The 124,168-nt window shown below is 45.5% G+C and overlaps 1 protein-coding gene across 1 annotated transcript; it reads left to right on the top strand.

The window, feature by feature from the left end:
- The first annotated feature begins 7,636 nt into the window (after positions 1-7,636).
- Positions 7,637-123,709, top strand: LOC134408348 (IgGFc-binding protein-like). Its single transcript, XM_063140602.1, has 11 exons — positions 7,637-7,686; positions 10,209-11,477; positions 109,383-109,981; positions 111,567-112,131; positions 113,536-114,131; positions 114,317-114,887; positions 116,259-116,458; positions 118,316-118,696; positions 119,929-120,215; positions 121,641-121,677; positions 123,287-123,709. Exons 1-10 carry the CDS (start codon positions 7,644-7,646, stop codon positions 121,642-121,644), a joined length of 4,515 nt encoding a protein of 1,504 aa, XP_062996672.1. The 5' UTR covers positions 7,637-7,643; the 3' UTR covers positions 121,645-121,677; positions 123,287-123,709.
- Positions 123,710-124,168: the final 459 nt, after the last annotated feature.

The following is a 124,168-nucleotide window of genomic DNA, read 5'->3' as shown; positions in this document are numbered from 1 at the left end:
CTTGCAGAGAAGGACTCCTCAGGAGAAAATGATGAGTCAGGCTCTGAACAGGGAGCTCTGATTACTGCAGCTGAGCTGTGGGTGGGGCTCAGCAGCTTTTGGGGTTAAAAGCCTTCATTATTAGGGTGACCATATGAATAGGAGGACCGGTCTCCTGTAGCTTTAACAATTGCATAGAAAAGGGAATTTCAGCAGGTGTCATTTGTATGCATGCACCCAAAGCTCTGGCACCCCAGCTATGGAATGAGCTCCCCAGAGAGGTCCGCCTGGCGCCTACACTGTACTCCTTTCATCACCAGCTGAAGACCTTTTTATTCTCTCAGTAATTTAACACTTAATTTAAAGTTAAAGTTAAATTTTACTGTTCTAACTCTGTATTTTAATCTTATAACAATTTTTGCTGCATGTTTTTATCATGGTTGTGCTTTTTATACTGTATTTTGTATTTGTGTTTTTAACCTGTTGGTTGTTTTATTATGGTTTTAATTTTTCTGAACTGCCCGGAGAGCTTCAGCTATTGGGTGGTATAAAAATGTAATAAATAAATAAATAAAATGCAGCACCTGGTGAAATTCCCTCATCATCACAACAGTTAAAGCAACAGGAACCCTGCCCCCTTTTGTATCTGGTCAAGAGGCCAGTGCTCCTGCAGCTTTAACTGTTGTGGCAAAGAGGGGATTTCACCAGGTGCTACATGCATACAAGTGACACCTGCTGAAATTCCCTTTTCTGTACCAGTGTTAAAGATACAGGAGCCCTGTCTTCCTTTTCATATGGTCACCGTATTCACTATAGACTTAGTCAGTGTTGGAACAACACTGTTCTTTCAGCATCTGTGCTATCTTGTCCTGTGACTGATGCTCTGTGTTAGTAACCTTTGGACTCCTGATTGACTCTGACCTTGGACTGCAGAATGTATCTGATTGACTGTGTTCTGACTTTTGCCTGTTATCTGGACGGACCCTGGTGTACCGTGACCCCATTTATCTGACTGGTTGCCCATGTTTAGAACTCTGCCTATTATTTGAATTATTCCTGTTTTAGCCTGAACCCCATTGGAAAGAAACCTGTATGCTTGAATGTTTTCTGGCTTCATTGCGTTGCTTCTGTGTTAGCCCTGCACTCAGAGTCTGTTGCAATCAAAGCAGGACACACAGTCCTGGACCATTGGGGGGGGGGGAGTTGTTGCTCTGCCTCTCAGCTTCAATTCCCCACAAGTAACACTAGTGAGGGGAAAAATCAGTTATACAGATGTGAGGATTATATAAATCATAATCTTATTATTTGTAACATAGCCAGATTTCAACATCTACTTGCAAGAAAACAATCTAGGAGCTTCACTCTGGAGTTTCAATGCATTAGTAACCATGTAACTGGCTTTGAAGCATACATTGCCATACATCACTTTCTTGAAATGGTGCATTGACAGGAAAGACCTCTATAGTAAGGTGACCATATGAAAAGGAGAACAGGGCTCCTGTATCTTTAACAGTTGCATAGAAAAGGGGAAGTCTGCAGGTGTCTTTTGTATATATGGAGAATGTGGTGAAATTCCCTCTTCATCACAACAGTTAAAGCTGCAGGAGCTATACTAGAGTGACCAGATTTAAAAGCAGGCAGGGCACCTGCAGCTTTAACTGGTATGATGAAAAGGAAATTTCACCAGGTTCTCCATATATACAAATGACACCTGCTGAAATTCACTTTTCAATACAACTCTTAAAGATGCAGGAGCCCTGTCCTCCTTTTCATATGGTCACTATACTCTATAGGGACTTACTTGAATCGGAGTAGAGCACTGGAGATGGAGGAAAGCCAATCCAAATCAGTTAGCATATAATTACGTTTATATCCCACCCTTTTGTTCCTCCAAAGAACACAAGGAGGCCTCCATAATCCTCCTCCTCTCCATTTTATGCTCACACCAACAACCCTGTGAGGTAGGTTGGGCTGAAAGTCAGTGACTGGCCCAATGTCACCCATTGAGCTTCATGGCCAAGTGCGGACTGGAACCCAGATCTCCCAAGTCCCAGTCCAACACTCTAACAACTGCACTGCACTGGCTCACTCTGCCTCCTTCCCTGGCTGTGTTCAAGAACATTTTGGTAGAAGGAGGCATCTTCATTATCCCCAATGGCACAACAGGATGCAGTCAGGGAAAGGAATGTGGCAGGGGTGTGACCAAATGAAGAGAAGGGAAAAGATGAGAGAAGGGAGGGATTGAAGAAGAACAAACATAGCTAGGAAGGGGCTCAAGGTTGTCATTCCCTCTGCCAGCAATCCCCACAGCACTGCCTGTGAATTTGCTCTGTCGATAATAATAAACAGTCTCTGAGGCCTAGTAGTGGACACTTGTCCATGTGGCACCTGCAAGAAATCCCTGCACATTCTGGCTCTTGGCTTAAAACCAGCCAATCCTATACATGAGCAACCATGTGTGGATTCATGTTTTGTTTTTGTTTTGTTTTGTGACACTAGAACACTAATATTTGTGAAAGCTCATTCCTGCCCACCTGCAGAAGCTGTCCATGGGCTCAGGACTTGCGTGAACAGAAATTTCAAGTGTTTTTTCCACCTGTGGCTACCATGGTACATCTAATGGTTGTGTGAATTGCCCACTGATTCACAACAAATATTAGCAGGGATGCACATTTAGTCGAGCTGGAAAACAGCATTTTTTTTGTCAAAAAGGAAATGATTGTATCTGGTTTAGGATTGTCACGAGTGCCCAGCTGGGTCTGGGAGCTTGGTGACACCCACACACACATCCACCATCACCCTAGACCCAGTTGGGCTCTCATCTTGCGAGCTCAGATGCCCCCTTCTAGTGTTCAAGAGGCCCCGGCAAGTGCTCAGCAGACGCCCATGCACCCCCAAAATGGTACCCTTCCTCCTTCCTGTGTCAATGGTGGCCACCATTGATGCAACGGGCAGGGGCGGGGAAATGTACATTTTCAGGAGTCTCCATCAGTTGTGCATTTCTCCCCTGTGCCAATGGCAACCTTAAAGGCCCCATTGATGCGAGGGTAAAGGCTTGTATGCTCCATGCAAAGTTAGCACAGCCATCCAAGGGGATCCCTCTGTAAGACACAGATAAGCTTCTTTCTCCCTTCATTCATTTATTCCCCTTTGCTCACATTTTCCCTTTCATATCTGTGATTCTTCTCAACTGTTTTGTTATGTTGAAAGAAGACTCTTAGTTGTTAGTTACCCTTTTCCCTCGGGGCACCATCTGGTTCCACTCCTCTTCTTACAAAGAATGATGAAGACATGCTGGCTCTTAGCCCTGTAATGACCAGCACAGACCTCAGATTTCTAAACTGGGTACCATCCAGGGAAATCCCGAACCTTCCTTTACACCAAGACACGAAATCTGGCTTCCACACTTGTTTGTTTATATTGGAAGCCCTCACAGGAATCTTTGTTCTGCTGCTTTGGAAGGGGAGACCTTAACAATTAGTCTTCAACTCTGGATTTTATGGTTTCTGATAAAGCTTTGTGCTTCAATCATTATTATTTATTGCACTGGATTGCAATGATGTCACTACCCCAACACCCAATAAATTATCTATCTTCAGCTGCAACAGTCATTTCAATGCCTAGACGTGGTGGGTGTCAATTGCAAGCAGGTGATGGCTGTTCGTTTTTTTGGAATTGGCAGAATAGTCCATCATTTCTTCCTATTAATCACCACTTGCCTTCCAATGGCCAAACATTTCACAACCCAAGACATGTCCACAGCCTCATCAGAGTAGGACTGGTCCAGGAACCTCAAGTCCCAAGTTAGTTGATATCTTCACACCCCATTTTAATACAATCCCATTATGGTGAAAGAGAAATAACAACCAAAAAAAACCCCAAACAACCTCTAATCCCATTGGAGAATTCCTGGAAAAGGCACTTGATCCCTATATAAAGAGAAGCCATCAAAAGTGAAAAATTCAGAGGAAGAGATACGGCAGCACCGGCTCCCTCTATTCTGGTACATCAGAAACTCAAAGGGAGTGAAGGTAAGAAACTCTGTGCTGCTCCTTATTACTTCACACTCTGGAGTTTCATCAAGAATTATCTGTCTTGCGGCAATAGCAGATTTGACAGCAGGCACTGATGATACATTAGATAGTCAGTTTAACGCTAGACCATGTCAACATTTCATTTTGAAAACAGAGGGCAAATTTGCTTGGATCTCTCGTAATTCTGGGTATGTGTTTACTGATTTTGATAGAGCATCCATGGGTTTATCAGACTTTCCCAGCCTAGTCACCTATTGGACTACAACTCCCAGGATGCTGGGAGGACACAATCAGAGGGCACCAGGTTGTGGAAGGCTGAGCTACATGATGGGATAGAAACTCAGCAAGCGCAGGTCTTCCAGGCATGATGATGCAGTGAAGGGAAACACTTTGCCTGTTGAATCTCCCCTCCTCACACAGCTATTAAGGCACAGGGACTTGCCAGGAAAAAAAGGTGGCAACTCATCCTGTAGCTCCTGGCTGTGTTTTTTGTTTTAAATAGAACTTTAAAAAGTAGGCATCTGAACTGGGCTTCCTAGATACTTCACTTCTTTTCCTTTTATCTCTACAAGTTAAGGGCCCCACAACACGTTACATAATTTATGCTTTTAAAAAACAGTGTGCTTAAACTGGCCACCATATTTATTATTTATTTATTTATTTATTTAGAGTATTTTTATCCCGCACCTCAGCCAAAAGGCTCTCGGAGCGGCTTACAATGTATCAATAAAGAAGACAGTCCCTACCCTCAGGCTTACGTTCTAAAAAAAAAAGACATGACACACAAGGAAAAGTGGATGGGGAGGGAAGAGGGAGAAAATAAAAAGAAATTAAGGAGACTGCTTAGGCTGGTAGGAAGGCCCTGTTCCATCCTCTCATCTCCCAATGGGGGGGGGGGCATTTCATTTCATTTATTGCATTTTTATACCGCCCAATAGCCGAAGCCCTCTGGGCGGCTTACAAAAATTAGAACTACAACAATATCAACACATCACAATAGTGTTCAAAAATATACTAAATACAAGTTTACAGCAAAACAACCAGATAAAAAGAAAAGAAAGCTTGGTTGGAACAGCATTTCTCCCCCAGCATTTCTCCCCCAGCCTCTCTTCAGCTCCAGCCTTGCTTTTAAAAGTCTCCATGTATCAGCCATTGTTTCTCTGGACATGGTCCTGATTTGAATTGGTGCCTCATGCCAGTTTCCTGATGAAAATCATTCTCACCACCACCACCTCCTCACCTCAGCACCTTTAGAGGCAAATAACAGCTCTCTGTGTATATATATATTTGTGGGAGGGGGAGGGGGTTAGCACAGGATAATGTGCAATTTGGCTCTTAACAAGTTGCCCTGCTAATTCTTTGCAAAAGCAATTGAACAGAGCTGATTACAATTTCTACAAGTTGTTGCTGTATATTGAGTTCCAACTCGGCATTGGAAGTGGCTGCCGGGTCACGAACTGGCGTGTCCTGGCCCTGTAATAGCACTGCAGGCAAGAGAGAGGATGCACCAGCTGCTTTTCATAGCCTCCTCCAACCCCACCACCACTCTCATTAGGATAGAAGGACTGGTGTCCCCTCCCCATAATACTGCAGATGAGGATTTGTGAAGGAGGAGCAAGGTGTTTTGCAACTATGGACCTGTTAATAATAAGAGAGCTTCGGCTATTGGGCGGTATAAAAATGTAATGAATAAATAAATAAATAAATAAATAAATAAATAAATAAATAAGACCGTTCTCTGGGTTTCAATCTGGAAACCACAAGGAGAACCCCATTGGATCAAACCACAAAGGTCCACCTAGTCCAGAATCGTGTTTCCAGCTTTGGCTATTCAAATGTAGGGATGTTGGAGGATTCAGCTGAGGTTCAGATGACCATGGGAAGCACAAAAGCACCCCTCTCCTGTTCTTTGCTTCCCACAGCCAATATTCCTCTTCTTTGTTGCTGCCATATTCTTGTTTATTTTAATAAGGGATGTATGAAATAGTTTGAGGGGGGGGGGAAACATTTTACATACCCCACAGTTAGCATATTCTGGCTTATCAAAAATATGAAAAGCAAAAAGGCAATCAGGCAGGTGCTTATTCTGTCCCTAATATAGAATAATGACATAGCCATATTTTCCACATTGAAGTCAAGATGAGACAATCTCCTGGCATGTTGAACTAGGCTAATGAATGTTTCAACATTTTTCCAGGTCATAACTCACTATGACATCCCAGAAAAGAATTCAAATTGATTGAGCACAGGAGTAATTGAGATCAGATATGTATTGCAGCGGGGGAGGGGTGGAAAAGTGAGCTCATTTATGTCCTATGGGGATCCCACCACATGTGAGCACTGCTCATGTGAGATTCTGAATCAGATTGTCTGTATTTGGCCATAGCTAGACGGGGCGATATCCCTGGGATCGCCCTGGGATCCTCCCTGTGCGTTCATGTGACTCACAGGGGATCTCAGGAACAGGGAGGGATGATCTCTCCCTTTCCCCAGGATCTTGCCCTACACTTCTAGCCCGCTTTTTCCACTGTCTCGGGCTGATCCTGAGACCATGGAATGTGTGGGTGGGCATCGCGGTTTGTCCCGGCTCCTTGCGGGTAACTGCGCACAGGGAACCGTGCACGGGGTGCAGTGCTCCTCAGGAGCTCTGTGCCCATTGGAGGTGGGGTGGGGAGAGCAGAGAAAGTAATATGTACCTTCCCGGACCCTAAGGTCATCCTCAGGCCCCTGACAAAGGAAGTGAGGCAGGTGACTACCAGGAGGAGGGCCTTCTCTGGTGTGGCACCCCGGCTGTGGAATGAGCTCCATAAGGAGGTTTGCTTGGCATCTACATTATATGCTTTTAGATGCCAGGTGAAGACCTTTTTATTCTCCCAGCATTTTAACAGTCTATAAATAAATTTTAACTTGGTGTTTTAAATTTGTAATTTTGCATTGCTGCTGTTTTTATCTGGTTGAGCTTTTATATTGTAGTTTATATTATGGTTTTATACTGTTGTTTTATACTTTGAATGATTTTAATTTTTGTGAACCACCCAGAGAGCTCCAGCTATTGGGTGGTGTAGAAATGTAATAAATAAATAAATAAATATTTTTTTAATTAAAAACTCACAATTTTTCACACGTGCGCTCTGTCACCTTTAACAAAATAATAATAATAATGGTGGGTGCATTCCATTAACCATTTTGTGGTTAAGCAGCACGGTTCAGCATGTTGTCTCAACCAGGCCTCTGCAAAGTTCTCCTGTTGTTGCTCCTATGGCCCATGTCAAATAAGATCCGTTAAGAACTCAAGCTAATAATGATGAAGTGATGAAATGCTAAGCAAGCTTTGAAAAAGGGAGCTTGGATTTATTACTAGATTGTGTTATGTTAGGGTGGAATTTACTTCTGGTGAAGGGTGTGTCTTCTTGGGAATAATTCTCAATTATGTGAAGGACTGCAGCATTTACTTCATGCAGACCCCAGTTGAACTAGGCCCACGTATTCACAAACAGAGTTCCAAGAACTTGCATTATAAATAGACTCCCATTTCCAAATGTTGGATGGGTGGCTGTCCTTTTGGAAGGACCAAGTGTCCTAATCTCATTTCAAAACTTATTTGCAGCTTCTGTTAATACACTGTCAAGCATGAAGACAATCAACCCCTGGGCCAAGTGCTGTATACTATGGGGTGAGTATGCCATAGCATCACTGATTTTCTTTGGTCTGTTTGTCGGGCATCCAAGAGGGAGTGTAATTGGATTAAAGATATGTATCTATATTTTGATCCCCTATACAAGCAAAATGCTTTTTTTTCTTTCTCCCAAAGCTGGCTGGCAGTGGACCCAAGAATCATGGCTGTGTTTTATTTATTTATTTATTTTATTTTATTTATATACCACCCCATAGTCGAAGCTCTCTGGGTGGGTTACAAAAATTCTTGTCGGATCAAAGTTCCACAAATCAGTGAGCCTCTGAGCCTGTTTAGCCATATTTTTTAGCCCCAATCCAGAGATCAAGACTGTACATTTGCTCTATCTACTTTTGCCTCCCTTATCCAAAACTTTGAATGCTCAGTGCCGACACTGAATGCTTGCAGTGTCAACATCAAAAATCCTTGAAACACCTTCCATTGCATGTACCTCTCTCTTTCTCTTCTCATACAGTCTGGTACACATATAAAAAGACCTACAGAGAGTTGTGATGGACAATAAGACTGGAGAACCTGTTGTCATCCAAATGTTGTTGGATGATAATACATATCACCCCTAGCTATTCCCTTGCTGGCTGAGGCTCATGGGAATTGGAGTTCTGTGTTACCTAGATGACTACAGGTTCTCCACACCTGGTCTGTGATGTCATCAAATGACATTCACCATATGCATGCAATGACTGTCAACTTGTGAATGACCAATCATTCATCTCCTCACAGGCTGATAAGCAACCTGGGTATCCATTCAGCAAAATGGGCTGACCTTACTAGGGAAGTGTAGGATAGTTTCAAGGTTCATAGATTATAAGGCAGCAAAGGATTGCTCTCAGTGGAGCAGCTGTGATGCCTACAGTTATGACTTTATGGAATTCAGGGTTAATGAAAAAGTATAGAATGTTGGACAAGAACAAGGAGAGAAAGTTGGCTGCTAACAGAGTAGGAGGGGACATTGAAGGGAAAAAGTTGGGGAGAGACCAGAGAAGGAGAAGGAGAAGGAGTAATAGTGGTGTCATGGGAAGCTCAGAGGGCACACCAAAGAGGAATCTAGATAAAAACTTTATTATCTTAAAGAAGGACAGAACACCAACAGGAAACTCCTGGTTCCATGCAGATTCATCTAATCCAGTGTCATCTATTTACTACCAGGCTTCCCAAATGTGGGACTACAGTTCCCATCACCCCAGACAGAACACCAGTAGACATGCCTGCTTGAGGGGGGGTGGTAATAGGAGTAATAGTCCAACATATCTCAAGTGCAATGGTTTGGGAAAGGCTGGAATAAACCATATAATGACACTGTCCAGACAAGAAGAGAAGAAAACAGATAGATAAGACATCGGAAAGTGAGCAAAAGTAAACATGAGCAACACAGAACTAGTAAACTGAACATAACTATGATTGGGTCCCACTGTCATCTAACTAGTGATGGACAACTAACACCATTGCCACATAACCAACAGTAGTTTGGGGTTGGTCTTTTTTAGCACTTGTCAATAATTTTTATTATTTGTTTAGTAATTGTTCTTAATAGTTCGTATAATTGTTGCTGATCTAATCACTGCTGATCTATCTAAGACTTCAGTCCACTGGGGGGGGGGTCAGAAACAATTATTGTCCAGTGATCTCCTGGTGCATTGCAATCTCCCCACTACACCTTAACAGCTTTCTTGTCTTGACTTGCGATATGATCGAGAAGCCCAGCCACATGGTAATGGCCGATGTATTTCTGCTACTCCCATAGAATCTAGGCACTCTCACTTTAATAGCATCTTAAACACAAGGCGGCATTTAATTAACTAGGGATGTTGTGAGCACCCGACCGGCTCCAGAAGTCTAACGGACTCCCCTGCATCCACCCCACACCTGGACCCGGCTATCTAGGCCACAGCGTGTTTACGGGCCTGCTCTTTGAGTACCCCGTGGCCCAACGAGCACCAGCCAGCATAGGAACATAGGATCACAAGAAGCTGCCTTCCACTGAGTCAGACCATTAGTCCATCTAGCCCAGCATTGTTAACACTGACTGGCAGCAGCTCTCTTGGGTTTCAGGTGGGATTCCTTTCCTCCCCCAACTGGAGAAGCCAGGGATTGAACCTGGGACCTTCTGCATGCAAAACATGTGCTCTATCACACTGAGCTATGGCCCCTCCTTGCCCAGTCTGTCCTTATCCAGAGTCTCCATTGTTGCACACAACGGAGGCTCCAGGAATTACTTATTTCCTACCTTGCATAAATAGCAGCCACAAAGGCCCCATTTTGGCAGGATTGAAGGCATGAACAAGTGTTCACACTTGTAATCCTGCATCAATGGGGCCTTTATGGATGCTATTTATGCCTCATGGGAAATATACAATTAGGCCCTGGAAACTGCAGATTTCCCATGTTGCATAAAATGGCGGCTGTAAAGGCCCCATTTGTGCAAGGCAGGAAATACGTATAACTTCCAGAGCCTCCATTGTTGCTCTCTTAAAGTTTGTTGTTGTTTTTGTTGCCCTATTTAGGAATTCTGAATGGTCCTGCCTGGGTAATGTTCAACGTGCTCCCCATGACTGTTTCCTCAAGCCCATTAGGAAAAGAGTTTGTCACAGTGTTCATGCAGAATGGCTTGCAGCGTAGCTCCCAAGGAGATTTCAAACTGTTAATCACAGGCTACACTGCTGATACATCCATTACTATTTCCATGAAGCGGCCTGCCTTGAGGGTCAGGGTCAAGGCGAATGCTGGCGAAACACTCTCAGTAAAAATCCCATCGGAGGCGGAGATGTCTGGGAGCAGTATCTTTGACCACACCCTCACTGTTCGGGCTGACAAGGATATCTCCATCCTATCTCTTAGCTACAAACCCAACACGGCTGACACCAGCGTTGTCTACCCTGTGGCAAGCTTAGGTACTGAGTATTATGTCATCACCCCAAATGTGGGCACCGATAACTACAGAGAGGTCGCCATCATATCCTGGGAAGAACCCACAACAGTTGATATCTACCTGAAAGGGACCATTACGTTCCAAGGCAAAGTCTATCACCGAGGAGACCAGATGACCATCACCCTTCAACCTTATCAAGCTGTCCAGCTACAAAGCCCCGTGGACCTCTCTGGTACGAAAATCGTCTCCCAGAAACCAGTGGCTGTCTACAGTGGACACACGTGTGTCTCTAGGCAAATCCGGTGTGACCATGTTTTTGAACAGCTTTTGCCTGTTTCCAGCTGGGGCACCCATTTCATCATCCCCTCTTTACCTTTCAATATGGACTACGACATAGTGTATGTTTCCACTTCCCAAAGGACTCAGGTTGATTCCCAGACTGGACAAAGCAAAACCAGGCGGGATTTGCAACCTTCCCGAGTGGTGCTGTATGGCATTCAAGGCACAAGCGCCATGTTCCTCTCAGCTAGTTCTGGTATCCAGGTAATGTTCTTCAATGATGGTGGCACACATGGAAACCTCAGATATGACCCCTTTTTCATGACTATCCCTGATATCTCTAGCTACTGTCAAGCCTACTTCATCTATGGGCACGACCATTTTGAGAACTATGCATTGATCATTGCCAAATCTTCAGAGACGTCTGGGATAAACTTGGATCAGACACCACTGCATGGTCTCCAGTGGCATCAGGTTGCTGGCACGGAATACTCCTGGGCTTCCCACAGCTTAGGCCAAGGAAATACTGTTCACACAATAGAACATCCCACTTCCCGCTTTGGGCTGCTGAGTGTTGGAATTGGAAATGAGAAAGCTTATGGCTCACCTGCTGTTTGCGCAAATGGTAAAATGGGATTCCTTGTTCTCTCCTTCCCCACCTTCTATACCTCTCCTTTTCTTTCATCCTTTTACCAGTCTCATAAATCTCACAGCAATGCAATGCAACAATCCTGATGAATGCCAGTTGCTAGTGGACAATAGCAGGGTAGGGCTATTACATGTATGGCCTTCCTGTGGGATTTTTCAGAGGCACCTCATTGGCTGCTATTGGAAAGACAAAACCAGACTGGTTGGACCTCAGGTTTGATCTGGGTTGGCCTTTTCTAATCTTCTTTAGAACCCCAGAGCTGATTGCAGTAGGACGCTGAGGATCATTTCACACATCTCAATTTTTAGGTGTACATTTTCATCCCATAAAAAGCCTCTTTGAAAGGTTGGCTGGACATCCTAAACAATGTGGGATGGGTTATTAGGGAGCTGCTAGGGGAAGGAGAGGGTGAGGAGATTTTCCTTCCATGAACTTCCTTGAGTTGTCTTTTCTTAGAATCCAAGCCTGGTTTGGGGTGATACCCCCCTTCCATTAGCAGCTTGCACTCCATCACCATTTTTGAAAAGCCCTCTGACCCTCTAGAAAGGCTCCTTAGAGTGACTATATGGGGGATGAAGTGGGCAAGACATTTTCCTTCCATGAACTTCAATCCATTAATTTAACTTACAATCAAAGTCATTACCTATCAGTGCCTACTCAATATTACTTCTGTTTTCCTCTTGCAGATCCCTGCAAAATACTCCCGTGCCGGACAAAAGAAACATGTGAAGTGGAGAATGGCCAAGCACGCTGCATCCATGAGTACATGGGGACTTGTCAAGGCTCCACAACTGAGTATTTCCAGACTTTTGATGGTCTCTTTACGGCCTTCCAAGGCTCTTGCACTTACACCATTGCAAAGTACTGTGGAAGTGATCCCAATCTTGTACCTTTCACAGTTGAAGAGAAGAACAGCAACATGGACAGACAGGACTCTTCCAAGCTGCAGTTAACCCATATCAAAGTGTATGGTCACAGCATCACTATCAAGAAAGGAGAAGGTGCCCAAATCATGGTAGGAATGTAGGTTCTTTAGTTTGCAGTATTCCATTCATAATCAAAAGGAGGGGGAAATAAAACAGGAAGGGGATTGGGAGTGGGTGAAAAATTGGCATAACAATTGTGGGAAAGTCTATTATTATTGATTTATTGTATTTTATTCCACCTGTACTGCAAGGAGCAATTATATCTTCACATAAACCCTGTGAGGTAGGTTAGGCTGGGCGGGGGGGGGGGCAGTCCCAAGGCCAGCCAGTGAGCTTTGTGGCTAAGTGGAGATCTGTTTTCCTAATCAGATACTCTAATCATACTCTTCCCTGCAATGATGTATTAAAAAATCCAGAAAATAGTTCTTGAGATCCCATGCGTCAAAGAGAGAGGGTCAAGTAGAGTCCAAGGATCAGAAGTTCTTAAACTGAAAATGACTATTTTCAATGTTAATTATCATCATCATCATCATCATCATCAAGATAATAATTATTAAGGGAGCACCTCAAAACAGGTGCAGAGTATCTTTCATCACCACCATGAAACCACAGACAAAGTCCTCACATCTTTGACCAGGGAGAAGCAGGGTATATCTCCCATGCTGATGTGGACTTTGGTACCTCTTTTTAAAGATGTTAACCAATGACAATCATTGATTGCTTACTGTAGACAATAGCAGAGCCAAAAAGATCTGTAATGTGTTGTTTCTCTCTATTTTCTCTTCTTAGTTGAATGGTGAGGTGGCCAGCATCCCTGCAACACTGGATGGTGGGAAAATCAAAGTCTCCAACATCAATGAACAGCTCGTCATCGAAACAGACTTCAACCTTAAAGTGACATATGACAATGCCTGGGCTATAGTAGTGACTCTCCCAAGCAGCTACTATGGAGCTACCTGTGGGCTCTGTGGGAATTTCAACGAGGAACCAGATGATGATTTGACTCATCTTAATGGCACCCGGATCTCCTCCGTCATAGAATGGGCCAGCAGCTGGAAAGTCAACGATGAAGACCCTGCCTGCTCCGATTCCTGCCAAGGAAACTGCATGGTCTGTGATGACGAGAAGAAAGAACTGTATGGCAGTGAACAGTATTGTGGGATCATCAGCACAGTTTCAATGGGGCCCTTTGGAGTATGTCATGCCACCGTGAGCCCCACCAACTACTTCAATGATTGTGTCAATGGAATGTGTTTAAACAGTGGAGACAACCATGTGTTGTGCCAACTGGTGGGGGCATATGCCATTGCCTGCAAAGAACAGGGCATAGATATTGATGAGTGGAAAACAACGTCTGGCTGTGGACAAGTTCAACCTGAAGACAAGACAAATGAGACCTCTGTTGAAGGCATCAGCACTGAAGGGAGTATTATTCAGCCCTCAGCTGGTGAGTGTAACAATACCACTACATGCACAAAATTATGTCCTGATGACTATGTGCTACCGCCAGTAACTTAGGCAGTAAGCCTATGTACACCAGTTGCTGGGGAACATGGGTGAAGGGAGCTGTTGCTTGTGGGTTCCTCATCAACAGCTGGATGGCTAATGTAATGTTTGAATTTACTTGGATGCATATCTCTTATATTTATTTAGACCGGACTTCCCCAACATGCCGTCTTCTAGATGTATTGGACTACAAGTGCCATGATCCCCCAGCCAGCCAGTCCAACACATCTGGAGGGCCCCAGGCTGGGGAGGGCCAACTTAGATCATGGCCCTGTTTACACGAGGATTTTATTATTGTACTCTAATGGCTGGCTCACACATGCTGTGTGCTCCAATCCCTTTTGCTCCTACTGTTTTTCTCTCAATATTCCATTGCTTCCCAAACTACTTTTATGCCACCTGAAGGGCACCAGACTGGTCTAAAGCAGTACTATGCACTGACTGGCAGCAGTGCTCCAAGGCCCTAACCAGGGTCTTTCTCAGCGCAACTACCACTCATGATTGGCCAACTGGTGTCCACAAGATGTTTTGAACTTCAACTCCTATCAACCCCAACCAACATGGCCAATGATCAGAGAATCCACTTCATCAGACAAATGGAGTGTTTGAGCTTCATCACACCATACACATCACACATATTGTGAAATCACTGCAAATTGCATGCAAAGGACTCCAAAGTTTTCCAGACCTTTAGAGGATTTTTAAAGGACTTTTAGCAGACTCTTAGCAGACTTTTAAAGGACTTTTAGCAGACTTATGAAGGACTTTTAGCAGACTTTTAAGGGACTTTTAGCAGACTTTTAAGGGACTTTTAAAGGACTTTTAAAGGACTTTTAGCAGACTTTTAGCAGACTTTTAAAGGACTTTTAGCAGACTTTTAGCAGACTTTTAAAGGACTTTTAGCAGACTTTTAGCAGACTTTTAATGGACTTTTAGCAGACTTTTAAAGGACTTTTAGCAGACTTTTAAAGGACTTTTAGCAGACTTTTAAAGGACTTTTAAAGGACTTTTAGCAGACTTTTAGCAGACTTTTAAAGGACTTTTAGCAGACTTTTAAAGGACTTTTAGCAGACTTTTAGCAGACTTTTAAAGGACTTTTAGCAGACTTTTAAAGGACTTTTAGCCGACTTTTAAAGGACTTTTAGCAGACTTTTAAAGGACTTTTAAGGGACTTTTAGCAGACTTTTAAGGGACTTTTAAAGGACTTTTAGCAGACTTTTAAAGGACTTTTAAAGGACTTTTAGCAGACTTTTAAAGGACTTTTAGCAGACTTTTAAAGGACTTAAAGGACTTTTAGCAGACTTTTAAAGGACTTTTAGCAGACTTTTAAAGGACTTTTAAAGGACTATAGCAGACTTTTAGCAAACTTTCAGCAGACTTTTAAAGGACTTTTACTGGACTTTTAGCAGACTTTTAAAGGACTTTAAGCAGACTTTTAAAGGACTTAAAGGACTTTTAGCAGACTTTTAGCAGGTGAAGCTGTTGAAGCTACTGGCAGGGATGGTACTGGCAAGTGAAGCCGTTGAAGCTATTGGCAGGGATGGTACTGCAAGTGAAGCAGTTGAAGCTACTGGTAGGGAAGGTACTGGCAGGTGAATCCGTTGAAGCTACTGGCAGGGATGGTACTGGCAAGTGAAGCCGTTGAAGCTATTGGCAGGGATGGTACTGCAAGTGAAGCCGTTGAAGCTACTGGTAGGGAAGGTACTGGCGAGTGAAGCCGTTAAAGCTACTGGCAAGGCAAGTACTGGCAAGTGAAGCCATTGAAGCTACTGGCAGCTGAAGTACTGGCAGGTAAAGCCATTGAAGCTACTGACAGCAAAGGTACTGGCAAATGAAGCCATTAAAGCTACTGGCATGGCAAGTAGTGGCAGGCCAAGCAAGGGGAGCTGTTGGCAGGTCATCATGGTGCAAAGTTTCCTAATTTTATATTTTAAAATGATGGCAATGAATGCATTTTTTGTAAACGGGGAGAGGACTTTTTGCAGACTTTTAGCAGACTTTTAAAGGACTTAAAGGACTTTTAGCAGACTTTTAAAGGACTTTTAGCAGACTTTTAAAGGACTTTAAGCAGACTTTTAGCAGACTTTTAAAGGACTTTTAGCAGACTTTTAAAGGACTTTTAGCAGACTTTTAAAGGACTTTTAGAAGACTTTTAGCAGACTTTTAAAGGACTTTTAGCAGACTTTTAAAGGACTTCTAGCAGACTTTTAAAGGACTTTTAGCAGACTTTTAGCAGACTTTTAAAGGACTTTAAGCAGACTTTTAAAGGACTTAAAGGACTTTTAGCAGACTTTTAGCAGGTGAAGCTGTTGAAGCTACTGGCAGGGATGGTACTGGCAAGTGAAGCCGTTGAAGCTATTGGCAGGGATGGTACTGCAAGTGAAGCAGTTGAAGCTACTGGTAGGGAAGGTACTGGCAGGTGAATCCGTTGAAGCTACTGGCAGGGATGGTACTGGCAAGTGAAGCCGTTGAAGCTATTGGCAGGGATGGTACTGCAAGTGAAGCCGTTGAAGCTACTGGTAGGGAAGGTACTGGCGAGTGAAGCCGTTAAATCTACTGGCAAGGCAAGTACTGGCAAGTGAAGCCATTGAAGCTACTGGCAGCTGAAGTACTGGCAGGTAAAGCCATTGAAGCTACTGACAGCGAAGGTACTAGCAAATGAAGCCATTGAAGTTACTGGTAGGGAAGGTACTGGCAAGTGAAGCCGTAGAAGCTACTGGCAATGCAAGTACTGGCAAGTGAAGCCATTGAAGCTACTGGCAGCTGAAGTACTGGCAGGTAAAGCCATTGAAGCTACTGACAGCAAAGGTACTGGCAAATGAAGCCATTAAAGCTACTGGCATGGAAAGTAGTGGCAGGCCAAGCAAGGGGAGCTGTTGGCAGGTCATCATGCTGCAAACTTTCCTAATTTTATATTTTAAAATGATGGCAATGAATGCATTTTTTGTAAACGGGGAGAGGACTTTTTGCAGACTTTTAGCAGACTTTTAAAGGACTTTTAGCAGACTTTTAGCAGACTTTTAAAGGACTTTTAGCAGACTTTTAAAGGACTTTTAGCAGACTTTTAAAGGACTTTTAGAAGACTTTTAGCAGACTTTTAAAGGACTTTTAGCAGACTTTTAAAGGACTTCTAGCAGACTTTTAGCAGACTTTTAGCAGACTTTTAAAGGACTTTTAGCAGACTTTTAGCAGATCTTTAAAGGACTTTTAGCAGACTTTTAAAGGACTTTTAGCAGACTTTTAAAGGACTTTTAGCTGACTTTAAGCAGACTTTTAAAGGACTTTTAACAGACTTTTAACAGACTTTTAAAGGACTTTTAGCAGACTTTTAAAGGACTTTTAACAGAATTTTAACAGACTTTTAAAGGACTTTTAGCAGACTTTTAAAGGACTTTTAACAGACTTTTAACAGACTTTTAAAGGACTTTTAGCAGACTTTTAGCAGGTGAAGCCGTTGAAGCAACTGGCAGGGATGGTACTGGCAAGTGAAGCCATTGAAGCTACTGGCAGGGATGGTACTGGCAAGTGAAGCCGTTGAAGCTATTGGCAGGGATGGTACTGCAAGTGAAGCCGTTGAAGCTACTGGTAGGGAAGGTACTGGTGAGTGAAGCCGGTGAAGCTACTGGCAAGGCAAGTACTGGCAAGTGAAGCCATTGAAGCTACTGGCAGCTGAAGTACTGGCAGGTAAAGCCATTGAAGCTACTGACAGCGAAGGTACTGGCAAATGAAGCCATTGAAGCTACTGGTAGGGAAGGTACTGGCAAGTGAAGCCATTGAAGCTACTGGCAGCTGAAGTACTGGCAGGTGAAGCCATTGAAGCTACTGGCAAGGCAGGTACTGGCAAGTGAAGCCGTTGAAACTACCTACAAGGCAAGTACTGGCAAGTGAAGCAATTGAAGCTTCTGGCAGGGGAGGTACTGGCAAGTTAAGCCGTTGAAGCTACTGGCATGGCAAGTAGTGGCAGGCCAAGCAAGGGGAGCTGTTGGCAGGTCATCATCGTGCTAAGTTTCCTAATTTTATATTTTAAAATGATGGCAATGAATGCATTTTTTGTAAACGGGGAGAGGACTTTTTGCAGACTTTTAGCAGACTTTTAAAGGACTTAAAGGACTTTTAGCAGACTTTTAAAGGACTTTTAGAAGACTTTTAAAGGACTTTTAGCAGACTTTTAAAGGACTTTTAGCAGACTTTTAAGGGACTTTTAGCAGACTTTTAAGGGACTTTTAGCAGACTTTTAAAGGACTTTTAGCAGACCTTTAAAGGACTTTTAGCAGACTTTTAAAGGACTTTTAGCAGACTTTTAGCAGACTTTTAAAGGACTTTTAGCAGACTTTTAAAGGACTTTTAGCAGACTTTTAAAGGACTTTTAGCAGACTTTTAGCAGACTTTTAAAGGACTTTTAACAGACTTTTAAAGGACTTTTAGCAGACTTTTAGCAGACTTAGCAGACTTTTAGCAGACTTTTAAGGGACTTTTAGCAGACTTTTAAGGGACTTTTAGCAGGTGAAGCTGTTGAAGCTACTGGTAGGGAAGGTACTGGCAGGTGAATCCGTTGAAGCTACTGGCAGGGATGGTACTGGCAAGTGAAGCCGTTGAAGCTATTGGCAGGGATGGTACTGCAAGTGAAGCCGTTGAAGCTACTGGTAGGGAAGGTACTGGCGAGTGAAGCTGTTAAAGCTACTGGCAAGGCAAGTACTGGCAAGTGAAGCCATTGACGCTACTGGCAGCTGAAGTACTTGCAGGTAAAGCCATTGAAGCTACTGACAGCGAAGGTACTGGCAAATGAAGCCATTGAAGCTACTAGTAGGGAAGGTATTGGCAGGTGAATCCGTTGAAGCTACTGGCAGGGATGGTACTGGCAAGTGAAGCCGTTGAAGCTACTGGCAGGGATGATACTGCAAGTGAAGCCGTTGAAGCTACTGGTAGGGAAGGTACTGGCGAGTGAAGCCGTTGAAGCTAATGGCAAGGCAAGTACTGGCAAGTGAATTTTAGCACACTTTTAAAGGACTTTTAGCAGACTTTTAGCAGACTTTTAGCAGACTTTTAAGGGACTTTTAGCAGACTAACAAAAAGCATTTTCCTAGGTTGAAGGACATAGTTTTCCTTTCTTGTACAGCCTGCTCCCCATGGAAAGGCACTGTCTCTGTGACTGCTCTTGATCTTCACGAGGCAAGCCATTGAAGCTACTGGCAGGGATGGTACTGGCAAGTGAAGCCGTTGAAGCTACTGGCAAAGCATGTAGTGGCAAGTGAAGCCATTGAAGCAACTGGCAGCTGAAGTACTGGCAGGTAAAGCCATTGAAGCTACTGACAGCGAAGGAACTAGCAAATGAAGCCATTGAAGCTACTGGTAGGGAAGGTACTGGCAAGTGAAGCCGTAGAAGCTACTGGCAATGCAAGTACTGGCAAGTGAAGCCATTGAAGCTACTGGCAGCTGAAGTACTGGCAGGTAAAGCCATTGAAGCTACTGACAGAAAAAAGTACTGGCAAATGAAGCCATTGAAGCTACTAGTAGGGAAGGTATTGGCAGGTGAATCCATTGAAGCTACTGGCAGGGATGGTACTGGCAAGTGAAGCCGTTGAAGCTACTGGCAGGGATGGTACTGCAAGTGAAGCCGTTGAAGCTACTGGTAGGGAAGGTACTGGCGAGTGAAGCCGTTGAAGCTAATGGCAAGGCAAGTACTGGCAAGTGAATTTTAGCACACTTTTAAAGGACTTTTAGCAGACTTTTAGCAGACTTTTAAGGGACTTTTAGCAGACTAACAAAAAGCATTTTCCTAGGTTGAAGGACATAGTTTTCCTTTCTTGTACAGCCTGCTCCCCATGGAAAGGCACTGTCTCTGTGACTGCTCTTGATCTCCACGAGGCAAGCCGTTGAAGCTACTGGCAGGGATGGTACTGGCAAGTGAAGCCGTTGAAGCTACTGGCAAGGCATGTACTGGCAAGTGAAGCCATTGAAGCTACTGGCAGCTGAAGTACTGGCAGGTAAAGCCATTGAAGCTACTGACAGCGAAGGAACTAGCAAATGAAGCCATTGAAGCTACTGGTAGGGAAGGTACTGGCAAGTGAAGCCGTAGAAGCTACTGGCAATGCAAGTACTGGCAAGTGAAGCCATTGAAGCTACTGGCAGCTGAAGTACTGGCAGGTAAAGCCATTGAAGCTACTGACAGCAAAGGTACTGGCAAATGAAGACATTAAAGCTAATGGTAGGGAAGGTACTGGCAGGTGAAGCCATTGAAGCTACTGGCAGCTGAAGTACTGGCAGGTAAAGCCATTGAAGCTACTGATAGCGAAGGTACTGGCAAATGAAGCCATTAAAGCTACTGGTAGGGAAGGTACTGGCAGGTGAAGCCATTGAAGCTACTGGCAGCTGAAGTACTGGCAGGTAAAGCCATTGAAGCTACTGATAGCGAAGGTACTGGCAAATGAAGCCATTGAAGGTACTGGTAGGGAAGGTATTGGCAGGTGAATCCGTTGAAGCTACTGGCAGGGACGGTACTGGCAAGTGAAGCCGTTGAAGCTACTGGCAGGGATGGTACTGCAAGTGAAGCCGTTGAAGCTACTGGTAGGGAAGGTACTGGCGAGTGAAGCCGTTGAAGCTAATGGCAAGGCAAGTACTGGCAAGTGAATTTTAGCACACTTTTAAAGGACTTTTAGCAGACTTTTAGCAGACTTTTAGCAAACTTTTAAGGGACTTTTAGCAGACTAACAAAAAGCATTTTCCTAGGTTGAAGAACATAGTTTTCCTTTCTTGTACAGCCTGCTCCCCATGGAAAGGCACTGTCTCTGTGACTGCTCTTGATCTCCACGAGACAAGCAGTTGAAGCTACTTGCAGGTATGGTACTGGCAAGTGAAGCCGTTGAAGCTACTGTCAAGGCATGTACTGGCAAGTGAAGCCATTGAAGCTACTGGCAGCTGAAGTACTGGCAGGTAAAGCCATTGAAGCTACTGACAGCGAAGGTACTAGCAAATGAAGCCATTAAAGCTACTGGTAGGGAAGGTACTGGCAGGTGAAGCCGTTGAAAATACTGGCTAGGCAGGTACTGGCAAGTGAAGCTGTTGAAGCTACTGGCAGGGGAGGTACTGGCAAGTGAAGCCATTGAAGCTACTGGCATCGCAAATAGTGGCAGGCCAAGGAAGGGGAGCTGTTGGCAGGTCATCATGTTGCTAAGTTTCCTAATTTTATATTTTAAAATGATGGCAATGAATGCATTTTTTGTAAACGGGGAGAGGACTTTTTGCAGACTTTTAGCAGACTTTTAAAGGACTTAAAGGACTTTTAGCAGACTTTTAAAGGACTTTTAGCAGACTTTTAAAGGACTTTTAGCAGACTTTTAGCAGACTTTTAAAGGACTTTTAGCAGACTTTTAAAGGACTTTTAGCAGACTTTTAGCAGACTTTTAGCAGACTTTTAAAGGACTTTTAGCAGGCTTTTAAAGGACTTTTAGCAGACTTTTAGCAGGTGAAGCCGTTGAAGCTACTGGCAGGGATGGTACTGGCAAGTGAAGCCGTTGAAGCTACTGGCAGGGATGGTACTGGCAAGTGAAGCCGTTGAAGCTACTGGCAGGGATGGTACTGCAAGTGAAGCCGTTGAAGCTACTGGTAGGGAAGGTACTGGTGAGTGAAGCCGTTGAAGCTACTGGCAAGGCAAGTACTGGCAAGTGAAGCCATTGAAGCTACTGGCAGCTGAAGTACTGGCAGGTAAAGCCATTGAAGCTACTGACAGCGAAGGTACTGGCAAATGAAGCCATTGAAGCTACTGTTAGGGAAGGTATTGGCAGGTGAATCCATTGAAGCTACTGGCAGGGATGGTACTGGCAAGTGTAGCCGTTGAAGCTATTGGCAGGGATGGTACTGCAAGTTAAGCCGTTGAAGCTACTGGTAGGGAAGGTACTGGCGAGTGAAGCCGTTGAAGCTACTGGCAAGGCAAGTACTGGCGAGTGAAGCCATTGAAGCTACTGGCAGCTGAAGTACTGGCAGGTAAAGCCATTGAAGCTACTGACAGCGAAGGTACTAGCAAATGAAGCCATTAAAGCTACTGGTAGGGAAGGTACTGGCAGGTGAAGCCGTTGAAAATACTGGCAAGGCAGGTACTGGCAAGTGAAGCTGTTGAAGCTACTGGCAGGGGAGGTACTGGCAAGTGAAGCCATTGAAGCTACTGGCATGGCAAGTAGTGGCAGGCCAAGCAAGGGGAGCTGTTGGCAGGTCATCATGGTGCTAAGTTTCCTAATTTTATATTTTAAAATGATGGCAATGAATGCATTTTTTGTAAACGGGGAGAGGACTTTTTGCAGACTTTTAGCAGACTTTTAAAGGACTTTTAGCAGACTTTTAAAGGACTTTTAGCAGACTTTTAGCAGACTTTTAAAGGACTTTTAGCAGACTTTTAAAGGACTTTTAGCAGACTTTTAGCAGACTTTTAAAGGACTTTTAGCAGGCTTTTAAAGGACTTTTAGCAGACTTTTAGCAGGTGAAGCCGTTGAAGCTACTGGCAGGGATGGTACTGGCAAGTGAAGCCGTTGAAGCTACTGGCAGGGATGGTACTGGCAAGTGAAGCCGTTGAAGCTACTGGCAGGGATGGTACTGCAAGTGAAGCCGTTGAAGCTACTGGTAGGGAAGGTACTGGTGAGTGAAGCCGTTGAAGCTACTGGCAAGGCAAGTACTGGCAAATGAAGCCATTGAAGCTACTGGCAGCTGAAGTACTGGCAGGTAAAGCCATTGAAGCTACTGACAGCGAAGGTACTGGCAAATGAAGCCATTGAAGCTACTGGTAGGGAAGGTATTGGCAGGTGAATCCGTTGAAGCTACTGGCAGGGACGGTACTGGCAAGTGAAGCCGTTGAAGCTACTGTCAGGGATGGTACTGCAAGTGAAGCCGTTGAAGCTACTGGTAGGGAAGGTACTGGCAAGTGAAGCCGTTGAAGCTAATGGCAGGGCAAGTACTGGCAAGTGAATTTTAGCACAATTTTAAAGGACTTTTAGCAGACTTTTAGCAGACTTTTAGCAGACTTTTAAGGGACTTTTAGCAGACTAACAAAAAGCATTTTCCTAGGTTGAAGGACATAGTTTTCCTTTCTTGTACAGCCTACTCCCCATGGAAAGGCACTGTCTCTGTGACTGCTCTTGATCTCCACGAGGCAAGCCGTTGAAGCTACTGGCAGGGATGGTACTAGCAAGTGAAGCCGTTGAAGCTACAGGCAAGGCATGTACTGGCAAGTGAAGCCATTGAAGCTACTGGCAGCTGAAGTACTGGCAGGTAAAGCCATTGAAGCTACTGACAGCGAAGGTACAAGCAAATGAAGCCATTGAAGCTACTGGTAGGGAAGGTACTGGCAAGTGAAGCCGTAGAAGCTGCTGGCAATGCAAGTACTGGCAAGTGAAGCCATTGAAGCTACTGGCAACTGAAGTACTGGCAGGTGAAGCCGTTGAAGCTACTGGCAAGGCAGGTACTGGCAAGTGAAGCCGTTGAAGCTACCTACAAGGCAAGTACTGGCAAGTGAAGCCATTGAAGCTACTGGCAGGGATGGTACTGGCAAGTGAAGCTGTTGAAGCTACTGGCAGGGGAGGTACTGGCAAGTGAAGCCGTTGAAGCTACTGGCATGGCAAGTAGTGGCAGGCCAAGCAAGGGGAGCTGTTGGCAGGTCATCATGGTGCTAAGTTTCCTAATTTTATATTTTAAAATGATGGCAATGAATGCATTTTTTGTAAACGGGGAGAGGACTTTTTGCAGACTTTTAGCAGACTTTTAAAGGACTTAAAGGACTTTTAGCAGACTTTTAAAGGACTTTTAGCAGACTTTTAAAGGACTTTTAGCAGACTTTTAAGGGACTTTTAAGGGACTTTTAAGGGACTTTTACCAGACTAACAAAAAGCATTTTCCTAGGTTGAAGGACATAGTTTTCCTTTCTTGTACAGCCTGCTCCCCATGGAAAGGCACTGTCTCTGTGACTGCTCTTGATCTCCCCGAGGCAAGCCGTTGAAGCTACTAGCAGGGATGGTACTAGCAAGTGAAGCCGTTGAAGCTACAGGCAAGGCATGTACTGGCAAGTGAAGCCATTGAAGCTACTGGCAGCTGAAGTACTGGCAGGTAAAGCCATTGAAGCTACTGACAGCGAAGGTACTAGCAAATGAAGACATTGAAGCTACTGGTAGGGAAGGTTCTGGCAAGTGAAGCCGTAGAAGCTACTGGCAATGCAAGTACTGGCAAGTGAAGCCATTGAAGCAACTGGCAGCTGAAGTACTGGCAGGTGAAGCCGTTGAAGCTACTGGAAAGGCAGGTACTGGCAAGTGAAGCCGTTGAAGCTACCTACAAGGCAAGTACTGGCAAGTGAAGCCATTGAAGCTACTGGCAGGGATGGTACTGGCAAGTGAAGCTGCTGAAGCTACTGGCAGGGGAGGTACTGGCAAGTGAAGCCGTTGAAGCTACTGGCATGGCAAGTAGTGGCAGGCCAAGCAAGGGGAGCTGTTGGCAGGTCATCATGGTGCTAAGTTTCCTAATTTTATATTTTAAAATGATGGCAATGAATGCATTTTTTGTAAACGGGGAGAGGACTTTTTGCAGACTTTTAGCAGACTTTTAAAGGACTTTTAGCAGACTTTTAAAGGACTTTTAGCAGACTTTTAAAGGACTTTTAGCAGACTTTTAAAGGACTTTTAGCAGACTTTTAAAGGACTTTTAGCAGACTTTTAAAGGACTTTTAGCAGACTTTTAGCAGACTTTTAAAGGACTTTTAGCAGACTTTTAAGGGACTTTTAGCAGATTTTTAAGGGACTTTTAGCAGACTTTTAAAGGACTTTAAGCAGACTTTTAAAGGACTTTAAGCAGACTTTTAAAGGACTTTAAGCAGACTTTTAGCAGACTTTTAAAGGACTTTTAGCAGACTTTTAAAGGACTTTTAAAGGACATAGCAGACTTTTAGCAGACTTTCAGCAGACTTTGAAAGGACTTTTACTGGACTTTTAGCAGACTTTTAGCAGGTGAAGCTGTTGAAGCTACTGGCAGGGATGGTACTGGCAAGTGAAGCCGTTGAAGCTATTGGCAGGGATGGTACTGCAAGTGAAGCCGTTGAAGCTACTGGTAGGGAAGGTACTGGCGAGTGTAGCCGTTAAAGCTACTGGCAAGGCAAGTACTGGCAAGTGAAGCCATTGAAGCTACTGGCAGCTGAAGTACTGGCAGGTAAAGCCATTGAAGCTACTGACAGCGAAGGTACTGGCAAATGAAGCCATTGAAGCTACTGGTAGGGAAGGTATTGGCAGGTGAATCCATTGAAGCTACTAGCAGGGATGGTACTGGCAAGTGAAGCCGTTGAAGCTACTGGCAGGGATGGTACTGCAAGTGAAGCCGTTGAAGCTACTGGTAGGGAAGGTACTGGCAAGTGAAGCCGTTGAAGCTAATGGCAAGGCAAGTACTGGCAAGTGAATTTTAGCACACTTTTAAAAGACTTTTAGCAGACTTTTATCAGACTTTTAAGGGACTTTTAGCAGACTAACAAAAAGCATTTTCCTAGGTTGAAGGACATAGTTTTCCTTTCTTGTACAGCCAGCTCCCCATGGAAAGGCACTGTTTCTGTGACTGCTCTTGATCTCCACGAGGCAAGCCGTTGAAGCTACTGGCAGGGATGGTACTGGCAAGTGAAGCCGTTGAAGCTACTGGCAAGGCATGTACTGGCAAGTGAAGCCATTGAAGCTACTGGCGACTGAAGTACTGGCAGGTAAAGCCATTGAAGCTACTGACAGCAAAGGTACTGGCAAATGAAGCCATTAAAGCTACTGGTAGGGAAGGAACTGGCAGGTGAAGCCGTTGAAGCTACTGGCAAGGCAGGTACTGGCAAGTGAAGCCGTTGAAGCTACCTACAAGGCAAGTACTGGCAAGTGAAGCCATTGAAGCTACTGGCAGGGATGGTACGGGCAAGTGAAGCTGTTGAAGCTACTGGCAGGGGAGGTACTGGCAAGTGAAGCCATTGAAGCTACTGGCATGGCAAGTAGTGGCAGGCCAAGAAAGGGGAGCTGTTGGCAGGTCATCATGGTGCTAAGTTTCCTAATTTTATATTTTAAAATGATGGCAATGAATGCATTTTTTTAAACGGGGAGAGGACTTTTTGCAGACATTTAGCAGACTTTTAAAGGCCTTAAAGGACTTTAAGCAGACTTTTAAAGGACTTTTAACAGACTTTTAAAGGACTTTTACTGGACTTTTAGCAGACTTTTAGCAGGTGAAGCCGTTGAAGCTTCTGGCAGCTGAAGTACTGGCATGAAAAGCCATTGAAGCTACTGACAGCGAAGGTACTGGCAAATGAAGCCATTGAAGCTACTGGTAGGGAAGGTACTGGCAAGTGAAGCCGTTGAAGCTACTGGCAGGGATGGTACTGGCAAGTGAAGCCGTTGAAGCTATTGGCAGGGATGGTACTGCAAGTGAAGCCGTTGAAGCTACTGGTAGGGAAGGTACTGGTGAGTGAAGCCGTTGAAGCTACTGGCAAGGCAAGTACTGGCAAGTGAAGCCATTGAAGCTACTGGCAGCTGAAGTACTGGCACGTAAAGCCATTGAAGCTACTGACAGCGAAGGTACTGGCAAATGAAGCCATTGAAGCTACTGGTAGGGAAGGTATTGGCAGGTGAATCCGTTGAAGCTACTGGCAGGGATGGTACTGGCAAGTGAAGCCGTTGAAGCTACTGGCAGGGATGGTACTGGCAAGTGAAGCCGTTGAAGCTATTAGCAGGGATGGTACTGCAAGTGAAGCCGTTGAAGCTACTGGTAGGGAAGGTACTGGCGAGTGAAGCCATTGAAGCTACTGGCAGGGATGGTACTGCAAGTGAAGCCGTTGAAGCTACTGGTAGGGAAGGTACTGGCGAGTGAAGCCGTTGAAGCTAATGGCAAGGCAAGTACTGGCAAGTGAATTTTAGCACAATTTTAAAGGACTTTTAGCAGACTTTTAGCAGACTTTTAGCAGACTTTTAAGGGACTTTTAGCAGACTAACAAAAAGCATTTTCCTAGGTTGAAGGACATAGTTTTCCTTTCTTGTACAGCCTACTCCCCATGGAAAGGCACTGTCTCTGTAACTGCTCTTGATCTCCACGAGGCAAGCCGTTGAAGCTACTGGCAGGGATGGTACTAGCAAGTGAAGCTGTTGAAGCTACAGGCAAGGCATGTACTGGCAAGTGAAGCCGTTGAACCTACTGGCAGCTGAAGTACTGGCAGGTAAAGCCATTGAAGCTACTGACAGCGAAGGTACAAGCAAATGAAGCCATTGAAGCTACTGGTAGGGAAGGTACTGGCAAGTGAAGCCGTAGAAGCTACTGGCAATGCAAGTACTGGCAAGTGAAGCCATTGAAGCTACTGGCAACTGAAGTACTGGCAGGTGAAGCCGTTGAAGCTACTGGCAAGGCAGGTACTGGCAAGTGAAGCCGTTGAAGCTACCTACAAGGCAAGTACTGGCAAGTGAAGCCATTGAAGCTACTGGCAGGGATGGTACTGGCAAGTGAAGCTGTTGAAGCTACTGGCAGGGGAGGTACTGGCAATTGAAGCCGTTGAAGCTACTGGCATGGCAAGTAGTGGCAGGCCAAGCAAGGGGAACTGTTGGCAGGTCATCATGGTGCTAAGTTTCCTAATTTTATATTTTAAAACGATGGCAATGAATGCATTTTTTGTAAACGGGGAGAGGACTTTTTGCAGACTTTTAGCAGACTTTTAAAGGACTTAAAGGACTTTTAGCAGACTTTTAGCAGACTTTTAAAGGACTTTAAGCAGACTTTTAAAGGACTTTTAGCAGACTTTTAGCAGACTTTTAAGGGACTTTTACCAGACTAACAAAAAGCATTTTCCTAGGTTGAAGGACATAGTTTTCCTTTCTTGTACAGCCTGCTCCCCATGGAAAGGCACTGTCTCTGTGACTGCTCTTGATCTCCACGAGGCAAGCCGTTGAAGCTACTGGCAGGGATGGTACTGCAAGTGAAGCCGTTGAAGCTACTGGTAGGGAAGGTACTGCCAAGTGAAGCCGTTTGAACATAATGGCAAGGCAAGTACTGGCAAGTGAATTTTAGCACACTTTTAAAGGACTTCTAGCAGACTTTTAGCAGACTTTTAGCAGACTTTTAAGGGACTTTTAGCAGACTAACAAAAAGCATTTTCCTAGGTTGAAGGACATAGTTTTCCTTTCTTGTACAGCCTGCTCCCCATGGAAAGGCACTGTTTCTGTGACTGCTCTTGATCTCCACGAGGCAAGCCGTTGAAGCTACTGGCAGGGATGGTACTGGCAAGTGAAGCCGTTGAAGCTACTGGCAAGGCATGTACTGGCAAATGAAGCCATTGAAGCTCCTGGCAGCTGAAGTACTGGCAGGTAAAGCCATTGAAGCTACTGACAGCGAAGGTACTAGCAAATGAAGCCATTGAAGCTACTGGTAGGGAAGGTACTGGCAAGTGAAGCCATAGAAACTACTGGCAATGCAAGTACTGGAAAGTGAAGCCATTGAAGCTACTGGCAGCTGAAGTACTGGCAGGTAAAGCCATTGAAGCTACTGACAGCAAAGGTACTGGCAAATGAAGCCATTAAAGCTACTGGCAGGGGAGGTACTGGCAAGTGAAGCCATTGAAGCTACTGGCATGGCAAGCAGTGGCAGGCCAAGCAAGGGGAGCTGTTGGCAGGTCATCATGGTGCTAAGTTTCCTAATTTTATATTTTAAAATGAAGGCAATGAATGCATTTTTTGTAAACGGGGAGAGGACTTTTTGCAGACTTTTAGCAGACTTTTAAAGGACTTAAAGGACTTTTAGCAGACTTTTAAAGGACTTTTAGGAGACTTTTAAAGGACTTTTAGCAGACTTTTAGCAGACTTTTAAAGGACTTTTAGCAGACTTTTAAAGGACTTTTAGCAGACTTTTAGCAGACTTTTAAAGGACTTTTAGCAGACTTTTAGCAGACTATTAAAGGACTTTTAACAGACTTTTAACAGACTTTTAGCAGACTTTTAGCAGACTTTTAAAGGACTTAAAGGACATTTAGCAGACTTTTAGCAGGTGAAGCCGTTGAAGCTACTGGCAGGGATGGTACTGGCAAGTGAAGCCGTTGAAGCTACTGGCAGGGATGGTACTGGCAAGTGAATCCGTTGATGCTACTGCCAAGGCAAGTACTGGCAAGTAAAGCCATTGAAGCTACTGACAGCGAAGGTACTGGCAAATGAAGCCATTGAAGGTACTGGTAGGGAAGGTATTGGCAGGTGAATCCGTTGAAGCTACTGGCAGGGAAGGTACTGGCAAGTGAAGCCGTTGAAGCTACTGGCAGGGATGGTACTGCAAGTGAAGCCGTTGAAGCTACTGGTAGGGAAGGTACTGGCAAGTGAAGCCGTTGAAGCTAATGGCAAGGCAAGTACTGGCAAGTGAATTTTAGCACACTTTTAAAGGACTTTTAGCAGACTTTTAGCAGACTTTTAAGGGACTTTTAGCAGACTAACAAAAAGCATTTTCCTAGGTTGATGGACATAGTTTTCCTTTCTTGTACAGCCTGTTCCACATGGAAAGGCACTGTCTCTGTGACTGCTCTTGATCTCCACGAGGCAAGCCGTTGAAGCTACTGGCAAGGATGGTACTGCAAGTGAAGCCGTTGAAGCTACTGGTAGGGAAGGTACTGGCGAGTGAAGCCGTTGAACCTAATGGCAAGGCAAGTACTGGCAAGTGAATTTTAGCACTCTTTTAAAGGACTTTTAGCAGACTTTTAGCAGACTTTTAGCAGACTTTTAAGGAACTTAGCAGACTAACAAAAAGCATTTTCCTAGGTTGAAGGACATAGTTTTCCTTTCTTGTACAGCCTGCTCCCCATGGACTGGCAAGTGAAGCCATTGAAGCTACTGGCAACTGAAGTACTGGCAGGTGAAGCCGTTGAAGCTACTGGCAAGGCAGGTACTGGCAAGTGAAGCTGTTGAAGCTACCTACAAGGCAAGTACTGGCAAGTGAAGCCATTGAAGCTACTGGAAGGGATGGTACTGGCAAGTGAAGCTGTTGAAGCTACTGGCAGGGGAGGTACTGGCAAGTGATGCCGTTGAAGCTACTGGCATGGCAAGTAGTGGCAGGCCAAGCAAGGGGAGCTGTTGGCAGGTCATCATGGTGCTAAGTTTCCTAATTTTATATTTTAAAATGATGGCAATGAATGTATTTTTTGTAAACGGGGAGAGGACTTTTTGCAGACTTTTAGCAGACTTTTAAAGGACTTAAAGAACTTTTAGCAGACTTTTAAAGGACTTTTAGCAGACTTTTTGCAGACTTTTAAAGGACTTTTAGCAGACTTTTAAAGGACTTTTAGCAGACTATTAAAGGACTTTTAGCAGACTTTTAAAGGACTTTTAGCAGACTTTTAGCAGACTTTTAAAGGACTTTTAGCAGTCTTTTAAAGGACTTTTAAAGGACTTTTAGCAGTCTTTTAAAGGACTTTTAGCAGACTTTTAAATGACTTTTAGCAGACTTTTAAAGGAGTTTTAGCAGACTTTTAAAGGAGTTTTAGCAGACTTTTAGAGGAGTTTTAGCAGACTTTTAAAGGAGTTTAAGCAGACTTTTATAGGACTATTGGAAGACTTTTAAAGGACTTTTAGCAGACTTTTAAAGGACTTTTAAAGGACTTTTAACAGACTTTTAGCAGACTTTTAAAGGACTTTTAACAGACTTTTAATAGACTTTTCAAGGACTTTTAGCAGACTTTTAAGGGACTTAAAGGACATTTAGCAGACTTTTAGCAGGTGAAGCCGTTGAAGCTACTGGCAGGGATGGTACTGGCAAGTGAAGCCATTGAAGCTACTTCCAGGGATGGTACTGGCAAGTGAAGCCGTTGAAGCTACTGGCAGGGATGGTACTGCAAGTGAAGCCGTTGAAGCTACTGGTAGGGAAGGTACTGGTGAGTGAAGCCGTTGAAGCTACTTGCAAGGCAAGTACTGGCAAGTGAAGCCATTGAAGCTACTGGCAGCTGAAGTACTGGCAGGTAAAGCCATTGAAGCTACTGACAGCGAAGGTACTGGCAAATGAAGCCATTGAAGCTACTGGTAGGGAAGGTATTGGCAAGTGAATCTGTTGAAGCTACTGGCAGGGATGGTACTGGCAAGTGAAGCCGTTGAAGCTATTGGCAGGGATGGTACTGCAAGTGAAGCCGTTGAAGCTACTGGTAGGGAAGGTACTGGCAAGTGAAGCCGTTGAAGCTAATGGCAAGGCAAGTACTGGCAAGTGAATTTTAGCACACTTTTAAAGGACTTTTAGCAGACTTTTAGCAGACTTTTAGTAGACTTTTAAGGGACTTTTAGCAGACTAACAAAAAGCATTTTCCTAAGTTGAAGGACATAGTTTTCCTTTCTTGTACAGCCTGCTCCCCATGGAAAGGCACTGTCTCTGTGACTGCTCTTGATCTCCACGAGGCAAGCCGTTGAAGCTACTGGCAGGGATGGTACTGCAAGTGAAGCCGTTGAAGCTACTGGTAGGGAAGGTACTGCCGAGTGAAGCCGTTTGAACCTAATGGCAGGGCAAGTACTGGCAAGTGAATTTTAGCACACTTTTAAAGGACTTTTAGCAGACTTTTAAGGGACTTTTAAGGGACTTTTAAGGGACTTTTAGCAGACTAACAAAAAGCATTTTCCTAGGTTGAAGGACATAGTTTTCCTTTCTTGTACAGCCTGCTCCCCATGGAAAGGCACTGTTTCTGTGACTGCTCTTGATCTCCACGAGGCAAGCCGTTGAAGCTACTGGCAGGGATGGTACTGGCAAGTGAAGCCGTTGAAGCTACTGGCAAGGCATGTACTGGCAAATGAAGCCATTGAAGCTCCTGGCAGCTGAAGTACTGGCAGGTAAAGCCATTGAAGCTACTGACAGCGAAGGTACTAGCAAATGAAGCCATTGAAGCTACTGGTAGGGAAGGTACTGGCAAGTGAAGCCGTAGAAGCTACTGGCAATGCAAGTACTGGCAAGTGAAGCCATTGAAGCTACTGGCAGCTGAAGTACTGGCAGGTAAAGCCATTGAAGCTACTGACAGCAAAGGTACTGGCAAATCAAGCCATTAAAGCTACTGGCAGGGGAGGTACTGGCAAGTGAAGCCATTGAAGCTACTGGCATGGCAAGCAGTGGCAGGCCAAGCAAGGGGAGCTGTTGGCAGGTCATCATGGTGCTAAGTTTCCTAATTTTATATTTTAAAATGAAGGCAATGAATGCATTTTTTGTAAACGGGGAGAGGACTTTTTGCAGACTTTTAGCAGACTTTTAAAGGACTTAAAGGACTTTTAGCAGACTTTTAAAGGACTTTTAGGAGACTTTTAAAGGACTTTTAGCAGACTTTTAAAGGACTTTTAGCAGACTTTTAAAGGACTTTTAGCAGACTTTTAGCAGACTTTTAAAGGACTTTTAGCAGACTTTTAAAGGACTTTTAAAGGACTTTTAGCAGACTTTTAGCAGACTTTTAAAGGACTTTTAACAGACTTTTAACAGACTTTTAAAGGACTTTTAGCAGACTTTTAAGGGACTTTCAGCATACTTTTAAAGGACTTTTAGCAGACTTTCAAAGGACTTAAAGGACATTTAGCAGACTTTTAGCAGGTGAAGCCGTTGAAGCTACTGGCAGGGATGGTACTGGCAAGTGAAGCCGTTGAAGCTACTGGCAGGGATGGTACTGGCAAGTGAAGCCGTTGATGCTACTGCCAAGGCAAGTACTGGCAAGTAAAGCCATTGAAGCTACTGACAGCGAAGGTACTGGCAAATGAAGCCATTGAAGGTACTGGTAGGGAAGGTATTGGCAGGTGAATCCGTGGAAGCTACTGGCAGGGATGGTACTGGCAAGTGAAGCCGTTGAAGCTACTGGCAGGGATGGTACTGCAAGTGAAGCCGTTGAAGCTACTGGTAGGGAAGGTACTGGCGAGTGAAGCCGTTGAACCTAATGGCAAGGCAAGTACTGGCAAGTGAATTTTAGCACACTTTTAAAGGACTTTTAGCAGACTTTTAGCAGACTTTTAGCAGACTTTTAAGGGACTTTTAGCAGACTAACAAAAAGCATTTTCCTAGGTTGAAGGACATAGTTTTCCTTTCTTGTACAGCCTGCTCCCCATGGAAAGGCACTGTCTCTGTGACTGCTCTTGATCTCCACCAGGCAAGCCGTTGAAGCTACTGGCAGGGATGGTACTGGCAAGTGAAGCCGTTGAAGCTACTGGCAAGGCATGTACTGGCAAATGAAGCCATTGAAGCTACTGGCTGCTGAAGTACTGGCAGGTAAAGCCATTGAAGCTACTGACAGCGAAGGTACTAGCAAATGAAGCCATTGAAGCTACTGGTAGGGAAGGTACTGGCAAGTGAAGCCGTAGAAGCTACTGGCAATGCAAGTACTGGCAAGTGAAGCCATTGAAGCTACTGGCAGCTGAAGTACTGGCAGGTAAAGCCATTGAAGCTACTGACAGCAAAGGTACTTGCAAATGAAGCCATTAAAGCTACTGGCAGGGGAGGTACTGGCAAGTGAAGCCATTGAAGCTACTGGCAACTGAAGTACTGGCAGGTGAAGCCGTTGAAGCTACTGGCAAGGCAGGTACTGGCAAGTGAAGCTGTTGAAGCTACCTACAAGGCAAGTACTAGCAAGTGAAGCCATTGAAGCTACTGGAAGGGATGGTACTGGCAAGTGAAGCTGTTGAAGCTACTGGCAGGGGAGGTACTGGCAAGTGAAGCCGTTGAAGCTACTGGCATGGCAAGTAGTGGCAGGCCAAGCAAGGGGAGCTGTTGGCAGGTCATCATGGTGCTAAGTTTCCTAATTTTATATTTTAAAATGATGGCAATGAATGTATTTTTTGTAAACGGGGAGAGGACTTTTTGCAGACTTTTAGCAGACTTTTAAAGGACTTAAAGAACTTTTAGCAGACTTTTAAAGGACTTTTAGCAGACTTTTTGCAGACTTTTAAAGGACTTTTAGCAGACTTTTAAAGGACTTTTAGCAGACTATTAAAGGACTTTTAGCAGACTTTTAAAGGACTTTTAGCAGACTTTTAGCAGACTTTTAAAGGACTTTTAGCAGTCTTTTAAAGGACTTTTAAAGGACTTTTAGCAGTCTTTTAAAGGACTTTTAGCAGACTTTTAAAGGACTTTTAGCAGACTTTTAAAGGACTTTTAGCAGACTTTTAAAGGACTTTTAGCAGACTTTTAAAGGAGTTTTAGCAGACTTTTAGCAGACTTTTAAAGGACTTTTAAAGGAGTTTAAGCAGACTTTTATAGGACTATTGGAAGACTTTTAAAGGACTTTTAGCAGACTTTTAAAGGACTTTTAAAGGACTTTAAACAGACTTTTAGCAGACTTTTAAAGGACTTTTAACAGACTTTTAACAGACTTTTCAAGGACTTTTAGCAGACTTTTAAGGGACTTAAAGGACATTTAGCAGACTTTTAGCAGGTGAAGCCGTTGAAGCTACTGGCAGGGATGGTACTGGCAAGTGAAGCCGTTGAAGCTACTGGCAGGGATGGTACGGGCAAGTGAAGCCGTTGAAGCTACTGGCAGGGATGGTACTGCAAGTGAAGCCGTTGAAGCTACTGGTAGGGAAGGTACTGGTGAGTGAAGCCGTTGAAGCTACTGGCAAGGCAAGTACTGGCAAGTGAAGCCATTGAAGCTACTGGCAGCTGAAGTACTGGCAGGTAAAGCCATTGAAGCTACTGACAGCGAAGGTACTTGCAAATGAAGCCATTGAAGCTGCTGGTAGGGAAGGTATTGGCAAGTGAATCTGTTGAAGCTACTGGCAGGGATGGTACTGGCAAGTGTAGCCGTTGAAGCTATTGGCAGGGATGGTACTGCAAGTGAAGCCGTTGAAGCTACTGGTAGGGAAGGTACTGGCGAGTGAAGCCGTTGAAGCTAATGGCAAGGCAAGTACTGGCAAGTGAATTTTAGCACACTTTTAAAGGACTTTTAGTAGACTTTTAGCAGACTTTTAGCAGACTTTTAAGGGACTTTTAGCAGACTAACAAAAAGCATTTTCCTAGGTTGAAGGACATAGTTTTCCTTTCTTGTACAGCCTGCTCCCCATGGGAAGGCACTGTCTCTGTGACTGCTCTTGATCTCCACGAGGCAAGCCGTTGAAGCTACTGGCAGGGATGGTACTGGCAAGTGAAGCCGTTGAAGCTACTGGCAAGGCATGTACTGGCAAATGAAGCCATTGAAGCTCCTGGCAGCTGAAGTACTGGCAGGTAAAGCCATTGAAGCTACTGACAGCGAAGGTACTTGCAAATGAAGCCATTGAAGCTACTGGTAGGGAAGGTACTGGCAAGTGAAGCCGTAGAAGCTACTGGCAATGCAAGTACTGGCAAGTGAAGCCATTGAAGCTACTGGCAGCTGAAGTACTGGCAGGTAAAGCCATTGAAGCTACTGACAGCAAAGGTACTGGCAAATGAAGCCATTAAAGCTACTGGCAGGGAGGTACTGGCAAGTGAAGCCATTGAAGCTACTGGCATGGCAAGCAGTGGCAGGCCAAGCAAGGGGAGCTGTTGGCAGGTCATCATGGTGCTAAGTTTCCTAATTTTATATTTTAAAATGAAGGCAATGAATGCATTTTTTGTAAACGGGGAGAGGACTTTTTGCAGACTTTTAGCAGACTTTTAAAGGACTTAAAGGACTTTTAGCAGACTTTTAAAGGACTTTTAGGAGACTTTTAAAGGACTTTTAGCAGAATTTTAAAGGACTTTTAGCAGACTTTTAGCAGACTTTTAGCAGACTTTTAAAGGACTTTTAGCAGACTTTTAAAGGACTTTTAGCAGACTTTCAACAGACTTTTAAAGGAATTTTAGCAGACAAAATAGCAGGTGAAGCCGTTGAAGCTACTGGCAGGGATGGTACTGGCAAGTGAAGCCGTTGAAGCTACTGGCAGGGATGGTACTGGCAAGTGAAGCCGTTGAAGCTACTGCCAAGGCAAGTACTGGCAAGTAAAGCCATTGAAGCTACTGACAGCGAAGGTACTGGCAAATGAAGCCATTGAAGGTACTGGTAGGGAAGGTATTGGCAGGTGAATCCGTTGAAGCTACTGGCAGGGATGGTACTGCAAGTGAAGCCGTTGAAGCTACTGGTAGGGAAGGTACTGGCGAGTGAAGCCGTTGAAGCTAATGGCAAGGCAAGTACTGGCAAGTGAATTTTAGCACACTTTTAGCAGACTTTTAAGGGACTTTTAGCAGACTAACAAAAAGCATTTTCCTAGTTTGAAGAACATAGTTTTCCTTTCTTATACAGCCTGCTCCCCATGGAAAGGCACTGTCTCTGTGATTGCTCTTGATCTCCACGAGGCAAGCCGTTGAAGCTACTGGCAGGGATGGTACTGGCAAATGAAGCCATTGAAGCTACTGGTAGGGAAGGTATTGGCAAGTGAATCCGTTGAAGCTACTGGCAGGGATGGTACTGGCAAGTGAATCCGTTGAAGCTACTGGCAGGGATGGTACTGCAAGTGAAGCCGTTGAAGCTACTGGTAGGGAAGGTACTGGCGAGTGAAGCCGTTGAAGCTACCTACAAGGCAAGTACTGGCAAGTGAAGCCGTTGAAGCTACTGGCAGGGATGGTACTGGCAAGTGAAGCTGTTGAAGCTACTGGCAGGGGAGGTACTGGCAAGTGAAGCCGTTGAAGCTACTGGCATGGCAAGTAGTGGCAGGCCAAGCAAGGGGAGCTGTTGGCAGGTCATCATCGTGCTAAGTTTCCTAATTTTATATTTTAAAATGATGGCAATGAATGCACTTTTTGTAAACGGGGAGAGGACTTTTTGCAGACTTTTAGCAGACTTTTAAAGGACTTAAAGGACTTTTAGCAGACTTTTAGCAGACTTTTAAAGGACTTTCAGCAGACTTTTAAAGGACTTTTAGCAGACTTTTAGCAGACTTTTAAAGGACTTTTAGCAAACTTTTAAAGGACTTTTAGCAGACTTTTAAAGGACTTTTAGCAGACTTTTAGCAGACTTTTAGCAGACTTTTAAAGGACTTTTATCAAGCTTTTAAAGGACTTTTAGCAGACTTTTAGCAGACTTTTAAAGGACTTTTAGAAGACTTTTAAAGGACTTTTAGCAGACTTTGAAAGGACTTTTAGCAGACTTTTAAAGGATTTTTAACAGACTTTTAAAGGACTTTTACTGGACTGGCAAGGGATGGTACTGGCAAGTGAAGCTGTTGAAGCTACTGGTAGGGAAGGTACTGGCAAGTGAATCCGTAGAAGCTACTGGCAATGCAAGTACTGGCAAGTGAAGCCATTGAAGCTACTGGCAGCTGAAGTACTGGCAGGTAAAGCCATTGAAGCTACTGACAGCGAAGGTACTGTCAAATGAAGCCATTGAAGCTACTGGTATGGAAGGTACTGGCAGGTGAAGCCGTTGAAACTACTGGCAAGGCAGGTACTGGGAAGTGAAGCCGTTGAAGCTACTGGCAGGGATGGTACTGGCAAGTGAAGCTGTTGAAGCTACTGGCAGGGAAGGTACTGGCAAGTGAAGCCGTTGAAGCTACTGGCATGGCAATGAATGCATTTTTTGTAAACGGGGAGAGGAGTGGTTGATGGGGGGAATTAAACATCAGGGGATGAACGGATGTGCTTCAAGCTTGGCATGCCTTAAGTCCTATGTAGGGACTAGAATGTTGCCAAGTTACATGTCTTTCCATTTAAAAATGACAGCGTATTTGATTTTATTTTTTAAAAAAACTCAAACGTTTTAAAAAAGCTCCTAAAAATCATGGATACCACTAATGTGCTTCAAACTTTGCCTACCTAAAGACCTACTTGTGCTTTTATACTGACAAATTTCATGTCTTTACCTTAAAAAGTAATGGACGTTAATGGATTTCTTGCAAATTCCTTCATGTAGTCCTTGAAAAAAAGTCTGAATTTCCGAATTGATCTGAATAGATTCGGAGTACTGGCAGGTGAAGCCGTTGAAGCTACTGGCATGGATGATACTGGCAAGTGAAGACGTTGAAGCTACTGGAAGGGATGGTACTGGCAAGTGAAGCCGTTGGAGCTACTAGAAAGGCAGGTACTGGCAAGTGAAGCTGGTGAAGCTACTGTCAGCTGAAGTACTGGGAGGTGAAGCCCTTGAAGCTACTGGCAGCTGAAGTACTGGCAGGTGAAGCCGTTGAAGCTACTGGCAGGGATGGTACTGGCAAGTGATGCCGTTGAAGCTACTGGAAGGGATGGTACTGGCAAGTGAAGCCGTTGAAGCTACTAGAAAGGCAGGTACTGGCAAGTGAAGCTGGTGAAGCTACTGTCAGCTGAAGTACTGGGAGGTGAAGCCCTTGAAGCTACTGGCAGCTGAAGTACTGGCAGGTGAAGCCGTTGAAGCTACTGGCAGTGATGGTACTGGCAAGTGAAGCCGTTGAAGCTACTGGCAGTGATGGTACTGGCAAGTGAAGCCGTTGAAGCTACTGGCAGTGATGGTACTTGCAAGTGAAGCCGTAGAAGCTACTGGCAAGGCAGTTACTGGCAAGTGAAGCTGGTGAAGCTACTGGCAGCTGAAGTACTGGCAGTTGAAGCCCTTGAAGCTACTCGCAGCTGAAGTACTGCCAGGTGAAGCCGTTGAAGCTACTAGCAGGGATGGTACTGGCAAGTGAAGCCGTTGAAGCTATTGGCAGAGATGGTACTGGCAAGTGAAGCCGTTGAAGCTACTGGCAGGGATGGTACTGCAAGTGAAGCCATTGAAGCTCCTGGCAGCTGAAGTACTGGCAGGTAAAGCCATTGAAGCTACTGACAGCGAAGGTACTTGCAAATGAAGCCATTGAAGCTACTGGTAGGGAAGGTACTGGCAAGTGAAGCCGTAGAAGCTACTGGCAATGCAAGTACTGGCAAGTGAAGGCATTGAAGCTACTGGCAGCTGAAGTACTGGCAGGTAAAGCCATTGAAGCTACTGACAGCAAAGGTACTGGCAAATGAAGCCATTAAAGCTACTGGCAGGGGAGGTACTGGCAAGTGAAGCCATTGAAGCTACTGGCATGGCAAGCAGTGGCAGGCCAAGCAAGGGGAGCTGTTGGCAGGTCATCATGGTGCTAAGTTTCCTAATTTTATATTTTAAAATGAAGGAAATGAATGCATTTTTTGTAAACGGGGAGAGGACTTTTTGCAGACTTTTAGCAGACTTTTAAAGGACTTAAAGGACTTTTAGCAGACTTTTAAAGGACTTTTAGGAGACTTTTAAAGGACTTTTAGCAGACTTTTAAAGGACTTTTAGCAGACTTTTAGCAGACTTTTAGCAGACTTTTAGCAGCCTTTTAAAGGACTTTTAGCAGACTTTTAAAGGACTTTTAAAGGACTTTTAGCAGACTTTTAAAGGACTTTTAAAGGACTTTTAGCAGACTTTTAGCAGACTTTTAAAGGACTTTTAACAGACTTTTAACAGACTTTTAATGGACTTTTAGCAGACTTTTAAGGGACTTTCAGCAGACTTTTAAAGGACTTTTAGCAGACTTTCAAAGGACTTAAAGGACATTTAGCAGACTTTTAGCAGGTGAAGCCGTTGAAGCTACTGGCAGGGATGGTACTGGCAAGTGAAGCCGTTGAAGCTACTGGCAGGGATGGTACTGGCAAGTGAAGCCGTTGATGCTACTGCCAAGGCAAGTACTGGCAAGTAAAGCCATTGAAGCTACTGACAGCGAAGGTACTGGCAAATGAAGCCATTGAAGGTACTGGTAGGGAAGGTATTGGCAGGTGAATCCGTTGAAGCTACTGGCAGGGATGGTACTGGCAAGTGAAGCCGTTGAAGCTACTGGCAGGGATGGTACTGCAAGTGAAGCCGTTGAAGCTACTGGTAGGGAAGGTACTGTCGAGTGAAGCCGTTGAAGCTAATGGCAAGGCAAGTACTGGCAAGTGAATTTTAGCACACTTTTAAAGGACTTTTAGCAGACTTTTAGCAGACTTTTAGCAGACGTTTAAGGGACTTTTAGCAGACTAACAAAAAGCATTTTCCTAGTTTGAAGAACATAGTTTTCCTTTCTTGTACAGCCTGCTCCCCATGGAAAGGCAATGTCTCTGTGATTGCTCTTGATCTCCACGAGACAAGCCGTTGAAGCTACTGGCAGGGATGGTACTGGCAAATGAAGCCATTGAAGCTACTGGTAGGGAAGGTATTGGCAAGTGAATCCGTTGAAGCTACTGGCAGGGATGGTACTGGCAAGTGAAGCCGTTGAAGCAATTGGCAGGGATGGTACTGCAAGTGAACCCGTTGAAGCTACTGGTAGGGAAGGTACTGGCAAGTGAAGCCGTTGAAGCTACCTACAAGGCAAGTACTGGGAAGTGAAGCCGTTGAAACTACTGGCAGGGATGGTACTGGCAAGTGAAGCTGTTGAAGCTACTGGTAGGGATGGTACTGGCAAGTGAAGCCGTTGAAGCTACTGGTAGGGATGGTACTGCAAGTGAAGCCGTTGAAGCTACTGGTAGGGAAGGTCCTGGCGAGTGAAGCAGTTGAAGCTACTGGCAAGGCAAGTACTGGCAAGTGAAGCCGTTGAAGCTATTGGCAGGGATGGAACTGCAAGTGAAGCAGTTGAAGCCACTGCTAGGGAATGTTCTGGCGAGTGAAGCCGTTGAAGCTACGTACAAGGCAAGTACTGGGAAGTGAAGACGTTGAAGCTATTGGCAGGGATGGTACTGGCAAGTGAAGCTTTTGAAGCTACTGGCAGGGAAGGTACTGGCGAGTGAAGCAGTTGAAGCTACTGGCAAGGCAAGTACTGGCAAGTGAAGCCGTTGAAGCTATTGGCAGGGATGGTACTGGCAAGTGAAGCTTTTGAAGCTACTGGCAGGGAAGGTACTGGCAAGTGAAACCGTTGAAGCTACTGGCATGGCTAGTAGTGGCAGGCCAAGCAAGGGGAGCTGTTGGCGGGTCATCATGGTGCTAAGTTTCCTAATTTTATATTTAAAAATGATGGCAATGAATGCATTTTTTGTAAATGGGGAGAAGAGTGGTTGAGGGGGGGAATTAAACATCAGGGGATGAACCGATGTGCTTCAAGCTTGGCATGCCTTAAGTCCTACGTAAGGACTAGAATGTTGCCAAGTTACATGTCTTTCCATTTAAAAATGACAGCATATTTGATTTTATTTTTTAAAAAAACTCAAATGTTTAAAAAAGCTCGTAAAAATCACGGATACAACCAATGTGCTTCAAACTTGGCCTACATAAAGCCCTACTTGTACTATGATACTGCCATTTAAAGTTAACATCAGGGTATGAACCGATGTGCTACAAACTTTGCCTACCTAACGCCCTACCTGTGTTTTTATACTGACAAATTTCATGTCTTTACCTTAAAAAGTAATGGACGTTAATGGATTTCTTGCAAATTCCTTCATGTAGTCCTTGAAAAAAATGTCTGAATTTCTGAATTAATCTGAATCGATTCGGAGTACTGGCAGGTGAAGCCATTGAATCTACTGCCAGGGATGGTACTGGCAAGTGAAGCCGTTGAAGCTACTGGCAGGGATGGTACTGGCAAGTGAAGCTCTTGAAGCTACTGGTAGGGAAGGTATTGGCAAGTGAAGCCGTTGAAGCTACTGGCAGGGATTGTACTGCCAAGTGAAGCCGTTGAAGCTACTGGAAGGCATGGTACTGGTAAGTGAAGCCGTTGAAGCTACTGGTAGGGAAGGTACTGGCGAGTGAAGCCGTTGAAGCTTTTAGCAGACTTTTAGTAGACTTTTAAAGGACTTTTAGCAGACTTTTAGAGGACTTTTAGGAGACTTTTAGAGGACTTTTAGGAGACTTTTAGAGGACTTTTAGCAGACTTTTAGAGGACTTTTAAAGGACTTTTTAGCCGACTTTTAGCAGCCTTTTAAAGGACTTTTAGCAGACTTAGCAGACTTTTAAAGGACTTTTAGCAGACTTAGCAGACTTTTAAAGGACTTTTAGCAGACTTTTAAAGGACTTTTAGCAGACTTTTAAAGGACTTTTAGCAGACTTTTAAAGGACTTTTAGCAGACTTTTAGCAGACTTTTCGCAGACTATTAGCAGACTATTAGCAGACTATTAGCAGACTATTATAAGACTAACAAAAAGCATTTTCCTAGGTTGAAGGACATAGATTTCCTTTCTTGTACAGCCTGCTCCCCATGGAAAGGCACTGTCTCTGTGACTGCTCTTGATCTCCACGAGGCAAGCCGTTGAAGCTACTGGCAGGAATGGTACTGGCAAGTGAAGCCGTTGAAGCTACTGGTAGGGAAGGTACTGGCAAGTGAAGCCGTAGAAGCTACTGGCAAGACATGTACTGGCAAGTGAAGCCATTGAAGCTACTGGCAGCTGAAGTACTGGCAGGTAAAGCCATTGAAGCTACTGACAGCGAAGGGACTGGCAAATGAAGCCATTGAAGCTACTGGTAGGGAAGGTACTGGTGAGTGAAGCCGTTGAAGCTACTGGCAAGGCAAGTACTGGCAAGTGAAGCCATTGAAGCTACTGGCAGCTGAAGTACTGGCAGGTAAAGCCATTGAAGCTACTGACAGCGAAGGTACTTGCAAATGAAGCCATTGAAGCTACTGGTAGGGAAGGTATTGGCAAGTGTAGCCGTTGAAGCTATTGGCAGGGATGGTACTGCAAGTGAAGCCGTTGAAGCTACTGGTAGGGAAGGTACTGGCGAGTGAAGCCGTTGAAGCTAATGGCAAGGCAAGTACTGGCAAGTGAATTTTAGCACACTTTTAAAGGACTTTTAGCAGACTTTTAGCAGACTTTTAAGGGACTTTTAGCAGACTAACAAAAAGCATTTTCCTAGGTTGAAGGACCTAGTTTTCCTTTCTTGTACAGCCTGCTCCCCATGGAAAGGCACTGTTTCTGTGACTGCTCTTGATCTCCACGAGGCAAGCCGTTGAAGCTACTGGCAGGGATGGTACTGCAAGTGAAGCCGTTGAAGCTACTGGTAGGGAAGGTACTGGCAAGTGAAGCCATTGAAGCTACTGGCATGGCAAGCAGTGGCAGGCCAAGCAAGGGGAGCTGTTGGCAGGTCATCATGGTGCTAAGTTTCCTAATTTTATATTTTAAAATGAAGGCAATGAATGCATTTTTTGTAAACGGGGAGAGGACTTTTTGCAGACTTTTAGCAGACTTTTAAAGGACTTAAAGGACTTTTAGCAGACTTTTAAAGGACTTTTAGCAGACTTTTAAAGGACTTTTAGCAGACTTTTAAAGGACTTTTAAAGGACTTTTAGCAGACTTTTAGCAGACTTTTAAAGGACTTTTAACAGACTTTTAACAGACTTTTAAAGGAATTTTAACAGACTTTTAACAGACTTTTAAAGGAATTTTAGCAGACTTTTAGCAGGTGAAGCCGTTGAAGCTACTGGCAGGGATGGTACTGGCAAGTGAAGCCGTTGAAGCTACTGGCAGGGATGGTACTGGCAAGTGAAGCCGTTGAAGCTACTGCCAAGGCAAGTACTGGCAAGTAAAGCCATTGAAGCTTCTGACAGCGAAGGTACTGGCAAATGAAGCCATTGAAGGTACTGGTAGGGAAGGTATTGGCAGGTGAATTCGTTGAAGCTACTGGCAGGGATGGTACTGGCAAGTGAAGCCGTTGAAGCTACTGGCAGGGATGGTACTGCAAGTGAAGCCGTTGAAGCTACTGGAAGGGAAGGTACTGGCGAGTGAAGCCGTTGAAGCTAATGGCAAGGCAAGTACTGGCAAGTGAATTTTAGCACACTTTTAAAGGACTTTTAGCAGACTTTTAGCAGACTTTTAGCAGACTTTTAAGGGACTTTTAGCAGACTAACAAAAAGCATTTTCCTAGTTTGAAGAACATAGTTTTCCTTTCTTGTACAGCCTGCTCCCCATGGAAAGGCACTGTCTCTGTGATTGCTCTTGATCTCCACGAGGCAAGCCGTTGAAGCTACTGGCAGGGATGGTACTGGCAAATGAAGCCATTGAAGCTACTGGTAGGGAAGGTATTGGCAAGTGAATCCGTTGAAGCTACTGGCAGGGATGGTACTGGCAAGTGAATCCGTTGAAGCTACTGGCAGGGATGGTACTGCAAGTGAAGCCGTTGAAGCTACTGGTAGGGAAGGTACTGGCGAGTGAAGCCGTTGAAGCTACCTACAAGGCAAGTACTGGCAAGTGAAGCCGTTGAAGCTACTGGCAGGGATGGTACTGGCAAGTGAAGCTGTTGAAGCTACTGGCAGGGGAGGTACTGGCAAGTGAAGCCGTTGAAGCTACTGGCATGGCAAGTAGTGGCAGGCCAAGCAAGGGGAGCTGTTGGCAGGTCATCATCGTGCTAAGTTTCCTAATTTTATATTTTAAAATGATGGCAATGAATGCACTTTTTGTAAACGGGGAGAGGACTTTTTGCAGACTTTTAGCAGACTTTTAAAGGACTTAAAGGACTTTTAGCAGACTTTTAGCAGACTTTTAAAGGACTTTCAGCAGACTTTTAAAGGACTTTTAGCAGACTTTTAGCAGACTTTTTAAGGACTTTTAGCAAACTTTTAAAGGACTATTAAAGGACTTTTAGCAGACTTTTAAAGGACTTTTAGCAGACTTTTAGCAGACTTTTAGCAGACTTTTAAAGGACTTTTAGCAAGCTTTTAAAGGACTTTTAGCAGACTTTTAGCAGACTTTTAAAGGACTTTTAGAAGACTTTTAAAGGACTTTTAGCAGACTTTGAAAGGACTTTTAGCAGACTTTTAAAGGATTTTTAACAGACTTTTAAAGGACTTTTACTGGACTGGCAAGGGATGGTACTGGCAAGTGAAGCTGTTGAAGCTACTGGTAGGGAAGGTACTGGCAAGTGAATCCGTAGAAGCTACTGGCAATGCAAGTACTGGCAAGTGAAGCCATTGAAGCTACTGGCAGCTGAAGTACTGGCAGGTAAAGCCATTGAAGCTACTGACAGCGAAGGTACTGTCAAATGAAGCCATTGAAGCTACTTGTATTGAAGGTACTGGCAGGTGAAGCCGTTGAAGCTACTGGCAAGGCAGGTACTGGCAAGTGAAGCCGTTGAAGCTACGTACAAGGCAAGTACTGGGAAGTGAAGCTGTTGAAGCTACTGGCAGGGATGGTACTGGCAAGTGAAGCTGTTGAAGCTACTGGCAGGGAAGGTACTGGCAAGTGAAGCCGTTGAAGCTACTGGCATGGCAATGAATGCATTTTTTGTAAACGGGGAGAGGAGTGGTTGAGGGGGGGAATTAAACATCAGGGGATGAACAGATGTGCTTCAAGCTTGGCATGCCTTAAGTCCTATGTAGGGACTAGAATGTTGCCAAGTTACATGTCTTTCCATTTAAAAATGACAGCGTATTTGATTTTATTTTTTAAAAAAACTCAAACGTTTTAAAAAAGCTCCTAAAAATCATGGATACCACTAATGTGCTTCAAACTTTGCCTACCTAAAGACCTACTTGTGCTTTTATACTGACAAATTTCATGTCTTTACCTTAAAAAGTAATGGACGTTAATGGATTTCTTGCAAATTCCTTCATGTAGTCCTTGAAAAAAAGTCTGAATTTCCGAATTGATCTGAATAGATTCGGAGTACTGGCAGGTGAAGCCGTTGAAGCTACTGGCATGGATGATACTGGCAAGTGAAGACGTTGAAGCTACTGGAAGGGATGGTACTGGCAAGTGAAGCCGTTGGAGCTACTAGAAAGGCAGGTACTGGCAAGTGAAGCTGGTGAAGCTACTGTCAGCTGAAGTACTGGGAGGTGAAGCCCTTGAAGCTACTGGCAGCTGAAGTACTGGCAGGTGAAGCCGTTGAAGCTACTGGCAGGGATGGTACTGGCAAGTGACGCCGTTGAAGCTACTGGAAGGGATGGTACTGGCAAGTGAAGCCGTTGAAGCTACTAGAAAGGCAGGTACTGGCAAGTGAAGCTGGTGAAGCTACTGTCAGCTGAAGTACTGGGAGGTGAAGCCCTTGAAGCTACTGGCAGCTGAAGTACTGGCAGGTGAAGCCGTTGAAGCTACTGGCAGTGATGGTACTGGCAAGTGAAGCCGTTGAAGCTACTGGCAGGGATGGTACTGGCAAGTGAAGCCGTTGAAGCTACTGGCAGGGATGGTACTTGCAAGTGAAGCCGTAGAAGCTACTGGCAAGGCAGTTACTGGCAAGTGAAGCTGGTGAAGCTACTGGCAGCTGAAGTACTGGCAGTTGAAGCCCTTGAAGCTACTCGCAGCTGAAGTACAGCCAGGTGAAGCCGTTGAAGCTACTAGCAGGGATGGTACTGGCAAGTGAAGCCGTTGAAGCTATTGGCAGAGATGGTACTGGCAAGTGAAGCCGTTGAAGCTACTGGCAGGGATGGTACTGCAAGTGAAGCTGTTGAAGCTACTGGTAGGGAAGGTACTGGCAAGTGAAGCCATTGAAGCTACTGGCAAGGCAAGTACTGGCAAGTGAAGCCATTAAAGCTACTGGCAGCTGAAGTACTTGGAGGTAAAGCCATTGAAGATACTGACAGCGAAGGTACTGGCAAATGAAGCCATTAAAGCTACTGGCAGGGATGGTACTGGCAAGTGAAGCCGTTGAAGCCATTGGCAGGGATGGTTCTGCAAGTGAAGCCGTTGAAGCTACTGGTAGGGCAGGTACTGGCGAGTGAAGCCATTGAAGCTATTGGCAAGGCAAGTACTTGCAAGTGAAGCCGTTGAAGCTACCTACAAGGCAAGTACTGGCAAGTGAAGCCATTGAAGCTACTAGCACGGATGGTCCTGGCAAGTTAAGCCGTTGAAGCAACTGGCAGTGATGGTTCTGGCAAATGAAGCCGTTGAAGCTACTGGCAGGGATGGTACAGGCAAGTGAAGCCGTTGAAGCTACTGGTAGAGAAGGTACTGGCAAGTGAAGCTGTTGAAGATACTGGCAGGGAAGGTACTGGCAAGTGAAGCCGTTGAAGCTACTGGTAGGGAAGGTACTGGCAAGTGAAGCCGTTGAAGCTACTTGCAGGGATGGTACTGGGAAGTGAAGCCGTTGAAGCTACTGGCAGGGATGGTACTGGCAAGTGAAGCTGTTGAAGCTACTGGTAGGGAAGGTACTGGCGAGTGAAGCCGTTGAAGCTACTGGCAAGGCAAGTCCTGGCAAGTGAAGCCGTTGAAGCTACCTACAAGGCAAGTACTGGGAAGTGAAGCCGTTGAAGCTACTGGCAGGGATGGTACTGGCAAGTGAAGCTGTTGAAGCTACTGGTAGGGAAGGTACTGGCGAGTGAAGCCGTTGAAGCTACTGGCAAGGCAAGTACTGGCAAGTGAAGCCGTTGAAGCTACTGGCATAGGAAGTATTGGCAGGCCAAGCAAGGGGAGCTGTTGGCAGGTCATCATGGTGCTAAGTTTCCTAATTTTATATTTAAAAATGATGGCAATGAATGCATTTTTTGTAAACGGGGAGAGGAGTGTTTGAGGAGGGGAATTAAACATCAGGGGATGAACCGATGTGCTTCAATCTTGGCATGCCTTAAGTCCTACGTAGGGACTAGAATTTTGCCAAGTTACATGTCTTTCCATTTAAAAATGACAGCGTATTTGATTTTAATTTTTAAAAAAACTCAAACGTTTTAAAAAAGCTCCTAAAAATCATGGATACAACCAATGTGCTTCAAACTTTGCCTTCATAAAGCCCTACTTGTGCTTTTATAATGACAAATTTCAAGTCTTTACCTTAAAAAGTAATGGACGTTAATGGATATCTTGCAAATTCCATCATGTAGTCCTTGAAAAAAATGTCTGAATTTCCGAATTGATCTGAATCGATTCGGAGTACTGGCAGGTAAAGCCGTTGAAACTACTGGTAGGAAAGGTACTGGCAAGTGAAGCCGTTGAAGCTACTGGCAGGGATGGTACTGGCAAGAGAAGCTGTTGAAGCTACTGGTAGGGAAGGTACTGGCGAGTGAAGCCGTTGAAGCTACTGGCAAGGCAAGTACTGGCAAGTGAAGCCGCTGAAGCTACTGGCAGGGATGGTACTGGCAAGTGAAGCCGTTGAAGCTACTGGCAGGGATGGTACTGGCAAGTGAAGCCGTAGAAGCTACTAGCAAGGCAGGTACTGGCAAGTGAAGCTGGTGAAGCTACTGGCAGCTGAAGTACTGACAGGTGAAGACGTTGAAGCTACTGGCAGCTGAAGTACTGGCAGGTGAAGCCGTTGAAGCTACTGGCAGGGATGGTACTGTCATGTGAAGCCGTTGAAGCTACTTGCAGTGATGGTACTGGCAAGTGAAGCCGTTGAAGCTACTGGCAGGGAGGGTACTGCAAGTGAAGCCGTTGAAGCTACTGGTAGGGAAGGTACTGGCGAGTGAAGCCATTGAAGCTACTGGCAATGCAAGTACTGGCAAGTGAAGCCATTGAAGCTACCGGCTGCTGAAGTACTGGCAGGTAAAGCCATTGAAGCTACTGACAGCGACGGTACTGTCAAATGAAGCCATTGAAGCTACTGGTAGGTAAGGTACTGGCAAGTGAAGCCGTTGAAGCTACTGGCAGGGATGGTACTGCAAGTGAAGCCGTTGAAGCTACTGGTAGGGAAGGTATTGGCGAGTGAAGCCGTTGAAGCTACTGGCAAGGCAAGTACTGGCAAGTGAAGCCGTTGAAGCTACCTACAAGGCAAGCACTGGCAAGTGAAGCCGTTGAATCTACTGGCAGGGATGGTACTGGCAAGAGAAGCTGTTGAAGCTACTGGTAGGAAAGGTACTGGCGAGTGAAGCCGTTGAAGCTACTGGCAAGGCAAGTACTGGCAAGTGAAGCCGTTGAAGCTCCTGGCAGGGATGGTACTGGCAAGTGAATCCGTTGAAGCTACTGGCAGTGATGGTACTGGCAAGTGAAGCCGTAGAAGCTACTGGCAAGGCAGGTACTGGGAAGTGAAGCTGGTGAAGCTACTGGCAGCTGAAGTACTGACAGGTGAAGCCGTTGAAGCTACTGGTAGCTGAAGTACTAGCAGGTGAAGCCGTTGAAGCTACTGGTAAGGTATGTACTGGCAAGTGAAGCCATTGAAGCTACTGGCACCTGAAATACTGGAAGGTAAAGCCATTAAAGCTACTGGCAGGGATGGTAGTGGCAAGTGAAGCCGTTGAAGCTACTGGTAGGGAGGGTACTGGCAAGTGAAGCCGTTGAAGCTACTGGAATGGCAAGTAGTGGCAGGCCAAGCAAGGGGAGCTGTTGGCAGGTCATCATGGTGCTAAGTTTCCTAATTTTATATTTAAAAATGATGGCAATGAATGCATTTTTTGTTAACGGGGAGAGGAGTGGTTGAGGGGGGGAATTAAACATCAGGGGATGAACCGATGTGCTTCAAGCTTGTCATGCCTTAAGTCCTACGTAGGGACTAGAATGTTGCCAAGTTACATGTCTTTCCATTTAAAAATGACAGCGTATTTGATTTTAATTTTTAAAAAAACTCAAACGTTTTAAAAAAGCTCCTAAAAATCACGGATACAACCAATGTGCTTCAAACTTTGCTTTCATAAAGCCCTACTTGTGCTATGATACTGCCATCTAAAGTAAACATCAGGGTATGAACCGATGTGCTTCAAACTTTGCCTACCTAAAGCCCTACTTGTGCTTTTATACTGAAAATTTTCTGTCTTTACCTTAAAAAGTAATGGACGTTAATGGATTTCTTGCAAATTCCTTCATGTAGTCCTTCAAAAAAATGTCTGAATTTCCGAATTGATCTGAATCGATTTGGAGTACTGGAAGGTGAAGCGGTTGAAGCTACTGGAAGGGATGGTATTGGCAGGTGAAGCCGTTGAAGCTACTGGCAGGGATGGTACTGGCAAGTGAAGCCGGTGAAGCTACTGGTAGGGATGGTACTGGCATGTCAAGCCATTGAAGCTACTGTCAGGGATGGTACTGGCAAGTGAAGCTGTTGAAGCTACTAGAAAGGCAGGTACTGGCAAGTGAAGCTGGTGAAGCTACTGGCAGCTGAAGTACTGGCAAGTGAAGCCGTAGAAGCTACTGGCAAGGCATGTACTGGCAAGTGAAGCCATTGAAGCTACTGGTAGGGAGGGTACTGGCGAGTGAAGCCGTTGAAGCTACTGGCAAGGCAAGTACTGGCAAGTGAAGCCGTTGAAGCTACCTATAAGGAAAGTACTGGCAAGTGAAGCCGTTGAAGCTACTGGCAGGGATGGTACTGGCGAGTGAAGCCGTTGAAGCTACCTACAAGGCAGGTACTTGCAAGTGAAGCCGTTGAAGCTACCTACAAGGCAAGTATTCGTGAGTGAAGCCGTTGAAGCTACTGGCAGGGATGGTACTGGCAGGTGAAGCCGTTGAAGCTACTTGCAAGGCAGGTACTGGCAAGTGAAGCCGTTGAAGCTACCTACAAGGCAAGTACTGGCAAGTGAAGCCGTTGAAGCTACTGGCAGGGATGGTACTGGCAAGTGAAGCCGTTGAAGCTACTGGCAGGGATGGTACTGGCAAGTGAAGCCGTTGAAGCTACTGGTACGGAAGGTACTGGCGAGTGAAGCCGTTGATGCTACTGGCAAGGCACGTACTGGCAAGTGAAGCCGTTGAAGCTACTGGCAGGGATGGTACTGGCAAGTGAAGCCGTTGAAGCTACTGGAAGGGAAGGTACTGGGGAGTGAGCCGTTGAATCTACTCGTAGGGAAGGTACAGGCGAGTGAAGCCGTTGAAGCTACTGTCAAGGCAAGTACTGGCATGTGAAGCCGTTGAAGCTACATACAAGGCAAGTACTGGCAAGTGAAGCCGTTGAAGCTACTGGCAGGGATGGTACTGGCAAGTGAAGCCGTAGAAACTACTGGCAAGGCAGGTACTGGCAAGTGAAGCTGGTGAAGCTCCTGGCAGCTGAAGTACTGGCATGTGAAGCCGTTGAAGCTACATACAAGGCAAGTACTGGCAAGTGAAGCCGTTGAAGCTACTGGCAGGGATGGTACTGGCAAGTGAAGCCGTAGAAACTACTGGCAAGGCAGGTACTGGCAAGTGAAGCTGGTGAAGCTCCTGGCAGCTGAAGTGCTGGCAGGTGAAGCCGTTGAAGCTACTGGCAGGGATGGTACTGGCAAGTGAAGCCGTTGAAGCTACTGGCAGGGATGGTACTGGCAAGTGAAGCCATTGAAGCTACTGGCAGCTGAAGTACTGGCAGGTAAAGCCATTGAAGCTACTGACAGCGAAGGTACTGGCAAATGAAGCCATTGAAGCTACTGGTAGGGAAGGTACTGGCAAGTGAAGCCATTGAAGCTACTGGCAATGCAGGTACTGGCAAGTGAAGCCATTGAAGCTACTGGCAGCTGAAGTACTGGCAGGTAAAGCCATTGAAGCTACTGACAGCGAAGGTACTGGCAAATGAAGCCATTGAAGCTACTGGTAGGGAAGGTACTGGCAGGTGAAGCCGTTGATGCTACTGGCAAGGCAGGTACTGGCAAGTGAAGCCGTTGAAGCTACCTACAAGGCAAGTACTGGCAAGTGAATCCGTTGAAGCTACTGGCAGGGATGGTACTGGCAAGTGAAGCTGTTGAAGCTACTGGCAGGGAAGGTACTGGCAAGTGAAGCCGTTGAAGCTGCTGGCATGGCAAGTAGTGGCAGTCCAAGCAAGGGGAGCTGTTGGCAGGTCATCATGGTGCAAAGTTTCCTAATTTTTATATTTAAAAATGATGGCAATTAATGCATTTTTTGTAAAAGGGGAGAGGAGTGGTTGAGGGGGGTAATTAAACATCAGGGGATGAACCAATGTGCTTCAAGCTTGGCATGCCTTAAGTCCTACGTAGAGACTAGAATGTTGCCAAGTTACATGTCTTTCCATTTAAAAATGACATCGAATTTGATTTGATTTTTTAAAAAAACTCAAACGTTTTAAAAAAGCTCCTAAAAATCACGGATACAACCAATGTGCTTCAAACTTTGCCTACCTAATGCCCTACTTGTGCTTTTATACTGACAAATTTCATGTTTTACGGTAAAAAGTAATGGACGTTAATGGATTTCTTGCAAATTCCTTCATGTAGTCCTTCAAAAAAAATGTCTGAATTTTCGAATTGATCTGAATCGATTTGGAGTATTGGCAGGTAAAGCCGTTGAAGCTACTGGAAGGGATGGTACTGGCAAGTGAAGCTTTTAAAGCTACTGGCAGGGATGGTACTGGCAAGTGAAGCCATTGAAGCTACTGGCAGGGATGGTACTTGCAAGTGAAGCCGTTGAAGCTACTGGTAGGGAAGGTACTGTCAAGTGAAGCCGTTTTAGCTACTAGAAAGGCAGGTACTGGCAAGTGAAGCTGGTGAAGCTACTGGCAGCTGAAGTACTTGCAGGTGAAGCCCTTGAAGGTACTGGCAGCTGAAGTACTGGCAGGTGAAGCCGTTGAAGCTACTGGCATGGATGTTACTGGCAAGTGAAGCCGTTGAAGCTACTGGCAGGGATGGTACTGGCAAGTGAAGCCATTGAAGCTACTGGTAGGGAAGGTACTAGCAAGTGAAGCTGGTGAAGCTACTGGCAGCTGAAGTACTGGCAGGTGAAGCCCTTGAAGCTACTGGCAGCTGAAGTACTGGAAGGTGAAGCCGTTGAAGCTACTGGCAGGGATGGTACTGGCAAGTGAAGCCTTTGAAGCTACTGACAGGGATGGTACTGGCAAGTGAAGCCGTTGAAGCTACTGACAGGGATGGTACTGCAAGTGAAGCCGTTGAAGCTACTGGTAGGGAAGGTACTGGGGAGTGAAGCCGTTGAAGCTACTCGTAGGGAAGGTACAGGCGAGTGAAGCCGTTGAAGCTACTGGCAAGGCAAGTACTGGCATGTGAAGCCGTTGAAACTACCTAAAAGGCAAGTACTAGCAAGTGAAGCCGTTGAAGCTACTGGCAGGGATGGTACTGGCAAGTGAAGCTGTTGAAGCTACTGGCACGGAAGGTACTGGCAAGTGAAGCCGTTGAAGGTACCGGCATGGCAAGTAGTGGCAGGCCAAACAAGGGGAGCTGTTGGCAGGTCATCATGGTGCTACGTTTCCTAATTTTATATTTAAAAATGATGGCAATGAATGCATTTTTTGTAAACGGGGAGAGGAGTGGTTGAGGGGGGGAATTAAACATCAGGGGATGAACTGATGAGCTTCAAGCTTGGCATGCCTTAAGTCCTAGGTAGGGACTAGAATTTTGCCAAGTTACATGTCTTTCCATTTAAAAATGACGGCGTATTTGATTTTATTTTTTAAAAAAACACAAACGTTTTAAAAAAGCTCCTAAAAATCAAGGATACAACCAATGTGCTTCAAACTTTGCCTACCTAAAGCCCTACCTGTGCTTTTATACTGACAAATTTCATGTCTTTACCTTAAAAAGTAATGGACATTAAAGGATTTCTTGCAAATTCCTGCATGTAGTCCTTGAAAAAAATGTCTAAATTTCTGAATTGATCTGAATCGATTCGGAGTACTGGCAGGTAAAGCCGTTGAAACTACTGGTAGGAAAGGTACTGGCAAGTGAAGCCGTTGAAGCTACTGGCAGGGATGGTACTGGCAAGAGAAGCTGTTGAAGCTACTGGTAGGGAAGGTACTGGCGAGTGAAGCCGTTGAAGCTACTGGCAAGGCAAGTACTGGCAAGTGAAGCCGTTGAAGCTACTGGCAGGGATGGTACTGGCAAGTGAAGCCGTTGAAGCTACTGGCAGGGATGGTACTGGCAAGTGAAGCCGTAGAAGCTACTGGCAAGGCAGGTACTGGCAAGTGAAGCTGGTGAAGCTACTGGCAGCTGAAGTACTGACAGGTGAAGCCGTTGAAGCTACTGGCAGCTGAAGTACTGGCAGGTGAAGCCGTTGAAGCTACTGGCAGGGATGGTACTGTCAAGTGAAGCCGTTGAAGCTACTTGCAGTGATGGTACTGGCAAGTGAAGCCGTTGAAGCTACTGGCAGGGAGGGTACTGCAAGTGAAGCCGTTGAAGCTACTGGTAGGGAAGGTACTGGCGAGTGAAGCCATTGAAGCTACTGGCAAGGCAAGTACTGGCAAGTGAAGCCATTGAAGCTACCGGCTGCTGAAGTACTGGCAGGTAAAGCCATTGAAGCTACTGACAGCGACGGTACTGTCAAATGAAGCCATTGAAGCTACTGGTAGGTAAGGTACTGGCAAGTGAAGCCGTTGAAGCTACTGGCAGGGATGGTACTGGCAAGTGAAGCCGTTGAAGTCATTGGCAGGGATGGTACTGCAAGTGAAGCCGTTGAAGCTACTGGTAGGGAAGGTATTGGCGAGTGAAGCCGTTGAAGCTACTGGCAGAGGCAAGTACTGGCAAGTGAAGCCGTTGAAGCTACCTACAAGGCAAGCACTGGCAAGTGAAGCCGTTGAATCTACTGGCAGGGATGGTACTGGCAAGAGAAGCTGTTGAAGCTACTGGTAGGGAAGGTACTGGCGAGTGAAGCCGTTGAAGCTACTGGCAAGGCAAGTACTGGCAAGTGAAGCCGTTGAAGCTCCTGGCAGGGATGGTACTGGCAAGTGAATCCGTTGAAGCTACTGGCAGTGATGGTACTGGCAAGTGAAGCCGTAGAAGCTACTGGCAAGGCAGGTACTGGCAAGTGAAGCTGGTGAAGCTACTGGCAGCTGAAGTACTGACAGGTGAAGCCGTTGAAGCTACTGGTTGCTGAAGTACTAGCAGGTGAAGCCGTTGAAGCTACTGGCAAGGTATGTACTGGCAAGTGAAGCCATTGAAGCTACTGGCACCTGAAATACTGGAAGGTAAAGCCATTGAAGCTACTGGCAGGGATGGTAGTTGCAAGTGAAGCCGTTGAAGCTACTGGTAGGGAGGGTACTTGCGAGTGAAGCCGTTGAAGCTACTGGCAAGGCAAGTACTGGCAAGTGAAGCCGTTGAAGCTACTGGAATGGCAAGTAGTGGCAGGCCAAGCAAGGGGAGCTGTTGGCAGGTCATCATGGTGCTAAGTTTCCTAATTTTATATTTAAAAATGATGGCAATGAATGCATTTTTTGTAAACGGGGAGAGGAGTGGTTGAGGGGGGGAATTAAACATCAGGGGATGAACCGATGTGCTTCAAGCTTGTCATGCCTTAAGTCCTACGTAGGGACTAGAATGTTGCCAAGTTACATGTCTTTCCATTTAAAAATGACAGCGTATTTGATTTTAATTTTTAAAAAAACTCAAACGTTTTAAAAAAGCTCCTAAAAATCACGGATACAACCAATGTGCTTCAAACTTTGCTTTCATAAAGCCCTACTTGTGCTATGATACTGCCATCTAAAGTAAACATCAGGGTATGAACCGATGTGCTTCAAACTTTGCCTACCTAAAGCCCTACTTGTGCTTTTATACTGAAAATTTTATGTCTTTACCTTAAAAAGTAATGGACGTTAATGGATTTCTTGCAAATTCCTTCATGTAGTCCTTCAAAAAAATGTCTGAATTTCCGAATTGATCTGAATCGATTTGGAGGACTGGAAGGTGAAGCGGTTGAAGCTACTGGCAGGGATGGTATTGGCAGGTGAAGCCGTTGAAGCTACTGGTAGGGATGGTACTGGCATGTCAAGCCATTGAAGCTACTGTCAGGGATGGTACTGGCAAGTGAAGCTGTTGAAGCTACTAGAAAGGCAGGTACTGGCAAGTGAAGCTGGTGAAGCTACTGGCAGCTGAAGTACTGGTAAGTGAAGCCGTAGAAGCTACTGGCAAGGCATGTACTGGCAAGTGAAGCCATTGAAGCTACTGGCAGCTGAAGTACTGGCAGGTAAAGCCATTGAATCTACTGGCAGGGATGGTAATGACAAGTGAAGCCGTTGAAGCTACTGGCAAGGATGGTATTGGCAAGTGAAGCCGTTGAAGCTACTGGTAGGGAGGGTACTGGCAAGTGAAGCCGTTGAAGCTACTGGCAGGGATGGTACTGGCAGGTGAAGCCGTTGAAGCTACTGGCAGGGATGGTATTGGCAGGTGAAGCCATTGAAGGTACTGGTAGGGAAGGTACTGGCAAGTGAAGCCGTTGAAGCTACTGGAAGGGATGGTACTGGCAAGTGAAGCCGTTGAAGCCATTGGCAGGGATGGTACTGCAAATGAAGCCGTTGAGGCTACTGGTACGGAAGGTATTGGCGAGTGAAGCCGTTGAAGCTACTGGCAAGGCAAGTACTGGCAAGTGAAGCCGTTGAAGCTACCTACAAGGCAAGCACTGGCAAGTGAAGCCGTTGAATCTACTGGCAGGGATGGTACTGGCAAGAGAAGCTGTTGAAGCTACTGGTAGGGAAGGTACTGGCGAGTGAAGCCGTTGAAGCTACTGGCAAGGCAAGTACTTGCAAGTGAAGCCGTTGAAGCTACTGGCAGGGATGGTACTGGCAAGTGAAGCCGTTGAAGCTACTGGCAGGGATGGTACTGGCAAGTGAAGCCGTAGAAGCTACTGGCAAGGCAGGTACTGGCAAGTGAAGCTGGTGAAGCTACTGGCAGATGAAGTACTGACAGTTGAAGCCATTGAAGCTACTGGTAGCTGAAGTACTGGCAGGTGAAGCCGTTGAAGCTACTGGCAGGGATGGTACTGGCAAGTGAAGCCGTTGAAGCTACTTGCAGTGATGATATTGGCAAGTGAAGCCGTTGAAGCTACTGGCAGGGAGGGTACTGCAAGTGAAGCCGTTGAAGCTACTGGTAGGGAAGGTACTGGCGAGTGAAGCCATTGAAGCTACTGGCAGGGATGGTACTGGCAAGTGAAGCCGTTGAAGCTACTGGCAGGGATGGTACTGGCAAGTGAAGCTGATGAAGCTACTGGTAGGGAAGGTACTGGCGAGTGAAGCCGTTGAAGCTACTGGCAAGGCAAGTACTGGCAAGTGAAGCCATTGAAGCTACCGGCTGCTGAAGTACTGGCAGGTAAAGCCATTGAAGCTACTGACAGCGAAGGTACTGTCAAAAGAAGCCATTGAAGCTACTGGTAGGTAAGGTACTGGCAAGTGAAGCCGTTGAAGCCATTGGCAGGGATGGTACTGCAAGTGAAGCCGTTGAAGCCATTGGCAGGGATGGTACTGCAAGTGAAGCCGTTGAAGCTACTGGTAGGGAAGGTATTGGCGAGTGAAGCCGTTGAAGCTACTGGCAAGGCAAGTCCTGGCAAGTGAAGCCGTTGAAGCTACCTACAAGGCAAGTACTGGGAAGTGAAGCCGTTGAAGCTACTGGCAGGGATGGTACTGGCAAGTGAAGCTGTTGAAGCTACTGGTAGGGAAGGTACTGGTGAGTGAAGCCGTTGAAGCTACTGGCAAGGCAAGTACTGGCAAGTGAAGCCGTTGAAGCTACTGGCATAGCAAGTATTGGCAGGCCAAGCAAGGGGAGCTGTTGGCACGTCATCATGGTGCTAAGTTTCCTAATTTTATATTTAAAAATGATGGCAATGAATGCATTTTTTGTAAACGGGGAGAGGAGTGTTTGAGGAGGGGAATTAAACATCAGGGGATGAACCGATGTGCTTCAATCTTGGCATGCCTTAAGTCCTACGTAGGGACTAGAATGTTGCCAAGTTACATGTCTTTCCATTTAAAAATGACAGCGTATTTGAATTTAATTTTTAAAAAAACTCAAACATTTTAAAAAAGCTCCTAAAAATCACGGATACAACCAATGTGCGTCAAACTTTGCCTTCATAAAGCCCTTCTTGTGCTATGATACTGCCATCTAAAGTAAACATCAGGGTATGAACCGACGTGCTTCAAACTTTGCCTACCTAAAGCCCTACTTATTCTTTTATACTGAAAATTTTATGTCTTTACCTTAAAAAGTAATGGACGTTAATGGATTTCTTGCAAATTCCTTCATGTAGTCCTTGAAGAAAATGTCTGAATTTCCGAATTGATCTGAATCGATTCGGAGTACTGGCAGGTGAAGCCGTTGAAGCTACTGGCAGGGATGGTATTGGCAATTGAAGCCGTTGAAGCTACTGGCAGGGATGGTACTGGCAAGTGAAGCCGTTGAAGCTACTGGCAGGGATGGTACTGGCAAGTGAAGCCGAAGAAGATACTGGCAAGGCAGGTACTGGCAAGTGAAGCTGGTGAAGCTACTGGCAGCTGAAGTAATGGCAGGTGAATCCCTTGAAGCTACTGGCAGCTGAAGTACTGGCAGGTGAAGCCGTTGAAGCTACTGGCAGGGATGGTACTAGCAAGTGAAGCCGTTGAAGCTACTGGCAGGGATGGTACTGGCGAGTGAAGCCATTGAAGCTACAGGCAAGGCAAGTACTGGCAAGTGAAGCCATTGAAGCCACTGGCAGCTGAAGTACTGGCAGGTAAAGCCATTGAAGCTACTGACAGCGAAGGTACTGGCAAATGAAGCCATTGAAGCTACTGGTAGGGAAGGTATTGGCAGGAGTATCTGTTGAAGCTACTGGCAGGGATGGTACTGGCAAGTGAAGCCGTTGAAGCTACTGGCAGGGATGGTACTGGCGAGTGAAGGTATTGAAGCTACTGGCAAGGCAAGTACTGGCAAGTGAGGCCGTTGAAGCTACTGGCAGGGATGGTACTGGCAACTGAAGCCGTTGAAGCTACTGGCATGGCATGTAGTGGCAGGCCAAGCAAGGGGAGCTGTTGGCAGGTCATCATGGTGCTAAGTTTCCTAATTTTATATTTAGAAATGATGGCAATGAATGCATTTTTTGTAAACGGGGAGAGGAGTGGTTGAGGGGGGGAATTAAACATCAGGGGATGAACCCATGTGCTTCAAGCTTGGCATGCCTTAAGTCCTACGTAGGGACTAGAATTTTGCCAAGTTCCATTTCTTTCCATTTAAAAATGACAGCGTATTTGATTTTATTTTTTAAAAAAACACAAACGTTTTAAAAAAGCTCCTAAAAATCACGGATACAACCAATGTGCTTCAAACTTTGCCTACAGAAAGCCCTACTTGTACTATGATACTGCCATATAAAGTAAACATCAGGGTATGAACCGATGTGCTTCAAACTTTGCCTACCTAAAGCCCTACTTGTGCTTTTACAATGACAAATTTCAAGTCTTTACCTTAAAAAGTAATGGACGTTAATGGATATCTTGCAAATTCCTTCATGTAGTCCTTGAAAAAAATGTCTGAATTTCCGAATTGATCTGAATCGATTCGGAGTACTGGCAGGTAAAGCCGTTGAAACTACTGGAAGGGAAGGTACTGGGAAGTGAAGCCGTTGAAGCTACTGGCAGGGATGGTACTGGCAAGAGAAGCTGTTGAAGCTACTGGTAGGGAAGGTACTGGCGAGTGAAGCCGTTGAAGCTACTGGCAAGGCAAGTACTGGCAAGTGAAGCCGTTGAAGCTACTGGCAGGGATGGTACTGGCAAGTGAAGCCGTTGAAGCTACTGGCAGTGATGGTACTGGCAAGTGAAGCCGTAGAAGCTACTGGCAAGGCAGGTACTGGCAAGTGAAGCTGGTAAAGCTACTGGCAGCTGAAGTACTGACAGGTGAAGCCGTTGAAGCTACTGGCAGCTGAAGTACTGGCAGGTGAAGCCGTTGAAGCTACTGGCAGGGATGGTACTGGCAAGTGAAGCCGTTGAAGCTACTGGCAGGGAGGGTACTGCAAGTGAAGCCGTTGAAGCTACTGGTAGGGAAGGTACTGGCGAGTGAAGCCGTTGAAGCTACTGGCAGGGATGGTACTGGCAAGTGAAGCCGTTGAAGTCATTGGCAGGGATGGTACTGCAAGTGAAGCCGTTGAAGCTACTGGTAGGGAAGGTATTGGCGAGTGAAGCCGTTGAAGCTACTGGCAAGGCAAGTACTGGCAAGTGAAGCCGTTGAAGCTACCTACAAGGCAAGCACTGGCAAGTGAAGCCGTTGAATCTACTGGCAGGGATGGTACTGGCAAGAGAAGCTGTTGAAGCTACTGGTAGGGAAGGTACTGGCGAGTGAAGCCGTTGAAGCTACTGGCAAGGCAAGTACTGGCAAGTGAAGCCGTTGAAGCTACTGGCAGGGATGGTACTGGCAAGTGAAGCCGTTGAAGCTACTGGCAGTGATGGTACTGGCAAGTGAAGCCGTAGAAGCTACTGGCAAGGCAGGTACTGGCAAGTGAAGCTGGTGAAGCTACTGGCAGCTGAAGTACTGACAGGTGAAGCCGTTGAAGCTACTGGCAGAGATGGTACTGGCAAGTGAAGCCGTTGAAGCTACTTGCAGTGATGGTACTGGCAAGTGAAGCCATTGAAGCTACTGGCAGGGAGGGTACTGCAAGTGAAGCCGTTGAAGCTACTGGTAGGGAAGGTACTGGCGAGTGAAGCCATTGAAGCTACTGGCAAGGTAAGTACTGGCAAGTGAAGCCATTGAAGCTACCGGCTGCTGAATGACTGGCAGGTAAAGCCATTGAAGCTACTGAAAGCGAAGGTACTGTCAAATGAAGCCATTGAAGCTACTGGTAGGTAAGGTACTGGCAAGTGAAGCCGTTGAAGCTACTGGCAGGGATGGTACTGGCAAGTGAAGCCGTTGAAGCCATTGGCAGGGATGGTACTGCAAGTGAAGCAGTTGAAGCTACTCGTAGGGAAGGTATTGGCGAGTGAAGCCGTTGAAGCTACTGGCAAGGCAAGTACTGGCAAGTGAAGCCGTTGAAGCTACCTACAAGGCAAGCACTGGCAAGTGAAGCCGTTGAATCTACTGGCAGGGATGGTACTGGCAAGTGTAGCTGTTGAAGCTAATGGCAGGGAAGGTACTGGCAAGTGAAGCCGTTGAAGCTACGGGCAGGGATGGTACTGGCAGGTGAAGCCGTTGAAGCTACTGGCAGGGATGGTATTGGCAGGGGAAGCCGTTGAAGCTACTGGCAGGGATGGTACTGGCAAGTGAAGCCGTTGAAGCTACTGGCAGGGATGGTACTGGCAAGTGAAGCCGTTGAAGCTACTGGTAGGGAAGGTACTGGCAAGTGAAGCCGTTGAAGATACTAGAAAGGCAGGTACTGGCAAGTGAAGCTGGTGAAGCTACTGGCAGCTGAAGTACTGGCAAGTGAAGCCGTTGAAGCTACAGGCAAGGTATGTACTGGCAAGTGAAGCCATTGAAGCTACTGGCACCTGAAATACTGGAAGGTAAAGCCATTGAAGCTACTGGCAGGGATGGTACTGGCAAGTGAAGCCGTTGAAGCTACTGGCAGGGATGGTAATGGCAAGTGAAGCCGTTGAAGCTACTGGTAGGGAGGGTACTGGCGAGTGAAGCCGTTGAAGCTACTGGCAAGGCAAGTACTGGCAAGTGAAGCCGTTGAAGCTACTGGCATGGCAAGTAGTGGCAGGCCAAGCAAGGGGAGGTGTTGGCAGGTCATCATGGTGCTAAGTTTCCTAATTTTATATTTAAAAATGATGGGAATGAATGCATTTTTTAAAAAATGGGGAGAGGAGTGGTTGAGGGGGGGAATTAAACATCAGGTGATGAACCGATGTGCTTCACGCTTGTCATGCCTTAAGTCCTACGTAGGGACTAGAATGTTGCCAAGCTACATGTCTTTCCATTTAAAAATGACAGCGTATTTGATTTTAATTTTTAAAAAAACTAAAACGTTTTTAAAAAGCTCCTAAAAATCACGGATACAACCAATGTGCTTCAAACTTTGATTCATAAAGCCCTACTTGTGCTATGATACTGCCATCTAAAGTAAACATCAGGGTATGAACCGATGTGCTTCAAACTTTGCCTACCTAAAGCCCTACTTGTGCTTTTATACTGAAAATTTTATGTCTTTACCTTAAAAAGTAATGGACGTTAATGGATTTCTTGCAAATTCCTTCATGTAGTCTTTCAAAAAAATGTCTGAATTTCCGAATTGATCTGAATCGATTTGGAGTACTGGCAGGTGAAGCGGTTGAAGCTACTGGCAGGGATGGTATTGGCAGGTGAAGCCGTTGAAGCTACTGGCAGGGATGGTACTGGCAAGTGAAGCCGTTGAAGCTACTGGTAGGGATGGTACTGGCATGTCAAGCCATTGAAGCTACTGGCAGGGATGGTACTGGCAAGTGAAGCCGTTGAAGCTACTGGTAGGGAAGGTACTGGCAAGTGAAGCCGTTGAAGCTACTAGAAAGGCAGGTACTGGCAAGTGAAGCTGGTGAAGCTACTGGCAGCTGAAGTACTGGCAAGTGAAGCCGTAGAAGCTACTGGCAAGGCATGTACTGGCAAGTGAAACCATTGAAGCTACTGGTAGCTGAAGTACTGGCAGGTAAAGCCATTGAATCTACTGGCAGGGATGGTAATGACAAGTGAAGCCGTTGAAGCTACTGGCAAGGATGGTACTGGCAAGTGAAGCCGTTGAAGCTACTGGTAGGGAGGGTACTGGCAAGTGAAGCCGTTGAAGCTACTGGCAGGGATGGTACTGGCAGGTGAAGCCGTTGAAGCTACTGGCAGGGATGGTATTGGCAGGTGAAGCCGTTGAAGGTACTGGTAGGGAAGGTACTGGCAAGTGAAGCCGTTGAAGATACTAGAAAGGCAGGTACTGGCAAGTGAAGCTGGTGAAGCTACTGGCAGCTGAATTACTGGCAAGTGAAGCCGTAGAAGCTACTGGCAAGCCATGTACTGGCAAGTGAAGCCATTGAAGCTACTGGCACCTGAAATACTGGCAGGTAAAGCCATTGAAGCTTCTGGCAGGGAAGGTACTGGCAAGTGAAGCCGTTGAAGCTACTGGCAGGGATGCTACTGGCAAGTGAAGCCGTTGAAGCTACTGGCAGGGATGCTACTGGCAAGTGAAGCCGTTGAAGCTACTGGTAGGGAGGGTACTGGCGAGTGAAGCCGTTGAAGCTACTGGCAAGGCAAGTACTGGCAAGTGAAGCCGTTGAAGCTACTGGCATGGCAAGTATTGGCAGGCAAAGCAAGGGGAGCTGTTGGCAGGTCATCATGGTAAAAAGTTTCCTAATTTTATATTTAAAAATGATGGCAATGAATGCATTTTTTGTAGACGGGGAGAGGAGTGGTTGAGGGGGGGAATTAAACATCAGGGGATGAACCGATGTGCTTCAAGCTTGTCATGCCTTAAGTCCTACGTAGGGACTAGAATGTTGCCAAGTTACATGTCTTTCCATTTAAAAATGACAGCGTATTTGATTTTAATTTTTAAAAAAACTCAAGCGTTTTAAAAAAGCTCCTAAAAATCACGGATACAACCAATGTACTTCAAACTTTGCCTACATAAAGCCCTACTTGTGCTATGACACTGCCATCTAAAGTAAACATCAGGGTATGAACCGATGTGCTTCAAACTTTGCCTACCTAAAGCCCTACTTGTGCTTTTATACTGAAAATTTTATGTCTTTACCTTAAAAAGTAATGGACGTTAATGGATTTCTTGCAAATTCCTTCATGTAGTCTTTCAAAAAAATGTCTGAATTTCCGAATTGATCTGAATCGATTTGGAGTACTGGCAGGTGAAGCGGTTGAAGCTACTGGCAGGGATGGTATTGGCAGGTGAAGCCGTTGAAGCTACTGGTAGGGATGGTACTGGCATGTCAAGCCATTGAAGCTACTGGCAGGGATGGTACTGGCAAGTGAAGCCGTTGAAGCTACTGGTAGGGAAGGTACTGGCAAGTGAAGCCGTTGAAGCTACTAGAAAGGCAGGTACTGGCAAGTGAAGCTGGTGAAGCTACTGGCAGCTGAAGTACTGGCAAGTGAAGCCGTAGAAGCTACTGGCAAGGCATGTACTGGCAAGTGAAGCCATTGAAGCTACTGGTAGCTGAAGTACTGGCAGGTAAAGCCATTGAATCTACTGGCAGGGATGGTAATGTCAAGTGAAGCCGTTGAAGCTACTGGCAATGATGGTACTGGCAAGTGAAGCCGTTGAAGCTACTGGTAGGGAGGGTACTGGCAAGTGAAGCCGTTGAAGCTACTGGCAGGGATGGTACTGGCAGGTGAAGCCGTTGAAGCTACTGGCAGGGATGGTATTGGCAGGTGAAGCCGTTGAAGGTACTGGTAGGGAAGGTACTGGCAAGTGAAGCCATTGAAGATACTAGAAAGGCAGGTACTGGCAAGTGAAGCTGGTGAAGCTACTGGCAGCTGAATTACTGGCAAGTGAAGCCATTGAAGCTACTGGCATCTGAAATACTGGCAGGTAAAGCCATTGAAGCTTCTGGCAGGGAAGGTACTGGCAAGTGAAGCCGTTGAAGCTACTGGCAGGGATGCTACTGGCAAGTGAAGCCGTTGAAGCTACTGGCAGGGATGCTACTGGCAAGTGAAGCCGTTGAAGCTACTGGTAGGGAGGGTACTGGCGAGTGAAGCCGTTGAAGCTACTGGCAAGGCAAGTACTGGCAAGTGAAGCCGTTGAAGCTACTGGCATGGCAAGTATTGGCAGGCAAAGCAAGGGGAGCTGTTGGCAGGTCATCATGGTAAAAAGTTTCCTAATTTTATATTTAAAAATGATGGCAATGAATGCATTTTTTGTAGACGGGGAGAGGAGTGGTTGAGGGGGGTAATTAAACATCAGGGGATGAACCAATGTGCTTCAAGCTTGGCATGCCTTAAGTCCTACGTAGGGACTAGAATGTTGCCAAGTTACATGTCTTTCCATTTAAAAATGACAGCGTATTTGATTTTAATTTTTAAAAGAACTCAAGCGTTTTAAAAAAGCTCCTAAAAATCACGGATACAACCAATGTACTTCAAACTTTGCCTACATAAAGCCCTACTTGTGCTATGACACTGCCATCTAAAGTAAACATCAGGGTATGAACCGATGTGCTTCAAACTTTGCCTACCTAAAGCCCTACTTGTGCTTTTATACTGACAAATTTCATGTCTTTACATTAAAAAGTAATGAACGTTAATGGATTTCTTGCAAATTCCTTCATGTAGTCCTTGAAAAAAATGTCTGAATTTCCGAATTGATCTGAATCGATTCGGAGTACTGGCAGGTGAAGCCGTTGAAACTACTGGCAGGGATGGTATTGGCAAGTGAAGCCGTTGAAGCTACTGGCAGGGATGGTACTGGCAAGTGAAGCCGAAGAAGCTACTGGCAAGGCAGGTACTGGCAAGTGAAGCTGGTGAAGCTCCTGGCAGCTGAAGTACTGGCAGGTGAAGCCCTTGAAGCTACTGGCAGCTGAAGTACTGGCAGGTAAAGCCGTTGAAGCTACTGGCAGGGATGGTACTGGCAAGTGAAGCCGTTGAAGCTACTGGCAGGGATGGTACTGGCGAGTGAAGCCATTGAAGCTACTGGCAAGGTAAGTACTGGCAAGTGAAGCCATTGAAGCCACTGGCAGCTGAAGTACTGGCAGGTAAAGCCATTGAAGCTACTGACAGCGAAGGTACTGGCAAATAAAGCCATTGAAGCTACTGGTAGGGAAGGTATTGGCAGGTGAAGCCGTTGAAGCTACTGCTAGGGAAGGTACTGGCGAGTGAAGCCGTTGAAGCTACTGGCAGGTATGGTACTGTCAAGTGAAGCCGTTGATGCAACTTGCAGGGATGGTACTGGCAAGTGAAGCTGGTGAAGCTACTGGCAGGGATGGTACTGGCAAGTCAAGCCATTGAAGCTACTGGCAGGGATGGTACTGGCAAGTGAAGCCATTGAAGCTACTGGCAGGGATGGTACTGGCAAGTGAAGCCGTTGAAGCTACTGGCAGGGATGGTACTGGCAAGTGAAGCCGTTGAAGCTACTGGTAGGGAGGGTACTGGCGAGTGAAGCCGTTGAAGCTACTGGCAAGGCAAGTACTGGCAAGTGAAGCCGTTGAAGCTACCTACAAGGAAAGTACTGGCAAGTGAAGCCGTTGAAGCTACTGGCAGGGATGGTACTGGCGAGTGAAGCCGTTGAAGCTACCTACAAGGCAGGTACTTGCAAGTGAAGCCGTTGAAGCTACCTACAAGGCAAGTATTCGTGAGTGAAGCCGTTGAAGCTACTGGCAGGGATGGTACTGGCAGGTGAAGCCGTTGAAGCTACTGGCAAGGCAGGTACTGGCAAGTGAAGCCGTTGAAGCTACTGGCAGGTATGGTACTGGCAAGTGAAGCCGTTGAAGCTACTGGCAGGGATGGTACTGGCAAGTGAAGCCGTTGAAGCTACTGGCAGGGATGGTACTGGCAAGTGAAGCCGTTGAAGCTACTGGTAGGGAGGGTACTGGCGAGTGAAGCTGTTGAAGCTACTGGCAAGGCAAGTACTGGCAAATGAAGCCGTTGAAGCTACCTACAAGGCAAGTACTGGCAAGTGAAGCCGTTGAAGCAACTGGCAGGGATGGTACTGGCGAGTGAAGCCGTTGAAGCTTCCTACAAGGCAGGTACTTGCAAGTGAAGCCGTTGAAGCTACCTACAAGGCAAGTATTCGTAAGTGAAGCCGTTGAAGCTACTGGCAGGGATGGTACTGGCAGGTGAAGCCGTTGAAGCTACTTGCAAGGCAGGTACTGGCAAGTGAAGCCGTTGAAGCTACCTACAAGGCAAGTACTGGCAAGTGAAGCCGTTGAAGCTACTGGCAGGGATGGTACTGGCAAGTGAAGCCGTTGAAGCTACTGGCAGGGATGGTACTGGCAAGTGAAGCCGTTGAAGCTACTGGTACGGAAGGTACTGGCGAGTGAAGCTGTTGAAGCTACTGGCAAGGCACGTACTGGCAAGTGAAGCCGTTGAAGCTACCTACAAGGCAAGTACTGGCAAGTGAAGCCGTTGAAGCTACTGGCAGGGATGGTACTGGCGAGTGAAGCGGTTGAAACTACCTACAAGGCAAGTACTGGCAAGTCTTTACCTTAAAAAGTAATGGACGTTAATGGATATCTTGCAAATTCCTTCATGTAGTCCTTGAAAAAAATGTCTGAATTTCCGAATTGATCTGAATCGATTCGGAGTACTGGCAGGTAAAGCCGTTGAAACTACTGGAAGGGAAGGTACTGGGAAGTGAAGCCGTTGAAGCTACTGGCAGGGATGGTACTGGCAAGAGAAGCTGTTGAAGCTACTGGTAGGGAAGGTACTGGCGAGTGAAGCCGTTGAAGCTACTGGCAAGGCAAGTACTGGCAAGTGAAGCCGTTGAAGCTACTGGCAGGGATGGTACTGGCAAGTGAAGCCGTTGAAGCTACTGGCAGTGATGGTACTGGCAAGTGAAGCCGTAGAAGCTACTGGCAAGGCAGGTACTGGCAAGTGAAGCTGGTAAAGCTACTGGCAGCTGAAGTACTGACAGGTGAAGCCGTTGAAGCTACTGGCAGCTGAAGTACTGGCAGGTGAAGCCGTTGAAGCTACTGGCAGGGATGGTACTGGCAAGTGAAGCCGTTGAAGCTACTGGCAGGGAGGGTACTGCAAGTGAAGCCGTTGAAGCTACTGGTAGGGAAGGTACTGGCGAGTGAAGCCGTTGAAGCTACTGGCAGGGATGGTACTGGCAAGTGAAGCCGTTGAAGTCATTGGCAGGGATGGTACTGCAAGTGAAGCCGTTGAAGCTACTGGTAGGGAAGGTATTGGCGAGTGAAGCCGTTGAAGCTACTGGCAAGGCAAGTACTGGCAAGTGAAGCCGTTGAAGCTACCTACAAGGCAAGCACTGGCAAGTGAAGCCGTTGAATCTACTGGCAGGGATGGTACTGGCAAGAGAAGCTGTTGAAGCTACTGGTAGGGAAGGTACTGGCGAGTGAAGCCGTTGAAGCTACTGGCAAGGCAAGTACTGGCAAGTGAAGCCGTTGAAGCTACTGGCAGGGATGGTACTGGCAAGTGAAGCCGTTGAAGCTACTGGCAGTGATGGTACTGGCAAGTGAAGCCGTAGAAGCTACTGGCAAGGCAGGTACTGGCAAGTGAAGCTGGTGAAGCTACTGGCAGCTGAAGTACTGACAGGTGAAGCCGTTGAAGCTACTGGCAGAGATGGTACTGGCAAGTGAAGCCGTTGAAGCTACTTGCAGTGATGGTACTGGCAAGTGAAGCCATTGAAGCTACTGGCAGGGAGGGTACTGCAAGTGAAGCCGTTGAAGCTACTGGTAGGGAAGGTACTGGCGAGTGAAGCCATTGAAGCTACTGGCAAGGTAAGTACTGGCAAGTGAAGCCATTGAAGCTACCGGCTGCTGAATGACTGGCAGGTAAAGCCATTGAAGCTACTGAAAGCGAAGGTACTGTCAAATGAAGCCATTGAAGCTACTGGTAGGTAAGGTACTGGCAAGTGAAGCCGTTGAAGCTACTGGCAGGGATGGTACTGGCAAGTGAAGCCGTTGAAGCCATTGGCAGGGATGGTACTGCAAGTGAAGCAGTTGAAGCTACTCGTAGGGAAGGTATTGGCGAGTGAAGCCGTTGAAGCTACTGGCAAGGCAAGTACTGGCAAGTGAAGCCGTTGAAGCTACCTACAAGGCAAGCACTGGCAAGTGAAGCCGTTGAATCTACTGGCAGGGATGGTACTGGCAAGTGTAGCTGTTGAAGCTAATGGCAGGGAAGGTACTGGCAAGTGAAGCCGTTGAAGCTACGGGCAGGGATGGTACTGGCAGGTGAAGCCGTTGAAGCTACTGGCAGGGATGGTATTGGCAGGGGAAGCCGTTGAAGCTACTGGCAGGGATGGTACTGGCAAGTGAAGCCGTTGAAGCTACTGGCAGGGATGGTACTGGCAAGTGAAGCCGTTGAAGCTACTGGTAGGGAAGGTACTGGCAAGTGAAGCCGTTGAAGATACTAGAAAGGCAGGTACTGGCAAGTGAAGCTGGTGAAGCTACTGGCAGCTGAAGTACTGGCAAGTGAAGCCGTTGAAGCTACAGGCAAGGTATGTACTGGCAAGTGAAGCCATTGAAGCTACTGGCACCTGAAATACTGGAAGGTAAAGCCATTGAAGCTACTGGCAGGGATGGTACTGGCAAGTGAAGCCGTTGAAGCTACTGGCAGGGATGGTAATGGCAAGTGAAGCCGTTGAAGCTACTGGTAGGGAGGGTACTGGCGAGTGAAGCCGTTGAAGCTACTGGCAAGGCAAGTACTGGCAAGTGAAGCCGTTGAAGCTACTGGCATGGCAAGTAGTGGCAGGCCAAGCAAGGGGAGGTGTTGGCAGGTCATCATGGTGCTAAGTTTCCTAATTTTATATTTAAAAATGATGGGAATGAATGCATTTTTTAAAAAATGGGGAGAGGAGTGGTTGAGGGGGGGAATTAAACATCAGGTGATGAACCGATGTGCTTCACGCTTGTCATGCCTTAAGTCCTACGTAGGGACTAGAATGTTGCCAAGCTACATGTCTTTCCATTTAAAAATGACAGCGTATTTGATTTTAATTTTTAAAAAAACTAAAACGTTTTTAAAAAGCTCCTAAAAATCACGGATACAACCAATGTGCTTCAAACTTTGATTCATAAAGCCCTACTTGTGCTATGATACTGCCATCTAAAGTAAACATCAGGGTATGAACCGATGTGCTTCAAACTTTGCCTACCTAAAGCCCTACTTGTGCTTTTATACTGAAAATTTTATGTCTTTACCTTAAAAAGTAATGGACGTTAATGGATTTCTTGCAAATTCCTTCATGTAGTCTTTCAAAAAAATGTCTGAATTTCCGAATTGATCTGAATCGATTTGGAGTACTGGCAGGTGAAGCGGTTGAAGCTACTGGCAGGGATGGTATTGGCAGGTGAAGCCGTTGAAGCTACTGGCAGGGATGGTACTGGCAAGTGAAGCCGTTGAAGCTACTGGTAGGGATGGTACTGGCATGTCAAGCCATTGAAGCTACTGGCAGGGATGGTACTGGCAAGTGAAGCCGTTGAAGCTACTGGTAGGGAAGGTACTGGCAAGTGAAGCCGTTGAAGCTACTAGAAAGGCAGGTACTGGCAAGTGAAGCTGGTGAAGCTACTGGCAGCTGAAGTACTGGCAAGTGAAGCCGTAGAAGCTACTGGCAAGGCATGTACTGGCAAGTGAAACCATTGAAGCTACTGGTAGCTGAAGTACTGGCAGGTAAAGCCATTGAATCTACTGGCAGGGATGGTAATGACAAGTGAAGCCGTTGAAGCTACTGGCAAGGATGGTACTGGCAAGTGAAGCCGTTGAAGCTACTGGTAGGGAGGGTACTGGCAAGTGAAGCCGTTGAAGCTACTGGCAGGGATGGTACTGGCAGGTGAAGCCGTTGAAGCTACTGGCAGGGATGGTATTGGCAGGTGAAGCCGTTGAAGGTACTGGTAGGGAAGGTACTGGCAAGTGAAGCCGTTGAAGATACTAGAAAGGCAGGTACTGGCAAGTGAAGCTGGTGAAGCTACTGGCAGCTGAATTACTGGCAAGTGAAGCCGTAGAAGCTACTGGCAAGCCATGTACTGGCAAGTGAAGCCATTGAAGCTACTGGCACCTGAAATACTGGCAGGTAAAGCCATTGAAGCTTCTGGCAGGGAAGGTACTGGCAAGTGAAGCCGTTGAAGCTACTGGCAGGGATGCTACTGGCAAGTGAAGCCGTTGAAGCTACTGGCAGGGATGCTACTGGCAAGTGAAGCCGTTGAAGCTACTGGTAGGGAGGGTACTGGCGAGTGAAGCCGTTGAAGCTACTGGCAAGGCAAGTACTGGCAAGTGAAGCCGTTGAAGCTACTGGCATGGCAAGTATTGGCAGGCAAAGCAAGGGGAGCTGTTGGCAGGTCATCATGGTAAAAAGTTTCCTAATTTTATATTTAAAAATGATGGCAATGAATGCATTTTTTGTAGACGGGGAGAGGAGTGGTTGAGGGGGGGAATTAAACATCAGGGGATGAACCGATGTGCTTCAAGCTTGTCATGCCTTAAGTCCTACGTAGGGACTAGAATGTTGCCAAGTTACATGTCTTTCCATTTAAAAATGACAGCGTATTTGATTTTAATTTTTAAAAAAACTCAAGCGTTTTAAAAAAGCTCCTAAAAATCACGGATACAACCAATGTACTTCAAACTTTGCCTACATAAAGCCCTACTTGTGCTATGACACTGCCATCTAAAGTAAACATCAGGGTATGAACCGATGTGCTTCAAACTTTGCCTACCTAAAGCCCTACTTGTGCTTTTATACTGAAAATTTTATGTCTTTACCTTAAAAAGTAATGGACGTTAATGGATTTCTTGCAAATTCCTTCATGTAGTCTTTCAAAAAAATGTCTGAATTTCCGAATTGATCTGAATCGATTTGGAGTACTGGCAGGTGAAGCGGTTGAAGCTACTGGCAGGGATGGTATTGGCAGGTGAAGCCGTTGAAGCTACTGGTAGGGATGGTACTGGCATGTCAAGCCATTGAAGCTACTGGCAGGGATGGTACTGGCAAGTGAAGCCGTTGAAGCTACTGGTAGGGAAGGTACTGGCAAGTGAAGCCGTTGAAGCTACTAGAAAGGCAGGTACTGGCAAGTGAAGCTGGTGAAGCTACTGGCAGCTGAAGTACTGGCAAGTGAAGCCGTAGAAGCTACTGGCAAGGCATGTACTGGCAAGTGAAGCCATTGAAGCTACTGGTAGCTGAAGTACTGGCAGGTAAAGCCATTGAATCTACTGGCAGGGATGGTAATGTCAAGTGAAGCCGTTGAAGCTACTGGCAATGATGGTACTGGCAAGTGAAGCCGTTGAAGCTACTGGTAGGGAGGGTACTGGCAAGTGAAGCCGTTGAAGCTACTGGCAGGGATGGTACTGGCAGGTGAAGCCGTTGAAGCTACTGGCAGGGATGGTATTGGCAGGTGAAGCCGTTGAAGGTACTGGTAGGGAAGGTACTGGCAAGTGAAGCCATTGAAGATACTAGAAAGGCAGGTACTGGCAAGTGAAGCTGGTGAAGCTACTGGCAGCTGAATTACTGGCAAGTGAAGCCATTGAAGCTACTGGCATCTGAAATACTGGCAGGTAAAGCCATTGAAGCTTCTGGCAGGGAAGGTACTGGCAAGTGAAGCCGTTGAAGCTACTGGCAGGGATGCTACTGGCAAGTGAAGCCGTTGAAGCTACTGGCAGGGATGCTACTGGCAAGTGAAGCCGTTGAAGCTACTGGTAGGGAGGGTACTGGCGAGTGAAGCCGTTGAAGCTACTGGCAAGGCAAGTACTGGCAAGTGAAGCCGTTGAAGCTACTGGCATGGCAAGTATTGGCAGGCAAAGCAAGGGGAGCTGTTGGCAGGTCATCATGGTAAAAAGTTTCCTAATTTTATATTTAAAAATGATGGCAATGAATGCATTTTTTGTAGACGGGGAGAGGAGTGGTTGAGGGGGGTAATTAAACATCAGGGGATGAACCAATGTGCTTCAAGCTTGGCATGCCTTAAGTCCTACGTAGGGACTAGAATGTTGCCAAGTTACATGTCTTTCCATTTAAAAATGACAGCGTATTTGATTTTAATTTTTAAAAGAACTCAAGCGTTTTAAAAAAGCTCCTAAAAATCACGGATACAACCAATGTACTTCAAACTTTGCCTACATAAAGCCCTACTTGTGCTATGACACTGCCATCTAAAGTAAACATCAGGGTATGAACCGATGTGCTTCAAACTTTGCCTACCTAAAGCCCTACTTGTGCTTTTATACTGACAAATTTCATGTCTTTACATTAAAAAGTAATGAACGTTAATGGATTTCTTGCAAATTCCTTCATGTAGTCCTTGAAAAAAATGTCTGAATTTCCGAATTGATCTGAATCGATTCGGAGTACTGGCAGGTGAAGCCGTTGAAACTACTGGCAGGGATGGTATTGGCAAGTGAAGCCGTTGAAGCTACTGGCAGGGATGGTACTGGCAAGTGAAGCCGAAGAAGCTACTGGCAAGGCAGGTACTGGCAAGTGAAGCTGGTGAAGCTCCTGGCAGCTGAAGTACTGGCAGGTGAAGCCCTTGAAGCTACTGGCAGCTGAAGTACTGGCAGGTAAAGCCGTTGAAGCTACTGGCAGGGATGGTACTGGCAAGTGAAGCCGTTGAAGCTACTGGCAGGGATGGTACTGGCGAGTGAAGCCATTGAAGCTACTGGCAAGGTAAGTACTGGCAAGTGAAGCCATTGAAGCCACTGGCAGCTGAAGTACTGGCAGGTAAAGCCATTGAAGCTACTGACAGCGAAGGTACTGGCAAATAAAGCCATTGAAGCTACTGGTAGGGAAGGTATTGGCAGGTGAAGCCGTTGAAGCTACTGCTAGGGAAGGTACTGGCGAGTGAAGCCGTTGAAGCTACTGGCAGGTATGGTACTGTCAAGTGAAGCCGTTGATGCAACTTGCAGGGATGGTACTGGCAAGTGAAGCTGGTGAAGCTACTGGCAGGGATGGTACTGGCAAGTCAAGCCATTGAAGCTACTGGCAGGGATGGTACTGGCAAGTGAAGCCATTGAAGCTACTGGCAGGGATGGTACTGGCAAGTGAAGCCGTTGAAGCTACTGGCAGGGATGGTACTGGCAAGTGAAGCCGTTGAAGCTACTGGTAGGGAGGGTACTGGCGAGTGAAGCCGTTGAAGCTACTGGCAAGGCAAGTACTGGCAAGTGAAGCCGTTGAAGCTACCTACAAGGAAAGTACTGGCAAGTGAAGCCGTTGAAGCTACTGGCAGGGATGGTACTGGCGAGTGAAGCCGTTGAAGCTACCTACAAGGCAGGTACTTGCAAGTGAAGCCGTTGAAGCTACCTACAAGGCAAGTATTCGTGAGTGAAGCCGTTGAAGCTACTGGCAGGGATGGTACTGGCAGGTGAAGCCGTTGAAGCTACTGGCAAGGCAGGTACTGGCAAGTGAAGCCGTTGAAGCTACTGGCAGGTATGGTACTGGCAAGTGAAGCCGTTGAAGCTACTGGCAGGGATGGTACTGGCAAGTGAAGCCGTTGAAGCTACTGGCAGGGATGGTACTGGCAAGTGAAGCCGTTGAAGCTACTGGTAGGGAGGGTACTGGCGAGTGAAGCTGTTGAAGCTACTGGCAAGGCAAGTACTGGCAAATGAAGCCGTTGAAGCTACCTACAAGGCAAGTACTGGCAAGTGAAGCCGTTGAAGCAACTGGCAGGGATGGTACTGGCGAGTGAAGCCGTTGAAGCTTCCTACAAGGCAGGTACTTGCAAGTGAAGCCGTTGAAGCTACCTACAAGGCAAGTATTCGTAAGTGAAGCCGTTGAAGCTACTGGCAGGGATGGTACTGGCAGGTGAAGCCGTTGAAGCTACTTGCAAGGCAGGTACTGGCAAGTGAAGCCGTTGAAGCTACCTACAAGGCAAGTACTGGCAAGTGAAGCCGTTGAAGCTACTGGCAGGGATGGTACTGGCAAGTGAAGCCGTTGAAGCTACTGGCAGGGATGGTACTGGCAAGTGAAGCCGTTGAAGCTACTGGTACGGAAGGTACTGGCGAGTGAAGCTGTTGAAGCTACTGGCAAGGCACGTACTGGCAAGTGAAGCCGTTGAAGCTACCTACAAGGCAAGTACTGGCAAGTGAAGCCGTTGAAGCTACTGGCAGGGATGGTACTGGCGAGTGAAGCGGTTGAAACTACCTACAAGGCAAGTACTGGCAAGTGAAGCCGTTGAAGCTACTGGCAGGGATGGTACTGGCAAGTGAAGCCGTTGAAGCTACTGGAAGGGAAGGTACTGGGGAGTGAGCCGTTGAATCTACTCGTAGGGAAGGTACAGGCGAGTGAAGCCGTTGAAGCTACTGTCAAGGCAAGTACTGGCAGGTGAAGCCGTTGAAGCTACATACAAGGCAAGTACTGGCAAGTGAAGCCGTTGAAGCTACTGGCAGGGATGGTACTGGCAAGTGAAGCTGTTGAAGCTACTGGCACGGAAGGTACTGGCAAGTGAAGCCGTTGAAGCTACTGGCAGGGATGGTTCTGGCAAGTGAAGCCGTAGAAACTACTGGCAAGGCAGGTACTGGCAAGTGAAGCTGGTGAAGCTCCTGGCAGCTGAAGTGCTGGCAGGTGAAGCCGTTGAAGCTACTGGCAGGGATGGTACTGGCAAGTGAAGCCGTTGAAGCTACTGGCAGGGATGGTACTGGCAAGTGAAGCTTTTGAAGGAACTGGCAGGGATGGTACTGGGAAGTGAAGCCGTTGAAGCTACTGGTAGGGAAGGTACTGGAGAGTGAAGCCATTGAAGCTACTGGCAAGGCAAGTACAGGCGAGTGAAGCCATTGAAGACACTGGCAGCTGAAGTACTGGCAGGTAAAGCCATTGAAGCTACTGACAATGAAGGTACTGGCAAATGAAGCCATTGAAGCTACTGGTAGGGAAGGTACTGGCAGGTGAAGCCGTTGAAGCTTCTGGCAGGGATGGTACTGGCAAGTGAAGCCGTTGAAGCTACTGGTAGGGAAGGTACTGGCGAGTTAAGCCGTTGAAACTTTTAGCAGACTATTAGCAGACTTTTAGCAGACTTTTAAAGGGCTTTTAGCAGACTTTTAGCAGGCTTTTAGCAGACTTTTAGCAGACTTTTAAAGGACTTTTAAAGGACTTTTAAAGGACTTTTAAAGGACTTTTAAAGGACTTTTAAAGGACTTTTAGAAGACTTTTAAAGAACTTAAAGGACTTTTAGCAGATTTTTAAAGGACTTTTAGCAGACTTAGCAGACTTTTAAAGGACTTAAAGGACTTTTAGCAGACTTAGCAGACTTTTAGCAGACTTTTAAAGGACTTTTAAAGGACTTTTAGTAGACTATCAAAAAGCATAATCCTAGGTTGAAGGACAGAGTTTTCCTTTCTTGTACAGTCTGCTCCCCATGGAAAGGCACTGTCTCTGTGACTGCTCTTGATCTCCACGAGACAAGCCGTTGAAGCTACTGGCAGGGAAGGTACTGGCAAGTGAAGCCGTTGAAGCTACTGGCAGGGATGGTACTGGCAAGTGAAGCCGTTGAAGCTACTGGTAGGGAAGGTACTGGCAAGTGAAGCCGTTGAAGATACTAGAAAGGCAGGTACTGGCAAGTGAAGCTGGTGAAGCTACTGGCAGCTGAAGTACTGGCAAGTGAAGCCGTTGAAGCTACAGGCAAGGTATGTACTGGCAAGTGAAGCCATTGAAGCTACTGGCACCTGAAATACTGGAAGGTAAAGCCATTGAAGCTACTGGCAGGGATGGTACTGGCAAGTGAAGCCGTTGAAGCTACTGGCAGGGATGGTAATGGCAAGTGAAGCCGTTGAAGCTACTGGTAGGGAGGGTACTGGCGAGTGAAGCCGTTGAAGCTACTGGCAAGGCAAGTACTGGCAAGTGAAGCCGTTGAAGCTACTGGCATGGCAAGTAGTGGCAGGCCAAGCAAGGGGAGGTGTTGGCAGGTCATCATGGTGCTAAGTTTCCTAATTTTATATTTAAAAATGATGGGAATGAATGCATTTTTTAAAAAATGGGGAGAGGAGTGGTTGAGGGGGGGAATTAAACATCAGGTGATGAACCGATGTGCTTCACGCTTGTCATGCCTTAAGTCCTACGTAGGGACTAGAATGTTGCCAAGCTACATGTCTTTCCATTTAAAAATGACAGCGTATTTGATTTTAATTTTTAAAAAAACTAAAACGTTTTTAAAAAGCTCCTAAAAATCACGGATACAACCAATGTGCTTCAAACTTTGATTCATAAAGCCCTACTTGTGCTATGATACTGCCATCTAAAGTAAACATCAGGGTATGAACCGATGTGCTTCAAACTTTGCCTACCTAAAGCCCTACTTGTGCTTTTATACTGAAAATTTTATGTCTTTACCTTAAAAAGTAATGGACGTTAATGGATTTCTTGCAAATTCCTTCATGTAGTCTTTCAAAAAAATGTCTGAATTTCCGAATTGATCTGAATCGATTTGGAGTACTGGCAGGTGAAGCGGTTGAAGCTACTGGCAGGGATGGTATTGGCAGGTGAAGCCGTTGAAGCTACTGGCAGGGATGGTACTGGCAAGTGAAGCCGTTGAAGCTACTGGTAGGGATGGTACTGGCATGTCAAGCCATTGAAGCTACTGGCAGGGATGGTACTGGCAAGTGAAGCCGTTGAAGCTACTGGTAGGGAAGGTACTGGCAAGTGAAGCCGTTGAAGCTACTAGAAAGGCAGGTACTGGCAAGTGAAGCTGGTGAAGCTACTGGCAGCTGAAGTACTGGCAAGTGAAGCCGTAGAAGCTACTGGCAAGGCATGTACTGGCAAGTGAAACCATTGAAGCTACTGGTAGCTGAAGTACTGGCAGGTAAAGCCATTGAATCTACTGGCAGGGATGGTAATGACAAGTGAAGCCGTTGAAGCTACTGGCAAGGATGGTACTGGCAAGTGAAGCCGTTGAAGCTACTGGTAGGGAGGGTACTGGCAAGTGAAGCCGTTGAAGCTACTGGCAGGGATGGTACTGGCAGGTGAAGCCGTTGAAGCTACTGGCAGGGATGGTATTGGCAGGTGAAGCCGTTGAAGGTACTGGTAGGGAAGGTACTGGCAAGTGAAGCCGTTGAAGATACTAGAAAGGCAGGTACTGGCAAGTGAAGCTGGTGAAGCTACTGGCAGCTGAATTACTGGCAAGTGAAGCCGTAGAAGCTACTGGCAAGCCATGTACTGGCAAGTGAAGCCATTGAAGCTACTGGCACCTGAAATACTGGCAGGTAAAGCCATTGAAGCTTCTGGCAGGGAAGGTACTGGCAAGTGAAGCCGTTGAAGCTACTGGCAGGGATGCTACTGGCAAGTGAAGCCGTTGAAGCTACTGGCAGGGATGCTACTGGCAAGTGAAGCCGTTGAAGCTACTGGTAGGGAGGGTACTGGCGAGTGAAGCCGTTGAAGCTACTGGCAAGGCAAGTACTGGCAAGTGAAGCCGTTGAAGCTACTGGCATGGCAAGTATTGGCAGGCAAAGCAAGGGGAGCTGTTGGCAGGTCATCATGGTAAAAAGTTTCCTAATTTTATATTTAAAAATGATGGCAATGAATGCATTTTTTGTAGACGGGGAGAGGAGTGGTTGAGGGGGGGAATTAAACATCAGGGGATGAACCGATGTGCTTCAAGCTTGTCATGCCTTAAGTCCTACGTAGGGACTAGAATGTTGCCAAGTTACATGTCTTTCCATTTAAAAATGACAGCGTATTTGATTTTAATTTTTAAAAAAACTCAAGCGTTTTAAAAAAGCTCCTAAAAATCACGGATACAACCAATGTACTTCAAACTTTGCCTACATAAAGCCCTACTTGTGCTATGACACTGCCATCTAAAGTAAACATCAGGGTATGAACCGATGTGCTTCAAACTTTGCCTACCTAAAGCCCTACTTGTGCTTTTATACTGAAAATTTTATGTCTTTACCTTAAAAAGTAATGGACGTTAATGGATTTCTTGCAAATTCCTTCATGTAGTCTTTCAAAAAAATGTCTGAATTTCCGAATTGATCTGAATCGATTTGGAGTACTGGCAGGTGAAGCGGTTGAAGCTACTGGCAGGGATGGTATTGGCAGGTGAAGCCGTTGAAGCTACTGGTAGGGATGGTACTGGCATGTCAAGCCATTGAAGCTACTGGCAGGGATGGTACTGGCAAGTGAAGCCGTTGAAGCTACTGGTAGGGAAGGTACTGGCAAGTGAAGCCGTTGAAGCTACTAGAAAGGCAGGTACTGGCAAGTGAAGCTGGTGAAGCTACTGGCAGCTGAAGTACTGGCAAGTGAAGCCGTAGAAGCTACTGGCAAGGCATGTACTGGCAAGTGAAGCCATTGAAGCTACTGGTAGCTGAAGTACTGGCAGGTAAAGCCATTGAATCTACTGGCAGGGATGGTAATGTCAAGTGAAGCCGTTGAAGCTACTGGCAATGATGGTACTGGCAAGTGAAGCCGTTGAAGCTACTGGTAGGGAGGGTACTGGCAAGTGAAGCCGTTGAAGCTACTGGCAGGGATGGTACTGGCAGGTGAAGCCGTTGAAGCTACTGGCAGGGATGGTATTGGCAGGTGAAGCCGTTGAAGGTACTGGTAGGGAAGGTACTGGCAAGTGAAGCCATTGAAGATACTAGAAAGGCAGGTACTGGCAAGTGAAGCTGGTGAAGCTACTGGCAGCTGAATTACTGGCAAGTGAAGCCATTGAAGCTACTGGCATCTGAAATACTGGCAGGTAAAGCCATTGAAGCTTCTGGCAGGGAAGGTACTGGCAAGTGAAGCCGTTGAAGCTACTGGCAGGGATGCTACTGGCAAGTGAAGCCGTTGAAGCTACTGGCAGGGATGCTACTGGCAAGTGAAGCCGTTGAAGCTACTGGTAGGGAGGGTACTGGCGAGTGAAGCCGTTGAAGCTACTGGCAAGGCAAGTACTGGCAAGTGAAGCCGTTGAAGCTACTGGCATGGCAAGTATTGGCAGGCAAAGCAAGGGGAGCTGTTGGCAGGTCATCATGGTAAAAAGTTTCCTAATTTTATATTTAAAAATGATGGCAATGAATGCATTTTTTGTAGACGGGGAGAGGAGTGGTTGAGGGGGGTAATTAAACATCAGGGGATGAACCAATGTGCTTCAAGCTTGGCATGCCTTAAGTCCTACGTAGGGACTAGAATGTTGCCAAGTTACATGTCTTTCCATTTAAAAATGACAGCGTATTTGATTTTAATTTTTAAAAGAACTCAAGCGTTTTAAAAAAGCTCCTAAAAATCACGGATACAACCAATGTACTTCAAACTTTGCCTACATAAAGCCCTACTTGTGCTATGACACTGCCATCTAAAGTAAACATCAGGGTATGAACCGATGTGCTTCAAACTTTGCCTACCTAAAGCCCTACTTGTGCTTTTATACTGACAAATTTCATGTCTTTACATTAAAAAGTAATGAACGTTAATGGATTTCTTGCAAATTCCTTCATGTAGTCCTTGAAAAAAATGTCTGAATTTCCGAATTGATCTGAATCGATTCGGAGTACTGGCAGGTGAAGCCGTTGAAACTACTGGCAGGGATGGTATTGGCAAGTGAAGCCGTTGAAGCTACTGGCAGGGATGGTACTGGCAAGTGAAGCCGAAGAAGCTACTGGCAAGGCAGGTACTGGCAAGTGAAGCTGGTGAAGCTCCTGGCAGCTGAAGTACTGGCAGGTGAAGCCCTTGAAGCTACTGGCAGCTGAAGTACTGGCAGGTAAAGCCGTTGAAGCTACTGGCAGGGATGGTACTGGCAAGTGAAGCCGTTGAAGCTACTGGCAGGGATGGTACTGGCGAGTGAAGCCATTGAAGCTACTGGCAAGGTAAGTACTGGCAAGTGAAGCCATTGAAGCCACTGGCAGCTGAAGTACTGGCAGGTAAAGCCATTGAAGCTACTGACAGCGAAGGTACTGGCAAATAAAGCCATTGAAGCTACTGGTAGGGAAGGTATTGGCAGGTGAAGCCGTTGAAGCTACTGCTAGGGAAGGTACTGGCGAGTGAAGCCGTTGAAGCTACTGGCAGGTATGGTACTGTCAAGTGAAGCCGTTGATGCAACTTGCAGGGATGGTACTGGCAAGTGAAGCTGGTGAAGCTACTGGCAGGGATGGTACTGGCAAGTCAAGCCATTGAAGCTACTGGCAGGGATGGTACTGGCAAGTGAAGCCATTGAAGCTACTGGCAGGGATGGTACTGGCAAGTGAAGCCGTTGAAGCTACTGGCAGGGATGGTACTGGCAAGTGAAGCCGTTGAAGCTACTGGTAGGGAGGGTACTGGCGAGTGAAGCCGTTGAAGCTACTGGCAAGGCAAGTACTGGCAAGTGAAGCCGTTGAAGCTACCTACAAGGAAAGTACTGGCAAGTGAAGCCGTTGAAGCTACTGGCAGGGATGGTACTGGCGAGTGAAGCCGTTGAAGCTACCTACAAGGCAGGTACTTGCAAGTGAAGCCGTTGAAGCTACCTACAAGGCAAGTATTCGTGAGTGAAGCCGTTGAAGCTACTGGCAGGGATGGTACTGGCAGGTGAAGCCGTTGAAGCTACTGGCAAGGCAGGTACTGGCAAGTGAAGCCGTTGAAGCTACTGGCAGGTATGGTACTGGCAAGTGAAGCCGTTGAAGCTACTGGCAGGGATGGTACTGGCAAGTGAAGCCGTTGAAGCTACTGGCAGGGATGGTACTGGCAAGTGAAGCCGTTGAAGCTACTGGTAGGGAGGGTACTGGCGAGTGAAGCTGTTGAAGCTACTGGCAAGGCAAGTACTGGCAAATGAAGCCGTTGAAGCTACCTACAAGGCAAGTACTGGCAAGTGAAGCCGTTGAAGCAACTGGCAGGGATGGTACTGGCGAGTGAAGCCGTTGAAGCTTCCTACAAGGCAGGTACTTGCAAGTGAAGCCGTTGAAGCTACCTACAAGGCAAGTATTCGTAAGTGAAGCCGTTGAAGCTACTGGCAGGGATGGTACTGGCAGGTGAAGCCGTTGAAGCTACTTGCAAGGCAGGTACTGGCAAGTGAAGCCGTTGAAGCTACCTACAAGGCAAGTACTGGCAAGTGAAGCCGTTGAAGCTACTGGCAGGGATGGTACTGGCAAGTGAAGCCGTTGAAGCTACTGGCAGGGATGGTACTGGCAAGTGAAGCCGTTGAAGCTACTGGTACGGAAGGTACTGGCGAGTGAAGCTGTTGAAGCTACTGGCAAGGCACGTACTGGCAAGTGAAGCCGTTGAAGCTACCTACAAGGCAAGTACTGGCAAGTGAAGCCGTTGAAGCTACTGGCAGGGATGGTACTGGCGAGTGAAGCGGTTGAAACTACCTACAAGGCAAGTACTGGCAAGTGAAGCCGTTGAAGCTACTGGCAGGGATGGTACTGGCAAGTGAAGCCGTTGAAGCTACTGGAAGGGAAGGTACTGGGGAGTGAGCCGTTGAATCTACTCGTAGGGAAGGTACAGGCGAGTGAAGCCGTTGAAGCTACTGTCAAGGCAAGTACTGGCAGGTGAAGCCGTTGAAGCTACATACAAGGCAAGTACTGGCAAGTGAAGCCGTTGAAGCTACTGGCAGGGATGGTACTGGCAAGTGAAGCTGTTGAAGCTACTGGCACGGAAGGTACTGGCAAGTGAAGCCGTTGAAGCTACTGGCAGGGATGGTTCTGGCAAGTGAAGCCGTAGAAACTACTGGCAAGGCAGGTACTGGCAAGTGAAGCTGGTGAAGCTCCTGGCAGCTGAAGTGCTGGCAGGTGAAGCCGTTGAAGCTACTGGCAGGGATGGTACTGGCAAGTGAAGCCGTTGAAGCTACTGGCAGGGATGGTACTGGCAAGTGAAGCTTTTGAAGGAACTGGCAGGGATGGTACTGGGAAGTGAAGCCGTTGAAGCTACTGGTAGGGAAGGTACTGGAGAGTGAAGCCATTGAAGCTACTGGCAAGGCAAGTACAGGCGAGTGAAGCCATTGAAGACACTGGCAGCTGAAGTACTGGCAGGTAAAGCCATTGAAGCTACTGACAATGAAGGTACTGGCAAATGAAGCCATTGAAGCTACTGGTAGGGAAGGTACTGGCAGGTGAAGCCGTTGAAGCTTCTGGCAGGGATGGTACTGGCAAGTGAAGCCGTTGAAGCTACTGGTAGGGAAGGTACTGGCGAGTTAAGCCGTTGAAACTTTTAGCAGACTATTAGCAGACTTTTAGCAGACTTTTAAAGGGCTTTTAGCAGACTTTTAGCAGGCTTTTAGCAGACTTTTAGCAGACTTTTAAAGGACTTTTAAAGGACTTTTAAAGGACTTTTAAAGGACTTTTAAAGGACTTTTAAAGGACTTTTAGAAGACTTTTAAAGAACTTAAAGGACTTTTAGCAGATTTTTAAAGGACTTTTAGCAGACTTAGCAGACTTTTAAAGGACTTAAAGGACTTTTAGCAGACTTAGCAGACTTTTAGCAGACTTTTAAAGGACTTTTAAAGGACTTTTAGTAGACTATCAAAAAGCATAATCCTAGGTTGAAGGACAGAGTTTTCCTTTCTTGTACAGTCTGCTCCCCATGGAAAGGCACTGTCTCTGTGACTGCTCTTGATCTCCACGAGACAAGCCGTTGAAGCTACTGGCAGGGAAGGTACTGGCAAGTGAAGCCGTTGAAGCTACTGGCAGGGATGGTACTGGCAAGTGAAGCCGTTGAAGCTACTGGTAGGGAAGGTACTGGCAAGTGAAGCCGTTGAAGATACTAGAAAGGCAGGTACTGGCAAGTGAAGCTGGTGAAGCTACTGGCAGCTGAAGTACTGGCAAGTGAAGCCGTTGAAGCTACAGGCAAGGTATGTACTGGCAAGTGAAGCCATTGAAGCTACTGGCACCTGAAATACTGGAAGGTAAAGCCATTGAAGCTACTGGCAGGGATGGTACTGGCAAGTGAAGCCGTTGAAGCTACTGGCAGGGATGGTAATGGCAAGTGAAGCCGTTGAAGCTACTGGTAGGGAGGGTACTGGCGAGTGAAGCCGTTGAAGCTACTGGCAAGGCAAGTACTGGCAAGTGAAGCCGTTGAAGCTACTGGCATGGCAAGTAGTGGCAGGCCAAGCAAGGGGAGGTGTTGGCAGGTCATCATGGTGCTAAGTTTCCTAATTTTATATTTAAAAATGATGGGAATGAATGCATTTTTTAAAAAATGGGGAGAGGAGTGGTTGAGGGGGGGAATTAAACATCAGGGTATGAACCGATGTGCTTCAAACTTTGCCTACCTAAAGCCCTACTTGTGCTTTTATACTGACAAATTTCATGTTTTACGGTAAAAAGTAATGGACGTTAATGGATTTCTTGCAAATTCCTTCATGTAGTCCTTCAAAAAAAATGTCTGAATTTCCGAATTGATCTGAATCGATTTGGAGTATTGGCAGGTAAAGCCGTTGAAGCTACTGGCAGGGATGGTACTGGCAAGTGAAGCTTTTAAATCTACTGGCAGGGATGGTACTGGCAAGTGAAGCCATTGAAGCTACTGGCAGGGATGGTACTGGCAAGTGAAGCCGTTGAAGCTACAGGTAGGGAAGGTACTGTCAAGTGAAGCCGTTGAAGCTACTAGAAAGGCAGGTACTGGCAAGTGAAGCTGGTGAAGCTACTGGCAGCTGAAGTACTGGCAGGTGAAGCCCGTGAAGCTACTGGCAGCTGAAGTACTGGCAGGTGAAGCCGTTGAAGCTACTGGCATGGATGTTACTGGCAAGTGAAGCCGTTGAAGCTACTGGCAGGGTTGGTACTGGCAAGTGATGCCGTTGAAGCAACTGGCAGGGATGGTACTGGCAAGTGAAGCCATTGAAGCTACTGGTAGAGAAGGTACTAGCAAGTGAAGCCGTAGAAGATACTGGCAAGGCAGGTACTGGCAAGTGAAGCTGGTGAAGCTACTGGCAGCTGAAGTACTGGCAGGTGAAGCCCTTGAAGCTACTGGCAGCTGAAGTACTGGAAGTTGAAGCCGTTGAAGCTACTGGCAGGGATGGTACTGGCAAGTGAAGCCGTTGAAGCTACTGACAGGGATGGTACTGGCAAGTGAAGCCGTTGAAGCTACTGACAGGGATGGTACTGCAAGTGAAGCCGTTGAAGCTACTGGTAGGGAAGGTACTGGGGAGTGAAGCCGTTGAAGCTACTCGTAGGGAAGGTACAGGCGAGTGAAGCTGTTGAAGCTACTGGCAAGGCAAGTACTGGCATGTGAAGCCGTTGAAACTACCTAAAAGGCAAGTACTCGCAAGTGAAGCCGTTGAAGCTACTGGCAGGGATGGTACTGGCAAGTGAAGCTGTTGAAGCTACTGGCACGGAAGGTACTGGCAAGTGAAGCCGTTGAAGGTACCGGCATGGCAAGTAGTGGCAGGCCAAGCAAGGGGAGCTGTTGGCAGGTCATCATGGTGCTACGTTTCCTAATTTTATATTTAAAAATGATGGCAATGAATGCATTTTTTGTAAACGGGGAGAGGAGTGGTTGAGGGGGGGAATTAAACATCAGGGGATGAACTGATGTGCTTCAAGCTTGGCATGCCTTAAGTCCTAGGTAGGGACTAGAATTTTGCCAAGTTACATGTCTTTCCATTTAAAAATGACGGCGTATTTGATTTTATTTTTTAAAAAAACACAAACGTTTTAAAAAAGCTCCTAAAAATCACGGATACAACCAAAGTGCTTCAAACTTTGCCTACCTAAAGCCCTACCTGTGCTTTTATACTGACAAATTTCATGTCTTTACCTTAAAAAGTAATGGACATTAATGGATTTCTTGCAAATTCCTTCATGTAGTCCTTGAAAAAAATGTCTAAATTTCTGAATTGATCTGAATCGATTCGGAGTACTGGCAGGTGAAGCCATTGAAGCTACTGGCAGGGATGGTACTGGCAAGTAAAGCCATTGAAACTACTGGCAGGGATGGTACTGGCAAGTGAAGCCGTTGAAGCTACTGGCAGGGATGGTACTGGCAAGTGAAGCCGTTGAAGCTATTGGCAGGGATGGTACTGGCAAGTGAAGCCGTTGAAGCTACTGGCAGGGATGGTACTGGCAAATGAAGCCGTAGAAGCTACTGGCAAGGCAGGTACTGGCAAGTGAAGCTGGTGAAGCTACTGGCAGCTGAAGTACTGGCAGGTGAAGCCCTTGAAGCTACTGGCAGCTGAAGTACTGGCAGGTGAAGCCGTTGAAGGTACTTGCAGGGATGGTACTGGCAAGTGAAGCCGTTGAAGCTACTGACAGGGATGGTACTGGCAAGTGAAGCCGTTGAAGCTACTGGCAGGGATGGTACTGCAAGTGAAGCCGTTGAAGCTACTGGTAGGGAAGGTACTGGCGAGTGAAGCCATTGAAGCTACCTACAAGGCAGGAACTTGCAAGTGAAGTCGTTGAAGCTACTGGCAGGGATGGTACTGGCAAGTGAAGCCGTTGAAGCTACTGGAAGGGAAGGTACTGGGGAGTGAAGCCGTTGAAGCTACTCGTAGGGAAGGTACAGGCGAGTGAAGCCGTTGAAGCTACTGGCAAGGCAAGTACTGGCATGTGAAGCCGTTGAAGCTACCTATAAGGCAAGTACTGGCAAGTGAAGCCGTTGAAGCTACTGGCAGGGATGGTACTGCCAAGTGAAGCTGTTGATGCTACTGGCACGGAAGGTACTGGCAAGTGAAGCCGTTGAAGCTACTGGCATGGCAAGTAGTGGCAGGCCAAGCAAGGGGAGCTGTTGGCAGGTCATCATGGTGCTAAGTTTCCTAATTTTATATTTAAAAATGATGGGAATGAATGCATTTTTAAAAAAATTGTGAGAGGAGTGGTTGAGGGGGGTAATTAAACATCAGGGGATGAACCGATGTGCTTCAAGCTTGGCATGCCTTAAGTCCTACGTAGGGACTAGAATTTTGCCAAGTTACATGTCTTTCCATTTAAAAATGACAGCGTATTTGATTTTATTTTTTAAAAATACTCAAACGTTTTAAAAAAGCTCCTAAAAATCACGGATACAACCAATGTGCTTCAAACTTTGCCTACATAAAGCCCTACATGTCCAATGACACTGCCATCTAAAGTAAACATCAGGGAATGAACCGATGTGCTTCAAACTTTGCCTACCTAAAGCCCTACTTGTGCTTTTATACTGACAAATTTCATTTCTTTACATTAAAAAGTAATGGACGTTAATGGATTTCTTGCAAATTCCTTCATGTAGTCCTTGAAAAAAATGTCTGAATTTCCGAATTGATCTGAATCGATTCGGAGTACTGGCAGGTGAAGACGTTGAAGCTACTGGAAGGGATGGTATTGGCAAGTGAAGCCGTTGAAGCTACTGGCAGGGAAGGTACTGGCAAGTGAAGCCGTTGAAGCTACTGGCATTGATGGTACTGGGAAGTGAAGCCGTAGAAGCTACTGGCAAGGCAGGTACTGGCAAGTGAAGCTGGTGAAGCTACAGGCAGCTGAAGTACTGGCAGGTGAAGCCCTTGAAGCTACTGGCACCTGAAGTTCTGGCAGGTGAAGCCGTTGAAGCTACTGGCAGGGATGGTACTGGGAAGTGAAGCCGTTGAAGCTACAGGCAGGGATGGTACTGGGAAGTGAAGCCGTTGAAGCTACTGGTAGGGAAGGTACTGGCAAGTGAAGCCGTTGAAGCAACTGGCAGCTGAAGTACTGGCAGGAAAAGCCATTGAAGCTACTGACAGCGAATTTACTGGCAAATGAAGCCATTGAAGCTACTGGTAGGGAAAGTACTGGCAGGTGAAGCCGTTGAAGCTACTGGCAGGGATGGTACTGGCAGGTGAAGCCCTTGAAGCTACTGGCATGGATGGTACTGGCAAGTGAAGCCGTTGAAGCTACTGGCAGGGATGGTACTGGCAAGTGAAGCCGTTGAAGCAACTGGCAGGGATGGTACTGGCAAGTGAAGCCATTGAAGCTACTGGTAGGGAAGGTACTAGCAAGTGAAGCTGTTGAAGCTACTGGCAGGGAAGGTACTGGCAAGTGAAGCCGTTGAAGCTACTGGAATGGCAAGTAGTGGCAGGCCAAGCAAGGGGAGCTGTTGGCAGGTCATCATGGTGCTAAGTTTCCTAATTTTATATTTAAAAATGATGGCAATGAATACATTTTTTGTAAACGGGGAGAGGAATGGTTGGGGGGGGAATTAAACATCAGGGGATGAACCGATGTGCTTCAAGCTTGGCATGCCTTAAGTCCTACGTAGGGACTAGAATGTTGCCAAGTTACATGTCTTTCCATTTAAAAATGACAGCGTATTTGATTTTATTTTTTAAAAAAACTCAAACGTTTTAAAAAAGCTCCTAAAAATCACGGATACAACCAATGTGCTTCAAACTTTGCCTACATAAAGCCCTACTTGTGCTATGATACTGCCATCTAAAGTAAACATCAGGGTATGAACCGATGTGCTTCAAACTTTGCCTACCTAAAGCCCTACTTGTGCTTTTATACTGACAAATTTCATGTCTTTACCTTAAAAAGTAATGGACGTTAATGGATTTCTTGCAAATTCCTTCATGTAGTCCTTGAAAAAAATGTCTCAATTCCCGAATTGATCTGAATCGATTCGGAGTACTGGCAGGTGAAGCCGTTGAAGCTACTGGCAGGGATGGTACTGGCAAGTGAAGCCGTTGAAGCTACTGGCAGGGATGGTACTGGAAAGTGAAGCCGTTGAAGCTACTGGCATTGATGGTACTGGCAAGTGAAGCCGTAGAAGCTACTGGCAAGGCAGGTACTGGCAAGTGAAGCTGGTGAAGCTACTGGCAGCTGAAGTACTGGCAGGTGAAGCCCTAGAAGCTACTGGCAGCTGAAGTTCTGGCAGGTGAAGCCGTTGAAGCTACTGGCAGGGATGGTACTGGCAAGTGAAGCCGTTGAAGCTACTGGCAGGGATGGTACTGGGAAGTGAAGCCGTTGAAGCTACTGGTAGGGAAGGTACTGGCAAGTGAAGCCGTTGAAGCAACTGGCAGCTGAAGTACTGGCAGGAAAAGCCATTGAAGCTACTGACAGCGAATTTACTGGCAAATGAAACCATTGAAGCTACTGGTATGGAAGGTACTGGCAGGTGAAGCCGTTGAAGCTACTGGCAGGGATGGTACTGGCTGGTGAAGCCGTTGAAGGTACTGGCAAATAAAGCCCTTGAGGCTACTGTTAGGGAAGGTACTGGCAGGTGAAGCTGGTGAAGCTACTGGCAGCTGAAGTACTGGCAGGTGAAGCCCTTGAAGCTACTGGCAGCTGAAGTACTGGCAGGTGAAGCCGTTGAAACTACTGGCAGGGATGGTACTGGCAAGTGAAGCCGTTGAAGCTATTGGCAGGGATGGTACTGGCAAGTGAAGCCGTTGAAGCTACTGGCAGGGATGGCACTGCAAGTGAAGCTTTTGAAGCTACTGGTAGGGAAGGTACTGGTGAGTGAAGCCATTGAAGCTACTGGCAAGGCAAGTACTGGCAAGTGAGGCAATTGAAGCTACTGGCAGCTGAAGTACTGGCAGGTAAAGCCATTGAAGCTGCTGACAGCGAAGGTACTGGCAAATGAAGCCATTGAAGATACTGGTAGGGAAGGTACTGGCAGGTGAAGCCGTTGAAGCTACTTGCAGGGATGGTACTGGCAAGTGAAGCCGTTGAAGCTATTGGCAGGGATGTTACTGCAAGTGAAGCCGCTGAAGCTACTGGCAAGGCAAATACTGGCAAGTGAAGCCGTTGAAGCTACTGGTAGGGAAGGTACTGGCGAGTGAAGCCGTTGAAGCTTTTAGCAGACTATTAACAGACTTTTAGCAGACTTTTAGCAGACTTTTAGCAGACTTTTAGCAGACTTTTAGCAGACTTTTAAAGGACTTTTAGCAGACTTTTAGCAGACTTTTAAAGGACTTTTAGCAGACTTTTAGCAAACTTTTAAAGGACTTTTAGCAGACTTTTAAAGGCCTTTTAGCAGACTTTTAGCAGACTTTTAGCAGACTTTAAAAGGACTTTTAGCAGACTTTAAAAGGACTTTTAGCAGACTTTTAGCAGACTTTAAAAGGACTTTTAGCAGACTTTTAGCAGACTTTTAGCAGACTTTTAGCAGACTTTTAGCAGACTTTTACAGGACTTTTTAGCAGACTTTTAGCAGACTTTTAAAGGACTTTTAAAGGACTTTTAGCAGACTTTTAAAGGACTTTTAGCAGACTTTTAAAGGACTTTTAGCAGACTTTTAGCAGACTAACAAATAGCATTTTCCTAGGTTGAAGGACATAGTTTTCCTTTCTTGTACAGCCTCCTCCCCATGGAAAAGCACTGTCTCTGTGACTGCTCTTGGTCTCAACGAGGCAAGCCGTTGAAGCTACTGCCAGGGATGGTACTGGCAAGTGAAGCCATTGAAGCTACTGGCAGCTGATGTACTGGCAGGTAAAACCATTGAAGCTACTGACGGCGAAGGTACAGGCAAATGAAGCCGTTGAAGCTACTGGCAAGGCAAGTAATGGCAAGTGAAGCCGTTGAAGCTACCTACAAGGCAAGTACTGGCAAGTGAAGCCATTGAAGCTACTGGCAGGGATGGTACTGGCAAGTGAAGCCGTTGAAGCTACTGGTAGGGAGGGTACTGGCGAGAGAAGCCGTTGAAGCTACTGGTAGGGAAGGTACTGGCGAGTGAAGCCGTTGAAGCTACTGGCAATGCAAGTACTGGCAAGTGAAGCCGTTGAAGCTACCTACAAGTCAAGTACTGGCAAGTGAAGCCGTTGAAGCTACTGGCAGGGATGGTACTGGCAAGTGAAGCCGTTGAAGCTATTGGCAGGGATGGTACTGCAAGTGAAGCCGTTGAAACTACTGGTAGGGAAGGTACTGGCGAGAAAAGCCGTTGAAGCTACTGGCAAGGCAAGTACTGGCAAGTGAAGCCGTTGAAGCTACCTACAAGACAAGTACTGGCAAGTGAAGCCGTTGATGCTACTGGCAGGGATGGTACTGGCAAGAGAAGCTGTTGAAGCTACTGGCAGAGAAGGTACTGGCAAGTGAAGCCGTTGAAGCTACTGGCATGGCAAGTAGTGGCAGGCTAAGCAAGGGGAGCTGTTGGCAGGTCATCATGGTGCTAAGTTTCCTAATTTTATATTTAGAAATGATGGCAATGAATGCATTTTTTGTAAACGGGGAGAGGAGTGGTTGAGGGGGGGAATTAAACATCAGGGGATGAACCAATGTGCTTCAAGCTTGGCATGCCTTAAGTCCTACGTAGGGACTAGAATTTTGCCAAGATCCATGTCTTTCCATTTAAAAATGACAGCGTATTTGATTTTATTTTTTAAAAAAGAACAAATGTATTAAAAAAGCTCATAAAAATCACGGATACAACCAATGTGCCTCAAACTTTGCCTACATAAAGCCATACTTGTACCATGATACTGCTATATAAAGTAAACATCAGAGTATGAACCGATGTGCTTCAAACTTTGCCTACCTAAAGCCTTACTTGTGCTTTTATACTGACAAATTTCATGTCTTTACCTTAAAAAGTAATGGACATTAATGGATTTCTTGCAAATTCCTTTATGTAGCCCTTGAAAAAAATGTCTAAATTTCCGAATTGATCTGAATCGATTCGGAATACTGGCAAGTGAAGCCGTTGAAGCCACTGGCAGGGATGGTACTGGCAAGTGAAGCTGGTGAAGCTACTGACAGCTGAAGTACTGGCAAGTGAAGCCGTTGAAGCTAATGGTAGGGGAGGTACTGGCAAGTGAAGCCGTTGAAGCTACTGGCAGGGATGGTACTGACAAGTGAAGCCGTTGAAGCTACTGGCAGGGATGGTACTGGCAATTGAAGCTGTTGAAGCTACTGGTAGGGAAGGTACTGGCGAGTGAAGCCGTTGAAGCTACTGGCAAGGCAAGTACTTGCAAGTGAAGCCGTTGAAGCTACCTACAAGGCAAGTACTGGCAAGTGAAGCCGTTGAAGCTACTGGCAGGGATGGTACTGGCAAGTGAAGCTGTTGAAGCTACTGGAAGGGAAGGTACTGGCAACTGAAGCCGTTGAAGCTACTGGCATGGCAAGTAGTGGCAGGCCAAGAAAGGGGAGCTGTTGGCAGGTCATCATGGTGCTAAGTTTCCTAATTTTATATTTAAAAATGATGGCAATGAATGCATTTTTTGTAAATGGGGAGAGGAGTGTTTGAGGAGGGGAATTAAACATCAGGGGATGAACCGATGTGCTTCAAGCTTGGCATGCCTTAAGTCCTACGTAGGGACTAGAATTTTGCCAAGTTCCATGTCTTTCCATTTAAAAATGACAGCGTATTTGATTTTATTTTTTAAAAAAACACAAACGTTTTAAAAAAGCTACTAAAAATCACGGATACATCCAATGTGCTTCAAACTTTGCCTACATAAAGCCCTACTTGTACTATGATACTGCTATATAAAGTAAACATCAGGGTATGAACCGATGTGCTTCAAACTTTGCCTACCTAAAGCCCTACTTGTGCTTTTATACTGAAAATTGTATGTCTTTACCTTAAAAAGTAATGGACGTTAATGGATTTCTTGCAAATTCCTTCATGTAGTCCTTGAAAAAAATGTCTCAATTTCCGAATTAATCTGAATCGATTCGGAGTACTGGCAGGTGTAGCCGTTGAAGCTACTGGCATGGATGGTACTGGCAAGTGAAGCCGTTGAAGCTACTGGAAGGGATGGTACTGGCAAGTGAAGCCGTTGAAGCTACTGGCAGGGATGGTACTGGCAAGTGAAGCCGTTGAAGCTACTGGCAGGGATGGTACCGCCAAGTGAAGCTGTTGAAGCTACTGGTAGGGAAGGTACTGGCGAGTGAAGCCGTTGAAGTTACTGGCAAGGCAAGTACTGGCAAGTGAAGCCGTTGAAGCTACCTACAAGGCAAGTACTGGCAAGTGAAGCCATTGAAGCTACTGGAAGGGATGGTACTGGCAAGTGAAGCTGTTGAAGCTACTGGCAGGGAAGGTACTGGCATCTGAAGCCATTGAAGCTACTGGCATGGCAAGCAGTTGCAAGCCAAGCAAGGGGAGCTGTTGGCAGGTCATCATGGTGCTAAGTTTCCTAATTTTATATTTAAAAATGATGGCAATGAATGCATTTTTTGTAAACGGGGAGAGGAGTGGTTGAGGAGGGGAATTAAACATCAGGGGATGAACTGATGTGCTTCAAACTTTGCCTACCTAAAGCCCTACTTTTGCTTTTATACTAACAAATTTCATGTCTTTACATTAAAAAGTAATGGACGTTAATGGATTTCTTGCAAATTCCTTCATGTAGTCCTTGAAAAAAATGTCTGAATTTCCGAATTGATCTGAATCGATTCGAAGTACTGGGAGGTGAAGACGTTGAAGCTACTGGAAGGGATAGTATCGGCAAGTGAAGCCGTTGAAGCTACTGGCAGGGATGGTACTGGCAAGTGAAGCTGGTGAAGCTACTGACAGCTGAAGTACTGGCAAGTGAAGCCGTTGAAGCTAATGGTAGGGAAGGTACTGGCAAGTGAAGCCGTTGAAGCTACTGGCAGGGATGGTACTGACAAGTGAAGCCATTGAAGCTACTGGCAGGGATGGTACTGGCAATTGAAGCTGTTGAAGCTACTGGTAGGGAAGGTACTTGCAAGTGAAGCCGTTGAAGCTACCTACAAGGCAAGTACAGGCAAGTGAAGCCGTTGAAGCTACTGGCAGGGATGGTACTGGCAAGTGAAGCTGTTGAAGCTACTGGCAGGGAAGGTACTGGCAACTGAAGCCGTTGAAGCTACTGGAATGGCAAGTAGTGGCAGGCCAAGAAAGGGGAGCTGGTGGCAGGTCATCATGGTGCTAAGTTTCCTAATTTTATATTTAAAAATGATGGCAATGAATGCATTTTTGTAAACGGGGAGAGGAGTGGTTGAGGGGGGGAATTAAACATCAGGGGATGAACCGATGTGCTTCAAGCTTGGCATGCCTTAAGTCCTACGTAGGGACTAGAATGTTGCCTAGTTACATGTCTTTCCATTTAAAAATGACAGCGTATTTGATTTTATTTTTTAATAAAACTCAAACGTTTTAAAAAAGCTCCTAAAAATCACGGATACAACCAATGTGCTCTCAAATTTTGCCTACATAAAGCCCTACTTGTGCTATGACACTGCCATCTAAAGTAAACATCAGGGTATGAACCGATGTGCTTCAAACTTTGCCTACGTAAAGCCCTACTTGTGCTTTTATACTGACAAATTTCATGTCTTTACATTAAAAAGTAATGGACGTTAATGGATTTCATGCAAATTCCTTCATGTAGTCCTTGAAAAAAAGTCTGAATTTCCGAATTGATCTGAATCGATTCGGAGTACTGGCAGGTGAAGCCGTTGAAGCTACTGGCAGGGATGGTACTGGCAAGTGAAGCCGTTGAAGCTACTGGTTGGGAAGGTACTGGCGAGTAAATCCGTTGAAGCTACTGGCAAGGCAAGTACTGGCAAGTGAAGCCGTTGAAGCTACCTACAAGACAAGTACTGGCAAGTGAAGCCGTTGAAGCTACTGGCAGGGATGGTACTGGCAAGTGAAGCTGTTGAAGCTACTGGCAGAGAAGGTACTGGCAAGTGAAGCCGTTGAAGCTACTGGCATGGCAAGTAGTGGCAGGCCAAGCAAGGGGAGCTGTTGGCAGGTCATCATGGTGCTAAGTTTCCTAATTTTATATTTAGAAATGATGGCAATGAATGCATTTTTTGTAAACGGGGAGAGGAGTGGTTGAGGGGGGGAATTAAACATCAGGGGATGAACCAATGTGCTTCAAGCTTGGCATGCCTTAAGTCCTACGTAGGGACTAGAATTTTGCCAAGATCCATGTCTTTCCATTTAAAAATGACAGCGTATTTGATTTTATTTTTTTTAAAAAAACAAATGTATTAAAAAAGCTCATAAAAATCACGGATACAACCAATGTGCCTCAAACTTTGCCTACATAAAGCCCTACTTGTACTATGATACTGCTATATAAAGTAAACATCAGAGTATGAACCGATGTGCTTCAAACTTTGCCTACCTAAAGCCTTACTTGTGCTTTTATACTGACAAATTTCATGTCTTTACCTTAAAAAGTAATGGACATTAATGGATTTCTTGCAAATTCCTTCATGTAGTCCTTGAAAAAAATGTCTAAATTTCCGAATTGATCTGAATCGATTCGGAGTACTGGCAAGTGAAGCCGTTGAGGCAACTGGCAGGGATGGTACTGGCAAGTGAAGCTGGTGAAGCTACTGACAGCTGAAGTACTGCCAAGTGAAGCCGTTGAAGCTACTGGTAGGGAAGGTACTGGCAAGTGAAGCTGTTGAAGCTACTGGCAGGGATGGTACTGACAAGTGAAGCCGTTGAAGCTACTGGCAGGGATGGTACTGGCAATTGAAGCTGTTGAAGCTACTGGTAGGGAAGGTACTGGCGAGTGAAGCCGTTGAAGCTACTGGCAAGGCAAGTACTTGCAAGTGAAGCCGTTGAAGCTACCTACAAGGCAAGTACTGGCAAATGAAGCCGTTGAAGCTACTGGCAGGGATGGTCCTGGCAAGTGAAGCTGGTGAAGCTACTGGCAGCTGAAGTACTGGCAGGTGAAGCCATTGAAGCTACTGGCAGTGATGTTACTGGCAATTGAAGCCGTTGAAGATGCTGGCAGGGATGGTACTGGCAAGTGAAGCCATTGAAGCTACTGGTAGGGAAGGTACTGGCAAGTGAAGCCGTAGAAGCTACTGGCGAGGCATTTACTGGCAAGTGAAGCCATTGAAGCTACTGGCAGCTGAAGTACTTGCAGGTAAAGCCATTGAAGCTACTCAAAGCAAAGGTACTGGCAAATGAAGCCATTGACGCTACTGGTAGGGAAGGTACTGGCAAGTGAAGCCGTTGAAGCTACTGGCAATGCAAGTACTGGCAAGTGAAGCCATTGAAGCTACTGGCAGCTGAAGTACTGGCAGGTAAAGCCATTGAAGCTACTGACAGCGAAGGTACTGGCAAATGAAGCCATTGAAGCTACTGGTAGGGAAAGTACGGGCAGGTGAAGCCGTTGAAGCTACTGGCAAGGCAGGTACTGGCAAGTGAAGCCATTGAAGCTACTGGCATGGATGGTACTGGCAAGTAAAGCTTTTGAAGCTACTGGCAGGGAAGGTACTGGCAAGTGAAGCCGTTGAAGCTACTGGCATGGCAAGTAGTGGCAGGCCAAGCAAGGGGAGCTGTTGGCAGGTCATCATGGTGCTAAGTTTCCTAATTTTTATATTTTAAAATCATGGCAATGAATGCATTTTTTGTAAACGGGGAGAGGAGTGGTTGAGGGGGGGAATTAAACATCAGGGGATGAACCGATGTGCTTCAAGCTTGGCATGCCTTAAGTCCAATGTAGAGACTAGAATGTTGCCAAGTTACATGTCTTTCCATTTAAAAATGACAGCAAATTTGATTTTATTTTTTAAAAAAACTCAAACGTTTTAGAAAAAGCTCCTAAAAATCACGGATACAACCAATGTGCTTCAAACTTTGCCTACCTAAAGCCCTACTTGTGCTTTTATACTGACAAATTTCATGTCTTTACCTTAAAAAGTAGTGGACGTTAATGGATTTCTTGCAAATTCCTTAATGTAGTCCTTCAAAAAAAATGTCTGAATTTCCGAATTGATCTGAATCGATTTGGAGTACTGGCAGGTGAAGCCGTTGAAGCTACTGGGAGGGATGGTACTGGCAAGTGAAGCCGTTTAAGCTACTGACAGGCATGGTACTGGCAAGTTAAGCCGTTGAAGCAACTGGCAGGGATGGTACTGGCAAGTGAAGCCGTTGAAGCTACTGGCAGGGATGGTACTGGCAACTGAAACCGTTGAAGCTACTGGTAGGGAAGGTACTGGTAAGTGAAGCCATTGAAGCTACTGGCAGGGATGGTACTGGCAAGTGAAGCCGTTGAAGCTACTGGTAGGGAAGGTACTGGCAAGTGAAGCCGTTGAAGCTACTAGAAAGGCAGGTACAGGCAAGTGAAGCTGGTGAAGGTACTGGCAGCTGAAGTACTGGCAGGTGAAGCCCTTGAAGCTACTGGCATCTGAAGTACTGGCAGTTGAAGCCGTTGAAGCTACTGGCAGGGATGGTACTGGCAAGTGAAGCCGTTGAAGCTACTGGCAGGGATGGTACTGTCAAGTGAAGCAGTTGAAGCAACTGGCAGGGATGGTACTGGCAAGTGAAGCCGTTGAAGCTACTGGTAGGGAAGGTACTAGCAAGTGAAGCCGTTGAAGCTACTGACAGGGAAGGTACTTGCAAGTGAAGCCGTTGAAGCTACTGGCATGGCAAGTAGTGGCAGGCCAAGCAAGGGGAGCTTTTGGCAGGTCATCATGGTGCTAAGTTTCCTAATTTTATATTTAAAAATGATGGCAATGAATACATTTTTTGTAAACGGGGAGAGGAATGGTTGAGGGGGGGAATTAAACATCAGGGGATGAACCGATGTGCTTCAAGCTTGGCATGCCTTAAGTCCTACGTAGGGACTAGAATGTTGCCAAGTTACATGTCTTTCCATTTAAAAATGACAGCGTATTTGATTTTATTTTTTAAAAAAACTCAAACGTTTTAAAAAAGCTCCTAAAAATCACGGATACAAGCAATGTGCTTCAAACTTTGCCTACATAAAGCCCTACTTGTGCTATGATACTGCCATCTAAAGTAAACATCAGGGTATGAAGCGATGTGCTTCAAACTTTGCCTACCTAAAGCCCTTCTTGTGCTTTTATACTGAAAAATTTTATGTCTTTACCTTAAAAAGTAATGGACTTTAATGGATTTCTTGCAAATTCCTTCATGTAGTCCTTGAAGAAAATGTCTGAATTTCCGAATTGATCTGAATCGATTCGAAGTACTGGCAGGTGAAGCCGTTGAAGCTACTGGCAGGGATGGTATTGGCAAGTGAAGCCGTTGAAGCTACTGGCAGGGATGGTACTGGCAAGTGAAGCCGTTGAAGCTACTGGCAGGGATGGTACTGGCAAGTGAAGCCGTAGAAGCTACTGGCAAAGCAGGTACTGGCAAGTGAAGCTGGTGAAGCTACTGGCAGCTGAAGTACTGGCAGGTGAAGCCCTTGAAGCTACTGGCAGCTGAAGTACTGGCAGGTGAAGCCGTTGAAGCTACTGTCAGGGATGGTACTGGCAAGTGAAGCCGTTGAAGCTACTGGCAAGGATGGTACTGGCAAGTGAAGCCGTTGAAGCTACTGGCAGGGATGGTACTGGCAAGTGAAGCCGTTGAAGCTACTGGCAGGGATGGTACTGGCAAGTGAAGCCGTTGAAGCTACTGGTAGGGAAGGTACTGGCGAGTGAAGCCGTTGAAGCTTTTATCAGACTATTAGCAGACTTTTAGCAGACTTTTAATGGAATTTTAGCAGACTTTTAGAAGACTTTTAGAAGACTTTTAAAGGACTTGAAGGACTTTTAGCAGACTTTTAGCAGACTTTTAGAAGACTTTTAGCAGCCTTTTAAAGGACTTGAAGGACTTTTAGCAGACTTTTAAAGGACTTTTAGCAGACTTTTAAAGGACTTTTAGCAGACTTTTAGCAGACTTTTAAAGGACTTTTAGCAGACTTTTAGCAGACTTTTAGCAGACTTTTAGCAGACTTTTAAAGGACGTTTAGCAGACTTTTAAAGGACGTTTAGCAGACTTTTAAAGGACTTTTAGTAGACTTTTAGCAGACTTTTAAAGGACTTTTAGCAGACCTTTAGCAGACTTTTAAAGGAGTTTTAGCAGACTTTTAAAGGACTTTTACAGGACTTTTAGCAGTCTTTTAAGGGACTTTTATCAAACTTTTAACGGACTTTTTGCAGACTTTTAGCAGACTAACAAAAAGCATTTTCCTAGGTTGAAGGACATAGTTTTCCTTTCTTGTACAGCCTCCTCCCCATGGAAAGGAGCTGTCTCTGTGACTGCTCTTGATCTCCATGAGGCAAGCCGTTGAAGCTACTGGCAGGGAAGGTACTGGCAAGTGAAGCCGTTGAAGCTACTGATAGGGAAGGTACTGGCAAGTGAAGCCATTGAAGCTACTGACAGCGAAGGTATTCGCAAATGAAGCCATTGAAGCTACTGATAGGGAAGGTACTGGCAAGTGAAGCCATTGAAGCTACAGGCAATGCAAGTACTGGCAAGTGAAGCCACTTAAGCTACTGGCAGCTGAAGTACTGGCAAGTAAAGCCATTGAAGCTACTGACAGCGAAGGTACTGGCAAATGAAGCCATTGAAGCTACTGGTAGGGAAGGTACTGGCAGGTGAAGCCGTTGAAGCTACTGGCAAGGCAGGTACTTGCAAGTGAAGCCGTTGAAGCTACCTACAAGGCAAGTACTGGCAAGTGAAGCCGTTGAAGCTACTGGCAGGGATGGTACTGGCAAGTGAAGCCGTTGAAGCTACTGGTAGGGAAGGTACTGGCGAGTTAAGCCGTTGAAGCTACTGGTAGGGAAGGTACTGGTGAGTGAAGCCGTTGAAGCTACTGGCAAGGCAAGTACTGGCAAGTGAAGCCGTTGAAGCTACCTACAAGGCAAGTACTTGCAAGTGAAGCCGTTGAAGCTAATGGCAGGGATAGTACTGGCAAGTGAAGCTGTTGAAGCTACTGGCAGGGAAGGTACTGGCAACTGAAGCCATTGAAGCTACTGGTATGGCAAGTAGTGGCAGGCCAAGCAAGGGAAGCTGTTGGCTGATCATCATGGTGCTAAGTTTCCTAATTTTATATTTAAAAATGATGGCAATGAATGCTTTTTTTGTAAATGGGGAGAGGAGTGGTTGAGGGGGGGAATTAAACATGACGGGATGAACCGATGTGCTTCAAGCTTGGCATGCCTTAAGTCCTACGTAGGGACTAGAATGTTGCCAAGTTACATGTCTTTCCATTTAAAAATGACAGCGTATTTGATTTTATTTTTTAAAAAAACACAAACGTTTTAAAAAAGCTCCTAAAAATCACGGATACAACCAATGTGCTTCAAACTTTGCCTACCTAAAGCCCTACTTGTGCTTTTATACTAACAAATTTCATGTCTTTACATTAAAAAGTAATGGACGTTAATGGATTCCCTGCAAATTCCTTCATGTAGTCCTTGAAAAAAAATTCAGAATTTCAGAATTGATCTAAATCGATTCGGAGAACTGGCAGGTGAAGCCGTTGAAGCTACTGGCAGGGATGGTATTGGCAAGTGAAGCCGTTGAAGCTACTGGCAGGGATGGTACTGGCAAGTGAAGCTGTTGAAGCTACTGGCAGGGATGGTACTGGCAAGTGTAGCCGTAGAAGCTACTGGCAAGGCAGGTACTGGCAAGTGAAGCTGGTGAAGCAACTGGCAGCTGAAGTACTGGCAGATGAAGCCCTTGAAGCTACTGGCAGCTTAAGTATTGGCAGGTAAAGCCATTTAAGCTACTGACAGCGAAGGTACTGGCAGGTGAAGCCGTTGAAGCTACTGGCAGGGATGGTACTGGCAAGTGAAGCCGTTGAAGCTACTGGCAGGGATGGTACTGGCAAGTGAAGCCGTTGAAGCTATTGGCAGGGATGATACTGCAAGTGAAACCGTTGAAGCTACTGGTAGGGAAGGTACTGGGGAGTGAAGCCATTGAAGCTACTGGCAAGGCAAGTACTGGCAAGTGAAGCCGTTGAAGCTACTTACAAGGCAAGTACTGGCAAGTGAAGCCGTTGAATCTACTGGCAGGGATGGTACTGGCAAGTGAAGCCGTTGAAGCAACTGGCAGGGATGGTACTGGCAAGTGAAGCCGTTGAAGCTACTGGCAGGGATGGTACTGGCAAGTGAAGCTGTAGAAGCTACTGGCAAGGCAGGTACTGGCAAGTGAAGCTGTTGAAGCTACTGGCAGCTGAAGTACTGGCAGGTGAAGCCCTTGAAGCTACTGGCAGCTGAAGTACTGGCACGTGAAGCCCCTGAAGCTAACGGCAGGGATGGTACTGGCAAGTGAAGCCGTTGAAGCTACTGATAGGGAAGGTACTGGCAAGTGAAGCCGTAGAAGCTACTGGCAAGGCATGTACTGGCAATTGAAGCCATTGAAGCTACTGGCAGCTGTAGTACTGGCAGTTAAAGCCATTGAAGCTACTGACAGCGAAGGTACTGGCGAATGAAGCCATTGAAGCTACTGGTAGGGAAGGTACTGGCAAGTGAAGCCGTAGAAGCTACTGGCAATGCAAGTACAGGCAAGTGAAGCCATTGAAGCTACTGGCAGCTGAAATACTGGCAGGTAAAGACATTGAAGCTACTGTCAGCGAAGGTAGTGGCAAATGAAGCCATTTAAGCTACTGACAGCGAAGGTACTGGCAGGTGAAGCCGTTGAAGCTACTGGCAGGGATGGTACTGGCAAGTGAAGCCGTTGAAGCTCCTGGCAGGGATGGTACTGGCAAGTGAAGCCGTTGAAGCTATTGGCAGGGATGATACTGCAAGTGAAACCGTTGAAGCTACTGGTAGGGAAGGTACTGGCGAGTGAAGCCATTGAAGCTACTGGCAAGGCAAGTACTGGCAAGTGAAGCCGTTGAAGCTACTTACAAGGCAAGTACTGGCAAGTGAAGCCGTTGAATCTACTGGCAGGGATGGTACTAGCAAGTGAAGCCGTTGAAGCAACTGGCAGGGATGGTACTGGCAAGTGAAGCCGTTGAAGCTACTGGCAGGGATGGTACTGGCAAGTGAAGCCGTTGAAGCTACTGGTAGGGAAGGTACTGGCGAGTGAAGCCGTTGAAGCTTTTATCAGACTATTAGCAGACTTTTAGCAGACTTTTAATGGAATTTTAGCAGACTTTTAGCAGACTTTTAGAAGACTTTTAGAAGACTTTTAAAGGACTTGAAGGACTTTTAGCAGACTTTTAGAAGACTTTTAGCAGCCTTTTAAAGGACTTGAAGGACTTTTAGCAGACTTTTAAAGGACTTTTAGCAGACTTTTAGCAGACTTTTAAAGGACTTTTAGCAGAATTTTAAAGGACTTTTAGCAGAATTTTAAAGGACTTTTAGCAGACTTTTAGCAGACTTTTAGCAGACTTTTAAAGGACGTTTAGCAGACTTTTAGCAGACTTTTAAAGGAGTTTTAGCATACTTTTAAAGGACTTTTACAGGACTTTTAGAATTCTTTTAGCAGACTTTTAAAGGACTTTTAGCAGACTTTTAACGGACTTTTTGCAGACTTTTAGCAGACTAACAAAAAGCATTTTCCTAGGTTGAAGGACATAGTTTTCCTTTCTTGTACAGCCTCCTCCCCATGGAAAGGCACTGTCTCTGTGACTGCTCTTGATCTCCATGAGGCAAGCCGTTGAAGCTACTGGCAGGGAAGGTACTGGCAAGTGAAGCCGTTGAAGCTACTGATAGGGAAGGTACTGGCAAGTGAAGCCTTAGAAACTACTGGCAAGGCATGTACTGGCAAGTGAAGCCATTGAAGCTATTGGCAGCTGAAGTACTGGCAGGTAAAGCCATTGAAGCTACTGACAGCGAAGGTACTCGCAAATGAAGCCATTGAAGCTACTGATAGGGAAGGTACTGGCAAGTGAAGCCATTGAAGCTACAGGCAATGCAAGTACTGGCAAGTGAAGCCTCTTAAGCTAATGGCAGCTAAAGTACTGGCAAGTAAAGCCATTGAAGCTACTGGCAGCTGAAGTACTGGCAGGTAAAGCCATTGATGCTTCTGACAGCAAAGGTACTGGCAAATGAAGCCATTGAAGCTACTGGTAGGGAAGGTACTGGCAAGTGAAGCCGTAGAAGCTACTGGCAATGCAAGTACTGGCAAGTGAAGCCATTGAAGCTACTGGCAGCTGAAGTACTGGCAGGTAAAGCCATTGAAGCTACTGACAGTGAAGGTACTGGCAAATGAAGCCATTGAAGCTACTGGTAGGGAAGGTACTGGCAAGTGAAGCCGTTGAAGCTACCTACAAGGCAAGTACTGGCAAGTGAAGCCGTTGAAGCTACTGGTAGGGAAGGTACTGGCGATTGAAGCCATTGAAGCTACTGGCAAGGCAAGTACTGGCAAGTGAAGCCGTTGAAGCTACCTACAAGGCAGGTACTGCAAGTGAAGCCGTTGAAGCTACTGGCAGGGATGGTACTGGCAAGTGAAGCCGTTGAAGCTACTGGCATGGCAAGTAGTGGCAGGCCAAGCAAGGGGAGCTGTTGGCAGGTCATCATGGTGCTAAGTTTCCTAATTTTATATTTAAAAATGATGGCAATGAATGCATTTTTTATAAACGGGGAGAGGACTTTTTGCAGACTTTTAGCAGACTTTTAAAGGACTTAAAGGACTTTTAGCAGACTTTTAAAGGACTTTTAGCAGACTTTTAGGAGACTAACAAAAAGCATTTTCCTAGGTTGAAGGACATAGTTTTCCTTTCTTGTACAGCCTGCTCCCCATGGAAAGGCACTGTCTCTGTGATTGCTCTTGATCACCACGAGGCAAGCCGTTGAAGCTACTGCCAGGGATGGTACTGGAAAGTGAAGCCGTTGAAGCTACTGGCAGGGAAGGTACTAGAAAGTGAAGCCGTTGAAGCTACTGGCAGGGAAGGTACTGGTAAGTGAAGCTGTTGAAGCTACTGGCATGGCAAGTAGTGGCAGGCCAAGCAAGGGGAGCTGTTGGCAGGTCATCATGGTGCTAAGTTTCCTAATTTTATATTTAAAAATGATGGCAATGAATGCATTTTTTATAAACGGGGAGAGGACTTTTTGCAGACTTTTAGCAGACTTTTAAAGGACTTAAAGGACTTTTAGCAGACTTTTAAAGGACTTTTAGCAGACTTTTAGGAGACTAACAAAAAGCATTTTCCTGGGTTGAAGGACATAGTTTTCCTTTCTTGTACAGCCTGCTCCCCATGGAAAGGCACTGTCTCTGTGATTGCTCTTGATCACCACGAGGCAAGCCGTTGAAGCTACTGCCAGGGATGGTACTGGAAAGTGAAGCCGTTGAAGCTACTGGCAGGGAAGGTACTAGAAAGTGAAGCCGTTGAAGCTACTGGCAGGGAAGGTACTGGTAAGTGAAGCTGTTGAAGCTACTGGCATGGCAAGTAGTGGCAGGCCAAGCAAGGGGAGCTGTTGGCAGGTCATCATGGTGCTAAGTTTCCTAATTTTATATTTAAAAATGATGGCAATGAATGCATTTTTTGTAAACGGGGAGAAGACTTTTTGCAGACTTTTAGCAGACTTTTAAAGGACTTAAAGGACTTTTAGCAGACTTTTAGCAGACTTTTAAAGGACTTTTAGCAGACTTTTAAAGGACTTTTAGCAGCCTTTAAAGGACTTTTAGCAGACTTTTAAAGGACTTTTAGCAGACTTTTAAAGGACTTTTTAGCAGACTTTTAGCAGACTTTTAAATGACTTTTAGCAGACTTTTAAAGGACTTTTACAGGACTTTTAGCAGATTTTAGAAGACTTTTAAAGGACTTTTAGCAGATTTTTAAAGGACTTTTAGCAGACTTTTAAAGGACTTTTAGCAGACTTTTAGCAGACTTTTAGCAGACTTTTAAAGGACTTTTAGCAGACTTTTAAAGGACATTTAGCAGACTTAGCAGACTTTTAAGGGTCTTTTAGCAGACTTTTAAGGGACTTTTAGCAGACTTTTAAGGTACTTTTAGCAGACTTTTAGCAGACTTTTAAAGGACTTTTAGCAGAATTTTTAAGGACTTTTAAAGGACTTTTAGCAGACTTTTAAAGGTCTTTTAGCAGAATTTTAGCAGACTTTTAGCAGACTTTTAAAGGTCTTTTAGCAGACTTTTAAAGGACTTAAAGGACTTTTAGCAGACTTTTAGTAGACTTTTAAAGGACTTTTAGCAGACTTTTAAAGGACTTTTAGCAGACTTTTAAAGGACTTTTAAAGGACTTTTAGCAGACTTTTAGCAGACTTTTAAAGGACTTTTAGCAGACTTTTAAAGGACTTTTAGCAGACTTTTAGAGGACTTTTAGCAGACTTTTAAAGGACTTTCAGCAGAGTTTTAGCAGAGTTTTAAAGGACTTTTAGCAGACTTTTAAAGGACTTTTAGCAGACTTTTAAAGGACTTTTAGCAGACTTTTAGCAGACTTTTAGAAAACTTTTAGCAGACTTTTAAGGGACTTTTAGAAGACTTTTAAGTGACTTTTAAAGGACTTTTAGCAGACTTTTAGCAGACTTTTAAAGGACTTTTAGCAGACTTTTAAAGGACTTAACGGACTTTTAGCAGACTTTTAGCAGACTTTTAAAGGACTTTTTAGCAGACTTTTAGCAGACTTTTAAATGACTTTAACAGACTTTTAAAGGACTTTTACAGGACTTTTAGCAGACTTTTAGCAGACTTTTAAAAACTTTTACAGGACTTTTAAAGGACTTTTAGCAGACTTTTAAAGGACTTTTAGCAGTCTTTTAAAGGACTTTTTGCAGACTTTTAGCAGACTAACAAAAATCATTTTCCTACGTTGAAGGACATAGTTTTCCTTTCTTGTACAGCCTGCTCCCCATGGAAAGGCACTGTCTCTGTGACTGCTCTTGATCTCCACGAGGCAAGCCGTTGAAGCTACTGGCAGGGATGGTACTGGAAAGTGAAGCCGTTGAAGCTACTGGCAGGGATGGTACTGGCAAGTGAAGCCATTGAAGCTACTGGCAGCTGAAGTACTGGCAGGTAAAGCCATTGAAGCTACTGACAGCGAAGGTACTGGCAAATGAAGCCATTGAAGCTACTGGTAGGGAAGGTACTGGCAAGTGAAGCCGTAGAAGCTACTGGCAATGCAAGTACTGGCAAGTGAAGCCATTGAAGCTACTGGCAGCTGAAGTACTGGCAGGTAAAGCCATTGAAGCTACTGACAGCGAAGGTACTGGCAAATGAAGCCATAGAAGCTACTGGTAGGGAAGGTACTGGCAAGTGAAGCCGTTGAAGCTACTGGTAGGGAAGGTACTGGCGAGTTAAGCCGTTGAAGCTACTGGCAAGGCAAGTACTGGCAAGTGAAGCCGTTGAAGCTACCTACAAGGCAAGTACTGGCAAGTGAAGCCGTTAAAGCTACTGGCAGGGATGGTACTGGCAAGTGAAGCTGTTGAAGCTACTGGCAGGGAAGGTACTGGCAAGTGAAGCCGTTGAAGCTACTGGCATGGCAAGTAGTGGCAGGCCAAGCAAGGGGAGCTGTTGGCAGGTCATCATGGTGCTAAGTTTCCTAATTTTATATTTAAAAATGATGGCAATGAATGCATTTTTTGTAAACGGGGAGAAGACTTTTTGCAGACTTTTAGCAGACTTTTAAAGGACTTAAAGGACTTTTAGCAGACTTTTAAAGGACTTTTAGCAGCCTTTAAAGGACTTTTAGCAGACTTTTAAAGGACTTTTAGTAGACTTTTAGCAGACTAACAAAAAGCATTTTCCTAGGTTGAAGGACATAGTTTTCCTTTCTTGTACAGCCTGCTCCCCATGGAAAGGCACTGTCTCTGTGACTGCTCTTGATCTCCACGAGGCAAGCCATTGAAGCTACTGGCAGGGATGGTACTGGCAAGTGAAGCCATTGAAGCTACTGGCAGCTGAAGTACTGGCAGTTAAAGCCATTGAAGCTACTGACAGCGAAGGTTCTGGCAAATGAAGCCATTGATGCTACTGGTAGGGAAGGTACTGGCAAGTGAAGCCATAGAAGCTACTGGCAATGCAAGTACTGGCAAGTGAAGCCATTGAAGATACTGGCAGCTGAAGTACTGGCAGGTAAAGCCATTGAAGCTACTGACAGCGAAGGTACTGGCAAATGAAGCCATTGAAGCTACTGGTAGGGAAGGTACTGGCAGGTGAAGCCGTTGAAGCTACTGGCATGGCAGGTACTGCCAAGTGAAGCCGTTGAAGCTACCTACAAGGCAAGTACTGGCAAGAGAAGCCATTGAAGCTACTGGCAGGGATGGTACTGGCAAGTGAAGCCGTTGAAGCTACTGGTAGGGAGGGTACTGGCGAGTGAAGCCGTTGAAGCTACTGGTAGGGAAGGTACTGGCGAGTGAAGCCGTTGAAGCTACTGGCAAGGCAAGTACTGGCAAGTGAAGCCGTTGAAGCTACCTACAAGGCAAGTACTGGCAAGTGAAGCCGTTGAAGCTACTGGCAGGGATGGTACTGGCAAGTGAAGCTGTTGAAGCTACTGGCAGGGAAGGTACTGGCAAGTGAAGCCGTTGAAGCTACTGGCATGGCAAGTAGTGGCAGGCCAAGCAAGGGGAGCTGTTGGCAGGTCATCATGGTGCTAAGTTTCCTAATTTTATATTTAAAAATGATGGCAATGAATGCATTTTTTGTAAACGGGGAGACGACTATTTGCAGACTTTTAGCAGACTTTTAAAGGACTTAATGGACTTTTAGCAGACTTTTAGCAGACTTTTAAAGGACTTTTAGCAGACTTTTAAAGGACTTTTAGCAGACTTTTAAAGGACTTTTAAAGGACTTTTAGCAGACTTTTAGCAGACTTTTAAAGGTCTTTTAGCAGACTTTTAAAGGTCTTTTAGCAGACTTTTAAAGGACTTAAAGGACTTTTAGCAGACTTTTAGTAGACTTTTAAAGGACTTTTAGCAGACTTTTAAAGGACTTAAAGGACTTTTAGCAGACTTTTAGTAGACTTTTAAAGGACTTCTTAGCAGACTTTCAGCAGACTTTTAAAGGACTTTTTAGCAGACTTTTAGCAGACTTTTAAATGACTTTTAGCAGACTTTTAAAGGACTTTTACAGGACTTTTAGCAGATTTTAGCAGACTTTCAAAGGACTTTTACAGGACTTTTAAAGGACTTTTAGCAGACTTTTAAAGGACTTTTAGCAGACTTTTAAAGGACTTTTAGCAGACTTTTAGCAGACTAACAAAAAGCATTTTCCTAGGTTGAAGGACATAGTTTTCCTTTCTTGTACAGCCTGCTCCCCATGGAAAGGCACTGTCTCTGTGATTGCTCTTGATCTCCACGAGGCAAGCCGTTGAAGCTACTGGCAGGGATGGTACTGGCAAGTGAAGCCCTTGAAGCTACTGATAGGGAAGGTATTGGCAAGTGAAGCCGTAGAAGCTACTGGCAGGGATGGTACTGGCAAGTGAAGCCATTGAAGCTACTGGCAGCTGAAGTACTGGCAGTTAAAGCCATTGAAGCTACTGACAGCGAAGGTACTGGCAAATGAAGCCATTGAAGCTACTGGTAGGGAAGGTACTGGCAAGTGAAGCCATAGAAGCTACTGGCAATGCAAGTACTGGCAAGTGAAGCCATTGAAGCTACTGGTAGCTGAAGTACTGGCAGGTAAAGCCATTGAAGCTACTGACAGCGAAGGTACTGGCAAATGAAGCCATTGAAGCTACTGGTAGGGAAGGTACTGGCAGGTGAAGCCGTTGAAGCTACTGGCAAGGCAGGTACTGCCAAGTGAAGCCGTTGAAGCTACCTACAAGGCAAGTACTGGCAAGTGAAGCCGTTGAAGCTACTGGCAGGGATGGTACTGGCAAGTGAAGCCGTTGAAGCTACTGGTAGGGAAGGTACTGGCGAGTGAAGCCGTTGAAGCTACTGGCAAGGCAAGTACTGGCAAGTGAAGCCATTGAAGCTACCTACAAGGCAAGTACTGGCAAGTGAAGCCGTTGAAGCTACTGGCAGGGATGGTACTGGCAAGTGAATCTGTTGAAGCTACTGGCAGGGAAGGTACTGGCAAGTGAAGCCGTTGAAGCTACTGGCATGGCAAGTAGTGGCAGGCCAAGCAAGGGGAGTGTTGGCAGGTCATCATGGTGCTAAGTTTCCTAATTTTATAATTTAAAAATGATGGCAATGAATGCATTTTTTTGTAAACCGGGAGAGGACTATTTGCAGACTTTTAGCAGACTTTTAAAGGACTTAAAGGACTTTTAGCAGACTTTTAGCAGACTTTTAAAGGACTTTTAGCAGACTTTTAGCAGACTTTTAAAGGACTTTTAGCAAACTTTTAAAGGACATTTAGCAGACTTTTAGCAGACTTTTAAGGGTCTTTTAGCAGACTTTTAAGGGACTTTTAGCAGACTTTTAAGGGACTTTTTAAGGACTTTTAAAGGACTTTTAGCAGACTTTTAGCAGACTTTTAAAGGATTTTTAGCAGATTTTTAGCAGACTTAGCAGAATTTTAAAGGACTTTTAGCAGACTTTTAGCAGACTTTTAAAGGACTTTTAGCAGACTTTTAAACGACTATTAGCTGACTTTTAAACAACTTTTATCTTGAAACATTAGCTTTCCTTGATAGCTGACACCAAATGCAACTCCATTTTCTCATGCTCATGTCACGCCATTTATTGTCTGTCCGGGTGGACAGACATTTAACCTGCCCTCAGATTCCTTCTGCCAGTGTTTGTTTATCTGGACAGTCAGAGAGCATATTAAGATATCTGAAGCTTTCAAGGCAACCTCTCAGAGTGGTGACTGTCCTAAACTCCTCGGAGACCTTCTTCTATCAACAGCTTGTGTACAACTTGTAGTGTTGCCTATAATACAGAGGTGGGAAACCTCTGGTCCTCCAGATCTCATTGGACGGCAACTCCTATCAACACTAGCCACCATAAACAATGCTGAAGATTGATGGGAATTGTAGTATTTATGGTTTCATATATCTGACTAACTTCCTACAACAAGCATACAAAGAATAACCTGTTTTTGAAGGCTTGTTGGCTGAAAAGCAAGATAATCCATGGACTGAGTAAATCAGATTAATTAATTAAAAACAAGTGAGTGTTCAATGCAAGAGCAGGGCTGGGTCAAGCCATGTAGCTGCCTCAGTTGAATGACAAGATGGCACCCTCTCCCATGCCACAAGAAAAGCTTTTGCTTCCACACTGGTGATGAGACAGCCTAGGGTGACCATATGGAAAGGAGGACAGGGCCCCTGCATCTTTAACAGTTGTATTGAAAAGGGAATTTCAGCAGGTGTTATTTGAATATATGGGGAACCTGGTGGAATTTCCTCTTCATCACAACAATTAAAGCTGCAGGTGTTGTGCCCTCTTTCAAATCTGGTCATTCTAGTATAGCTCTTGCAGTGTGATGATGAGGGAATTTCACAAGGTTCTCCATATATACAAATGACACCTGCTGAAATTCTCTTTTCTATGCAACTGTTAAAGATACAGGAGCCCTGTCCTCCTTTTCATATGGTCACCCTACTTACATATGAAAGGATTCATGTGCAAGCTTCAGTTTTGGTACTGAAAACAAATGCCTGGGCTGAGCATGTGGTCAGAGGCACCTTGTTTCTCAGTTCTATGTGTGCCTTTCTGAACCACCTAGCTCCGGTTGGTGGATCTTGGGGTTCTCATGAGCACATTAGCACTAATGCACACACCTCTAAAAAAAATTCTGACTCTGCCAATGGACGGATTATGGAATGAAAGATGCCCAACAACCCACAAAATGCAAATAGAAGAGATTTAACAAACAAACAAAAAGCATTTTCCTAGGTTGAAGGACATAGTTTTCCTTTCTTGTACAGCCTGCTCCCCATGGAAAGGCACTGTCTCTGTGACTGCTCTTGATCTCCACGAGGCAAGCAGAGCTACATTAAAAACATTTCAGCCCATCTTCTGATGCAGGTTTGTCAGCATGTGCACTTTGTATTAGTGTACTAGGGTAACAATGGTTTCCTACCCTAGCCCACATGTCATTTCAAGGGCTACGAATGAATCTGTAGGACCACTTGGGCCACAGTTCTTCCTCTTTATTGTATTCTTATGGTCCCAAGTTCTTCTGCTTTATGGTCGCTGAAACTGGCTGTGAGTGCCGCACACTCATCAGTCTTCTTAGGCATTAACATACAAAATGATAATCTAGGTTGTTTGTCTAATGAATCTTTGAGTAAACCGAATGGTTTATAACATCTAATCCATTCTAATCCACCTCTCCTGCCCCTCAAATAGACCATACCTGCCCTGACAACAGCCACTATGAGGCCTGTGGAACTGCCTGCCCAGCTACCTGCTCTGATCAATCAGCTCCTTCCACCTGCAAAAAGCCCTGTGTGAAATCTTGTCAATGTAATGATGGTTATGTCTTCAATGACAAGCAATGCATCCCTTCCAGCAACTGTGTCTGCATCTACAAAGGCCTCCGTTACAAACCAGGGGAGGAGTTCTGGGATGATGAGAACTGCCAGTCCCGTTGCAAATGTGACCCCAGTCTGGGCAGCGTGAATTGTTGGAAAGCCAGCTGCAAAGCCAGTGAGAAATGTGCCATGGTGAACGGTGTGCGCCGTTGCAAGGGAACGACCTACTCCACTTGCATTGGGACCGGAGACCCTCACTACACCACCTTTGATGGAAGGAAGTACGATTTCCAAGGAACCTGCATTTATCAGATGGCAGGGGTCTGCTCCGAGGACCCCACCCTCACCCCATTTTTGGTCACGGTACAGAACAACAACCGAGGCAGTAAGGCGGTGTCCTTCACCAAGGTGGTGACCCTGGAAGTCTACAACATGATCATCAGCCTGAGCATGGAGCATCCACGCAAGATTCAGGTACAAATGTCCAGATTGGATGGGAAATTTGGGGGAGCTTTAAATTAGGGAAACTGCAGGGTTTAGACTGTCCAGAATCAAGTGTTTGTGAGATGACCAACTGTCGGGGATGCTTTAGGGTGGATTCCTGCATTGAGTAGGGGGTTGGACTCGATGGCCTTGTAGGCCCCTTCCAACTCTGCTATTCTATGATTCTATGATTCTATGTAGCATTGAGCTTTCAGCCCATTTGCTTCTCAGGGCTGTGCCATGCCATATTATCCTGTACGCTAAGTGCAGTTGGCATATAGGATAAAGTGTGCATTTTCTAGGGTATGAAGGCTGGTTGCAGGTATCCATTGCCTAATTGGTATAAGTTTTTTTTTTTTTTAAAAAAAAAAAACACCTTTCCAGCCATAAAAGAATATGTGCTTTCACTTGGATGGCAATGGGTCTTGGTGCAGCAGGAAGCATGACTTATTAAGGGTGTTTCCAGATGAGGCTTTTATATTATATTTTATATATATAATATAATATTTATATTATAATAGTCCAGATGAGACTATTGCCTTTCCTTATTATTATTATTATTATTATTATTATTATTTATTTATTTATTTATTTATTTATATAGCACCATCAATGTACATGGTGCTGTACATACAAGGGGTCCAGGCAACGTCATTTTCCACTTGTAATCCTCCCTTGCTTCCCTACCCTTCATTCATCTTTTTTTCTTACTGCTGAAAATCCATTAAGTAAAAAAAAAGGGGGGGTGAGACAAAATTGTTGCATGACGGTCTCTGATCGTTTGCTCTAGGAAGTATCAAAAATACCTCCGGGGTCATGATCATTCTATTCTTTGTGCTGAACCTCCAACACAACTACTTTGCTTGCCACGGGAAACCATGAGTTTGAAAATAAAAGGAAGAGACATGTAATATAACTCATTTATGGGGAGAACGTTGCCTGTTTCCAATTATCCTGTCCCTTGTTTTTTTCTTTCTTGTTTCTCTTTCTGTTTCTCCCTTCTGCCATCAAAAATGGTACTCAAGGCTATTTTTCAATCCGTTTAGACGTGTTTTCTTCATTGCCCTTGATCTACCGCCATCAGCCTCCTACTCTTTTGCCTCACCCCACCCTCTGTGTTTACTCCTCATCTGCTGCTCTTCACATGCTATGTTTGCAGACAACAATTTCCTCTTCTACCCTACATGGGGTTACATTTCTTCAACTGCCAGATCAACTATGCCCTTTATCAGTTATGGGTTTTCTGTATTAGAGATGGATAAGAAATTCACATTGTTGAGGTTTTTTTTTAATGGCTTTACCTGATCTATATTTAGATATTTGGTTTGTCTTTACTGAAATTTATGTGTAATTTCCTCCTCCTCCTCGAATATTGTAATATTTGAAACTAAGGCCTTTAAAGTATGTAGTTATACTTGCATTTTTTGTTTTATTATTGTTGAAACATACAATAAAAATGATTTTAAAATGCCTTTACTTGATCAGCATCTCCCATTACACTCAGCTAATGAGAAAAATTCCTTGTTTCCTAAATTCATTGCAAAACCCTTGATGATCTCTTCCACTTGATTTCCAGGTCAATGGAGTCTTTGTGGATCTGCCATTCTCCTATGAAAATAAACTGAAGATCTACATCAGTGGAGTCCATGGCTTTATCAAGACAGACTTTGACCTGAGAGTCAGCTTTGACTGGTACAGCTATGCCAGGGTCATTATTCCGGAATCTTATGCCAATGCTATCTGTGGACTCTGTGGCAACGCCAATCGGGATCCCAGTGATGACTTTATCAAGAAGGATGGAACTGAGACAACCGATGAAGTCCAATTTGCAGATAGCTGGAAGCTGAAGGAAGTCCCAGGGTGCTCAGCAGGATGTACTACTGACTGTCCAGTATGCAAGGAGGCAAAGAAAGAAACCTACAAAGGGGACCAGTTTTGTGGGGTCCTCATCAGAAAACATGGGCCATTCAAGCAGTGCCATGAGGCTGTTGACCCAACCCCCTATTTCGATGACTGTGTCTTTGATACCTGCCAATACAAGGGCCACCACGACACTCTCTGTGGTGCCATTAGTGCCTATGTGACCGCCTGCCAAACTCAGGCCATCCAAATTGGGAAATGGAGATCCTCCTCCTTCTGCAGTAAGTGTTAACTTCTATATCTTCATCTGCCTGTGTGCCTTTGTGGAGCTTTCCTTTCCAATAGCTATTCATTCTGTACAGTTTTCCCATTTGTGCAAAATGAGCAGCGATTGCAAACGCGAACGTAAGTTGAGCGCAAGGTGAGTGGCCAGCTGATGTTTGGAGAATCTTGGGGAGCTAAAACATTGCTCATTTGCCCATCCTTACAAGGCACCGAGTGCTTAACCCTGATAGCATGTGTGCCAACACAAGGCACAGAATCATACTGAGAGTGAATGGCTCATTCAGTATCCCTCACTCAAAATGCCATTTGAGCAAAGATCATCGTAACTCTTGCAACCTTCCAGAGTTTGCAGTCTGCTCGGGGGTGGGGGGGGATCTACACTACTGCTTTAAAGAGCTTTAAAGAGCTTTATTACAGTTTTTACAACTGTTGGGGCCCAGGACACACTGCATATACAGTTTTCAAAACGTTTTCAAAGTGCTTTAAAGTGCTTTAAAAGCAGTAGTGTAGATCCCCCCCTGCTCTCTTCCTGACTGAACATTGCCTCCCCAGAATGCTTTGCTATTATTCCCAGCATGCCTTGCTATTAGGCCTAGTACTGCTGTGGATTTTACAGAGTACTACTGTACTGCCATATTGAAGAGCTGGAACACAATGCATTGCTCTTAGCCCACTTGTTATATTCCAGTCAGGCAACACCATGTCCCCTCTATAACAAAGGCCATAGGAATCCTAATTAACATATCACTGAGAGCCAGTGTGGTGTTGTGGCTAGAGTGTCGGACTGGGAGCCAGGAGATCTGGGTTCCAGTCCCCACTCGGCCATGGAAATCCACTGGGTGACTTTGGGCCAGTCACAGACTCTCAGCCCAACCCACCTCACAGGGTTGTTGTTGTGAGGATAAAGTGGAGAGGAGGAGAAATACGTATGCCATCTTGGATACCTTGCAGGGGGAAAAAAGGCAGGATATAAATGCAAAAATAAAATAAAATAAATAAATAAATAAATAAATAAATAAATAAATAAATAAATATCACTCATCTTTGATGAATGTTCCCATCCATCCCATATAGTGGTACAGAGAGCCAGTGTGGTGTAGTGATTAGAGCATTGGACTGGGACTTGGGAGATCTGGGTTCTAGTCCCCACTCAGACTTTGGACCAGTCACTGACTTTCAACCTAACATACCTCACAGGGTTGTTGTGGAGGTAAAATGGAGAAGACCATGTAAGCCACTTTGGATTCCTTGCAGGGAGGAGTGGGATATACATGTAATAAATAAATAAATAAATGGGCACTAGAATTTATAGGGCACTTGGAATATAGTACCTATACTAGATGCATTGTGACTGTTAAATTGGAGAGCAACTATTCTTCTCTGTCATTCTTCCCGCGCAGGCACTCCCTGCCCACGTAATTCCCACTACGAACTCTGCGGAAATGGCTGCCCTGCTGTGTGTCACAATCTCTCACCTCCAGAACCATGTGACACTCCATGTGTAGAAGGCTGCTTTTGTGACTCTGGATTCATCCTCAGTGGAGATCAATGTGTCCCTCTCACCGAGTGTGGCTGTGTGCACCAGGGCAGATATTACAAGAAGGAAGAGGAATTCTATCCCACCACTACTTGCCAGGAAAAGTGCCAGTGCATGGACAATGAAACCATTGAGTGCCAAACATTCTCCTGTGGAGCTCATGCTGTGTGCAGGGTGGAGAATGGTGTGCAAGGCTGCCACCCTGTGGGATATGGAACAACTACAGTGTCGGGTGACCCCCATCATATTTCCTTTGATGGACAAAGATTCGATTTCCATGGCTCTTGCACTAATACCTTAGCCAAAGTCTGCAGTGAGGATCCTCGGTTGGTGAAGTTTTCTGTGTTGGTGGAAAATGAGTACCGTGAGGATGGGCGTTTACCTACAATCCGAAAAGTTGTGGTCTCGGTTCATGAATATTCTGTTGCCCTCGAAAGGGGAATGAAGTGGAAGGCTATGGTATGTTCTTATTACACCAGTAGGAGTGAATGGCAATTATTGGTGCTGATCACTGGTGTGAAAATCTTGTATGTGTTTACATTAATTTATATGTATATATAAGTGTGTGTGTGTGTGTGTGTGTGTGTGTGTGTGACCACAAGTACACCCCCATCCCCAAATCATATTCTGTGTTGATTATACAGGTGGATGGAGAACATTATACTTTGCCAACAAATACAGATGATGGGAAACTCTGGATCACTCAAGAGGGGAACAATATCATCGTCCATTCATCCCTTGGCCTCACAGTCCTCTATGATACTTCCTCATTCATCCGTGTGTCTGTCCCCAGCACCTACCAGGGACATATGTGTGGCCTTGGTGGCAACTTCAATGGTGATAAGAGTGATGACTTCATGCTACCTGATGGAAAACTCACTCAAAACGTGAATGAGTTTGGGACCTCCTGGGAAGTCCCTACGGACGGTGTTGTTTGCTCCAATGGCTGTGGTGAGAAATGCCCCATCTGTGATTCAGCCCAGACTCTGCCATACAAAGCCGAGAGCTCTTGTGGAATGATCCAGTCCAAATCAGGCCCATTCAAAGATTGTCACCAATCAGTGAACCCTGCTGAATACTTGAGACATTGTCTGCATGACATGTGTGCAGCCAACGGAGCAAGAGAAACGCTTTGTCATAGCCTTCAAGCTTATGCAACTGCCTGCCAACTGGCTGGAGCCAAGACCGGGGCTTGGAGAACAACCTCCTTCTGTCGTAAGTTTGCAGATGAATTTGCAGCCCCTTGTGCTTGGCTGTAATTAGGGCTGTCTATCACCGGGAAATCCAGCCCTTCATGGGCTTGATGGAGTTCTGTGGTGCACCCAACTCAGTTTGCGTTTGTGGGCCCAGCTGTGGGTTTCCCCGGAACTCCAGGAACTCTGCATTGTGTTTGTGTGTCAAACTGTAATTTGTTGAAATAAAGATTTGTGGTTGCAAATCATGTGAATTACAGCTGCAATTTATGCACATTAGTTTTTAAAAAGGTGACTAAGGCCACAGCTAGACCTAAGGTTTATCCTGGGATCATCCAGGGTTTGCCCTTGCCTGAGCACTGGATCCCCTGTGTGTCACCTAGATGAACAGGTTTGACCCCTGGACGATCCAGAGATAAAACTTAGGTCTAGCTATGGTCCAAGATAAAATGTTTAGAATATTACACGTGGTATGGAAAAATGTGGATAGAGAGATGTTTCTCTATTTCTCTCATAATCCCACAACTCAGGGTCATCCAAGGAAAGTGATTGGCCGTAGATTCAGGACAGACAGAAGGAAGAACTTCTTCACAGAGAACAGATATAAGTCTAATAATAGCTAGTAGTCATGATGGCTATATGGCTTCAAATATCACTGCTGGGAAATAACCTAGGGAGATGGCTACTGCCTTCATGTCCTGTTTGTGGGCTTCCTGGGGGCAACTGGCCGGCCACTTTAGGCTAGATGGACCTTTGGTCTAATGCAGCAGGGTTTTCTTACGTTCTTAAATATCTATCCGACCTGTACCTATAACCAATGCATTTACTTTGAAATGGTAATATAAGAAGCAAAATGTGAGAGGCAATCACTGGCTCAGGTCCACGCAATATACTTTCTGCCCAAGCAAAGATGGATGAGTCTCTCTTATTGAATATTTTGTCTTATTGCATTACTGGCTCTTGACAACTTCTCAGAGTACTACAGAGATGGGAAAACCTGTACTGGGCAGAACTTTATTTAAAAGTATACCCTCCAAACAGTTCTGTACAGCCTACATGCCCATCCACCCCAGATCTTCACAACAACCCAATGAGCAAGGCTGGGTTAAGAGAAACTGCTTCAAGTTCAGGCAATGTGTTGCATGGCTGAGCAGGGATTTGATCCTAGATCTCCCTCACCTTAGCCTGACACTCTAACCACTACGCCACATTGATTGTCTGTCAATGACAGAATGTTCGCTTCTATGCATCTGATAAATGTACAGGAGCCCTCTTTAATGTAGGGTTATGAGAAGCCAAAGGACCCTAAGATAGGCAAAGCAGATCTCTAGATATGGCTTGAATAGAGACTGTTTAATTCCATTCTCTCTTTGTATTGCACTGCTCCTTTCAGCCCTCTCCTGCCCAACTAACAGCCATTACGAGCTGTGCACCCGGACCTGCGATTTTACATGTGCTGCCTTATCTGCTCCATCTCAGTGCACGGAAGACTGCTTTGAAGGCTGCCAGTGCAACCATGGCTACATGTTTGATGGAGAAGAATGTGTGACCATGGACAAGTGTGGCTGTGCTTACAATGGACGCTACATCAAGGTTGGTGCTGGTTTATGGAGCAGATGTTCACCTGAAATGCTATGATCATGCTTGAGCAAACCTTGACCTAGAGATATTTATTGCTGTACTGGTGCAGTTATTGATGTGTGTGCTGATTTAGCTCAACGATTTAGCTCTCTCTTGTCCCATCGTATCAGCCTTCTTTGGATCTGATATGCTGTATTTGGCAAGGCAGCACAGCTGAAATTAGTTTTATGCTGAATGTTCATCCATTTTATGACTCATTTAGTCCCTTTGAGCCCCCTGATGCATTTCCTGGAAAAAAAATCCCTACTGCTGGAAAAGTTCACCTTCTTTTATGATTGTTCACAGCCATTCCTTCCCACTACCACCATCTGCTACTGCATTGATGTCAATTAAGGCTTTTGCCCATTTCATTCCAGTCAATCAGGGATCACACAAATCCTTCTGAGCCTTATTATTATTATTATTATTATTATTATTATTATTATTATTATTATTATTTATATAGCACCATCAATGTACATGGTGCTGTACAGAGTTAGTGCAATACTATGCATATCTTCTCAGAACATATTCATAGTTCCATGTTCATGTTCAATAACAGAGGTGTACAAAATTATGCATGGTATGGAGAATGTGGATAGGAAGACATTTTTCTCCCTCTCCCATAATACTAGAACCTGGGGTCATCCCATGAAGCTGATTGGTGGGAGATTCAGGACAAAGAAAAGGAAGTACTTCACACAGCACATAATTAAATTATGGAATTCACTACCACAAGATGTAGTGATGGCCACCAATTTGGATGGGTTTAGAGGAGGGTTGATAAATTCCTGGAGGAGAAGGCTATTAATAGCTACTAGGCCTGATGGTTATGTGTTACCTCCAGTGTCCAAGGTGGTAAGCGTGTGTGCATCAGTTGCTGGGGAACATGGGTGGGAGGGTGCTGTTGCACTCGTGTCCTGCTTTGTTGATCCCTGGTTGACAGCTGGTTGGCCACTGTGTGAACAGAGTGCTGAACTAGATGGACCCTTGGTCTGATCCAGCATGGAACTTTTTATGTTCTTATGTTCTTCCCAGGTGAGTAAGAACACAAGAATATAAGAATCCTTGATCAGACCAAGGGCATTCTCTTCACAAAGTGGCCAACCAGCTGCCAACCGGAAACCCACAAGCAGGACACAAGTGCAACAGCACCCTCCTGCCCATGCGCCTCAGCAACTGATGAACATAGGCATACCCTAAACGGCTTGGGGCCAGGCTATCTGAAGGAATGCCTCCTCCCGTATGTACCTGCCCGGACCCTAAGGTCATCCTCAGGGGTCCTTCTCCGTGAGCCCCTGCCAAAGGAAGTAAGGCAGGTGGCTGCCAGGAGGAGGGCCTTCTCTGCTGTGGCACGCTGGCTGTGGAATGAGCTCCCTAAGGAGGTTCGCTTGGCACCTACATTATATGCTTTTAGACGCCAGGTGAAGACCTTTTTATTCTCCCAGCATTTTAACAGTCTATAAATAAATTTTAACTTGGTGTTTTAAATTTGTAATTTTGCATTGCTGCTGTTTTTATCTGGTTGAGCTTTTATATTGTATTTTATATTATGGTTTCATACTGTTGTTTTATACTTTCTTTTTAATTTTTGTGAACCGCCCAGAGAGCTCCCGCTATTGGGCAGTATAGAAATGTAATATTGGAGGTATTGATATCCTCTGATATTGGAGGTAGCACACAGCCATTGGACTACTGGCCATTGATAGCCTTCTCCTCCAGGAGAAGCTGCAGCAGTAGCATTGCAGCATGAATGACTTGACCTCTGATGTCTACAAGTTGATTTTTAATTGGGCTCTCTTTTTTGCTTCTCTTGGGTTTTCTTTCCAGGCTGGAGAAAGCATCGTCTCCAATGACTGCTCAGAGAGATGCACGTGTAACCCCTCAGGCCAGCTCGCCTGTCAGGATACCAGCTGTGCTGTGGGAGAGACCTGTGCACTCACAGGCAAGGTGCGTGGCTGCCAAAGGCAGGAAGGGCAATGCACGCTCATCCCAGGAGCATGGTTCACCTCCTTTGATGGTGCCGAAGGGAAGCTCCTTTCTAGTGGTGTCTACAAAATTGCCTCCTACTGCGATGAGGACTCACCCTCATGGTTTAAGGTGGTGGTGGATGTCAGCGAATGCAACGAGGATGCTGTGCCAGTTGGGACAGCAGTATATGTCTTCTTCCGGGAAGCATTCATCACAGTGACCAACTACAAGGAGACTTGGGTAAGTGGCTCTTGACCATGATAGTGAAGGAGAAGCTCCCAAAGTGGTGCACCTCTCCATATCAGTTGCTGGGGGAGAAGCAATGGAGAAGAGCTGCATGCCCTGCAGCTGGTAGCAACTGCTCTGGGAACGTGGATGCGGAAACAGAATGGGCCTTCAGCCTGATCCAGCAGAGATTCTCTTATATTCTTAAAGGTGTTTAGACAGACAAAAGTCCTGCATTTCCTAGCTTTCCCCAGCCAGTATCCTAAGGGGATTTCAGGATGGAAGACGCCAAGGCATTGAGCCATGTCCTTCACCAACCTAAATAGCCTTTCAATATGTTCTGCTCTGGATTCTTATCTCCACTTTGAGAGGCATTTTTTTGGAGGAAAGGAGAGAGATAAATTGAACAAATAAATAAAAAGAATTACATTTTCTGAAAAATTACAATAACTGATTGAAACCCACAAGTTTATCCTCAATTTCATTCAGGGGAATGAACTCTGTCCTTCCACATTTGCACACATATGTCAGCAAAGCTGGAAATACCCAGTTATCCTGTTGTCTGGGCTAACAGAAGTTTGAATTTTCTGTATTCTGCTAGCATCCAGATATCTGAATGTTCTTCTGGGAGGGGGGGGCTCTATGCTGGGGTGGAAAGTTCATGTATGATACCACTTCCTTAGAAACAATGCTTGCTCTTATGGATTTGATGTTTTACAGAACTGAGTGTAAGTTTTTGTAACTCCTAACCTTCCCTCTTTGACACTCGAAGAGTTCAAGTTATGGAAACAAACCTATACAATTTCCATTTTAGTGACATAAATTAAGTTTACTAATTGCAGGATTTAAGATATTTAAAGGAATCTTCCTATTACAGATGATGCTTGTAGATCCATAGTATGTTTTCTGTAATATGAAAACAGAAAGTAAAAATTCTCTTTCTTGAAGCCACTAGTAACTGAGGTATTGGTGGATGGATCAGTCTATTTCCAGTCCTTATCAATTTTGCATGTCTTCATTCATAAGTCCATTCCATCCTGTTTCCACATTAATCTATGGCTTTAAGGTGGAAATATCTAATGGAGAATTCTCAGCAACCTAACAAAACTTCCAAACTACATTTCCCAGGATTCTTTGAGGCAATCCATGAGAGAAAACAGATATACATTTGTAAACCTTACACACACCAGCAATTGGCTTCTAGCCCCAACAGCTCTCAGCTCCAGTTTGCTTTCCTTGCATTTCAGCTCAACGGACTCTTGGTCGAGCTCCCATTGAATGTCTCCAAAGCCGTGTCCATTACTGAGTCTCAGGACATCATTGTCATCGATCAAAATTCCCAGTTGCAGGTTCTCTTCAGTCCCAATGGCAAAGTGACAGTGAAAGCCACAGACAGGCTGGCTGGAAAGATGTGTGCCCCTTGTGGGAACTTCAACAATGACATCTCAGATGACCTAAGGCTGCCTGGAGGTCAGATTGCAAGCAACATTGCCGAGATTGTTGATGCCTGGAAGGCCAGGGACTTCATAGGGTGGTAAGTAGCTCCATAGGTGGCTGGCTGCTTTTGGTGATGGAGGAGGAATGTATTGGGACTGCCATTGCCTAAGGCAGTGGTTCACCCCCAGATGTTGTTGCACTACCACATCTTCTCCATCCAGCATGGACAATGGTCAGAGAAGATTGGAATTGTAGTCTGACATCATTTGAAGGCCCAAGGTTGGGAAGCACCAGGCTAGCTACTGACCTAGCCAACACTCACAGAAACATGGGGAGTAATTTTATCACAGACCAGACTGTTTGCCCATCAAAATGGGGAAGAGTCAAAATACCAGCCTACTCTTAACTTAAAGGTCCTCTTGCCAGCAACAAAGCTTTAGGAGAGGCATTTGAGCCTTTTAGAATGGAGGGGGGAACTGCACAAAAGCCATGACTGGAAGTCAGGGGAAGGGTTGAGCTAGGGAAAGGGAGGGTGGCCATCTGGGGAACTGGGACCCCAGGAGAGCCAGATGTGGTACCTGGGCCAGATGTCCTACACCCCTGGTCTGTTCTGACAAGCAGTGGCTTTCCAGGGCTTTCAGGCAGAGAGAAGCATTCTCCAGCTTGTGCTACTCAATTTAAAATAGCCATCACTACATCTTATGGCAGTGAATTTCATAGTTTAACACTATGTGATGAAGTCCTTCCTTTTATCTATCCTGAATTTCCCACCAATCAGCTTCATGGGATGACCTCAGGTTCTGGTATTATGAGAAAAATGTCTCCCCATCCACTTTCTCTGCACCATGTATAATTTTCATTACATTCTTTACTCGCCTTTTTTCTAAACTACGTAATCCCAAATGTTATGTCATTTCCTTGTGGGATGTCGCTCCAGCCCCTTGATCATTTTAGTTACCCTTTTCTGCACTTTTTTTTTCAACTCTACAATATCCTTTTTTAGGTCCGGGGACCAGAGTCGTACACAGTATTCCGAGGGTGGTCGCACCATAGATTTGTATAAGGGGAGTATGATCTTGGCCATTTTATTTTCAGTTCCTTTCCTAATTGATCTCCTTTAGTTAGAAATGTCACAGATTGAAGCAGCATCCCTCTGCACGTGAAGTATGTATTCTACTACCCCTGGCTCTCAAAAGGGCACACCACGTGTCTCCAACCCCCCCCCCCCATTTGCACCCCTCCAAGTATTGTCTTCCTTCTTCTCCACCTCTGGTCTATCCATTCCCATTCCCTCAATGCTGTACGCCTGTTCCTTTCTTACTCATTGTTGGGTTTAACTGGGTTGTGACCACTCCCTGGAAGTATTAAATGGCTACAAAGAATTATTACTTTTTACACACACTCCTACAAACTGTGGGGGAAGAAAATCAACATTGAGGCTGTCAAGAGGCACTGGGCTATCAACTGTATCACATACCCTGAGGGCCAGCTCCACATGTCTCTCCTTTGCTTCCCTTCACAGTTAGTGACACCTGGAAGACCAGATGCTACTTAAACTGGTAAGCTATTCTCTGGATTGCTGCTGTTTCTATAGACCTATTCAGACACATTTTCTATTGGAGGGTAGGGTAGGAGGGGGAATTAGGAAGGAGAACCCAATCCACACACACCCAACTCCCACCCTCAAATTGTAAGTAAGTCATCTCCTCCCTGAAGCCTTCCTAAACCACTAGATAAGAGATGGCACAAAAGGTCCTTTCTAATTTAGAAATAATTACCATAATCTTACATAAGAATATGGTAGTTTAAGGCTTATTCCTAGAGACCTACCAGACCAATTTTGTTCATTTTTGTTTTAAACTGAAGCTTGAGCAGTGTAGATGTGCAGAAAATTTTGAAAGTGTGAAAAAGTTCAAAGCTCGAGCTTTAATACCAATTAATGGAAGAGGACTCATTGAAGTCAGTGAGGCTTAGTTCTGAGTACTCATGCAAAAGAATAGATTGCAAGTAGTAAAGGGGAGGTCTGCCATTTTCAGACTAGCAAGACTGCAGGGGTGCTTTGAGAAAGTTCCTTCTTCCCTGCTCATTCTAATAAATCTTCCCTAAATTTACTCTGATGTCCTCTCAATTTTGCTCTGATGTCCTGCTTAGAAAGTCTGAGCTCTGCGCCTCTTATTACATCCCCACTTTAAAGACTCCCAAGCAATCTGAAACCTACTTCATTTCCTGGTTCCAGCCTGGTGCACCCACCCTTAATGTTCTCCTGCCTGCTAGCATCATCCTATCCTGTCATCCAATAAAACAATTGAGATTCCAGCAAATTCCTTTTCTAGCTAGAAATAAATGGCATGAGCCACCCAAGGTCTAGCCAATCCTGCTCAAAGCACTTCAGTTCCAAAGAATCCGAGGATCTCTTGTTTCATGGAGATTGTGAATAGCGCCATCTATTGAAGCAGATGAGTCACTGCAGCTCCATTTTCCCCCAAAATCAAGGCAGAGCAGGGAAATGTCATGCATCCAAGACAACTCCCTCTATGCAAGATAAAGTGTTAACCACGTATCATGAAGCTGTGTTTTGCTAATCTGCAGGTTGGAATGCACTTTCTAAATGCATCACTTTTGCTAGGGTTTTCATTTCACATATAACTCATCTGACTATAGTAGAGATACTTGTATAAAGATTAAAAATTACATTAAAAGTTGCTCACCATAAGATTTATTTCATGCAAACAGCAGTGCACTCCAACATGCAGATAAGTTGCAAAATGTGCTGCCCTCCCCCTAATATTCCCCTGTAATGCCTGAACAGTTTTAGACAGAAACAGGTAGATGCTGAATCAATGCTGGGTAGTTACTATGTGCCTAACTGTTCCCAACCATGCTGGAATGAGTTTTATCTACAGCGTGAAACACAACCCAAGCATCTCATCCCTTAAAAATTAATAGAGTGTAGTATTCTTTAACACCCATTTCTAAGGAGGAGTGGAAACCTTTCTATATAGAAATTTTTTAAAAAAAATGATGCAATCAAACAGAATTCAGCTCATCCTCCTTCAAAGGAGAATTCTGTAAAGTACATTACTAGTGTCTACACTGACAGCATGTCAGCCTGATAAGTCAGCAGAGGTGAGCTCAAGCATAACACAACCCTTGTATTTTTCTTCCCAGCTACATCTGGAAATCCAAGATGGAATCATGCACTGGACCACACAAGTACCTTCAAATGCTGCCATCGGTAAATGAGTAAACAAAAACCAGTCTGCAACTGGGAGCATCAGAATGCATTGCTTCAATTGCCAAGAATGGAACTTCCATATTGAGAGGGAGTATACCTCTGGTTAGCAGATGCTGAAGGCAAACAATTGCAGGCATGTCAATCACCTTCATTGCCTGGCTTGTGAGCTTCCCATAGGCATCTGGCTGGTCACTGTGAAAGTCAATGTACTCAACTACATGGGGGTTTGGTCTGATCCAGAAATAGGATGGACTTAATCTTTGGCATCTCCAAATGGCTTCTGAGTTGTGATGGGAGTTTAGCTTGTAGTCCCTTGGTGGATTGTGAGTTGCAGCACATGCAGAAATAAAAATGTATAATGCAAAAGGCACACTAACAAAGCCTGGTAAATACAACACGCCTATCTATGAAGAAGTAAACCCTTTGACAACCCCTTTGATGTTTGTGAGAACTCATTTTCTTGAGCTCACTGGATGCATAAAGTATGAAACCTTTTGAGCTCACTGGATGCATAAAGTATGAAACCTTTTGTTCATATGTTCAAAACTGGACAGAGTATGGAGGTGTAAGATGCGTCTGGGATGGAAGCATCATTCATATGCACAAAATTGGACATAGTGTGGAAGTGTAAGGTGTGTCTGGGATGGAAGCATCTTCATCACAAGTCAGAATTGTGGACAAGTGAATTTTGCACTGATTTCATTCTCACCGTTTCTCGAACACCCACTCAGTTGCTCAGGACAGTGAGTACTCATTCACACACACAACACGATGCCGCATAGAGTATTTGGTATATAGGCAGGATATAAGTTGAA

The sequence above is a fragment of the Elgaria multicarinata genome, chromosome 13 (assembly GCF_023053635.1).
Source record: "Elgaria multicarinata webbii isolate HBS135686 ecotype San Diego chromosome 13, rElgMul1.1.pri, whole genome shotgun sequence".
Taxonomy (NCBI): domain Eukaryota; kingdom Metazoa; phylum Chordata; class Lepidosauria; order Squamata; family Anguidae; genus Elgaria; species Elgaria multicarinata.
This window is presented reverse-complemented; position numbering and strand designations above follow the sequence as displayed.

Bases quoted from the DNA above. Each gene is read 5' to 3' on its own strand.
- LOC134408348 (XM_063140602.1), top strand. From the start codon at position 7,644: ATGAAGACAATCAACCCCTGGGCCAAGTGCTGTATACTATGGG. The intron at 109,982-111,566 runs GTACAAATGTCC...CTTGATTTCCAG, and splicing joins AGCATCCACGCAAGATTCAG to GTCAATGGAGTCTTTGTGGA. The intron at 116,459-118,315 runs GTTGGTGCTGGT...TTTTCTTTCCAG, and splicing joins ACAATGGACGCTACATCAAG to GCTGGAGAAAGCATCGTCTC.